We start from the raw sequence: 139,557 nt of genomic DNA on the forward strand, positions 1-139,557 counted from the left end.
GCATCTTTGTGTGTTCACATTTGATGTTTCTCCTCATATTTCACAGCAACTTCTTTTGGAAAATATATTTTCCTTTTCATTCTTTGGTTTTTAACATGAGTCTCTTTCTGATTTTTTTATTATTTTATTTTGAAATTCGCATAGAGAAAAAAAGTGTTTTTTTTTTTTTGGATGGACAGTTCTGTGGCTTTTAGCACATATACAGATTTTTTGTTTTTGTTTTTTGAAACAACGTCTCGCCCTGTCGCCCAGGCGGGGGTGCAGTGGTGCGATCTCTGTTCACGGCAGCCTCCGCTTCGAGGGTTCAAGCGATTCTCCTGCCTCAGCCTCCCAAGTAGCTGGGATTGCAGGTGCCCGCCACCATGCCTGGCTAATTTTTGTATTTTTAGTAAAGACAGGATTTCACCATGTTAGCCAGGCTGGTCTCGAACGCCTGACCTCAGGTGATTCATCCTCTTCAGCCTCCCAAGTGCTGGGATTACAGGCGTGAACCACTGCGCACGGCCACATGTATAGATTTGTGTAACCACCACTGTCATCAGCACACAAAGCAGATCTGCCACCCCCAGTACCCCCTCCTGCTTACCCTCCACAGTCAAATCCTCCCCCAGCCCCTCACCTCTGGAGACCTCAACCTTTCTTCCATCTCTATAGTCGTGTCTTCTCTAGAATATCACATAAATGGAATTGCATAGTATGCAGCCTTTTTAGACTGGCTTCACTCATTCAGCATATTGCCTTTGATATTAGTCCACGCTTTTGAGCATATCAACAGCTTGCTCCTTTTAATTGCTGAGAAGTATTTCTGCATGGATGGACCACGGTTTGCCCAATTGATGGTGAAGGCGTTTGAGTTGTTTTCAGTTTCTAGCAATTATGAATGGAGCTGCTACACACATTTGTGTACAACTTTTGGTTTTTTTTGTTTTTGTTTTGTTTTTGCTTTTGAGATGGAGTCTCGTTCTGTCACCCAGGTTGGAGTGCAGTGGTGTGATCTCGGCTCACTGCAACCTCTGCCTCCTGGGTTCAAGTTGTTCTCCCACCTCAGCCTCCCGAGTAGCTGGGATTACAGGTGCACACCACCACGCCCGGCTACTTTTTGTATTTTTATTAGAGATGGGGGTTTCACCATGTTGGCCAGGCTGGTCTCGAACTCCTGACCTCGTGATCCACTCGCCTCAGCCTCCCGAAGTGCTGGGATTACAGGTGTGAGCCACCGTGCCCGGCCTTATACAAGTTTTAACTATAAACATGTGCACCCTGTATTTTCATTTCATTTGAGTAAATTAGAACAAGACAAATTACTGGGTCATATGGTAAGTATATATCCAAATTTATAAGAAATCGCCCGACAGTTTTCCGAAATAGTTGTGCCATTTTGCATTCACAGCAGCAATATAAGGGTTGCAGTTGTTCCACATTTTTGCCAGCATTTTGTAGTGTGAGGGTTCTTGGGAAATAGTTTTGCCATCTATTAGGTGTACAGTGGTGTCTCCTGGTGGTTGGTGTGCATGCATTTGCCTGGCGACTGGTGATGCTGCGTTTCGGCTCTCGCGTGCCTATTTGCCATCCAATTGTCTTCTTGGGTGAAGTGTCTGTTCAAGGATTTGTTTTCTTTTATTGAGCTATTTTCCTTCCTTTCCCTTCCCTTCCCTCCCCTCCCCTTCCCTCCCTTCTCTTTTGAGACAGAGTTTCGTTCTTGTTGCCCAGGCTGCTGGAGTGCAATGGTGGTAATGGTGTGATCTTGGCTCACCGCAACCTCCGCTTCCTGGGTTCAAGCAATTCTCCTGCCTCAGCTTCCCAGGTAGTTGGGATTACAGGCATGCACCACCATGCCCGGCTAATTTTGTATTTTCAGTGGAGACGGGGTTTCTCCATGTTGGTCAGGCTGGTCTTGAACTCCTGACCTCAGGTGATCTGTCTGCCTCAGCCTCCCAAAGTGCTGGGATTATAGGCTGTGAGCCACCACGCCTGGCCCTGAGCTGTTTTCTTTCTTGATCTTGAAGTTTGACATTTCTTTGTGTGTTCTTTTGTTGGGATATGTAATTTGCAGATATATTTTTCAGTGTGTAGCTTTTAAAAAAATATCTTTTAACAGCATCTTTTGCAGAGCAGTTTTTAATGTTGATGATGTCCAACCCATTCCTTCTCCTTGAATGAGTCATCCTTCTGGTGCTCTAGCTGAGAATTCTTTGCCTAACCCCAGGTACTGACAGTCTCTCCTTTGTTTTCTTCTGAATATGTTGTAGACTTGCGTTACATGGAGACCTGTGGTCACGTGGGAGCTGGTTTTCTGTGAGGCAGGCCTGTTGCTCATGTCAAGGACCATCGGTCTGCCTGTGGACCAGCAGCTGTTCCAAACCCAGTGGGTGAAAAGATCGTCCTTTCTCCATAGAACTGAGCCATGGGTTCCATTAATACATGAGCCCTGTCCGTGTGGCTGTTTCTGAATGTTCTATCCTGTTCCATCGCGTGTGTGTACAGCCCTTTCCAACACACATGCTCACACCCCCTATACACACACATGTGGAGAAAACGATTTCTTAGCAGCCCGTGTGGCTGCTGCCTGCATCCCCTTCCTGGCCTGCCAGCCTCCATCCGCACGTTTCCTCCCACAGAGCCTGCTGGGCTGTGGACAGACACTGCCTCTCAGGCCCCGAAGGTGTCCCTGAGTGTCCAGGCTCCTGCTGAGAAGGGGCCAGCCACGGAGTCTCATTCAGGGGCCGGATGGTCAAAGGGCCTAGAGGAACACCTTTTCCTCGCTGAGATCTGGTAGTGGGCGGGAATCCTGCCTGTCACTGGGAGAAGGTCAGCAGGGTTAGGGGACACCAGAGCCTTTCTCTGTGGCCCCTGGGGGCTGGGACCTGCCCACTTGTCTCTGGCCTGAAAGGGCAGTGGCCCTGCCTCTCTCCACCCTGGGGATGGCAGGACACCCCCCAGCAGCCCTCCCTGCAGGGAATGACTGGGTCGGGCTGACACCTATGGTGCCGCCACCCGGGGGAATTGGGAGTGGGCGGGGAAGGTGGTGCCTGGCCCTGGGAAACACAAGGGTGCCATTGTGAGCCTGGCATCACCTGCAGCCCTGGCCTCCTGCTGGGGTCAGCCCTGGGTCATAGGACAGATGCTTCAAGTTCAGGAGCTCCCCCAGTCCCAGGAAGGAACCCAAGAACCCCTGGCTTAGAGAGCAGTCGGGGCTCAGGTCAACAAAAAAATTTTTTAAATCCTGATGGTTAGGCCTGTGGACCAGGCATCTCTAGCATCTGGGCCCCTAATTCTGAGTCCAAGATTCCCACTGTTTTGCACCCACCGTGCCTCCACACCCTCATTTCCCTCTCTGAGAGCTGGTCAGCTTCCAGCCACACTCATGCCCACCTGGGCCAGAAGACTCGAGCTCCCCTCTCTTTGCCTTTTCCCTGGTAAGCACCCCTGCCTAGGTCCTCCTTCTTTCCTCACTCCTAAAGGGACAAGACTCATTCAATCCTGAGAGTCATCCTCAGCCTCTGGGCCCAGGGATTCCTCACCTTTGGCATGGGAGACCCCTGAGGTCAAGGAAAATGAGTCCCATGCAGCCCGGGGATGAGGCAGGAGCTGATGTTGGAAAGACAGATCCTGGTGGTCAGTCTAAGTGGCAGGGATTGTGGTGCACTGTCATTTATGCATGTCATCAGGACAAAACTGCACTTGATTTTAAGGAAAGGGCTTGGTGATAGAAGTGGTTAGAGGACCTGGAGCTCTCAATTGTGTCAGAGAAAATGCAGACTCAGCCACACAATCATAATAGTTTCAATCCCATGTTGCTCAGTCATCTAATAAATGAATGGATGAATGGGTGGAGGATGGATGAATGGATGAATGGATGGATGGATGGATGGATGGATGGAAGGATGGATGGATGGTGGATGGTGGATGGTGGATGATGGATGAATAGATGGTGGATAATGGATGGTGAATGGGTAGGTGGATGGATGGTGGATGGATGAATGGGTGGGTGGGTGGGTGGATGGATGGATGAAAGGTGGGTGGATGGATGGAAGGTGGGTGGATGGATGGAAGATGGATGGATGGACAGATGGTGGATGAATGGACAGTGGATGGATGGATGATGGATGGTGGATGGATGGATGGGTAGGTGAACAGATGGATAATGAATGAATGAATGGATGGATGGTGGATGGATGCATGGTGGGCAGATCACTTGAAGACAGGAGTTCCATATCAGCCTGGCCAACATGGTGAAATCCAGTCTCTACTAAATATACAAAAAATAGCCAGGCATGGTGGCTGGCGCACGCTTGTATCCCATCTACTCAAGGGGCTGAGGCAGGAGAATCACTTGAACCCGGGACGTAGAGGTTGCAGTGAGCCAACATTATGCCACCGCACTCCAGCCTGGGTGACAGAGTGAGATTCTGTCTCCAAAATAAATACGTAAATCCTGTCCTTATCATATGCTGAAACTCACAAAGCAATAATGTCAATTCTATAATTATGAAATTGCAGGGGACACATTTCCACTATTACTTTGGGGACATTATTACATGAGAATTTTTGTTGGTCAGGGATCTCAAATTCAAATGCCCACAAGCAAGTAATTAAAAGAAAAAAAAAAAAAGAGGCCTAGAGACCAGGTATGAACTACTGAGACAAAGAATAACAACAGAGGAGGGTAGAGATTAAATGTGAATACTGAGGGTGCTGAAGAGCAAGTCTAAATGCAGTCATCCCACCGCAACACCAAAATCCGAGAATGCAAAAGTCCCTCATATAAAATGGCACAGTATTTGCATATAGCCCACGTACATCCTCTCCTATAACGTATTTATTTATTTTAGACAGAGTCTCGCCCTATCACCCAGGCTGGAGTGCGGTGGCATAATCTCAGCTCACTGCAGCCTTAACCTCCCAGGCTCAAGCAATCCTCCCACCTCAGCCTCCCAAGGAGCTGGGACTACAGGCATGTGCCACCTTGCTGACATAATTTTTGTATTTTTTGTAGAGATGGGATTTCGCCATGTTGCCCAGGCTGGTCTCGAACTCCTAAGCTCAAACAACCCACCTCCCTCGGCCTCCCAAAATGCTGGGATTATAGGTGTGAGCCACCGAGTTCAGCTTCTCTCCTATACTTGAAATCATCTCTAGATTACTTGCAATACCTAATAAAATGCCTGTGCACCAACTGATTCTCATGAATTGAATGTAGTACGTGGCATTCAGGACACTCAATGTTGCTTTTCAGAACTTTATGGATTTTTTCCCAAATATATTTCATCTACGGTTGATTGAATTCATGAATATGGAACACACAGATAAAATGGGTCCATTGTACAGAGGATGATGGAGACTAAGGGGAAATATTGAGGATAACAGAGGCCAAGTGTAAATACTGAGGAGGGTGAAGAGCAAGTGTAAATACCAAGGAAGGTGGAGACCAAAGGAAAATACGGAGAACGATGGAGAGCAAGTATAAACTTCAGGATGATGGAGACCAGGTGTAACTACTGAGACTGATGGAGATGTAAATGTAAATTTGAGGATGATGGAGACCAAGTGTAAATCCAGAGGGTGATAGAGGCCAAGGGTAAATATAGAGGATGATGGAGGCTAAGTACCAATACAGAGGATGATGGAGACCAAGTGGAAATACTGAGAATGATGGAGACCAAGTGAAAATACGGAGGATGATAGAGGCCAAGTATAAATACTGAAGAGGAGACCAAGTGTAAATACCGAGGAAGATGAAAACCAAGGGTAAATACTGAGGAGGATGGAGCCCAAATGTAAATACTGAGGGGCGTGGCAACCAAGAGTAAATACCAAGAAGGGTGACGACCAAGTATAAATACCAAGGATGATGGAAAGCAAGTGTAAATGCCACAGATGATAAAGACCAAGTGTAAATACAGAGAATGATGGCGATCAAGGGTAAATACTGAGGAAGATGGAGAGCAAGTGTAAATACTGAAAAGGATGGAGACCAAGGATAAATACCGAGAGTGATGGCGACCAGGGAGACCAGTAATGATGGCGACCATGGCGACCAGTAAATACCAGGGAGGTTAGAGAGCAAGTGTAAATACCGAGGAGGGTCGAAAGCAAGTGTAAATCAAGGAGCGTGAAGATCAAGTGTAAAATACAGAGGATGATGGAGACCCAGTGTCAATTTGAGGATAGTGGGAACCAAGTATAAACACCAAGGAGAATGGAGAGCAAGTGTAAAATACCGAGGATGATGGAGAGCAAGTTTAAATGTGGTGGATGATGGAGACGAATTGTAAACACCGAGGAGGATGGAGAGCAGGTGTAAATACCTAGGAGAATGGAGAGCAAGTGTAAAATACTGAGGAGGGTGGAGAGCAAGTTTAGATGGGGACAATGATGGAGATGAATTGTAAACACTGAGGAGGATGGAGAGCAGGTGTAAATACCTAGGAGAATGGAGAGCAAGTGTAAAATACCGAGGAGGGTGGAGAGCAAGTTTAGATGGGGAGAATGATGGAGATGAATTGTAAACACCGAGGAGGATGGAGAGCAGGTGTAAATACCTAGGGGAATGGAGAGCAAGTGTAAAATACCGAGGAGGGTGGAGAGCAAGTTTAGATGGGGAGAATGATGGAGACGAATTGTAAACACCGAGGAGGATGGAGAGCAGGTGTAAATACCTAGGAGAATGGAGAGCAAGTTTAAATGGGGAGAATGATGGAGACGAATTGTAAACACCGAGGAGGATGGAGAGCAGGTGTAAATACCAAGGAGAATGGAGAGCAAGTGTAAAATACCGAGGAGGATGGAGAGCAGGTGTAAATACCGAGGAGAATGGAGAGCAAGTGTAAAATACAGAGGAGGTTGAAGATCCAGTGTAAATACTGAGGAGGGTGGAATGCAAGTATAAATACAGAGGATGATGGAGACCAAATGTGAATACTGAGGGGGTGGCAACCAAGTATAAATACCAAGGAGAGTGGAGTGCACGTATAAAAATACAGACGGCCGGGTGCGGTGACTCACGCCTGTAATCCCAGCACTTTGGGAGGCCGAGGCGGGCAGATCATGAGCTAGGAGATCAAGACCATCCTGGCTAACACGGTGAAACTCAGTCTCTACTAAAAAATACAAAAAAATTAGCCGGGCGCGGTGGCGGGCGCCTGTAGTCCCAGCTACCCCGGAGGCTGAGGCAAGAGAATGGCTTGAACCCGGGAGGCGGAGCTTGCAGTGAGCTGAGATCGCACCACTGCGCTCCAGCCTGGGCAACAGAGAGAGACTCTATCTCAAAAAAAAAAAAAAGTAGAAGGATGGAGACCGTGTGAAAATACCAAGGATGATGGAGACCAAGTGTAAATACCGAAGAAGACCGTGCTTGCTTCAGCAGCGCTTGTTTGAAGATACTGTGGAGGCTGGAGAGAAATATAAAACAGGAGCCTGCAGCCCGGGCAGCGGTTATTTGGCCTCCCTGTCCTCCAGAGCGAAAAACAGCAAAATCGACCACAACAGCCATGATTTACTGAGTTCCTGCTCTGTGCCAGCAAAGAGTAAGTCCTCTGAATACTACCAGGGAAGTACCATAAAATCAACCCATTTTAGAGATGATGGAACTGAAGCTCAGAGAGTTAGTCACTTGGCCAAGATAAGAAGCTCAGAGAGTTAGTCACTTGGCCCAGGTAGAAAGAAGTTAGATTCAGGATATGAATCCAGACCCTATAATTCCAGAGTCTTGCACCAACCACCATGCTCTTGGGCCTTTGAACTGACCAGAAAGAGTTCGTAATCATTGATTGCATTTGGTGCTGAAGCAGAGCATAGGCACCAGCAAGTATGGAAGTCGTAAGTATTTTGCTGGGTACGTCACCCAAAGGGAACACATGTGGTAACCAATACCCACAAAAGCTAGAACATTGCCAACTCTGTGGGCACCACCCCAGATGCAGCCCACCCAGTGGTCAAAAAACAGATAAAATTTACCATCTTAGCCATTTTTAAGGGTGCAGCTCAGTAGTATAATGTATATACTTATGTAGTTCTCAAACAAGTCTCCATAACTTTCGTCTTACAAATCTGAAACTTTAAACTCATGAAACAACAAATCCCCTTTGCTCCCTGCCCCAGCCCCCAGCTCCTGGTAACCACCATTCTACTTTTGTTTCTATGAATATGATAACTTCAGGTACCTCAGGTAAGTGGAATCTCAGTCTTTGTCTTTTTGTAACTGGCTTATTTCACTTTGCATGATGTCCTCAAGATTCATCCATGTTGTAGCCTGTGTCAGAATTTCCCTGTTAAGGCTGAAAAATCTTTTCTTATACATATATACCACATACCATATTTGCTTATCTGTTCATCTTTCGATGGACATTTAGGATGCTTCTACCTCCTGGCTACAGTGAATAGTCCTGCTGTGAGTATGGATGTGGAAATATCTTTTCTAGACCCAGTTTTCAATTGTTTTGGCAGTGTATGCAAGAGTGGGATTGCAGGATGATATGGTACTCCTCTTTTTAATGATGTGAGGAAGCTCCACACTTTTTTCCACGTAGGCTGCACCATTTACATTCCCACCAACAGAGCGCAAGTGTTCCAACTTCTCCACATCCTTGCCAACACTTGTTATTCAGGCTTTTTTGATAGTTGTCATCCTAATGGATGTGAGGTGATTATCTCATTGTGGACTTGGTTTGCATTCTCTGATAATCAGTGATGTGAAGCATGTTTTCATGTGCTTCTTGGTCATTTGAAAACCATCTTTAAGGCCAGGTGCGGTGGCTCATGCCTGTAATCCCAGCACTTTGGGGAGCCAAGGTGGGCAGATCACCTGAGGTCAGGAGTTCAAGACCAGCCTGGCCAACATGGTGAAATCCTGTCTCTACTAAAAATACAAAAACTAGCCAGGCATGATGGCAGACGCCTGTAATCTCAGCTACTTGGGAGGCTGAGGCAGGAGAATCACTTGAACTCGGGAGGCAGTGGTTGCAGTGAGCCAAGATCATGCCATTGCACTCCAGCCTAGGCGACAAGAGTGAAACTCCATCTCAAAAAAAAAAAAAAAGAAAAAAGAAAAGAAAAGAAAACCATCTTTAGAAGAATGTCTACTCAAGTCCTTTACCATTTTTTTTTCTTCAGCACCTTTTTTACTCATTTTTTAAGTGGGAATATTTAATTGTTTTCTTGTTGAGTTGTAGGGTTTATTTATTCTAGATGAAAATCCATATCAGAGATATGATTTGCAAATATTTTCTCTCAGCTTGTAGGTTACCTTTTCACTTCGCCGTTAGTGTTTTCTGATGCATGAAAGTATTTATGATTGATGTACTTCTGTCTGTCTGTTTTTGCTTTGGTTTGCCTGTGCTTTTGGTGTCATATCTGAAAAGTCAGATATGCAATTTCAAATGTTCCTGTATTTTCTTCTAGAGGTTGTGCAGTTACAGATATTACCATTAGGTTCTTATTTCATTTCTAGTTAATTTTTGAATGTGGTATAAGGCAAGGGTCTCCCTTTATGCTTCTGCAAATGAATATCATTTTCCCAGCACCATTTGTTGGAGAAACTGTCCTTTCCCCAGTGACAGGTCTCAGCACCGTTGTTGAGGATCACTTGAACATATACACAAGGGTTTATGTCTGGGTTCTCTGTTTTATTCTATTGGTCTATATCTTTGCCTTTGGCCAGTACCACACTGTTTTGATAACTGTAGTTTAGTAATATGTTTTGAATTCAGGACGTGTGAGTCCTCCACTTTGTTCTTTCTCCAAATTGTCTTGGCTTTTTGGGGTCCTTTGAGATTCCATGTGAATTTTAGGGTGAATTTTTATATTTATGAAACACATACCATTTGGATTTTGATAGAAATTGCACTGAATCACTTCAAGTGGTAGGGAAAATTGACAAGATTAAGGTCTTTGAATCCAAGAACACAAGATATCTTTCCATTTATTTGTGTCTTCTCTAATTTCTTTCAGCAACATTTTATAGTTTTCAGTGTACAAGTCTTTGAGCTTGTAGGATAGGTTTATCCCTTAGTATTTCATTTTTTTTTTTGATGCCATTGTATTGAAATTATTTTCTTAATTCCTTTTGGATTATTGATTGTTAGTGTATGGAAAGGCAATTGATTTTTGAATGCTGATTTTATATCAGCAACTTGGCTGAATTCATGTACATTTCTAACTTTTTTTGATAACTTTGGGGTTTGCTAAATATAAGATCATGTCATCTGCAAACAGGGATGATTTTACTTCTTCCTTTCCAATTTGAATGCCTTTGCCTTCTTTTTCTCACCTAACTCATCCGGTTATGAGTTTCAATACTAACTTGAATAGAAAAGACAAGAGCCAGCACCCTTGCTTGTTCCCACTCTTGGAGGAAAAGCGTTCAGTCTCTCACCATTGAGTATGACGTTAGAAGTGAACTTTTCATAAGCGACCTTCATTGTGTTGAGGCAGTTTCATCCTCTTCCTATGTGTGGAGTGTTTTTACTGTGAAAGGATGTTGAATTTTGCCACATGCTGTTTCTGCATCAGTTGGCATTACCATGGGGTTTGCCCTTCATTCTGCTAATGTGTCTGCATGGTTCATATGTTGCTTCATCCTCAGAACATACTCTCGTGTGTCTGGCTTCCTGCATTCAGCTCATGGGATTCATAAATGTCTGTGTTTCAGTCTGGGTTGACTCCATTCTTTTCTCTCTCTCTCTCTCTCTCTCTCTCTCTCTCTCTCTTTCTCCCTCTCTCTCTCTTTCTCTCTTACTGTCTTTCTTTTTTGACAGAGTCTCACTCTGTTCCCCAGGCTGGAGTACAGTGGCACGACCTTGGCTCACTGCAACCTCTACCTCCTGGGTTCAAGTGATTCTCCTGCCTCAGCCTCCCAAGTAGCTGGTACTATAGGCACGCACCACCATCCCTGGCTAACTTTTGTATTTTTAGTAGAGACTGGGTTTCACTATGTTGGCCAGGCTGGTCTCGAACTCCTGGCCTCAAAAGATCTGCCCACGTCAGCCTCCCAAAGTGCTGAGATTACAAGCATGAGCCACCCCACCCCGCAAGCCTCCATTCATTTCTGTTGCTCTGTGTGTCTGTTTTGTGCACTACAACCTCACTGCCTTGACTCCTGTAGCATCATAAGTCTGAATATCTCATAGCATAAGTCCTCCAAATTTGTTCTTATTCAAGATTCGTGTGATTCTATTTTAGTCCTTTGTGTTCCTCAGATTCCACATAGCAATATCTGCTGTTGTATTTCATAAAGAATGTATTGCATCTATACATCAATTTGGGGAGAACTCAACTCAGTAATACGTGGTAGGGGGAGCCCCACAATGTGAAAAGGAAGGAATAATAAGCTGGGAACAAATACCTGCAACTCTCATCTCAGGAAAATGACTCACATCCCCAATATGTAAAGAGCTCCTAGAAATTAATAAGAAAAAGATCAGCAAAGGAGAGTATGAGATCCTTTACAAAAAGAAATACAGAAGGCTTTAAGCATATGAACATATGTCCATTCTCAATGATAATATACAACATTGTTTAATCCAAAGGTTTGAAAATATACTCTGAAGTTGTGTAGAAATAGGAACTTTTATTCATTGCTGACAGAAATATAAGTTGTCTGCCAATGGATGCAGTTTGACCGTATCTATCAAAATTACAAACTGGCCAGGCGCAGTGGCTCATACTTGTAATACTAGCACTTTGGGAGGCCAAGGCAGGAGGATCACTTGAGGTGAGGAGTTCGAGACCAACCTGTCCAACATGGTGAAACCCCATCTCTACAAAAAAAAATACAAAAATTAGCTGGACATGATGGTGCTCCTGTAATCCCAGCTACTTGGGAGACTGAGGCACTTGAACCCAGGAGGCAGAGGTTGCAGTGAGCCGAGATCGCACCACTGCACTCCAGCCTGGGCAACAGAGAGAGACTCTGTCTCAAAACAACAACAACAACAAAAAACCCCACAAAATTACCAATGTATTTACCCTTTTGTTTATCAGTCCCAGCATAGGGAATTCATCTCACTTAACACTTCTACACTTGACATATGTTCACAGTTATTGATTGCGGCTTTCCTCACAAGAGCAAAAGATTAGAAACAACCCAGTTTCCTCCAGCAAGGATCTAGTTAAATAAATGATGACCATCCACATGACAAAATACAATGTAGTTGGGAAAGAAAATAAGAAAGAGTGAAAGGAGGGAGCCTTTTGTATCACTTTTTGTATCACTCTAGAAAGATCTCTGGCTAAACCCAATTGCTACCAGGGCTAGCACTTACTATTCTGTGCCTGAGACACCCAGTTGGATTTTGCCAGCACCTTGGGAGATTGCTTTACCAACATGTCCCCAACACCTGGGTCATCACGGTCACTATGGGCGAGGCCAGAGCTCCTGGCCCAGCTCAGCCACTGACCAGAAGAGAGACACTGGCCATTCCTCCCATGGGGGACGTAGCCCAGGTCCTGCAGTGAACTCTAACCCTGGGCCTCCAGGTCACATGAAGACAGACAAACTGCAGGGAGTTCTTCTTTGCTTGCCTTAAAGAATCAAGGCCAACTTCATTATGGAACCAGGAAATGGATTTTCTCACATGCCCATTTTATAGATGGGAAAACTGAGGCCCAGTGAAGGGAAAGCCACTGGGAATCATGGATAGCATGGCATGGCCATTCAGAGCAAGGATCCCACATCCCCTCCACCACAGGCCCCACCCAGGCTGGCCTTGAGCTGCTGGACAGGAACTTGTGCCTGACCTACCAATCCAGGCAGCTGCTCCCACTGAGCTTGGACCACGTGCTTGAGACCCACCTCCCCTCATTTAAACCCTGCTCGGGCAGCCTCACACCAGTGGGGACCATGCTTGTTCACAGCAATTCTCTCAAGCCTCTAGAACAGAGCCTGACACCAGAGGCACTTAATGTTTACTGAATAAATAGATGAATGAATCAGTGTAATCCTCCCAACAGCCCTTCAAGGAGGTGCTCTGAAGAATCCTCCAATGCAAAGAAGTCTTAGATTCATTCATTCATTCATTCATTCATGCATTCAGCACCTGTGCGCTGCTCCCTGTTGTATGCAGACACCTGGAATATGACAGTGAACCTCAGACACCTGGAATATAACAGTGAACCCCAGACCCCTGGAATACGATGGTGAATGCCAGACACCTGGAATATGATGGTGAACCCCAGTCTCCTGGAATACAACAGTGAACCCCAGACACCTGGAATGCGACGGTGAACCCCAGACACCTGGAATGCGACGGTGAACCCCAGGCCCCTGGAATGCGACGGTGGACCCCAGGCCCCTGGAATGCGACGGTGGACCCCAGGCCCCTGGAATGCGATGGTGGACCCCAGACACCTGGAATGCGATGGTGGACCCCAGGTCCCTGGAATATGACGGTGAACCCCAGGCCCCTGGAATACGACGGTGACCACAGACACCTGGAATACAATGGTGAATGCCAGACACCTGGAATATGATGGTGAACCCCAGGCCCCTGGAATATAACAGTGAACCTAGACACTATCCCTGTCCTGAGAGCTCACAGCCCAACAGAGGGGACAGCATCTCACCCACAGCCAGCAGTGGGGGCTACAGAGCTAGAGCCTACTCTAGCATAAGGTCTTGTGCCAGTCACAGAGCTAGAGCCACCTCCAGCTCCAACACTCGGAGAGCTAAAGCCATCTTCAGTGTCGGTTCTTGCACCCCTTCTGGCACCAGGCTAGAGTTAGAATCAGCTCCAGAACAAGAGCCAGTTCTAGATCCAGCTCCAGCACCACTGCCCAGGATAGAGGCAGCTCCTGCCCTGGCTCAGGCCCCAGCTACTGAGCCAGTTCCACAGCCAGAGCCCGGCAGCTTGAGTGTCAGCCACCACTCCAGCTCCAGTGCGGGAGCCTCAGGCCGGCACCACCTTCAGCGCCAGCTCCTGTGCCAGAGCTTTACTGCCCCTCCCTGGGATGACAACATTTAATTTTTATAGTATGTTTCTATTTCACATTCTTTATGGTTTATTATATTTTGTGATTTAAGTTTTAAATACAGGTCAGGTGCAGTGGCTCATGCCTATAATTCCAGCTCTTTGGGAGGCCGAGGCGGGTGGATTGCTGGAGCTCAGGAGTTTAAGACCTGCCTGGGAAACATGGTGCAACCTTGTTTCTACCAAAAAAAAAAAAAAAATTAGCCGAGCTATAGTCCCAGCTCTTCGGGAGGCTGAGGTGGGAGGATCACTTGTGCATGGGAGGTTGAGGTTGCAGTGAGCCGAGATCACGCCACTGCACTCCAGTCTGGATGACAGAGCAATACTCTGTCTCGGAAAACAAAAACAAATTATACACAATGAAATGAAATTTAACCTTTAATCATTGTAAACTGTACAATTCATAGATATTAAATGCATTTACTATGTGGTGTAACCATCACCACTATCTAATTCTAGAATTTTTTCATCACCACGAACAGACACCCTGTACCCATTAAGCAGTCACTCTCCACCCTCACCCCTGACAACCACTCATCCGCTTTCTGTCTCTATGAAGTTCTCTGTCTGGCGTGTGGCCCCCTCATGAGCACAGCTGACCATCCTTCTGCCCTTCCCCACCAAGCTGGAGACCCCTGACAAAGCCAACACGTTTGCAACCATGAACTCTACCGCTGACTACGACTTTGTCCAAAAGAAGCAATCCTTACCAAGGGACACGGGTCAGGTGTGGAGCCAACTCGGCCCTCCTCCCATGAGGCAGAAGGGACTGGAGATTCCCAAAAGCATCCTCTCAGCCATCTCCTGTGCTGACTCACCACAGGGCTGCCCTCCCCAGGGTCTGGCTGGTGGCTAGGCACTTATAGACTGGAGGGGACCAGGCCAGTCAGCCACCTTCTACCCACTGCAAGCCCAGGCCACCCTAGACTCCAGTGACTCTGTCCGTCTGTTGGATAAAAACTCCAGTGACTCTGTCCGTCTAATGGCAGGAAAAGAAGGAGACTGATCACCCTTCTCCCGGACAGCTCTTTCATTCTACGTCCCTGCCCAGCCAGGTGCCTGCATTCCCCACTCTGCACCCACAAAAGAAGCAACAAATCCCTGACTCCTGAATGGAGCTGCTAAGAAGCCCCAGAAGTAGACGCTGGCCTCAGAAGCCCTGCAGGATCCAGGCTTCTGCTGATCTTGCTATTTCTCTCAGTTCTGGGAATCGACATCGCTGTTATCCCTGGGGGCCTCCGGCATTAACTCCGACTCCAGCAGCACCTCCTCCTCTTCAGCCTCCAGCACACCACGGCTGCTAAACCCACCTTCAAACGCTCAGTCTCAGGGCTCTGCAGCCACAGCTCCTCACGCTGCTCTATAACCTGCAGGTAGGCGACACCGCATCATCCACATCGGCCTGGACAAGGACAAGGCAACAGGTACAAGAGCATCCTGGGGAGCCAGGCAGGCAGGCAGTCCCTGGTCCCCTCACTCAGGCCTCTCTGCATACAGACAGACCTCTCCTGCAGGACCGTTTTGACAAGTAGCCAGTTCTGGGCCATCCAGGCAGCATGCCCAGCCTGAGAGGAAGCAGATGGCCCCCACAGGCCTTATCTAGAGCCAGAACCAGCTCCCAAACCAATTTAGAATTGGAGCCAGCAGCAGACACAGAGCTAGACTCAGTGCCAAGTCCAGTCGAAGAGCCAGTGGCAGCACTGGCTCTCACATCGGCTCCAGAGGTAAAGCCCAGGCCAGCACCAGCTCCTGCACCAGCTGCAGAGCTACAGACAGCCCCAGCACCAGCTTCAGATCTACAGGCAGCTCCAGAAACAGCTCTAGCACCATCAGCGGAGGTAGATCTAGCTCCAATATGAACTTGAACATCAAATCCAGAGTCTGGGCACCTTTATCACAAATTGCTGCACTAGCTGCAGTGGTAGTTCCAGCACCAGCTCTAGAGCTTGAACCGACTCTAAACCAAGCACAGAATTAGAGTCAATGCCACGTTCATACCATACCCAACACCAGATTCTGAGGAAGAGTCAGGTCCAGAACCAACTCCAGCACTAGCTCCAAGCTAGAGCCTGTGCTGCCTCCAGAGCCTAAACAAGAGCTCTAGCTCCAACACCAAAGCAACTCCAGAGATACAGGCAGCTCTCTCAACTCAGATACCATATCTAGAGCTAACCACAGCTGCAAGAAGAGCTCTAGCTCCAACACCAATCTAGAAATCGCTCAAGCGCTACCACTCCCAGCAACTCCAAGGATAGAGGCAGCTCTAATGCCAACTCTGATGCCATCTCTAGAGCTATGACCTGCCCCAGCACCAATTCAAGGAGAGAGCCAGTGAGAGTTTTCCTTTTAGATACAGCTCCAGAACCTCCTGTAGCATCGCCTCCTGACCTAGAGCCACTCCAGCATCCACTTCACAGCTAAGGCTAGTGCCGGCTACACGTCAAGACCTGACTCTACCATCACCTCCAGAGGCAGAGCCAGTCTCTGGCCCAGAACCACAGCTAGAATCAGCTCTAGCACCAGCTCCAGTGCCAGCTCCCAAGATACAGCCAGTGCCAGCCCCAGAACCAGAAGCTTCATGACCCTTACCTGTCAAGGCATTCTTTTTTTTTTTTCCTGCCTATTTTTCTTTTATCCGTATACTTTATAGTTACCTGTATTTTATGTTATCAAATTCATATAAAATAAAGATTACCTTTTTTTTTTTTTGACACAGAGTATTGCTCTGTTGCCAGGCTGGAGTGCAATGGCATGATCTCAGCTCACTGCAACCTCCGCCTCCTGAGTTCAAGCGATTCTCCTGCCTCAGCTCCCACGTAGCTGGGATTACAGGCGCCTGCCACCATGCCCGGCTAATTTTTGTATTTTTAGTAGAGACGGAGTTTAACCATGTTGGCCAGGCTGGTCTCGAACTCCTGACGTCGTGATCTGCCCGCCTCGGCCTCCCAAAGTGCTGGGATTACAGACGTGAGCCACCACGCCCAACCTAAAGATGACCTTTTAAAACATATTCAGTTGTACAACTGAATGGTATTCACTGCATTCACCATCCTGGGCACCATCACCACCCTCTAGTTCTAAACACTTTCATCACCCCAAATGGAAACCCCGCCCCTGGTAAGTAGTCACGCCCTGTCTCCCACTCCGCGCCTCTAGCACCAGAGCTGGCCCCTGAGCTGGCATTAGAGCTCCCCCTGCTGTCAGCCTGGCATTAGCGCTCCCCCTGCTGTCAGAAGGTAGACAAACCTCTGCCACCCACGTCTGTTTGTCTACCTTCTCTGGATTTTTCATACAAGTGGAATCATATCACGTGTGGCCTTCGCTGAAGGGTTTACTGCACTTAGTAAGATGTTTTCAAGGTTCATCCACTTTGTAGCATATATCAATACCTCATCTTTCCTTATGGCTGAATAATATTCCACTATATGGACAGACCACACTTTTTTTTTTTTGAGACAGGGTCTCACTCTGTTGCCTGCCCATGCTGGAGTGCAATGGTACAATCACGGCTCACTGCAGCCTCGACAACCCAGGTTCAAGTAATCCTCTCACCTCAGCCTCCTGAGTAGTTGGGATTACAGGCACATGTCATCACACCCGACTAATTTTTTTTTTTTTTTTTTTGGTAGGGATGAGGTCTTACTGTGTTACCTAGACTGATGTTGAACTACTCCTGACCTCAAGTGATCCTCCTACCTCATCCTCCCAAAATGCTGGGATTACAGGCATGAGCCACCACACCCAGCTTGTATTCAATTCTTTTGGGTATATATACCTAGGAAAGAAATCACGGACTCAAATGGTAGCACTACGCTGAATTTTCTGGGGAACGGCCAAATTGCTTTCCACAGCCACTGCACCATTTTACACTTACTCCAGCAAAATATGAGGCTTTGGTTTCCTCAACATCCTCTCCAGCAGTCGTTACTTTCATTTTTTAAAATACAGCTACCTAGTGGGTGTGGAGTGGGATCTCATTGTGGTTTTGATTTACATTTCTCCAATATCTCAGGATGCCAATCATCTTTCCCTGTGTTAATGGTCACTTACTTGTACATCTGCTTTGGAGAAATGTCCATTAAGTTTTTCACCCATTTTTCATCAGGTTATTTGTGTTTCGATGTTAAGCAGTAAAAATTCTATATATATTCTGGATATAAAACCATGGTCAGATTTATAATTTGCAAATATTTTCTACCATCCTGTGGGTTCACTTTTCATTCTTTTCAGGGTGTACTTAAGGGGCTTTAATTTCAATGAAGTCTGATTTACCTGTTTTTTTTCTTCTGTTGCTTGTGCTTTTTGTATATTTAAGAAACCATTTCCAAATCAACGGGCATAAAGATTTGCTCACATGTTTTCTCTAAGAGTGTCATTTTTCTTCCCCCTGCCCAGGCTGGAGTGAGTGCAGTGGCGCAACTTTGGCTTACTGTAGCCTCTGCCTCCTGTATTCAAACAATTCTCGTGCCTCAGTCTCCCGAGTAGCTGGGATTACAGGCATGTGCCACCATATCTGGTTAATGTTTTTGTATTTTTAATAGAGATAGGTTTTGCCATGTTGGCCAGGCTGGTCTTGAACTCCTGGCCACAGGCATTCCACCCTCCTCAACCTCCCAAAGTGCTGGGATTACAGGCATGAGCCACCACACCCGACTGAGTGTTAAAGTTTAATTTCTCAAATTTAGGTCTTTAATTCCTTTTAAGTCAATATTTTATATGGTATTAAGTAAGGCTCCAACTTCCCTCTTTTGCCTGGGGATATCTAGTTCTGCTGGCACCATTTGTGGAAGGGACTGTTTCTGCCTCATTGAATGATCCTGATAGCCATGTTGAAAATCAGTTGACATACACGTACGGATTTATCTGCTGATTCTCAACTGTATTCCACTGATCTGTATGCGTGTTCCTCATCTCCGCTGAAACTTTGCTGAAATTGTTTATTAACTCTAACACTATTTTTATTCCATAGAATGTTCTACACATAAGTTCATGTCATCAATAAATAGAGATACTTGGCTGGGTGCAGTGGCTTATGCCTATAATCCCAACACTTTGGGAGGCCAAGGCGGGTGGATCACAAGTTCAGGAGTTTGAGACCAGCCTGGCCAACATAGTGAAACCCCGTCTCTACTAAAAATACAAAAATTAGCTGGGCGTGGTGGTACGCACCTGTAATCCCTGCTACTCGGGAGGCTGAGGCAGGAGAGTCACTTGAACCTGGGAGGCAGAGGTTGCAGTGAGCCAAGATTGCCCCGCTGCACTCTAGCCTGGGCAACAGGGTGAGACTCCATCTCAAAAAAAATAAATAAATAAAAAATAAAAAACATAAAACAGAGATACTTTTACTTCTTCCTTTCCAATTTCAGTGCCTTTATTTCTTTGTCTTGCCTAATTGCTCTGGCCAATCTTCCATCACGATGTTGGAGTGAAGTGGTGAAAGCAGGCATCCTCGTCCTGTTCTTCATCTTAGGTGGAAAGCTCTCAGTCCTTCACCCCCGAGTGACAGTAGGTGTGAGTTTTTTGTAAGCACTCTTTATCCTGTCGAGGAAGTTCCCTTGTATTTCTCTTTTATTGAGTGCTCTTATCATGACAGTGTTGGATTTTGTCAAATGCTTTTTCTGCATGAATTGAGATGGTGGGTTTTCCCCCTCATTCTAGGGAGACGGTGTGTTATAGTGAAGATTTTGAAAAGTCTGAGAAAGATTGGTGTTATATGTTAAATGTTTGGGAGGATTCACCAGTGAAGTCACCTGGTTCTGGGTTTTTCTTTGTTGGGAAGTTTCTGATCACTGACTCAGTCTCCTCACTCTGACAGGTCTGTTTAGATTTTCCGTTTCTTGACTCAGGTGTGGTAGTTTGTACATTTCTAGGAATTTGCCCATTTCATTTATGTTAACCAACTAGTTGGCCTCCAATTGTTCCTAGCATTCTCTTTATAAATCCTTTTTATATCTGTGGCGTCATTGGTGATGTCGCACTGTCATTTCTGATTTTAGTAATTTGAGTCTTCTCTCTTTTTTTCTTAGTCAACTGGCTGAAGGGTTCTCAGTTTTGTAAACCTTTCATAGAAGAAACAGGTTTTCACTGATTTTCTCTAGAGCTCCTCTGTCCTCTATCCCATTTATCTCTGCTCTAATCTTTCCTATTTCCTTTCATCTGCTAACTTTATGGGGTTTTGGGGGTTTTTTTGTTTGTTTGCTTGCTTTACGACAGGGTCTCACTCTGTCACCCAGGCTGGAGTGCAGTGGTGTCATCTTGGCTCACTGCAGCCTTGACCTCATGGACTCAAGTGATCCTGTCACCTCAGTCTCTCAAGTAGCTGGGACCACAAGTACATGCTAATTTTTTGAATTTTTTGTAGAGACAGGGTTTCACCATCTTGCCCAACCTGGTCTTGAACTTCTGAGCTCAAGGAATCCTTCTGTGTCAGTCTCCCAAAGTGCTGGGATTACAGACAGGAGCCTCTGTGCCTGCAAGGACATCTTCTAATCAACCCCGGGCAACAACCAGGGCTTCCCTTCCTAGGCGCTCACTCGCAGAGTGGCTAAGCACTTACAGACTGGAGCGGACAAAGCCAACCAGACACCCTCCACCCGCCTGTCATCCCAGGCCACCTCCAGATTCCAGTTTCACACTGAACCTGTCCTGCTGCTGGGTAGGACACCTCCTGGTCACCAGGCTGACCTGGCCTCTGTGGACTACTCACTGCCTCGGGTGCCTTTTGCTCCCCGGGATCCAAAGGAGTAGCTGACTTTTTCCAAGTAGCACTGCCCATGTGGATGGAGCCCTGACACCAAGGGATGGCTGCCCTCTGTGCTCTTCCCTCACGCCTTCCCAGATATGAGTAACAGCCCCCTGTGCCAATGAGCACCCTTAGAACACCCATCCACCCAGCAGGTGTGACCGCTGCAAAGCTGAACCTTCCATCTGGCCGCCAGGCCCCCAACTTGGAGCCTAGGACCAGCAGCAGCCCCTACTCCAAGTCCTAGAACCAGCTCAGATTTCACTGTCAATCCAAGGAGTCTGGACTCCACATTCTGGGACTCCAGCTAATTTCATGCATAAAAATTATGGGTCCAGAACTTGTGCATTTTTAGAAAAATAGGTTAACCTAACTAAAGAAAACTTAGAATTAAGATGGCTACAATGGGGAAGTTTTAATTTGGATAAAATTGTTTATTTATGAGGCATATTAGAAAAAGGGGAATAAAAAAAACCCACGAAAACAGTAGAATGTATTCTTTTACTGCTATGCATTTACTCTAAAAGAGTAAATGAATCAAAAATTGACTCCTTAAAAGATTCTTTGCAAAAAGCAAATGAAAAGCTTAAGCAACAGACTAAGGACATGATGAAAGAGGACTATACTGTGACTGACCTCATCCCAACTGTTCCTTCTCTTTATCCTTCTCTACCTACATACTCTGAGTCCACTAACCTTTTTGCTAAATTACCCTTTCAGGCCAGGCATGGTGGCTCATGCCTATAATCCCAACATTTTGGGAGGCTGAGGTGGGTGGATCACCTGAGGTCAGGAGTTTGAGACCAGCCTGTCCAATATGGTGAAACCTTGTCTCTACTAAAAATACAAAATTAGCCAGGGGTGGTGCTGTGCGCCTGTAATCCCAGCTATTCGGGAGGCTTAGGCGGGAGAATTGCTTGAACCCAGGAGGCAGAGGTTGCAGTGAGCCAAGATCACGCCACTGCACTCCAGCTTGGGTGACAGAGTAAGACTCTGTCTCAAAAAAATAAAAAAATAAAAAATAAATAAATTACCCTTTCACCCTGAAGATGATTTAAAAAGAAAGAAAAAAGGAAGTTAGGCACCTTACAAAGTGAGACCTTCCGATCAGTCAGGACTGCCTGCAGGAACTACTTTCACTCCATAGCCTAAAACCGAGCTTAGAGCCATTGTGAGGGACTTCCCTGATCCAAGAGAAAATCCTCAAAAATTTACTGAGGAATTTAGAATCCTCATAGGAGCTTATGATCCAGGACTTCCTGACCTTTACTAATGTATTCCTGTGATAGTGGGGCCTGGTAAAGCTTGGAAATGGATGGCAACAGCAGAATGGGACAAACCTGAGGAGGATGGTAAAGACCCTTCCAAAAGCTCCTCACAAGAAGGACCAAAAGTCACTGGAAAAATTGCTGAAAACCTTTTAAATTCAATTCCTAAAATGTTTCCACAAAAAAATTGACTGGTCCATCATACAATCTTGTGAACAACAACAAAAAAGGATGAACCTGTTTCGGATTACAGAACTCACTTAGAAATGCTGTTTGTGAAACATTCTGGGATCCAAGTACCACAAGAAGTATTTCCTACAGGGACTGAAACGGCATTAAGTGCTCTATTTGTAAATGGACTCCATCCCGGACTCAGCAATTTAATTAAAATACGTAAGTTGGGATAGGAAGTTACAGATATGACTGAATTGTTGGCCTTAGCTGAACATTTTGAGAGGATCTAGAGCAAGAAAAAACTCAAAAGGCTAACAAGCTTATGGCCCTTCAATGACAACAGTTACAGGGACCGGGACCCAAGGAACCAATCATTTTATTTATTTAGAGCGGAGTTTCGCTCTATTGCCCAGGCTGGAGTGCAGTGGCAAGATCTCGGTTCACTGCAACCTCCACCTCCCAGGTTCAAGCGATTCTCGTGCCTCAGCTTCCCAGGTAGCTGGGATTACAGGTGTGTGCCACCGTGCCTAGCTAATTTTTGCATTTTTAATAGAGACAGGGTTTCAGCATGTTGGCCAGGCTGGTCTCTAACTCCTGACCTCAAATGATCCGCCCGCCTTGGCCTCCCAAATTGCTGGGATTACAGGCGTGAGCCACCGCGCCCCGCCTCCTTCTCATTTTAAATTACAATCGGGAGGTCCTAGAACAAGAAGTTCTTTACCCCAAGATGTCTGCCTGTATTGCAAACAACCAGGGCACTGGAAAAGGGACTGTCCGCTTTTGTATCAGTCCACCAATGAGCCTCCCTTTTGGCCAAACTGTTTTACCACTAGAGGGAGCCCAAGAGACCTTAGTCCTCCTGATAAAAATCAACCTTGATGAGGTTCCAAGGGATTCTCCAGTAGATTGCTCTCCTTAACACCTTTAAATCAACGTGGAGAAGCAGGTTAAAATAAATGGGGAGTTGTGTACAGTCCTTGGGGGTATGGGGGCTACTCTATCTACCATAAACTCCACTTTAAAAAGCCAACAAATCCCTCGGAGTAAAAGGGTCATTTCTGTGGTGGGAGTTTCAAATCAAGTTCAGGAGGTTCCCATATCTGAACCAATCCAATTAACTTTGGGCCCCTTTTCAGAAAAACACTTTTTTACTGTGTTATACTGCTCCAGTAAACTTGTTAGGGCGAGATTTACTTTCAAAGCTAGAAGGGCACATACAATTTTTCTCAGGAGAAATAATCTTAGAGTTTCCTGATTCTCCTGAACTAGAATTGTATGCTGTCTACAGGCAGAAATCTGTAAGATAGAAACTCAGGCCCGTAATATCCCTGATCTTTCAAAATATCTAAATGTTTTTGGACCTCTTCCCCAAATTATATGGTAAGAATTAAAAGCTTGGAACCTATAAAAGTACAAAGAGATCATTCTAAACCTTTGCCTCTATTACCCCAATATCCTCTAAAACCTGAAGTAATTCAAGGGCTCTCGCCAATTATAGAAGATTTAATTAAACAAGGACTCATAATCCCATGTACCAGCCCTTGTAACACTCCAGACCTACCAGTTAAAAAACCAAATGGATGAGGCTGGAAATTTGTTCAAGATTTACGGGCAATTAATAAAATTGTAATAACAAGATTTCCTGGAGCTCCAAATCTTGATACTTTATTATCTACGGTGCCAATTAGTTCCAACTGGTCCACAGTAATAGATATCTGCTCAGCCTTCTTTAGCATTCCAGTTCATAAAGAAAGTTTGGTGGCTCATGCCTATAATCCCAACACTTTGAGAGGCCGAGGCGGGTGAATCACCTGAGACCAGGAGCTCGAGACCAGGAACTCGAGACCAGCCTGACCAACATGGTGAAACCCCGTCTCTACTAAAAATACAAAAAGTAGTCACGCATGGTGGCAGGCACCTGTAATCCCAGCTACTTGGGAAGCTGAAGCAGGAGAATCGCTTGAACCCAGGAGGCAGAGGTTGCAATGAGCCAAGACCATGCCATTGCACTCCAGCCTGGGCAACAAAAACTCCATCTCAACAAAAAAAACTCCATCTTAAAAAAAAAAAAAAAATGGTCAATACTTGTTTGCCTTTACTTGGAAAAATAGACGATACACCTGGGCTGTAATGCCACTAGGGTTTACCAAAGCCACTTCATATTTTTTCCCAGGCATTGCATCAGGACTTAATAACACTACAATTTCCTCAAAATTCTACTCTCATTCAGTATGTAGATGACTTACTGTTGTGCTCTCCCACTAAGGAGTGCTCTGAAATGGACTCAGTTTACCTTTTACAGAAACTTGCATATAAAGGTCACAAGGCTTCAACGGGAAAATCTTCAGTTTTCAAAAAAAAAAGTCTACTATTTGGGACATGACTTGACTGCTGAAGGGATTTCCTCTCACCAGAGAGGATAAAAACTATTCAAAATTTTCCTTGATCTGAAACCAAAAGACAATTAAGAGGCTTTTTCGGACTTACAGGATATTGCAGATCCTGGGTTCCAAATTTTTCCTTAATAGCTTCACCATTGTATGAACTCACTAAAAATGCCGTACCAGAGCCTTTACCTTGGGAAGATAGTCATGAGCAGGCTTTTAGCCAAATGAAGTTGGCCTTACAACAGCCCCCAGCTTTAGGACTTCCAAATTACCCTAAGCCTTTCACCTTGTTTGTTCGTGAGTGTGACAATCAGGCATTAGGAGTCCTTACACAAGAACATGATCCTAAACATAGGCCCATTGCATACGATAGCCTGCAATTAGGCCTAGACTCTAAGGCTTATTCTAACTGTTTAAAAGCAGTAGCAGCAACTGCCAAGCTGGTAGAAGCTTCCTCAGATCTGGTTTTAGGAAGTGAACTTAATTTGCAAACCTCATGTGCTGTGGAAAGTCTGTGAAATTCCAACCAAACCCAGCATTTTTCAGTAAGTAAACTAACATCTTATGAATTACTGCTATCTCCTAATCTTCATCTAAAATGTTGTAATCTACTTAACGCTGCTATTCTGTAACCTCTGCCTGACGATGGTGAAGACCATGATTGTGTAAGTGTAGTGTCAGAAATAGCGGCCCCTCGTGTTGATTTACAAGATACTCCACTTGATAATCCTGAATTAATACCTTTTGTTGATGGGTCCTATCCTAAAAACTCAGAAGGAAAATACCAGGCAGGATATGCTGTTACCACCCAAAATGAGTTAATAGAGAAGGAAACTCTTCCGTAGTTTAAGTCAGCCCAACCTGCAGAGCTTTTTGACCTGACCCAAGTTTGTCATATAGCTAAGGACAAGTCAGTAAATATTTATACAGATAGTAGATATGCTTTCGGAGTGGTACGTGATTTTGGCATGATATGGAAACTACAAGGGTTTCTCACCTCTAGTGGGACCTCCATCAAAAATGGACTCCTAGTAAATAAGCCCCTTTCTGCTATCCTGTTACCATTGTAGACTGTTGTTATTAAGATTGAAGCTCATGGCCGGGCGCGGTGGCTCAAGCCTGTAAACCCAGCACTTTGGGAGGCCGAGGCGGGCGGATCACGAGGTCAGGAGATGGAGACCATCCTGGCTAATATGTTGAAACCCCGTCTCTACTAAAAAATACAAAAAACTAGCAGGGCAAGGTGGCGGGCGCCTGTAGTCCCAGCTACTCGGGAGGCTGAGGCAGGAGAATGGCGTGAACCCGGGAGGCGGAGCTTGCAGTGAGCTGAGATCCGGCCACTGCACTCCAGCCTGGGCGACAGAGCGAGACTCCGTCTCAAAAAAAAAAAAAACAAAAGAAACAGATTGAAACTCATACTTGTAGAACTGAACCCAAATATCAGGGGAATGTTTTAGCAGATTTTTCTGCTAAATCAGCTAGTGCTGAAAAAGAATGTAAATTTAATGTGAAGCACAGACTCACGGAGGGCCCGGATGGCCGCCTGGTCCTTCCTGAGTCTTTGAAGCTTCCATTGTTGAAAACTCTGCACTCCGGCCGGGCGCGGTGGCTCAAGCCTGTAATCCCAGCACTTTGGGAGGCCGAGACCGGTGGATCACGAGGTCAGGAGATCGAGACCATCCTGGCTAACATGGTGAAACCCCGTCTCTACTAAAAAAAATACAATAAACTAGCCGGGCGAGGTGGCGGGCGCCTGTTGTCCCAGCTACTCGAGAGGCTGAGGCAGGAGAATGGCGTAAACCCGGGAGGCGGAGCTTGCTGTGAGCTGAGATCCGGCCACTGCACTCCAGCCTGGGCGACAGAGCGAGACTCCGTCTCAAAAAAAAAAAAAAAGAAAGAAAACTCTGCACTCCACAACTCATCATGGAACAGACAAAATGATCCAAATTATGAAAAAATACTGGTGGGGTGACTTCCAAAATCGCTAAAATGGTTTATAATCAATGTTTGACTTGTCAAACTCATAATCCTGGAAAAACAATCAAAACTTCAGGTCGTATATTTCCACCACCTGATGAACCATTTCAGCGTTTACGGATGGACTTAATTCCGTTGTGACCCGCAATGGGGTATCAGTATGTTCTTGTAACAGTTTGTATGTTTTCTGGTTGGATAGAGGCCTTCCCATATAGGAAAGCTGATGCTGTGACCGTAGCTAAGAAATTATTTTAAAATGTCTTTTCTTTAAGGGGGATCCCTCTAAAAATCTCCAGCAATAGAGAAACTCCTTTTACTGGGCAAATTATAAAGCAGTTCAATAAGGTGTTACTGACAGGGTGCAATTACCATTGTCCCTATCACCCTCAGTCTTCAGGGAAGTTGAAAGAACAAATGGCAAATTAAAACTGAAATTGGCAAAGTTAACTGAATCAATTGGGTTGCCTTGGCCAAAGGAAATAACTTGAATTGCAATCAGATCCACTCCCACTGGAAAACACAAATTGACCGCTTATAAAATAGTCACTGGAAGGCCTATGTCCCTAATAACAGCACTTCGTGCTTCTCCTGATCTCTTGAGCTCTGATATGACTAAATACTGCAAGACTTTAATGTATTATACCAAAGTATACTTCCACCAGGTATGGGAATTTTTCCAGATCCACCAACTGCAGACAATCAAATCCTCCATGATCTGGAACCTGGAGACTGGGTCTTCCGGAAACGACATTAGAGGAAGACCGCTCTTGAACCTCGTTGAAAGGGACCATACCAAGTTCTCCTCACCACCCACACTGCAGTGAAGCTTCAGGGCCTTGAACTTTGGGTCCACGTCTCATGAGTCAAAAGGGTCCCTTCAGACCGGGTGCGGTGGCTCACGCCTGTAATCCCAGGACTTTGAGAGGCTGAGGCAGGCGGATCACGAGGTCAGGAGATTGAGACCATCCTGGCCAACACGGTGAAACCCCGTCTCTACTAAAACTACAAAAAATTAGCTGGGCGTGGTGGCAGGCACCTGTAGTACCAGCTACTCGGGAGACTGAGGCAAGAGAATGGTGTGAACCCGGGAGGCAGAGCTTGCAGTGAGCCGAGATCGCGCCACTGCACTCCAGACTGGGTGACAGAGCCAGACTCCGTCTCAAAAAAAAACCAAAAAAAAGACCCCTTCAGACTCCTGGAACTGTACACCTGTTGGAGACTTTAAAGTAAAGCTGACCAAGGAAATCTCTCCTCAGAAGCAGACAGCATCCTAGTTTTGGACGGCTTTCCCAAGATTATGGATCAAGACTTCTCAATCATCAGGAAAGCCTTATGTGTTTTTCTGTTTTCCTCATCTTCTGCCCTAATCCTGTCCTTTTGCCTACAGGCAAACCTATGGCACCATAATCAGTGGATGGCTTTAGCTCAAGTTTATGCTCTAGCACAAAACAAGAGTAATTGTTGGGTTTGTGGGCTAATGCCAAAAAACCAGGAAATGATTCCAATGGTGCCCATGGCCCCTCTGCGTTCCCAATGAGAGTTACCTGAAACTCCAAGGGAAGAACAGAAAGTTCTTGATATTCTAAACATCACTGCTACTTGCTTCCTACACTCACTAAAACCAACACTCTAACTTTTTCAATTGATAACTCGATCATTACCAAACATAAAAAAACCAATCCAAGGCTGGGTGCAGTGGCTCACATCTGTAATCCCAGCACTTTGGGAGGCTGAGGCAGGTGGATCACCTGAGGTCAGGAGTTCGAGACCAGCCTGCCCAACATGGTGAAACCCCATCTCTACTAAAAATACAAAAATTAGCCAGGCATGGTGGTACACACCTGTAATCCCTGCTACTGGGGAGGCTGAGGCAGGAGAATCACTTGAACTGGTAGGCAGAGGTTGCAGTGAGCCAAGATCGTGCCATTACACTCCACTCCAGCCTGGGCAACAAGAGCGAAACTTCGTCTCAAAAAAAAAAAAAAAAATCCAAGTGATGCCAGCAAAAGGTATATTGTGCTTCCAGGCATCTCGCACTCAAGATTTGGGAATTATTTATGTTGATACAAGTGGTTGCTTGTATAATGTAACTGAATTAAATCCAGTAGGATCTCTTTTTACTAGATGTGGTTGTATACCCTTACAACATGCTATAAAAGGGCCACATAAAAGTAAACTTCCCACTGGATGTTGTTCAGGAGGTATGCAGATTTATGGTTGAACAAACCTGACTGATCTCTGCTCAGATGCAACTAGGTGACCCTCTTTTCCAATCCCCAAAGGTCTGTATTGGGTCTGTGAAGAATCTGCATATTCTGTTCTACCTCCTCACTGGTTTGGTTCTTGTTATTTGGCCTGGCCTGCTCCTGCCTTTCAAATAGCTTCCCCTGAAAATTATCATGATGGCCCTTATGATCGGAGGCCACAACGATCAATAACTGAAATTAGCACTAGTAGATGAGGATACGCTAGTTTCTCTTTTTTTTTTTTTGAGTCAAAGTCTCACTCTGTCGTCCAGCCTGGAGTACAGTGGTGCCATCTTGGCTCACTGCAAGGCTCTGCCTCCCGGGTTCATGCCATTCTCCTGCCCCAGCCTCCTTAGTAGCTGGGACTACAGGCGCCCGCCACCACGCCCAACTAATTTGTTTTTTATATATATTTTTAGTAGAGACAGGGTTTCACCATGTTAGCCAGAATGGTCTCAATCTCCTGACCTCATGATCTGCCTGCCTCGGCCTCCCAAACCAAAGTGCTGGGATTACAGGTGTGAGCCACCGCACCTGGCAAAGGATAAGCTAGTTTCTACTGAAGTAAGATTCCAGTGGGGTTCCTGCGGGCGCACTCTTGGTGGTAGTGAGATACCAGTTGTATGGAATTTAAAGCTAATTTGTAAATTGGGAAAAATCTTGGATTTTTTAATCCAATCAGACCTCCCAGGGTTTTAGATGGGTAGAAGCTACTCTCAGAAAGGCAGATGACAGGGCTGAGCACGGTGGCATGGCTGTAATCCAGCACTTTGGGAAGCAGAGGCAGGCAGATGTCTTGAGGTCAGGAGTTTGAGACCAACCTGGCCAACATGGTGAAAGCCAATCTCTATTAAAAACACAAAAATTAGCCGGGTGTGGTGGCTCATGCCTGTAATCCCAGCTACTTGGGAATCTGAGGCAGGAGAATCGCTTGAACCCAGGAGGTGGTGGTTGCAGTGAGCCAAGATAATACCATTGCACTCCAGCCTGGGCAACAGAGTGAGACTCCATCTCAAAAAACAAACAAACAAAAAGAAAGGTAGATGACAACACACGTATTCAACAAAAACACTTAACGGAACATCGTGCCGCCTCAGATCCTCTTTTTGCTCAAGCTGGAAGCCTAGGTTTGGTGTTAAACAAAACTGAATATCGTACTTATCTCTTACCTGATTTTGTTACCACAGGAAGCTTAATTTAAAAGGTGCTGATACTGCTGTTTCCTTAGACACTGCCACCAAATACATTAAAGACATCTCTTAAGAGGAAAGAGCCCACGATGTATTTACAGGAGCAGCTAACGGTTTGCAGGCCGCCTAAGGGTGGATGGCAAGCTTGGGTTTTCCAAGGGCTTCTAATCCTTATAATTCTTCTAGTAGGTTTCCAAGTCATGATGACTTGTATTACCAGTGTAACAATGAAAATGAGTAACTCTAAGTCACGCTACTTTACAGCAAACCATGATTCTTAATCGCTATCATACTCCAAACGAGGATAATACTGTTCAACTGCCTATATTGTCTGAACCTTCACTTGGCTAATTTGGTTCGGTTCGTTTCATAAGCACCCTTATTAAGGAGTACGCTTTGGCATGTTGATAGTATCCTCTTGATAGTCATAATAATCGTCACTCTGTTACACTGTATCCTCTCAAGTATTAAATGTTTCGTATGCAGCCATCCATTGAGAGTTGAATGGTCTCATTCCAACCGGGTCAAAAAGTACATAAAGAATCACTTAGCTGGTACAAAGCTGCAACTTGTGAATTCCATATTAACATCAAAGAAGACTTGTGAGACTCCAAACTGAAGCTAAAGAAGACTTGTGAATTCCACACTGAGACCAAATAAGTCTTTACAATGGTGACAGACAGTGGCGTCAATGCCCAAAGTTTCGGTCAATCTCTCTAAATTGAAAGGCTGACCAAAAGAGGGGAATTGCTAAAGCAAACTAAATATGGCCTAAGAAGGGACTCCCTACCTCTATATTTGAGTCATGGTGGATCAACCATTACCTGGCTTAATAGGCAAACAAAATGGAAAACCCAACTTAGTAGTATGCACCTATAACAATGGCTGAGTGTTGGCCAATCTCAGAGGCCGTACTTCAACCACTCATAGACTGCTGAGTGTTCAGACCGTGTTCAACTAAGGCAAACACCAAGCTGCAACCAATCTCACTGTTTCTGCACCTCGCTTCCGATTCCTGTACGTCACTTTACTTTTTTGTCTATAAATTTGTTCTGACCACAAGGAACCCCCAGAGTCTCTCTGAATCTGCTGTGATTCTGGAGGCTGCCCAATTTGTGAATCATTTCTTTTTTTTTTTTTTTTTCAATTAAACGCCATCGAATTTAACTTATCTGAAGTTTTCTTTTAACAGGTGGTAACATCGGCACCGTAGCTTCCTGATTCATTCACTCATTCAGCAAATATTCTCTGGTCCTGTTTTGTGCCCAGCTGTGTGCCTCAGTGGGCATGACCCAACAAGGTCACTCCCCACGTGGGGCTCACGCCCACTCTGTGACGTGTAGGGCGGTCCATCGGGTTAGCGGGGATGATGGGCACCGGGAATTGGCCACTTTACCAAAAGAGAGGCCTGTACTTGAAAGAAATAATGGAGAAAAGGCCTACTTGGCACTTGATCTTGAAAAATTAAATAATTAAAATGTGAAAAATAAATGTAGCCTTTTTTGTTTGCTTGTTTGCTTTAAGACAGGGTCTTACTCTGTCATCCAGGCTGAAGTGCAGTATTGCAATCTCAGCTCACTGCAATCCTCCCAGGCTCAAGCAATCCTCCCACCTCAGACTCCCAAGTAGCCGGGACTACGGGCACACACCACCACACCCAGTTAATTTTTGTATTTTTTGTAGAAGTGGGGTTTCTCCATGTTGCCCAGGCTGGTCTTGAACTCCTGGCTTCAAGGGATCTGCCCACTTTAGGCTCCCAAAGTGCTGGAATTATGAGCGTGAGCCACCACGGCCAGTTAAATGTATATTTAACAAAATGTGGCCCGGTGCGGTGGCTCATGCCTGTAATCGCAGCACTTTGGGAGGCTGTGGCAGGTGGATGACCTGAGGTCAGGAGTTTGAGACCAGCCTGGCCAACATGGAGAAACCCCATGTCTACTGAAAATACAAAGATTAGCCGGGTATGGTGGCGGGCACCTGTAATCCCAGCTACTCGGGAGGCTGAGGCTAAGAATTGCTTGAACCTGACAGGCAGAGGTTGCAGTGAGCCAAGATCGCGCCACTGCACTCCAGCCTGGGTGACAGAGCAAGACTGTCCCATCTCCCCCCAAAAAAGGAAGCTATAATTGCAAGTATACACTGAGTTTTAGAAACAACAATGAATAAGTCCGCTGTAGATTAGGTATGTGTGACACAGTTTTTAAAACGAAATTATAGCGTGTCAGCAGAAATCTTCTAGGATCTCGTTACTTTTCCTAAGGGCTCTTACATCTTCTAGTGCTTAAATTGTTCTCTTTGAAAACCTCTGCCGCCTTATCTTTTTTGTCAGTTGTCTCTTATTCCATTGCTCAGTGATCCGACTCTGCCAGGGTCTCCCTTGGCAGTGGCTTGCTATGTCTGGACAGGCTGCCAGCAGCCCTTCCTCAGCCTGGCGAGCTCCGGTTTCTTCCCACGATTTGCATTTCCCTTTGCAATTGATTGGCATTTTGACTGTGGATCACTTTGCACGTGCACATGCCGTGTCTCCTTTAATGACTTCATGAGTGAGGACTTTTGTTCCCATTTTACAGACGAGGACACTCAAATCCAGAAGGTGGAGACCACCTGCTCGAGTCCTGCAGCCAGTGTGGAACCCTGGCAGAGTCTGGGTCCCTGAAAGCAGACAAGGACTTGGAGACACATCATTTGCTACAGATGATCCCAGGCCACCTGAGTGAGGACATGGGAAGGTGAGCCCGGAGGAGGGGAGCCAGAGAGTGGCCTTGATGAGCGAGCTCCGCGGTGGGCGCCTGGGCTCAGTCTCGGCTCAGCCTCCCAGTGTCCCACCTGGATGGGCTCCGCCTCTGTGGTAGAGGGTCGTCCCTGGGGCATTAATGCTCTTGCTCTGCTGGCTGGTGCTGGCGTGCAAAAGAGGAAGCTCCTGCGGGGTCTGAGGTACATGATGCCATCCAACCTGGGAGCAGGGGTCTTCACCGTGGATCCCTGTTCTGTTCTAAACAAGGAAGCTGGTGCTCAGAGAGGGAAACGGTCATGAGTAAAGTCTCTCAGCCAGAGAGCGGTGCACCTGTGGTTCCTGCCCAGCTCGGGCTGCCTCGGCACAGAGCCTGAAGCGAATGCACCAGGAGCTTTGTAAGTAGAAAAACCCCCGCACAGCCAGGGGCTGCCTCCTTTCTGCCTCCCTGGGGTCTCTGCATGCATCCCCTTTGTGAGAGGCAGGAGTAAGTGGTCTCCTCAGGCCAGGACAGCTCAGCCGGGAGGGCACCTGGTGACTGAGAGGTAACCATAGTGCCTGGTCAAGCTCAAAGCAGTGGGCTGGGTGAGGGAGCTGCGTAGCACAGCCAGGTCAGACGCAGGTGCAGTCACCCACCAGCTGCTATCAGTGTGCACCAGGGGCTGGAGAGCAAACCATGTGTCATCTGCAACCAAGCCTCGGAGGTGGGGACCATGGTTCCCCCATGCTCTAAGTGGGAAATGCAAACAACCGCCTGGCCAGTAAGTAGCGGTGCTGGGGATTTATCTGGGTCTGTCTGGCTCAAAGACAAGGCTTCCCACTCTCCTGGGAATGGGGAGCCCTGAGCAAGAATGTCAGAGGCCAACAGGCCTCTCCTGTACAGGTGTCCTGGGCTACCCCAACCCCCTCCCACACCTGCCACACCTGCCCCGTCCCCCATCTGGAACACTTCGTGTCTGACGGCATCCACACACACACCTGAGACCAGCAGTCCACGAAACCCTGGCCCTTCCTGGGAGACCACTCTCTAATGTTTTCTATTTTGTTTAAAATCCAGGCCAGGAGCCTGGATTTGTATTTTTGTAAAAATACCAAAAGTTAGCTGGGCATGGTGGCTCACACCTGTAATCCCAGCACTTTTGGAGAAGCCGAGGCAGGCAGATCACGAGGTCAGGAGTTTGAGACCAGCCTGGCCACATAGTAAGACCCCATTTCTACTAAAAATACAAAAAAAAAATTAGCCAGGCATGGTGGCATGCTCCTGTAGTCCCAGCTACTTGGGAGGCTGAGGCAGGAGAATCGCTTGAACCCAGGAGGCAGAGGTTGCAGTGAGCTGAGACTGCACCACTGCACTCCAGCCTGGGAGATAGAGTGAGACTCCATCTCAAAAAAAAAAAAAAATGCTGGTGTCAGGTCAGGCATGGTGGCTCACACCTGTAATCCCAGAACTTCAGGAGGCCAAGGCAGGTGGATCACTTGAGCCCAGGGTTTCAAGACAAGCCGGGGTAACATAGGGATACCCCATCTCTACAGAAAAATTAGCTGAGTGTGGTGGCATGCACCTGTGGTCCCAGCCTACTTGGGAGGCTGAGGCAGGAGGATGGCTTGAGCCCAAGAAGTTGAGGCTCCAGTGAGCCATGATCATGCCACTGCTCTCTAGCCTGGGCGACAGAGCAAGACCCTGTCTCAAAGAAAAAAAAAAAAATGCTGGTGTCAGACAGAGGTCAGCACACCCCTCAGTGAACCATGAGCTGAATTAATGGGGTAGGCTGGGATTTTGTTTATTTATTTATTTATTTTTGAGATAGAATTTCACTCTTGTTGCCCAGGCTGGAGTGCAATGGCACGATCTCAGCTCACTGGAACCTCCGCCTCCCAGGTTCAAGCAATTCTCCTACCTCAGCTTCCCAACTAGCTGGGATCACACCGCATCCCCGCCAACAGTGGCACCTTTAATGGTTGCAGGGCGTTTCCTCCTCCAGGGACACCAGATCCCCCTGCTCAAGGCTAGGGGGCGAGTGTGCCACTCAGGGCTCTGAGATGGGCAAAGATAACTCTCCTCGAACTTGAACCCTCTGTTCATGCCTCTAAAGCTTTCCTGTTTTCTAGAAGTAGACAAACTGAATCCAAGGGGGGGTGTGCTGGGGTCTTAGTGCCAACTCACCCTCCAGGAGGAGAGTCCAGACACCCCCTCCCACTGCCCGGGGAAAGTGTCCATTCCCCCTCAGCCACTCCAAGGGCTTCGAATTTCAGGGGTGTGATATCATGCCATATATATACACATTTCCAGCCACGATTCCTGGCTCGTAACTCCCATAGCCCTTGTTATAATGTTGGGGTGCTTTAGGTCTCAGAAGCAGGCCTCAGAAACAGAGTATCTCTCTCTCTCTCTCTCTGACCTTCTCCTGCCCTCCTTTCACCTGCTCCTTTTTCTCCCCAGGGCAAGAATCTTCCCCTGCCTTTCTGTCTGGCCATAAATTATCTGACCCACCTTGTCTAATTGTAGGTCACAAGATCCCCATCTTAGGAGTCCTGCTCCATTCCCTGGAGGAAGGAATGCTGCAGGGAGAAGCCAAGAAGAATCTGCACAGACAGCCCTTGTGAGTTTCCCACTCCACCAATGCTAGACTGTGCGCCAGTGCTAGACCGTGGGCCAGTGCTAGACCGTGTGCCAGTGCTAGACCGTGGGCCAATGCTAGACCGTGTGCCAGTGCTAGACGGTGGGCCAGTGCTAGACCATGTGCCAGTGCTAGACCGTGGGCCAATGCTAGACCATGCGCCAATGCTAGACCGTGGGCCAACGCTAGACCATGCGCCAACACTAGACCGTGCGCCAGTGCTACACCGTGCGCCAGTGCTAGACCGTGGGGCAATGCTAGACCGTGGGCCAATGCTAGACCATGTGCTAATGCTAGATCGTGCTCTAATGCTAGACCGTGCCCTTTTTGTCCAACCATGTTTCTACACAGTTGTCCATGCTTCAGTCATCCCTATCCGATTATCCAATGAAGCCTCCATAAAAGGCCCAAGAGGACAGGGTTTAGGGAGCTTCCAGAGGGCTGAACACGTAGAGGCTCTCGGAGGGTGGGTGCCCGGGGAGGGCGCAGGAAGCTTCACACCCCTTCCCCTATACCTCGCCCTACACATCCTTTCATCTGTATCCTTTTTAATATCTTTTATAATAAACCAGTAAACATGTGTCCCTGAGTTCTGTGGGCTTCTCTAGCAAATTAATTGAACCCAAAGAGGAGGCTGTGGGAACCCCAGTTTGCAGCTGGTGGGTCAGAAGCCCTGGAAGCCCAGATTTGTTTGTTTGCTGATTTGTTTGTTTGTTTGGAGATGGAGTCTCACTCTATCATCCAGGCTGGAGCGCAGTGGCGTGATCTCAGCTCACTGCAACCTCTGCCTCCTGGGTTCAAGCAATTGTCTTTGGAAGCCCAGATTTGCCACGGTGTCTGTGGGAAGCGGGGGAGGGGGCAGCCTTGTGGGACTGAGATCTCAACCTGGGGGATCTGATGCTACCTCCAGGTGGACAGTGTCAGAATCAGATTGAATTAGAGGACATCCAACTGGTGACTGTCGCCTGTGTGTGTGGGAAAACCCCACACATTGGGCCACAGAAGACTTCTGTGTTGATGCTGAATGACAGAAGAGAAGAAGCCCTTTGAGAGAGAGACAGAGAGAGAGAGAGAGAGAGTTTGTGTGTTTTCCACTCAAGGGGCTTTAGGGGGGAAGGCTGCACACTTGGTAGGTGAGACATGCCATCTAACTCACTGTCTTATTTCATTGTCCTGATGCAGGCGGAGGCTGGATTTTTATCTTTCCACCATTTCTGAAGTGTGTCCCCTTCTGCTCTCAGGGGAGCCTGCTGAACATGTGTTCTCTGGGCATTCCTGGGGTCAAGGTCTGGGTGTGGCTTCCAGCACAGCCAAGAAGCTCCTCTCCCAGGTACTGGGGGCCCAGGAACCAGCCCTGGGATCCCTCCTCCGGGCCTAGCTTGCTGGTTTCAGTTAGTGCTTGGATGAGATCCCTCCTCCGGGCCTAGCTTACTGGTTTCAGTTAGTGCTTAGATGAGATCCCTCCTCCAGGCCTGGCTTGCTGGTTTCAGTTAGTGCTTGGATTTGCTCCCCTGGGACAGGGTGCTGTGGGTTCTGCCTGTATCCAGGCCAGGCCTTAGCTAGTGCAGGATGATGGGCTTGGATCAGAGGCTGGCTCCTGGATGCTGCTGGGTTCTGGGTGGGCCAGCTGTGTGGATGTGAATGCACCTGTCCTCCTGAACCACCAGGTCAACGAGGAACAGAGTGCAGGGAGCCCCAGAGGGGCAGGGCTGGCCCAGAGTCCACCCAGCCCTATAGTCTTTAAACCCCACTTTTTTGAGGCAGTGATACATTGTTCTGATAATATAGATGTAGAACCCCAATATATCCAACACAGGACAGAGCTGCTCAGGGTGGAGCTGGGATGAGGCCTGTACTCCCTACCCCCAACCCAGACACACTACAGGAATCTCCTCTCCGGCACCCCATTCCTAGGCCTCTGAGAGGCACAGCTTGACAAGCACTAAAGGAAGCTGTCACCGCGATGCATAGCGGAAAAAACTGAGGCTTTGTCCAAGGTCACTCAGCAAAGCAGGAGCAGAACATTGGGTGATGTACTGAGACTTGGGATCTGTCCTCAGGACCCTCCTGCTGCTGCCCATCCCCAGGTTCCAAGGCCAAAATGAGCCAAAATCAATGTCTGGGTCCAAATCGAGCTTTGCAGAGATGCCTGCTGGCCACTCAGGAGAACACTGGCTCTTGTTCCAGACAGGAGCTTCTCCTAAGGTGAGGAGAGTGAGGCCCACACGGGGGGCCACGGGGTCTGCCCCCACCCCGCCCAGTCCCTCCACCCCAGCTCCACCTCTAGGGAAGCTCTGCAGACTCTCCCCACCTCCCCTTAGAGATGAAAGGTCTGGGGGGTTCTGCCACTCCTGCTCACCTGAGTTCCCAGACTTGACCATGAACTCCCTTATTTCTGGGAAACACTCTGGAGCATTCTGTGGCATCCCAGAGGTAGGTCACAGCTGGGGATCATTTACAGAGGGTCTGTGCATGGTGGGGAGCCCAAGGACTGGCTTTGGAGCCAAGGGGTCTCAGCCCAGCTCTGCCGCTAACCAGAAGGGGGAACTTAGCCAGTCCCCCAGCAGAGGACGTTTCCCTGTTCCCTTCATGAACGCACACCTCAGCCCTCCAGGATTACCAGTGGGAAGTCAGTCCCTTCTTTGTCTGCTTCCGAAGATCAAGACCAATTTATGGAGAAACTGAGAGATGGATATCCTCACAAGCCCATTTTCCAGATGAAAAGCTGAGGCCCAGTGAGGGGAATGGTTACGTAGAGACACTGGATAGCCTGGGAGTTCAGACCAAGGATCCTACATCCCCTCCACCGCGGACCCCACCCAGGCTGGTCTTGAGCTGCTGCACAGGAACTTGCGCGTGACCTCCCAATCCCAGCAGCTGCTCTCGCTGAGCTCGGACCACGTGCCTGAGACCCACCTTTCCTCATTTAAACCCTGCTGGGGGTTGGGGGTGGGTGCTCCACACCATCGGGGAACGTGCTTGTTCACCATGTGTTCCTAGCCTCTAGAACAGAGCCTCAGGTACAGGAGGCACTTCACATTTATTGAATAAATAGATGAATGAACAAGTGTCATCCTCCCAACAGCCCCTTGAAGCAGGTACTCTTATTTGACAGAGGAGGAATCTGAGACACAAAGAAGTCTTGGGTTCATTCATTCCTTCACTCATGCATGCATCCAGCACCCCTGTTGTGTGCAGACACCTGAAATATGACAGTGAACCCCAGACACCATTCCTGTCCTGAGAGCTCACAGCCCAAAAGCAGGGACAGCATCTCACCCACAGCCAGCAGTGGAAGCACCGATCTGGGTCCCAGCTTCAGTGGCCCACCACCTCCTCAAAAGGTAGTTAAGTAAGGCCAGGCACAGTGGCTCACACCTGTAATCCCAGCGCTTTGGGAGACCGAGGTGGGTGTATCACCTGAGGTCAGGAGTTCGAGACCAGCCTAGCCAACATGGTGAAACCCTCTACTAAAAGAAATATAAAAATCAGCCAGGTGTTGTAATCCCAACTACTCAGGAGGCTGAGGCAGGAGAATTGCTTGAACTGGGAGGCAGAGGTTACAGTGAGCCGAGACTGCACCATTGCACTCCACCCTGGGCGACAGAGCAAGACCCCGTCTCAAAAGATCATGCCACTGCACTCCAGCTTGGGTGACAGAGCGAGACTCCATTAAAAAAAAAAAAAAGATACTTAAGTAAAACAAAAATGTTATTTATTTGCTTATTTTTGAGACATAGTCTCACTCTGGCACCCTGGCTCCAGCCTCATAGCTTGTGCTATGTTGCCCAGGCTGCTGTTCAACTCCTGGGCTCACATGATCCTCCCGCCCTGGCCTCCCAAATAGTGGGATTACAGGCTTGAGCCACCATGCTTGGCCTGAAGTAATATTTAATGAGAGTTTTCTTTAAGTCATATATAGAGACAGACAGAAAAACAGAGACAGAGAGAGACAACTGGAAGGCTAGCAGGGACTCTTCTCCCCACTGTTCTTCTCCCACTCTGCCTGGCTTGGATTTGTTCTTTCTGGTTCCCTTGAACACCGCAAGTCTCTGCCTACATTCCTGTTTCAGCCCACTTCACTCCCGGATGAGAAGGATGTCCACATGTACCTACAGTGTTTTCTCCCATCTTCCTTTTACCTCCCTTGCCTTTGATTATTACATCTGTAAGTCATGGATGTCTTCTTTGTCTTTCTTTACCTTTGCATCCAGCCCCTTCCAGGCCAGTGCTGTCTTTAGACCAAATTCTTTCTCCTCTGGGGGTGCAGCAGGGAGGGATGGAGACACTGCTAGCTGGGCCAAGGGAGGGCTGCGGCCAGTAGGCAGAGCCATAGGGCTAGGTCGGCCCTGTCTTGGTCACCTTAAAACTGTATTAGAAAACAATTCCCAGAGAGGCATCAGTGTCTGGAAGGCAGACCAGGGAACTCTGCAAACATAAACTGAGTAACGAAAATGAATCAGCAGATCCCAGACCAGGTCCCAGGGAGCTCGTGTTTGCAGCTAAAAGGTGGAAGCATGACCTTTTAAACAGCATTCACCAGTGCCCAGGGCCGGTGCCAGGCTCCTGCAGACTAAGAAAACAGGCCCTGCCTTACAGAAACCTGTGGTGCTCTAGAGAAACCCCAAGGACACAGGTAATCATCACACCTCTGAAGGGACTGGGAGGCTGTACCCAGGCACCAGGCAGGTCTGGGTTTTCAACTTTCAGCTACACTGTGACCTGGAGCACACCCGTAACCTCTCTGAGCCCCTCTCTGGCTGGGTCCCACCCCCCCACCCCTTTGGTCACTGTCTCCTTTATTTTCCCTTAGGGCTCCTTCATTTTGCCTTCCTGCCCCTCCCCTCCTACACCCTGCCTAGAAGAGGCTTCTGCTACAAAAACCTTCTACCCTATGTGCTGGCCGACCTCTGGTGAGCTGCAAGAGGGTCTCTCCTGGGGTCCCAGAGTCCCTGGGGTAGACAAGAGCAGCCCTTTGTGGAAGGGATAATGCAACCCCGACAGGCCGTGGAAACAAAGTGCGATCAGTGCCATTTCACAGAAGAGGACACGGAGGTTCCCGGTAATTCTGGGAGCCACTCACTTGTGTCCCCTCTCTGGGCAGGGGCGCCTGGCTCAGAGGCCCCGAGCAAAGGAGGACAGATCCTAAACCGGACAACAAGTGGCGTCCAGCTGGTTCTCCCTTTCCGTGACTGCTTCAAAGCTCTTATAAACAAGGTAAGGTTTTCCCCACAAATCGCTTCATTTCTCCACCCGCACCCTACCCTGCCCCCGGACCTGCGCTTCTTGGCCCCCCGAGCTGCGCCTGCTGCATCCTAGGCCGCGTTCTAGGCAGCTAGCGGAAGCCAGGCCCAGGGGTCAGCTCAGGCGCTCGGTCCCCCGGGATCCAGCTCCTGGGCCGCAGGGAAAGGGCTCTCGGACCGCAGGGGCGGGGCCTGCTGTAGGTGGGTGGGGCTGAGGCTCCCTCTTTCCTGCCTGGCTTCTCCAGCCTCGCTTGCGGCCCCGCTGCCTGCCCTGCTCCAGGCTCTGCCTGCACCGCCGATCGCCCGGGTATCGCGGGGGCCCAGGCTAGCTGAGTCCGTTTTCTGCGCCGGGGTGGCGCCCCTCCATCCGTCCTAACGCCGGTCCGGCAGCAAGGAGTAAGTCTGCACCCGGTAGGGAGAGTCGCGCTCCCTCGGCCCCCACCAGTCCCTGCCGCGCAGGGGGCCAAGGAGGAGGGCCCTGAGCCCAGGACGTGCGCATCTCGGACCCAGAGTCCCGGGTCTCGACCACGGACTGGGGCCGGTGGCGCTCGGGGCTGGGCTCTGCGTTCGCGGGAGGCGGGGGCGAGACGGGGCTTGGAGGCCCAGGTGGGGAAACTGAGGCCCCAGAGGAAGAGAGAGGGAGAGGGCTTGCCGGACACTCCCGAGTGGCAGCGGCCTAATCCCCAGAACCCCGGCCCTCCGCTCACTGTGGCCCAGGCTGCGCCCAGCGTTTCACAGCCTTTCCCGTGCGTCTTCCCCCGCGGCGCCGCGTGCCGGCCCCCATCTACTGAGGCCGGGAGCAGGGGATGACTGACCCAAGGTCACCAAGCCAGCGGGTTGAGGCGCGTTCCCATTGTTCCGTGGAGAACCTGGGCCCTGCCTCCCAAAGAGGTGGACGGCGACCACCTCGCTCCGCTCGGGGAATCCTGGGCGGCCCTCCCGTCTCATCCTGCGCTGGGACTGCGTGTGTCCTAGCTGTGCCTCGGGGCTTGATTTCCAGCGGACGGTGGACTGGCCCATGCGCCCCTCCCGGCGGCCTCGGCTCACCTCCGAGAATGGACCTAGCGAGGGAGACGCGGGAGCCAAGGCAGGGGTCCGCTGCCTCCGCGAAGTCATTCCCAGCCCCTTTCCCAAGGGCTGCTGGAAGTAACAGCTGAGCACCGAGCCACTGCCATCGTGCGCCTCCCAGAGCTGCCAGAGCTGAGCCCGGGATCCAGCGGGACCCAGAGTCCACATGACCCCAGTGGGTGACCAAGGGGAGGGCAGGGCTGCAGGGCTGGGGTCACCGTCTCCCGATAAAGAGCATTCCTGGCCCGTCGAGGTGGCTCACGCCTGTAATCCCAGCACTTTGGGAGGCCGAGGCGGGAGGATCACCTGAGCTTGGGCAGCCTGACCAACATGGAGAAACCTCCTCTCTACTAAAAATACAGAAATTAGCTGGGCGTGGTGGCTTATGCCTGGAATCCAGCTACTCGGGAGGCTGAGACAAGAGAATCGCTTGAACCCAAGAGAAGAGGTTGCAGTGAACTGAGATTGCGCCACTGCACTCCAGCCCTGGTGACAAGAGTGAAACTCTATCTCAAAAAAAAGCGTTCCTTTGCAGGTGTTCCCGGGACCTCAGAGACCAGGCTCAGAGCTTGACATCCCCGCAAGGGGACAGCCTCATCTGCCCAGGTCGGTAAGGTCTCTGCAGGTGCCCAGGCTCTGGTGCAGCCCACAGCAATGCATCGTAGGAGACTGGCCCTGGGTCTGGGGTTCTGCCTGTTGGTGGGCACAAGCCTCAGTGTCCTGTGGTGAGTCTGCCCCATGGAACTCTTCCTGTCTCTATTCCCACCCAGGACTCCCACTGTCTCTGAAGGTCAACCCCAAAACCTTGGTCTCCTCCTAGGATTCCAGATCCCACCAACCCCTCCTGACTCACCTGTCCTCCAATCCCAGCTCCAGCAAGACCCAACTAGTGTCCCTGGCTTCTGAATTCTGTCTTGTACTGGTCTCCTGGCCTTTGACTTGCTTTTTTTATTTTTTTATTTTTTTATTTTTTTTTTGAGACAGAGTCTTGATCTGTGGCCGAGGCTGGAGTGCAGTGGCATGATCTCGGCTCACCACAAGCTCCACCTCCCAGGTTCACTCCATTCTCCTGCCTCAGCCTCCTGAGTAGCTGGGACTACAGGCACCCGCCACCACGCCCAGCTAACTTTTTTGTACTTTTAGTAGAGATGGGGTTTCACTGTGTTAGTCAGGATGGTCTCGATCTCCTGACCTTGTGATCCACACACCTCGGCCTCCCAAAGTATTGGGATTACAGGCGTGAGCCACCGCGCCCGGCCCTTGACTTGCTCTTTTCTCTGCCTGGACCATCCTTCAACCAATGTTGATGGGGAATCCCTGTTCACACTCCCAAATTCACTCTTTGTTTCTGTCCTTCCATGAAGCTCCTGGGGCTGCCCCTCACCCTGCTGTTTGTGTGGGGGGCCTGGCATCAAGAATATACACTCCCTGGGAATGAATGACTGCATGGGTGAATGAATGACTGCATGCCAGGCCCTGTGACACATGCGGGGAATACCAGTAGGCTTTGTCCTCCGAGGTCAGCCAGACCTACCGAATGACAGGGGACCTGGTCTCCTAATGCACTGTGGGAGACCTTCACTCCCAGTGATGTGCGTGGGGTGTGTTTTCAGCCTCTGGAGCAGAGTGGATCAACAGATTTTTTTTCTTCACAGGGCATACGTTGAGAACTGGCTGCCAGTCTCCTATGTCCCCTATTATCTCCCCTGCCCAGAGATCTTGTAAGTATGGGTGGGGCTAGGAGAACTGGGGGCCCTGTGGGCTGCTCACACTTGGGGAGACAGGAGAGTATTTAAGTTCACTTCATCTGCCGGTTCCTGAGTTCCAAGTTCATGTTTCTGATAAACGCAATAGTATTTAGGTAATTTAAGGGCTGTGACAAATGTGAAGTGAAATTCCCATTTCAGTCTTCCAGCATCCTTGCAGCTCCCTGCATGGTCTGATCTTCCACATTTTGCACAGCTGTGAGCCTCACTTGCTGTGTCTGGCCACTGAGAACAGGGAGTGCAATGATGCCCATAAATAGCCTGCTGTTGCTCCTGGTGACCAGCCGGGGGCTCAGTGCTTTTAGGACTTGACCCTGTTGCTCAGTTTTGTATTCCATGGATTCAAGGAACAAATGAACATGTGACCAAAGTCCTCCTTACTTAAGGAGTTTTTTTTTGTTTTGTTTTGTTTTGTTTTGTTTTGTTTTGTTTTTTTGAGTCAGAGTCTCACTCTGTCGCCCTGGCTGGAGTGCAGTGGCGCCATCTCAGCTCACCACAACCTCCACCTCCCCAGTTCAAGAGATTCTCCTGTCTCAGCCTCCAGAGTAGCTGGGATTACAGGCACCTGCCACCATACCTGGATAATTTTTGTATTTTTAGTTGAGACTGCGTTTCACCATGTTGGCCAGGCTGGTCTCGAACTCCTGATCTCAAGTGATCCACCTACCTCGGCCTCCCAAAGTGATGGGATTATAGGCGTGAGCCACCGCGCCTGGCCGAGTCTGACTTTTTTTTTTTTTTTTTTTTTTTGAGACGGAGTCTCGCTGTGTGGCCCAGGCTGGAGTGCAGTGGCCCGATCTCGGCTCACTGCAAGCTCCACCTCCCAGGTTCATGCCATTCTCCCGCCTCAGCCTCCGAGTAGCTGGGACTACAGGCACCCGCCACCACACCCGGCTAGTTTTTTGTATTTTTAGTAGAGACGGGGTTTCACCGTGTTAGCCAGGATGGTCTCGATCTCCTGACCTCGTGATCCACCCACCTCGGCCTCCCAAAGTGCTGGGATTATAGGCGTGAGCCACCGCGCCTGGCCAAGTCTGACTTTTTAACAGTTAAGACTGAAAGAATGAGTTGGGATAATCTCAGAGGAGCATCTGGTCTTTTGTTTTTCATGACAACTCAAGGAAAGTTAAACATCTGAATCACAGACCACTAATTAACAAGGCATGTTTTATATTGTAAAAATATAGTAAATTAGGAAGCCAGGAAGGAGAAAAGACAAAAGAAAAAGAAAACCCTGTCAGGTTCACCTGTCAAAAATTACACTCCAATTCCAAAGTTCGTTGTTTGCTTTGCTTGTTTGTTCCGCTTTCAAATTTAACAGATTAGATATTTACATGGTTCTAAATGCAAAATGGCTGCTTGCTATTTAGAACAGTTGTGGTCATACTGTTTTTGCAGTTTTTATTCTGTTTTCCCAGACTGAACTTTATTTTTCAATGTGTGTCCCATCCTCTTTTTTTCAAAACGAGATAGGGTCTCACTGTGTTGTCCAGTCTGGTCTCAGACTCCTGGGCTCAAGCAATCCTCCTGCCTCAGCCTCCCAAAGTGCTGAGATTACAGGCATGAGCTACCACATCAGCCTGATCACCATCATTTTATTCCACCCAGGGGCTGGCACATAATTTTTGAGTCCCTCTCTCTTTCCCACCACCAATTGCTCTCGGCATTTATGTTGCTCCCAGTTTCCCAGGGTTCTAAGTTTGTGATGAGCAGCATAACCCTTTCTCCGTTTCAAAGATCGTTTTGTTCAGACATGTTCCCTTGTGGCCAGAGGATGTGGATAGGTTCTGATCCATCTTATCGGGTTATTTCAGAAGGACCACAGCACATCGGTCACTCATTCATGTGCCCTGCCCGAGCAGTACTCAGCAAAACCACCCTGTAATACACATGGGCTACTGCTGGGAATACCAGGGGTTATGAAAACAAAAATGAACCTGCCTTGCTGATTGGGAGAGGGAAATGCTATCCTCTTTGGTATAAATTTTATTTATGATGATGATTATTATTATTATTATTATATTGAGACAGAGGCTTGCTTTGCCGCCCAGGCGGGAGTGCAGTGGTGTGATCTCAGCTCATTGCAACCTCCGCCTCCCGCGTTCAAGCAATTCTCATGCCTCAGTCATCTGAACAGCTGGGATTACGCGCACCAACTAATTATTGTATTTTTAGTAGAAATGGGGTTTCATCATGTTGGCCAGTCTGGTCTTTGCCCGCCTCAGCCAGGCTTCGCCCCCACCACTGGCCTCCCAAAGTGCTGGGATTAAAGGCATGAACCACCACCCCTGGACTTAATTTTTTTTTATTATTATTATTACTAGTGAGACTCTCATTTCCCTATGTCTTCCCATTAATTGAATTTTTTCTTGTGTGAAGTGCTTCCTCCCCACCTTCTCTGTTTGGTCCGTTTGTGGGTTCTCTATCATCACCCTTGGCTGAGTATACCTACAACTTTTTTTTTCTTCTTTACAGTTTGTCTATCTTTTGTGTGTGTTTGTGTGGTGGGGGAAGATAAGGTCTGGCTCTGTCATTCAGGCTGGAGTGCAGTGGCATTATCACAGCTCACTACAGCCTTGACCTCCTGGGCTCAAGTGATCCTCATACCTTAGCCTCCCGAGTAGCTGGGACCACAGGTACGCACCACCACACCTCCTAGCTCATTTTTTATTTGTTTGTAGAGACAGGGTCTCACTGTGTTGCCCAGGCTGGTCTGGAACTCCTGGCCTCAAAGGATCCTCCCAACTCACCCTTGCTGGGATTGCAGGTGTGAGCCACCACACCGGCCTGCTTTTGTATTCTTGTGTGTAACTCTTCACTGCAGCTGGAGTGTGTCTGGGCTTGTGGAGAGAAAAGAGGAGCCAGGGAGGTAATGGGCTGTTTGGTGCCCCTTCTAACTCCTGACCCCTTCTTGAAATCCCAGGACTTTCTGAGCAGGGCCCTGAAATATGCTTGCTTGTAGGAAACTAGGGCAGAGGGTCAGTTTGACGAATTGACTTGAAAAAATTGTTGATTCAAGAGTAGCAACGTGGCTGGGTGTGGTGGCTTACGCCTATAATCCCAGCACTTCAGGAGGCCAAGGCTGGTGGATCACTTGAGCTCAGGAGTTGAGACCAGTCTGGCCAACATGATGAAACCTCGTCTCTAATAAAAATACAAAAATTGGCGGGTATGGTGGCACACACCTGTAGTCCCAGCTACTTGGGAGGCTGAGGCAGGAGAATCACTTGATCCCGGGAGGCTGAGGTTACAGTGAGCCAAGATCACACCACTGCACTCCAGCTGGGAAGACAAGATTACTGAGACTCCATCTAAAAAAAGAAAAAAAAAAGTAGCTACTATTCACAAAAGGACAAAAACTTAATTATTCCACTTATAGGAAGTACCTTCCATACTCAAGTTCATAGAGGCAGATGTAGAATTACGGTTCTCAGGGGCTGGGGGAGGGGCAATGGCAACCTCTTGTTTAATGAGGGTCCAAGCTTCCTTTTGGGATGATGAAAAAGTCTGGACACAAATGTTGGATCGTTGCATGACAATGTGAATGTACCTAATACCACTGAACTGTACACTTAAAAGTTGGCTAAGGTAGTAAATCTTGTGTTTTGTACACTTTACCACAAATAAAAGAGCATAGCCTAGAAGTGGAAGAGTCAAGGAGGCTTCAGTCATCCCATCATACGTGACATATTGAAACTTACAGGGGACCAGGCAAGGCGGCTCATGCCTGTAATCCTAGCACTGTGGGAGGCTGAGACAGGCAGATCGCTTGAGCTCAGGAGTTCAAGACCAGCCTGGGCAACATGGTGAAACACCGTCTCTACCAAAAACATTAATACAAAAACAGCTGGGTGTGGTGGTGGGTACCTGTGGTCCCAGTTCCTCAGGGGACTGGTGTGGGAGGATCGCTTGGGCTTAGGCGGTCATGGCTGCAGTTAGCTGAGTTTGTGCCACTGCACTCTAGCCTGGGCAACACAGAGAGACCCCATCTCAAAAAAGAAAAGAAAGAAAGAAAAGAAACTTACAAGGACCTGGCAGACTACTGTGTCATCAGTGGGTGGGATCCTTACGAGCTTCTGCCTGGGGACAATTGGCCTCGGGCCTTTTCTTGCTGCTGCTGGCTGGGTGGCTTTTCCCTTTCCTTTTTTTTTTTTTTTTTTTTTTTTGAGACGATTCTCCCTCTGTCGCCAGGCTGGGGTGCAGTGGCGGGATCTCGGCTCACTGCACCCTCCGCCTCCCGCATTCAAGCGATTCTCCTGCCTCAGCCTCCTGAGTAGCTGGGACCACAGGCACGCATCACCACGTCCAGCTAATTTTTGTATTTTTAATAGAGACGGGGTTTCACCATGTTGGCCAGGATGGTCTTGATCTCTTGACCTTGTGATCCGTCCACCTCGGCCTCCCAAAGTGCTGGGATTACAGACGTGAGCCACTACGCCCGGCCAGTGTTTCCCTTCTCTGTGCCTCGCTTCCACCTGCTGGAAACACTCTAAGTGGATGGTTTTATTGTCCCCATTTTGTGGATGAGGAAACTAAAGTTCATAGGGTCAAATGTCTGGCTCCAGGTCCCTGGGCCAGTTGGTGGCAGAGCCAGAGGTGATCCCAGGGTTCTGACCCTGCAGCCCTGGCACCTCCTTCATGGACCCCCTTCTTTCTTCTCCACCCAGTTTGACTTTGAAAGTGACCATGCAGACTGCCTGCCAAGACTTGCCCAGGATCCCTCAGCTTACTGAGGACTTGCTCCATGCTGGACATGGGCCAAGAGCCCCTCCGCTAGCCCACCACTGCTAGGGCTAAGGATGGTTTTGCCCATTTTGCAGATGCAGAGAAATGGCAGTCAGGGATCCACTAGAGAAACAGAACCAGTAAGAGGTAGGCAGGTAGACAGACAGGCCAACGTACCTGGGAAAATTGACTTATGTGATGGTGAGGCTGGCTAGGTAGCTGAAACTCAGACAGGAGTGGACACTGCAGCCCACAGGTGAAAGTTCTTTTTTTTTTTTTTTTTTTTTTTTTTTTTGAGACAGGGTCCCACTTTGTGGGTGGCCCAGGCTGGAGTGCAGTGCAGTAGTGTGATTACAGCTCACTACAGCCTCCACCTCCTGGGCTCAAACCATCCTCCTGCTTCAGCCTCCCAAGTAGCCACAGGTGCACACCACCACACCCAGCTAATTTTTGTTGTTTTTGTAGAGACGAGGACTTGCCATGTTTCCCAAGCTGGTCTTGAACTCCTGGATTCAAGTGCTTTGCCCACCTCGGCCTCCCAAAGTGCTGGGATTACAGGTGTGAGTTACCTGGGCTGGCCACCAGTTCTGTTCTTAAGGCCTTTCAACCAATTGGATCAGTCCCACCCAGGTTGTCTAGGATACTCTCTTTTACATAAAATCAACTGATATAGAATGTTCATCACATCTACAGAATACTTTCACAGACCAGCCTGGGCAACATAGCAAGACCCCATCTCTACAAAATTTTAAAAAATCAGCTGGGGGTGGTAATGAGTGCCTGGCAGGTGCAGCTACTCAGGAGGCTAAGGTAGGAGGATTGCTTGAACCCAGGAGGTCGAGGCTGCAATGAGCTATGATTGTGCCACTGCACTCCAGCCTGGGCAACAGAGCAAGACCCTGTCTCCTAAAAAAAAAAAAATGTTTCATAGCAACACTTTGACTTGTGTTTGAGAAACTGGATACTACAGCCTAACCAAGTTAACACATACAACTGACCATTACAGTGAGCTCAGGTTAATTAGCTCACCGGAGATCCCAGTCACCAGGCTTTTGCAGCTTTTCTTGCTTTTTTTTCTTTTTTGAGACGGAATCTCGCTCTGTCACCCAGGCTGGAGTGCAGTGGTGCAATATTGGCTCACTGCAACCTCTGCCTTCCGGGTTCAAGCAATTCTCCTGCCTCAGCCTCCCGAGTAGCTGGGATTACAGGCACCCGCCACCATGCCCGGCTAATTTTTTGTATTTTCAGTAGAGACGGGGTTTCACCATCTTGGCCAGGCTGGTCTTGATCTCCTGGCCTGGTGATCCACCTGCCTCAGCCTCCCAAAGTACTAGGATTACAGGCGTGAGCCACCGTGCCCGGCCCTTTGCAGCTTTTCAAACCTTCTCTCAGACAACGAGAGTGACATGGTTGGAAAAGCATCAGCCTTGGGATTAAGCAGCACTGGGTTCGAGTCACTGCCCTGTCACTCACTCTCTCAACAACCCTGGACAGATCACTTCTGCAAGGGTCCCCAGCTCCTCTGTAGAGTCGGGTGGGGCTGTGGGGGAAGGTCAGAGGGAGCCTGCATGGACCCCGGGTGCCCGCCCGCAGGGACCTCTGACTCCTTCTTCTTCCTGTGCTGAGTATCTCTGTCCCCAGTCCCATGATGACGGCTCTTTCTTACGTCTGCCACCAGCAACATGAAGCTGCACCGCAAGAGGGAGAAGCCACTCCAGCCCGTGGCATGGTAAGGAGACTGGCATTTCCCCTTTTGCGGCCTTGAGGGTGGTGGCTCCCCTCCACCACTGGTCCTTCTTGGTTGCAGGTCACAGTACCCCCAGCCCAAGCTGCTGGAGCACAGGTAGGTGTCATGGAGAGGCCTGAAGGGGATGGGGGGAGGGGCCAAAAGAGCTCTGATTTATAAGTTGGGGTAGTGGAGGTGCCAATATCAGGGTGGCCTTGGGGCCCAGAGAGTTAGGGACTGTGGAAAGACACAGGGCTGGGAGTCAGGCACCTGGGCTGTGTGACCTTGGGCAGGGTACCCAACTGCTCTGAGCTTTTTCTGTGCAGGTGGATAATAGTACCTAGCTCCCTGGAGGTTGGAGGAGCAGATGAGAGGTACTGTAACATCTGCGGTGTCTGCACTCAGTAGGTGCTCGGGCCATTGTTCTTAACAATGTTGGCCGGGCGCGGTGGCTCACGCCTGTAATCCCAGCACTTTGGGAGGCCGAGGCGGGCGGATCACAAGGTCAGGAGATCGAGACCATCCTGGCTAACTCGGTGAAACCCCGTCTCTACTAAAAAATACAAAAAACTAACCGAGCGTGGTGGCGGGCGCCTGTAGTCCCAGCTACTCGGGAGGCTGAGGCAGGAGAATGGCGGGAACCCGGGAGGCGGAGCTTGCAGTGAGCGGAGGAGATCGCGCCACTTGCACTCCAGCCTGGGCGAGAGCGAGACTCTGTCTCAAAAAAACAAAAAAAAAAAACAAAAAACAAAAAAAAAAAAAAATGTTGTCTTGCCCTTTTTAATGACCCTCACTTATTAGGGGCTCGGCACACATGGACAATGCCAGGCTCCTCCTTGGTGTGCGTTAACTCCTGCTCTTCCCAACGCTGCTGAGAGGTGACTGTCATTATTCCCACCTTCCATGTGAGGAAAGGGAGGCCCAGAGATGGGGACGAAGCTGCCCCGGTCACACTGTGAGAGCCAGGGCCGGGAGGAGACTTAGGCTTTCACAGGGGAGGGTCTCAGTGCCCACGGCCCCCCTGCTGCCAGGCCCACACAGCTGCTGACACTCACACCCTGGTTAGCGCCCATCGTCTCCGAGGGAACCTTCAACCCAGAGCTTCTGCAGCACATCTACCAGCCACTGAACCTGACCATTGGGGTCACGGCGTTTGCCATGGGGAAGTGAGTAGTGGGCTGGGGAAGGGGAGGGAGGTCTCCCTGAGCCACAGGAGTTTATAGTCAGGAAGAGACCAGACGTGCACACAGGACCCTGCTGGGCACCCGGGGGGATCGGAACCAGGTGCCGAGCAGACAGAAAGTGCAGAGTAGGGTGTGATCGTGGGATGGGGGCTTCCTGGGGTAGGGGGTCTGGCTCTAGCATAGATGGGAGGCAGAGTCCAGATGAGGGGACAGCAGGAACCTTTGTCAGGAGGCCCCACTGCCCCTCCCTGTTTCATCTGGACCCCTCCTCTGCCCTCGTCTCTCCCTGATCCCACCAGCCTTCCTCAGGAGCTGCCGCTTGGCAGCCTCCCTTTGGGCCCCTGGGACTCCTTCCTGGAACTTCCTGGGGCCCCAAGCCCTAAAGCATGGCCAGATGATGAATGGCCCACCTAGGGTCAGGTGACCTCCTTGTCCAGTGAGTTTTGGCCTGGGGGCAGGGCTGTGTCAACCACACCCCACTCCATGCCCCCAGCATCTAGCTCAACTGCTTTCCCTTAATTCATCCACTTATCTGCTTCTTGGCTACTTTCTTCTCCGTGGTACTCAATGTTCCTGCCTGTGTAATGGGCACACTTTAAGGCAGCTTATGAAGATCAAAGATCATAAGAATTCTTAGAACGTTGCTGGGCACTTAGAAATTGCTCAATAAAACTTCACCTGGTCTAGAAGCGTAAGAATCTCTACCAGGAGGCCGGGCACAGTGGCTCATGCCTGTAATCCCAGCACTTTGGGAGGCCGAGGCGGGCAGATCACGAGGTCAGGAGATCGAGACCATCCTGGCTAACATGGTGAAAACCCATCTCTACTAAAAATACAAAACAAAACAAAAAAAAATTAGCCAGGCGTGGTGGCAGGTGCCTATAGTCCCAGCTACCTGGGAGGCTGAGGCAGGAGAATGGCATGAACCTGGGATGCAGAGCTTGCAGTAAGCCAAGATCGTGCCACTGCATTCCAGCCGGGGTGACAGAGCGAGACTCCGTCTCCAAAAAAAAAAAAAAAAAAAGTAAAAGAAAAAGAATCTCTACCAGGAACATGCTTACAACAGCCGTAAGAGGCTGGTACTAGCATTTTGGGAATTGGACAAATGAGGACCCAGAGGGTCAGAGCAGAGTGACATCTTGAGATGGGGAGCTGGTAAGTGGACCCCAGCCTGGCTGGCCCCAGCACACAGTGGGGACCCAGGCAGGCTGCTGGGGTAGCGATGGGTGACCCGGTGATCATCACTAGGTACACTCACTTCATCCAGTCCTTCCTGGAGTCAGCCGAGGAATTCTTCATGCGTGGGTACCGGGTGCACTACTATATCTTCACTGACAATCCTGTAGCCGTTCCCGGGGTCCCACTGGGTCCCCACCAGCTCCTCAGCACCATCCCCATCCAGGGTCACTCCAACTGGGAAGAGACATCCATGCGCCGGATGGAGACCATCAGCCAGCACATTGCTAAGAGGGCTCACCGGGAGGTGGACTACCTCTTCTGCCTTGATGTGGACATGGTGTTTCAGAACCCGTGGGGCCCTGAGACCTTGGGAGACCTGGTGGCTGCCGTTCACCCAAGCTACTACACCATACCCCGCCAGCAGTTTCCCTACGAGCGCAGGCGTGTTTCCACTGCCTTTGTGGCAGACAGCGAAGGGGACTTCTATTATGGTGGGAAAGTCTTCGGGGGGCAGGTGGCCAGGGTATATGAGTTTACCAGGGGCTGCCACATGGCCATCCTGGCAGACAAGGCCAATGGCATCATGGCAGCCTGGCGGGAGGAAAGCCACCTGAATCGTCGCTTCATCTCAAACAAGCCGTCCAAGGTGCTGTCCCCCGAGTACCTCTGGGATGACAGGAAGCCCCAGCCACCCAGCCTGAAGCTGATCCGCTTTTCTACACTGGACAAGGATATCAGCTCCTGAGGAGCTGACCACGGAGCTGGGGCTGCCATGGATGGGGATCCAAAGCCCTGCAGCCACCAGCACTTCACTAGTGTGCAGACCAGCCCTGTCCCACCTCCCTCTGTCAGTCAGGCGAATTCAGCTGGAAAAGGGATGTGGAAAGGCCACTGTGAACTGCAGAGGGCTGTGCACACAGTAGCACACAAGATCTCACAGTAATGTGGCACAGGAACGGTGAGACGGGGGAGGGGAGGCGCAGTTACAAAGGCAGGGCCCGGCAGGCTTGCTGCGTTCTGCAGCCGTGCCTTTGTGGGGCAGGCTCCGAAGCCTCAGCCTGACTCAGAGTGCCTGAACCCTGCAGCGCCAGCCTCCCGTTTATTGCATATTGCCCTTAACATAGCATTTCTAATACCCTAGTGTGAGGGCACCCTAGACCCCTTTTCTCTGGTCACAGGGGTCCTGGATCCCTTGATGTCTCCCAATCACATGTAGCCAATTCCTCACTCAGGCCCCCAGAGCGAGCCTTTGAAATGGAGCAGGTCTAGGCTCTCTCTGGTTTCCTGCGCCCCAAAGTGAACCGCACTCTCAGGGGACTAGCCACCTCCTTCTTAAGAGGGTTTGGGGCAGTTTATAATAAAGGTGGTGTGTGCTCCACCCTAGCTAGGGTGATTTTTTGTTTGTTTGGCTTTTGCTTTTGTTTTTGTTTTTGTTTTTTTTGAGACCGAGTTTCGCTCTTGTCACCCAGGCTGGAGTTCAGTGGCGTGATCTTGGTTCACTGCAACCTCCACCTCCCAGGTTCAAGCGATTCTCCTGCCTCAGCCTCCCAAGTAGCTGGGATTACAGGCGCCTGCCACACCCAGCTAATTTTTTAATTTTTAGTAGAAACGGGGTTTCACCATGTTGGCCAGGTTGGCCTCAAACTCCTGACCTCAAGTGATCCACCTGCTGTGACCTCCCAAAGTGCTAGGATTACAGGTGTGAGCCACCGTGCCCGGCCACTAAGGTGGTTTTTACCTGCACATCCAGCCTGCCTGTGTCCCTAGTGTCTGTTCCATCAGGCAGTGGGGACACGGGCAGACTGGATTTCAAACACAATCGAATGGGGGTGGGGGGGGTAGGGGATATAGTTACTCCAGAAAATCTGAGCTACAGCTAGAGGGTGCAACAGACAGTATTTCATTCCAGTTCTCCAGGGAGACTGGGTGAAGCGGAGCATGCTGGCAGATTACCACGCTCCTGACTGTGTAGAGGGATATGGAGCCCAGCAGCTGGACAACCCTGGGAGCTCCTGTATCCAGGGTCACTGCAGCCCTGTGAGGCCACCAGTGGGCATGGGACTCTGTGCCAATGGTGCAGGCCAGGATTAGAGGGCTTAGGAAGATGACCTCTCCAGTCTGGACCCAGAAGGACTTCAGAGGCCTACAGCGGTTCTGTCTGCCAGGCCATTCAGAGATGGGGTGGGGTATGGGTTCAGGGCTTGGTGGCCTGGTGCTTACTGCCCTGGAGATAGCAGCATCTTTTTCATGGAAGAAGACAGAGAGGAGGGTGGGGTAGACTCTGGTCATACCAGAATGGGCAGGCACCCACCCACTTGGTCACCCGTAGAAAAGTTGGGGCCAGCCCTGAGTTCATTCTTCCTGCACCTGTGATTTGGCTGGCGAGCAGGGACCGATCCCAAGTGTGGACAGATGGAGTGACTAGTTGGAGGAGACAGACTGGGCTGGAGAGGCCTGGAGTTTAGAAGGGGCTCTGGGTGCCTCCTGGGCAGAGGGGCAGGAATGGAACCATGGCCTCTGTGTCCCTCATAGGGAGCGCCTGCCTGCTCCAGGGGAGGGGGGGCTGTGCTGAAGGAGTAGGCCCTGCCTCTGGGCAGCTTCTGTTGAAAGCACATAGAGGGCCTTGGAAGCACTGGACTCAGCTGGGTGGATGACTGGGAGATGGGGGACCCGAGGTGACAGCAGACTCTGAGGCTTGGGCAGCTCCGCCTAGCAGGGGAGAAACCCCCCACACCCCCCTCAGCCCACTTACACCCAGCTTTACCCCTGGCACACCCTCCCGGATGGGAGTCCCTGAGCCATTTTCAGTAGAGGAAACTGAGACTCTGAGAGGTCCCCACGAGCTTGCCTGTGATGTGGCCCAGCTGCAGGTTTGAACCCAGGTCATCTGGGTTCAAGACTGTGCACTGCATGGGGTGGGAGGAGTGCAGCTCTGAAGGTGAGTGCATTGTGGAGGATGATACAGGGAGGGGCAGTGCTGACAGGGGGCTCTAAGAGAGGCAGGAGCTTGATGGGGTCCCTGGGTCACGATGGCCCCAGGAGGCTAGAGTTGGGGTATAGGGACCAGGTCACACAGGGTTCTGAATGCCAGGCAAGGAGGCGGGGGTCACCGCCGGTCTGTCCCAGCAGGGGGATCTATATAAATGGGGCCCAAGTGCTGGACTCAGGGGAAACCTGGCCAGCGAGGCCCCAACACAGGATGAGGCCTCTGATGACCAGCTCGGGGATGAGCAACGGGGGAAGAGCCATGAAGTGTGGGGGTCACCACGCACAGCAGGGCCTGGCCAGTCAGAGCTGAGTGGCCTGCAATGCTGGTGCCTTGGCTCTGATGTAAAGTTGAATGAGGCCGGGCATGGTGGCTCACGCCTGTAATTCCAGCACTTTAGGAGGCCAAGGCAGGAGGATCGCTGGAACCCAAGAGTTTCAAACCAGCCTGGGCAACATAGTGAGACTTCGTCTCTACATAGTTGTTTTAAAAATAAAAAGGGCTGGGCACAGTGGCTCACGCCTGTAATCCCAGCACTTCGGGAGGCCGAGGTGGGCAGATTACAAGGTCAGAAGTTCCAGACCAGCCTGGCCAACACAGTGAAACCCCATCTCTACTAAAAATACAAAAATTAGCCAGGTGTGGTGGCACATGCCTGTAGTCCCAGCTACTCGGGAGGCTGAGATGGGAGAATCACTTGAACCTGGGAGGCAGAGGTTGCAATGAGCCGAGACTGTGCCATTGCACTCCAGCCTGGGTGACAGAGTGAGACTCTGTCTCAAAAAAATAAATAAATCAAAAGGGATGGCCAGGCACAGTGGCTCACGCCTGTAATCCCAACACTTTGGGAGGCCGAGGTGGGTAGATCACCTGAGGTCAGGGGTTCGAGAACAGCCTGGCCAACATGGTGAAACCCCGTCTCTACTACAATACAAAATCAGCCGGGCGTGGTGGCAGGTGCCTGTAATCCCAGCTACTCAGGAGACTGAGGCAGGAGAATTGCTTGAACCCAGGAGGCGGAGGTTGCAGTGAGCCGAGATCGCACCATTGCATTCCAGCCTGGGGGACAAGAGTGAGACTTCGTCTCAAAAAACAAACAAATGAGACTACATCTCAAAACACAAATAAATAAATAAATAAATAAATAATAAAAAGGGACGAAATCAGTGAGCCCTAATAACACTGACTACCCCCAACACTAGCTCAACCCCTGTGTGAGGCCTCCTTCCCCCAGGCTCCCTGGAGCCCCATCTTACACCAGCTGAAGCTGCAGCTGGACCTCGTGGTCCCGGGTGCTGTCAGGGAAGACAAGGATGGAGGTGGGGAAGGGAAGACCTGACTTTCTCCCTGCCCAGGCTGAGTCCGCTGTCACCTTGGGTCCCCCAGCTCCCAGCCGTCCGCCGAGCCGAGTCCAGCAGGTGGCATCGGGGTGCTGGGCGAGAGGGTGAGCGTGTATATTTGGTGACGCCGGCGCGCCGAGTCAGCGGCCCCCGCCTGACTGGGGCGAGGTTGGCCCTAGGTCCTGGCGGGGTGGGGAGTACTGAGCAGGCGGCTGGGGCGGAGGGACACGTGAGATCGGCCGCACACAGCGCTTGGCGCGTGGCGCGTGGCGCGTGGCGCGTGCGCGCGGCGAGGCGGAGTGACGTGCACGCGCTGTCTGCGGTCCCGCGCAGGCCCCGTGTGCGCGCCCGGCCTTGGATTCCAGGCCCGGCTGCCCCGCGCTGGGAACACCCGCGTGGGCCAGCTGGAGGGAGGCCTGAGCGCGCCCCCGAGCGCGCCCCCGAGCTCGCGCGTCGGGGCGCGCCCCTCGCACCTGCAGGCGGGCTGGGGCGGGGCCGCAGCTGTCCCCGCCCACCCAGGCCCGAGCCCCGGGAGCCGGGGCGGAACCGAGCGGCGGGGCCCGAGCGGCCGGAGCGCAGCGCGGCGCAGACAATGGGAGCGGCGCTGGCGGCGGCTGGGGCGGCCCCGGGGGCCACAGAGTCCTGGGCCCGGCGGGGACCGGAGGCCGCGCCATGAGCCCCGCAGCCGGGCGCACCCCTGCGCCGCGCGCGGGCCGAGGCGAGCTGCCTCTGCGAGCCCCGGGCCCCGCCGTGGGGCCGGCGATGAGCCACCGAGGCTGAGGATGATGGTAGATTGCCAGGTGAGTGCGCGCCGGCCCCAACCCCGCGTCGCGGGTGGAGGGAGGACCGCCCGCCCCCGCCCACACCCACCGAGGGGAGGGAGCCCGGCGCGGCGTCCACGCTGAGCGTGCGCTTACGCAGCTCCGCGTCCAACCCCGCCCGGGACAGTAGGGAAACTGAGGACAGGAGAGGGGCAGGGACTGGCCCGGGTCACACGAAGTGGGCGGAGTCCAGAGGTGAAGGGAGGGTTCCGACCTCTTAGGCCAGGAAGGGCTCGGCTCACCCTTCCCATGGGGTTTGCTTTGGGAATGACAGCCTCTAAGATCCTGAGGACCCCTGCCCATCTCCCATATGGGCTCTTTTGCCTGGGCTTCTCCGCGCACGCACAGGCGCAGGCCTGCGCACACATGCTCACACACACGCAGACACACACACCACACACTTCCTGGGACTCAGAGTAGGACGGGACGCTGGGGAAGTGACTGGGGGAAAGATGAAAGAGGGCGGGGGCTGCTCTGTCATGGGCAGGTGCATCCAGTACCCAACAACATGCCCGGGGCCATGGCACGGGGTTAGGGGGCAAGGGGAGGACACGCCGGCTTGATGGGCGGGGGTTCTCCAGGGTTCCCAGGATCTGTGTGGGCTGGGGCAGCCTGGAGAGGACAGATTGTGGGGTTCTGTGTTCAGCGCTGTGATCACCTAGAAGCAGGAGAAGACCCCTTCAGTGTGGAGGGGACTGTAGGAAAGGAAGCCTCAAATTCCTGCTCTATATATTGGAATGTTCGGCCTGGGTGACCCCAAGGGTCCCACAGGCTCGTAGACGTGTCTGTCGGCCTTGGGTCTCCACTGGGGATGCTCCCACTACCCACCGAAGTCTGTGGAAAATGCCTTCTTCTTGGAGGTCCTTCTGAGCAAGAGAAGCCTGGGGGGCTGAAGGGCTGAGGGCCTGGGGTGGTGCAGAGTGCGCCCAAGCACTGGACCACTCTTGTGGGGCAAGACTGTCCTTGTTGGAGCGTCAGGGTTCTTATCTGGAAGTGGGGCCAGAGCCGTTGCCCTGGTTGGAGTGAGGAGGCCTCACGAGTGAACTGGACACCCCAGGGCCAGCAGAGGGAAAGAGGGGAGCAAATGAAGCTTCTGAGGCTCCTTGAATTACCCCTGGAGCCTACAGGTTCTACTCCTTTGACCCTCTGGGACTCAGGAGAGCTGCTACCTTGACAACACTCAAACAAAGGTGTGTGTTTTGTTTTGTGGGTTTTCTGCCCGCGGCTGCTGCTGTGCTAGTGCCGGCCACCAGGGGGAGGCAGTGCCCATTGTGCTCCACGGAGCAACTGGAGTCAGGGAGAGCCCCGCAGGGTCCCTCTGGGTGACCCCGGCCTCCACCCAATGCACACCCCCCATTACTAGCATCCCTCTCCACAACGTTAGCTGCTCAGATGCGGGAGTGGGCTCCAAGAGCCTCCTCTTTCCCTTCAGCAGGTGTGCCCAAGCACTCACCCTGGGTGGGGGAGCAGCATTGGGCTTGGGCGTGGCTCTGAAAATGACCCAGGTGGGCCTGCCCTCCAGAGCTGGCAGTCGGGAGCGGGCGATGGACAGGGCACAAAAGCAAACAGGCAAAGAAAGGAAAAAGGAAGTGCTGCCAGGGAGGGCTGGGGCCTGCTGGGTGGGGGTCTGAGAGGTCTTGCTAAGGGGACATCTGTGCTGTGACCAGAAGACAAAGCATGGGCCAGCCCTGCATGAGTCTGGACAGTGTGATGGAGAAGGCTCAGCAGACAGGGCTGGAAGGCACAAATGAGTTTGGCCAGAGAGGAGTGAGAAAGCAGGCCAGTGTGGCCCAAGTGAGCTGGGGGCGGGAGGGGAAGCCCAGGGGCCTGGAGACAGCTGTGTGACAACACTACCCTAATGTACAGCTTTCAGCAACAGACACTGATCATCACACAGTTTCTGTGGACCCAGATCCAGGGCAGCTCAGCTGGGTGCCTCAGCCCCCAGGTCTCAAGGGAGGCTGGGACTGGGGTCTCAGCCGTGGCTGGACTGGGCAGGACCGGCCCTCAGGCCTTTCTCATGTTATTGGCAGGACTCAGTTTTGACTGAGGGTGTCAGTTCCTCTGTAACTGTTGTGGGGACCCTCCCTTGGTTCACTGCCATGTGGGCCTCTGTAGGGCAGGCAGCTCACGGCATCAGAACTCACTTCCCCAGCGTGAGGCGTGAGGGTAGGAAGGAAAACAAGAGCAAACAAGCAAGACAGAAGTCATGGTTTTTTGTAAATCTTGGAAGTGACCTCACATCACTTGTGCTGTATTCTGTTGGTGAGAAGCCAGTCACTAAATCCAGTCACCCTTGGAGGAAGGGGATCACTCAGCAACTTATGTATCAGGAGGCAGGGATCTCTGGAGCCAGTGCAGAGGCTGCTTGGGACAGAGGCTGAGAGGAGGCAGTCAGGCCTGATTCTAAACATAATGGAGGCCAGGCGTGGTGGCTCACACCTGTAATCTCAGCACTTTGGGAGGCCGAGGCGGGTGGATCATTTAAGGTCAGGAGTTCAACACCAACCTGGCCAACATGGTGAAACCCCATCTCCACAAAAAAAAAAAAAAAAAAGTAGTCGGGCGTCTTGGCAGGTGCCTATAATCCCAGCTACTTCGGAGGCTGAGGCAGGAGAATCACTTGAACCTGGGAGGTGGAGGTTGCAGTGAGCCAAGATCATGCCACTGCACTCCAGCCTGGGCAACAGAGCCAGACCTTGTCTCAATAAACAAACAAACAAACATAATGGGAGCCAATGGAAGGTGTTCCCACTGGGAGATGCTTCCATATGCCACAGGGGGCCAATATCTGATGTTTGCCTAATTTTCAACCCGTTCATGGTGCAGACGAGGAAACCAGACTAAGAAGGGAGTGACTCCCTAGATACAGCACCAGTGCCCAGCCTGTCCCACTTGTATTCCGGGCTGTGTCTCACCTCTGTTAGAAGTTTCTTTCCTCACAGTTGTAAAGGCCAGAGGCCCAAAATCCAGGGGTCAGCAGGGCCCTGCTGTCTCTGAAGACCCCTTCCCTTCCTAATCCTTCCATCTCGAAGTCTGTGCAGTAGCTAACAGGTTTTGTAGTATTGTCTCACATTAGCGTGGTGATGTCCCCAGGAAGTAGATGTTAGAACCATCCGCATTGTGCGGGTCGGGAGACTGGGGAGGCCCTGAAAGGCACAATGACTAGTTTGGGATCACAGAACTGGCAAGAAGCAGGAGCTTGGTGACCCAGATGGCTTTCCCTCTGTGAGCCTCAGGGGCTGGGAGCATGAGAACACAATGGTTGGCTGTCCCAGCTCCCAGAGTGGCTGTGAGTACCTGGAAGTGCCCCTTGTCCCCCCTCACACACCTGCCATTGCTCTCCCCATTTCCTTAACCCCCAGCACTGCTGCCACTTGATTTTTTTTTTTTTTTTTTTTTTTTTTTTTTTTTTTGAGGCGGAGTCTTGCTCTGTCTCCCAGGCTGGAGTGCAGTGGCCCGATCTCAGCTCACTGCAAGCTCCGCCTCCCGGGTCCACGCCATTCTCCTGCCTCAGCCTCCCGAGTAGCTGGGACTACAGGCGCCCGCCACCTCACCCGGCTAGTTTTTTTTTGTATTTTTTAGTAGAGACGGGGTTTCACCGTGTTAGCCAGGATGGTCTCGATCTCCTGACCTCATGATCCACCCGTCTCGGCCTCCCAAAGTGCTGGGATTACAGGCTTGAGCCACCGCGCCCAGCCTGCCACTTGATTTTTATGAACATCTGAATATGACGAAGTAGCAAAGGCGGATATTCGCTCATTCATTTTGCATCTGTCTCCTGGGTCCAGGCCATGCCAGAGGAGGGGGTATCACAGTCCGGGGAGTTGCCAGGGGAAGGGGCAGTGCTCATCTGGGGAGTGAGTGGGCACAGAGAGATTCCAGAAGGAGGTGTCCTGTGGTCATGGTTGATTCGCGGAGGGGAGGTGTGATGGCGCAGAGGGCGATGACTGGGGCCGCTGTCTATCCGGTCAGTTTCCCAGGCTGCTGTCACAAAGTGCTGGGTGGCTCAACACAACAGAAATTTATTCTCTCACAGTTCTAAAGGCCCGAAGTCCAAAATCCAGGGGTCAGCCAGGCCCTGCTATCTCTGAATGCTCTAGGAGAGGATCCTTCCTTGCATCTTCCAACCTCTGGTGGCTGCCAGTTTCCTTGGCATTGGTTCCTGGTGTTGTAGACGTGTGACTCCAAACTGTGCCTTCATCATCACATGGCCGCCTGTGCGTGACTGTCCAATTTTCCCTGTTATCATAAGGATAGCAGTCACTGGATTAAGACCCACCCTAATCCAGTATGACCTCATCCCGATTCAATCCGCACAGACCCTATTTCCAAATAAGATCTCATTCACGGGTACCAGGGATCTTTTTGGGGGGACACAGTTCATCCCGTAACAGGAGTATTGGGAATGACTCCCCTCCCACAGGCCGGGTACTCTCGTGCCTACGAGGACTAGGGAAGCAGCGGGGAGTCGGAGGACATCCCAGGAAGCCAGCCCCCAGCTAGGGGGTGTGGGGGCGTGAGCGGAGCCCGCCTGCTCCTCAGCTTGGCGCATTTTGGCAGCAGCACCAGCAGGTGGCGCTGTGCACTCCCGTGCGGCCGCCCAGCCCGGCGCGGAGCTGCCGCAGACAAAGGTCTCGCTTTTGGGTTGCGAGGAGCTTGCGCACAGCTGTAAACAGGCCAAGGGCACGGCCACCTTATGGGTGACACACACGGGAGGAAATCAAACCAGGCGGGGCCGAGGCGGGGTGACTGGGTGGCGACTTTGCGTCGGAGGCCGGCGGGGGGCCGAGGAGGAGGTGACAGGGGTGGCGAGGAGGACCATGGTTTGCAGACTGTGGTGTCAGCGGGGCGGAAAGGAAGGCAGGGACGAGGGATAGGGGACCTGGGAGGCTGCAGGGGCCGGGCCCACAGGGGCCAGGAGTTTGCCTTTCGTTTGGTTCCTCACCTGCAAGCTGAGCCGGCCTTTCTCAGGCCTCTGCAGAGGCCCTGTGGCTGATTACACCTGCAAATAGCTCTCCTGTTACTGCAGGGCTGTCTGGCCCAGGTCTGCGGGTGCTCGGAAGGCAGCCCTGGGCACGGGTGGGCTGTCTGTGCAGATCGAGACTTGAGGGGTCCTTCCCCCCAACCCCAGCCCCAGACCCTGTCTCAGGGGAGCTGGGATGCCTGAGGTGGTCCTGCTGCTCCTGGTGGGGGTCAGCACGGCCCCGAAGAGGCCCCTTTGATATACAAAGGGGCGAGGCAGTGTAGGGCTGAGGTGCAGGGGTCAGGTCCCTGCCATGGAGCCGCTTACATGGCATCGGTGAGAGGGAGCGGAGTGCACAGCAAGCCACTGGCCCGGGAGTGGAATGAGTGGAAGCCATTCCTTTTTTTTTTTAAAGACAAGGTTTTGCTCTGTGGCCCAGGCTGCAGTGCAGGGGCGGGATCACAGCTCACTGCAGCTTCGACCTCCTGGGCTAAGGCCTCCAGAGTAGCTGGGGTGGCAGGCGCACCCCAACACTCCCAGCTAATTTTTGGATTTTTTGTAGAGACAGAGTTTCCCGATGTTGCCCAGGCTGGTCTCAAACACCTGGGCTCAAGCGATCCCCCCGCCTCGGCCTCCCAAAGTGCTAGGATTACAGGCATGAGACACTGCATCCAGCCAGAGGCCATTTCTTATTGTCACCTCCCTGCCTGCACAAGGTCTTCCCACCACCTCCTGGCTCACGGAGCTACCAGGCCCGCCCCTGAGGCTGCTGGTCCTTGACAGTTGGTTCAGTGATTGATTCACATAGCAGATATTGGCCTCTGTACACCTGGCTGGCACTGGGTGCCTGGCCTGTGGGGAGCACCCTGGCTCCTGTGGAAGGGTCAGGGATATGGGGCAGACAGATCTTGTGGAGAAGGCATGGGCTGGGAGCCTGGGGACCTGGATTCAGTGGCTATTCTGCCATCAGCGGCGTGGTCAGTCACCATTGCACGCTAGCCACAGGACCATGCTCCAGAGAGTCCCTCCCAGGCCATCCCTGCACCTCTGTCCCGTGCTGCAGAGGTGCCTGGTGGTGACAGCCAGCCCATAGTCCTTGTGCTAAGGTGTCCCTTGTATCTGCTCAGCACTCTGCAAGATAAGTGCCACTGCCATCCTCCATTCCAGGTGGGGAAACCGAGGCACTGGGAGGGGAAGGGACTTCACAGCTAGGTAGTGGCAGTTTGGCAATGGCGCCTCCCTGTGTGCACACAAGCCTGGGAAGGGCCAGGCACTAGGACCACATTCCTTCCAATTACAGCGGCCTTCCAACGGTCAGGTCTGGGCCTGGCTGCTGGGCAGGGCGGGGCTGGGAGGCCCCAGGCCCCAAGTGGTGGTTAATGGCGGCGAGGAGACGTAAACAGAGCTAATGAGCCCCTTTCATCGTCTCCCTGCTCTAATGAAGGCCTTGGACTCTGGGCTCTGCATTTTGGGGGTTCTTGATTCTGCAGCCTCAAAGAGTCTTAGGGCCAGGGATACGTAGGCCCCCCAACAGGGGTGGGGTATGAGCTTATGGACTCCCAGTGTCCCCTCCCAGGGCAGCCAAGCCAGGGTGAGGAAGTGGAGAGGAAAGGGCATGGAAAGCATCGTGTCATCCCCCTAAAAATTACAAGCCCCAGAAAAAGGGAGTGTTCCCATGGCAACCCAGAGCAGTTGCTTGGCAACTGCTGGCCCCCAAAATACTTGCCTGCAGGAAGGCTCAGGGCTGGGGCTTTCCGATGGGCTTTCCGATGGCTCACCTCCAACCCCCGTCAGTGCACACCCACCCCTGACCCGAAGAGAAGACTCTGAGGCTGAAAGAGAAAATGCAGAGACCGGGGTCCAGGACCTTCATTAGAGCCTGGGGAGGAAGGGGCCTGACCTGCCGAGTTTCCTCAGATACTTCTCATGACCCACCCGCCCTCCACCTCCACCCGGAGACAGGACCCAGCAGCCTCTGCCCCTGGATCCTTCCTGAGGCACACCCCAGTCCACTCCCCTCTCCCCATCTCCCCGCTCTGCCAGCTACCCGGCATCAAACCAGTCCCCTAGCAACAGAGGCCACTTCCTGGATACCTGAGTGAGAGTTGACAGTGGCAGAATGTCAGAAAATGCAAGGTCAGAAGGCACAGCAATGGCTTGGTGCCAGCCAGGGTGTGTGGGACCATGGGGTACCATGTGTGGTACCATGTGCTTTGCAGCCGTGGCCTGGGGCAGGCTGGCATGCCAGGGTGTGGTTGAGCTGGGTAGAGCCCCTGGAAGAGAGGACTGTGGTTCTGGGCCAACTTTGATACCAACTGACTATGTGACCATAGTGTGTCCCTTCTCACTGGCCTCAGTTTCCCCATTGGTGACTCATCTACCCCTCTGCCTGTGTGTTCACCGTTCAATGCATAAACATTGCCCTGTGAATTATGTCACCTACTGGGGCCTTGGGGCAGGAGAGTGAGGGGACCAGGACCAAGCCAGCCACTGCCCTTCCTCCTCACCTGCCAGCATCCACCTCAGCTATCAGGCCCCCGGTCCTCAGGTGAGGCAGGTGGCTTTGGAGCAGGACACCTGGGTCGGAATTCCAGCTCAGCGCTTATTGCCGGGCATCCTAGAAGCAGCACAGGACCCCTCTGAGCCTTGCTGTCTGCCCTGAGGCCCCCGCAGTTGCTGTGAGGGTGTAAGGAAGCCCTGCCCTCTGGGCTCCCATAGGGATTGCCTTAGTTTGTGGGCGCCCACCCTGCACCCAGACCTGGGCACTGCGGGAGCCGAGGTGAGAACACAGATAAGGGGTGTCCAGCCTGGAAGGAGCGAGGTGGAGCCCCAGACCCTGGGAAAGGGTGGGGCAGCAGAATGGTGGGAGAAGGCAGGTGGGGCCACACTGCCCAATGGGTTGGACTTTGGAGATGGGAAGGATGTGAGACCTGGTTGCCTCAGATGTTCTCTCTGAGGATGACAGTGAGGGTAGGACTGTTGGTGACCACCCCCGGGGGCCTCCCGGTGCTCTCATGGAGCCAGGATGCCAGTCTGACCCTGATCACTTGCTCACTGTGTGACCCTGGGTCATGACCTCACCCCTGTGAGTCTCCCTTGCCCCATCTGTCAAATGGACAAGGGGCGTGCCCACCTCTGGAGTTGGGTGCTGAACTCGTATGTTCACTTGGGGGTCATCGGCTGGGCTCAGGGTGCTCCCATGGGGACTCTGCCCAGCCGCCCCCAATTTGAGTGCCACATGAGGAGGGGCAGGGCAGGGGGCAGCACAGACAGTGGCGGGGAGCTGCTGGCCCACAGCCCAAGGTGCGTGCAGCCCTGGCCCACGTTCATGCCGGACGCCACGCCAAGAAGGCGGGCGGACGAGGTGAGCCCCCAGCCTAGCACTGAAGAACAGGCGGCAGGAGGCCGCTTCAGCTGGTGGGAGGGAAGATTCAGGCATACAGCCCCACCCACCCTGCCTGGGTGCTGCACCGAGGACCCTCCCCCGCCTCCCCCACGTTGGCCTCCCCTCCCTGCACTGCCTGGTGGGCACATAAAAAACTGGGAGGGTGAGACCATGAGAGGGTGAGACTGGGGGGAGGGTGAGACTGTGGGGAGGGCGGTGGAAGGTATTTAAGCCCTGGGGGCTGCCACCACCTGACCTGAATCCATTCCAGAGGGATTCCAGCTCCCACCCCACACCTGCTGGGCTGTGGCTGCGGGGAGGGAGAACCCCGGCCCTGAGCAGCACTTATCTGTCCCGATGATCAAGTGATTGGCTGATTAATCACCTGATGAGTGCTGTCATCTGTCATGATGATCACCAGGAACAGAAGCCCCAGTGAAGTTCGGGCTGTCTAGAGGTCAAGGGGAGAGAGGCCTGGGAGGTGGGATGGGAGCCCTGGCTTGGCCTCAGGGGACCCAGACAAGTGGGCTCCCTAACTCCTCTGCACCCCCATTGCCTCCTCTGCAGACCTGCGAATGTGGGGGAGTGTGAGATGCTCCTAAGGCCCCTGGCACGACACGGGCAGGCCCTCCGCAGGTGGCAGCCAATGTCCGTTCCCCTTCACAGAAGGGAGATGGCCGATGGCCCACCAGCTCCGGCTGCCCTTGGGGATTCAGGGTGTGGGCGCAGGGCAGGGACACTTGCAGGCCCTAAGTTGAACCCACAGGTCTTTTCAGGTAGGGGAACTACGGCCCAGAGGAGGCGAGAAAGTTGCCCAGGCTAAGCATCGCTTCTTCCCTGAGGCCAAGTTCCAGGCCCTGGCTGCCCAGTTGCTCAGGACTGGAGTTCAAGGGTGAAGCAGTCCACCTGGCCTCAGGCCCTGGGTGACTGGGGAGGTGACAGCTGGGGGTAGTGTGCAGGTAGGTAGTGCCCAGTGTGGAAGGTCCCAGCTGGCAGCACTGCCTGCGTGGCCCCCCTACCCCCTCGAAACAGATGCTTGCCGTTCTTCAGGCCTCCATGAGGACTTTTCTTCCCAGCTGCTGGGGCCAGGGAGTCCCTGCATGGAGCCTTGAGGGAGTGTGCTCAGGGGTCTGGGGATGCTGGGGCACCCATTGCTGTCTGGCAGATATGCAGGGAGCAGGGTGTGTATCCGGGGCCTCTGGGCCTGTAGGGGCAGGGGCTGTGTGCTGTGGGATGCCGTGGGGCACATGTGCATTCCTGCACGTATGTCGGGGTAAGGGCATCTCTCTGCCTTTGGGTGACCCTATATGTCTGCAGCATGCATGTGCCCAGATGTGACGAGCTTGACAGTGGCTGAGGGAGCACATACATGAAGGGGTGCATGTGGCTGCGCGTGGGGACACATGGCTGCTGCCCGGGGAGGGAGAGCACATTGCCACAGTGAGTGTGGGAGGGAGTGGGGGTTTGCATTTTGCCTTTTTAAAATACTAGACCTGGCTGGGTGCGGTGGCTTACGCCTGTACTCCCAGCACTTTGGAAGCCAAGGCGGGTGGATCACCTGAGGTCAGGAGTTTGAGACCAGCCTGACCAACATGGTGAAACTCCATCTCTACTAAAAATGCAAAAATTAGCCAGGCGTGGTGGCGCACACCTGTAATTCCAGCTACTCTGGAGGCTGAGGCAAGAGAATCGCTTGAACCTGGGAGGCAGAGGTTGCAGCGAGCCGAGATCACGCCCCTTTACTCCAGCCTGGGTGACAGAGCAAGACTCTGTCACAAACAAACAAACAAAGAAAGCACCAGGCCCAGGCTGGAGCCGTGACCATGAGCAGGGCTGTCCGTTTTCTCATCCGTTACTGGGTTGACAGCCAGGCCCAGCTCACAGGATTGTGGTGGCTGGAAACTGCTCAGCCACTGCCTGGTACACCCAGCTGCCCACCGTGGTGCTGGCATGGAGACCTGAACAGCTCTCGGAGGGTCTCTGGGCAGGGGAGGGCAGCTGGTACCTTGCTGTCCTTTGTCAGGTGTCCCAGGTGAGGCAGAGAGGAGAGGTCCCTGAGTCTCGCCTTCCAGGGGAGAAGCCAAGGAAGGAGCCAAGCCCAGGGGTTAACGGGACAGTGGGTGGCAGGAGGGGGGGACACAGTAGTGTCCCTCAGACCCAGGGCCCTAGAGTCCCAAGGGATTGCTCTTCTCTAGCCCTGGGGAACTTCTTGCAGGCAAAGGACTGTGAGAAAGAGGGCAGCGGGCACCAGCCCTGCCACCTCCTGGCAGCCAGCCAAGGCCCTGTGCCCTCTCCAGAGGCCAGGGCAGCTCAGGAGGTCCCCTTCGGAAAGGGTAGCCCCACTTCCCAGGTCCTCAGCCCCCTCAGGCAGGCGGCAGGCTGGTGGCAGCACCGGGCACGCAGTGTCCCTGGCACGGCAGGCAGCCTCCCAACCACAAGGGCCCGTTTGTCCTGGTTCCCTTGGCCTCAGTGCACTGGGTGACCAGGGCCTGCTGGACACAGGGGCCTGACTGTGGGCTCAGCCCCCATCCCCCATCCTCACCAGCCACGGCTGTGCCGTGCAGAGGGGTCTCTGCCCACACCAGAGCAACTTCTACTTACCTGTGAACAGAGACCCATTGCCCAAGAGTTGTTCCTGGGCCAGGAATTTAGGAAGGGAAAATCCCCTAGGTTAAACCAGGGCCAACCTGACCACCTACCACTGCCTCCACCGTCCCAGGGCAGGCTGGCTTCTGGGAAACTCCAGGGCCCTGCTTCTAAGAAAAAGGGCTCTTGCTTCCCAGAAGCCTGGCTGCCTTCCTCCTCGTTCTTCCCCCGCCTGGACTTGCCTCTGCCTCTCTTCTCAGCCTGGTTCCCAGGAAAGCACTTTAATGGGAGGGAGCCAGGTGAGCAGAGGCGACCCCGCCCTTCCCTGGCCCTCCACCCCCCTGCCCTCCCTCAGGCTCCTCGCCAGCCTCATCACCTCTTACAAGGAGCTCTCCTGGTGATCTTCCCACAAGAACCTCTGACTTGTGTTGTTTTGTTTTGTTTTGAGACGAGTCTTGCTCTGTCGCCCAGGCTGGAGTGCGGTAGCACGATCTCACCTCACTGCAACCTTTACCTCCCGGGTTCAAGCAGTTCTCCCGCTTCAGCCTCCTGAGTAGCTGGGATTACAGGCACAGCACCACACCCGGCTATTTTTTGTATTTTTAGTAGAGATGGGGTTTTACCGTGTTGGCCAGGCTGGTCTCGAACTCCTGAGCTCAAGTGATGCACCCACGTCGGCCTCCCAAAGTGCTGGGATTATAGGCGTGAGCCACCACGCCCGGCCTTGTTTTGTTTTTTGAGATGGAGTCTTGCTCTGTCACCTAGGCTGGAGTATGCAGTGGTGCTATCTCAGCTCACGGCAACCTCCACCTCCAGATTTAAGTCATTTTCCTGCCTCAGCCTCCTGAGTAGCTGGGATTATAGGCACGCACCACCATGCCCAGCTAGTTTGTTTGTTTGTTTGTTTGTTTTTGAGATGGTGTCTTGCTCTGTTGCCCAGGCTGGAGTGCAGTGGCACCATCTTGGTCACTGCAGCCTCCACCTCCCAGGTTCAAGCAATTTTCCTGCCTCAGCCTCCTGAGTAGCTGGGGTTATAGGCACCCGCCACCACACTCAGCTAATTTTTGTATTTTTAGTAGAGACAGGGTTTCACCATGTTGACCAGGCTGGTCTTGAACTCCTGACCTCGTGATCCACCCGCCTCGGCCTCCCAAAGTGCTGGGATTACAGGCGTGAGCCACTGCGCCTGGCCTAGTTTTTTTGTATTTTTAGTAGATGCAGGGTTTCACCACGTTGACCAGGCTGGTCTCGAACTCCTGACCTCAAGTGATTCACTTGCCTTGGTCTCCCAAAGTGCTGGGATTACAGGCGTGAGCCACTGCGCCTGGCCTCGGTGAAATGTTTTAATGTCCCTCCTTCCAGCCATACCCGCGCTGCCCCCTCAGCTCTCCTGGTCTCTCTGCAGTTGTAACACCTGCTCCTGCCCCACGGGCCCCATCAGCCTTCTCTGTTGTTTTTGCCTTCTGGAGCATTCTTATTTTCAAACATGCATTTTACTTATTATGACCCAGGCCAAAGGTGATTTTTGTGTTTTGTGTTTTTCCCTGGTCTATCGCTGGCACTTGAATAGTGCCTGGCACCTAGCAGGTGTTCAGTTAATTCGCATGGTCTGGCTGTGTGAATATAGTCGTGCCCCGGGCCCTCTCTGTGGTCCACAGACAGTGCAGGCCACAAACTCTGTTACTGATCCTCATCTACTTCAGTAGAGAAATGGACATTGTTTAGAAACTCCATGGCAGTTGACATTGCTGCAACATTTCGGTTGCATTTTACAGAAGTATCAGCTGGCCTTGAATTCAAAATAAGAACTCTGGTTCTTCCCTGTAGAGGATGCCACCTTGGCGTGCCATGTTTTGACACAGAGCATGTGCCAGGCCCTATCTTGAGTGCTTCCCATCCAGTGTTTCAGCATGCAGTCTTTTACAGGCAGAGGTGATCCCTGTTTATGGGCCAGAACCAAGGCCCAGCAAGGGAAAGGGACTGGCCTGGCTCACCCAGCTCTGAGGGCTTAGCCCCAGACTCCTGACACTGTAGGCCCCAGCTCCCAGCCGCTGCTCGGATCCTTACAGTTAGATGTTGGGTTCCTCCTGGAGCTGGACCTGGGGGCAGGCAGGGTGGGGGAGGGGAGCTGCGGTGCCCTTGGCAGGGCTGGGTCCTGGTGGGCTCAAAGCCAATGGGAGCGGCTGGGGCAGGGCCTGGATTCTTGGATCCTCAGTTTCTTGGCAACCTTTGTGACTCAGTGGGCTGGTAATAGGGGCCGGCAGGCAGGCAGCCAGTGCAGGGGAGCCCTGCGGTGGGTGAATCAGCCAGTTGCTGAATTACTGTCCTGCCTGGGGTGGTGCCAAGCCCCAGCTGCCAAAATAAACACAGCCCCTCTTTGCCTTTCTGTCCCCGCTCCAGGGTGGCCCACCTTCCACATGCCTTGGCAGGTGTGTCCTGTGGAGGGAAAGGGCCTCCCCATTGGGGTGTGTAGCCTTCCACAAGTCATTCGGAGGCTCTGCCTCCCCACCACACACAGGGGCCCTCCCGTGAACCAGAGGCCATTGAGATACTGGCACCCTGGACCTAGAAGGGCACCATGAGGATAAAATCACCTCTGACTCTTTTCCCAGCACTTTGGGAGGCCGAGGTGGGTGGATCACGAGGTCAGGAGATCGAGACCATCCTGGCTAACACGGTGAAACCCCGTCTCTACTAAAAATAGAAAAACTTAGCCGGGCGTGGTGGCGGGCGCCTGTAGTCCCAGCTACTCGGGAGGCTGAGGCAGGAGAATGGCGTGAACCCGGGAGGCGGAGCTTGCAGTGAGCCGAGATTGCGCCACTGCGCTCCGTCCTGGGCAACAGAGCAGACTCTATCTCAAAAAAAAAACAAAAGTCTTCCTGCTAAGAGTTTGCAGGAGGGAGCGACTGGGAGCGCAGTCTCAGAGTCAGACAGGATTGGAAGCCCTGCTCTGCTGTGTGGCTTTGGATGAGTTTTGTGCCATCTCTGAGCTTCTGTCCTCAAACTTACCTGCAAAACCTGCTTTACGTATCATGATGGTGAAATGATACCCGCATTGGCATGGCAGTGAGTAGTAGAAATTATCGGGGGTTGTGGGCTCTGGTTTAGGCGCCAGGTTGGAGGCAGCAGTGATCAGGAGAAATGGAAGTCAGAGTTCCCAGCCTGGGCCTCCTACAGGGGACAGACCACCCACCCCAGGGACAGGGCCCAGCAGTGTCAAGTCTGTGTGCTGCCTGGAACGAATCTACTTGTGATCCTTACTTTGGAACAGAGTAGAGGAAAGCAAGAGGGCCGGACTTACACCCTACCTTGGCACTAACATGCTGTGTGACCTCAGGCAAGTTGTTCGCCCTCTCTGGGCCTCAGTTTTCTCAGTTTCACAACAGAGATGATGACTGTGGCTTCATCTTTCTGGCAGAGGCTGTGTGGAAAAGTGCTTTGTCCCCACTGAGGTATGCTAAAGGCAGCGCCAGACTAGGCTTTAGGGGATGAAGACATGTCAGGAGTTGATCCTGCCTCCCAGGCTTCTGAACATGGCAAGAATTTGCCCCTGGGCTGCACGGTGACAGGTGTCAGTGGTGCCCCCATCCCTGGGAGTCTCCTAGTCAGATGCCAGGCATAGGTGCAGTCTCCAGGGGCAGGATCCATCTCGTGTATGACCACAGCACCATCGCTGCCTAGCAGAGCCGGCTGGGCCTGAATGTGTGTTGAGTGACTTGACGGGCCCTCAGGTTCCCAGAAGCCAGGGGGAGGGGAGCTGAGTGTCCCTCCAGCTGGATACTAAGTCTGGTCAGCAGGTCCCTGAGTCAAGTTAGCAGCAGGAAAGAGGAGCAAAAGCCAGGCCTCAGCCTCTGCTATCTGCTTCCTGGACAGGATGTGGTGCCGAGTAAACAGCTTCTCGAGGAGTCACCGCTCTGGCTCTGAGTCACAGCTCCTAGCGACAGCTGCACAGTGTTTGTAAACAATGGGCCTCGCACCGGCCTGGCCCTGCCCCTACCTAGAAAGGTGCCTGTGGGTTGGGTTTTGCTAGCCTGGGCTTGTGTGTGTGGCCAGGTGCATTATCCCAGGCCACCTGGACTGCTGGGCAGAGCATCGTGGGACCACTGGCAGGTCGTGTGTCCTGGGAGAAGCCTGAGGTCAGGGCTGTCGTGAGCTTCGCACACAGTAGCTGGAAATGTTTGTGTCGTGTATGGCCCTCACTAGGCCCAGCTCCTGAAGGCAGCCAGAGTTGGGGTGGTGGGGGGCTGCAGGTGGAGCTCTTCCAACTGGCCTCACCCCCAGGCCCCAGCGCCTGGGCTCTCCATGGCGGTCTTCGTTCCAGGCAGTGACAGTGATGTGGCGCATCACGTGGCAGCCTGGCCGGCAGGGAACAAAGACCCTGCTCTCCCCCAGGCTGGTGGCAGAGGCAGGGCCAGGGACCACGTGGGTGGGAGGAGGAGTGCGTGGCCCTGCTGCTCCCCTCCCACCGGCACCACCTCCTCAGGATGCCTGCATTTCTGAGTGACAGCTGGTGCTGCTCCTCCTGCAGCCTGACTGTGTCACCAGCCCCTCGACAGCCTTTTCAGCAAACTCAGTGCCCACTGCCGTGGGTAACCCTGCCCACCCTGGCTCCAAAAGGAGGAGCCCCAGGATTGGGCCCTGAGGCCAGGCTGACCTGTGCTGGAGGCGGGGGCAGGGGAGATATGGGGGTAACAGGCTTGGGAAGCTGGGCTGGAGTGGGCTATTCAAGAATAACACAGAAAGCTTGCGTGAGAGATGCGATGGCCTGCACAGGGCCTGGTACACAGGAGCTGCTTGTCCAAGTAAAGGCATTAGCTCACAAACACACCTAGCAGGGTAACCTGGTTCCCTGCCACTTCCCTACTGGTCCCCCACCATGAAAGCTGAGCACTTCTGGCCGGGCGCGGTGGCTCTCGCCTGTAATCCCAGCACTTTGGGAGGCCGAGGCAGGTGGATCTCGAGGTCAGGAGTTTGAAACCATCCTGGTCAACATATGAAACCCCCTCTCTACTAAAAATACAAAAATTAGCCTGGCACGGTGCCGCATGCCTGTAATCCCAGCTACTCAGGTGGCTGAGGCAGGAGACAAGCTTGAACCTGGGAGTTGGAGGTTGCAGTGAGCCGAGATGGTGCCACTGCACTCCAGCCTGGGTGACAGAGCGAGACTCCGTCTCAAAAAAAAAAATAAAAGGAAAAAAGAGAAAGAGAAAGTTGAGCGCTTCTGTCCAGGGCCTCTTTAAGCCCCCCACCCAATCAAATGTGCACACACTGTAGGAAATACCTTCTCGCCCACTGAGCCTTTCTACAGGGCTGGGCTGAGAGGTCACACTTTACATACAAGGAAACCGAGGCTCAGGGAAACCCTCCCCACCCCCCCAAACCACGTGGTGAGCTCCCTGTTAAACTTGGAGCGGCAGCCGAACCACACCACACAGTGCCCACGGTCACATGGCCAGGCAGTTGGCGACACCGGAGTGAGAGGCCGAAGCTGGGGACAGTCTCGGATCCCTGCTCGGATACCAACCCCTGCCGCCTGCCTCACCCAGATCCTGCCTGTCTGCACAGGGCTTCTTTCCCGTTAAGAGTGTGTACCCAGACAGCGTCCTCTTCGCTGGTCTCCTCTCCCGGGGATGGCGGCTGGCAGCCCGATCGCCGGGGGTGCCTTGCAGTACCCATCTGTGTGTGCTTCTACATCAGCAAACATTTCCGAGCTATCTGCTAGGATCCAGATACAAGCCACACTCTGAGCACTGGGCAGACCCTGGACTGCCATCTGGACCTTGCTGTCAGGGATGGAGTCAGGCTATGGCACTCCTGGCACAGGGGCAGCACCCACCAACATTGATCAAATGTCTGTTATGTGCCTGGCACTGGGGCAGGCATGTGACCCTGTGGCACCTGAACTCCTTAAATCCCTGTGGGAGATGATTGTTGCACATCTGCCAAGCACGACCATGAGCCAAGCCCATGCTGAGTTATTGTGGAATCCTCCAGCGCCCTTGTGCCCATTTTACAGAGGAGCAAACTGAGGCCCAGAGATGCTAAATCACTGGCCCAGGGTTCCAGAGTCCCTGGGGATCGGAATTTCAATCCTGGGCTGACCGGTTCACAGCCTGGCTGGCTCTACTATTTCTCGAAGCTAAAGGTTGAGTCACTGTGTGCGAGAGAGGTCAGAGGTGACGCCTGACTTTCCCAGGGGACAGGGCCTTGGAGCCTGGCCCACAGGAGGAAGTGTGCCAGATGGAAAAAGGACAGGGAATGGGGTGGCTGGGGCAGGGATGGTCAGGGATGGTGTTGGTGCATTAAGACAGGGGTGTTGGAGAAGGCTGCTCTGAGTGGGGACCGAGTCCTGAGACCAAGGGGTAAGAACATAGTTCCCAGCAGAGGATGCTGGCAGCTGGAGTTAGTAGGAGGGGGCTGTGGGCAGGTGAGGACTTGGGATTCTCTTCTGGGTGGGACAGAAATGGTGCAGGGATTTTAGCAGAGGTGATTTGTTCTGACCGCAGGGTGAGTCCAGGGAGGCAGGAAAGTGGCTGCTCCAGGGCCCCCCTGAAATGACCCTCTAGCTCCATTTATCTGATGCCCCTCCAGCCCAGCCTGGCCCCACCCCCAGATGTCCACCCACATCCCCTGAGAGTCCCCACCCCAAGGGTGGCAGAGCTCCCAGGCCCTGAACTGCCTGCTCAGCTGGGTCCCCTGAGGCCCACAAAGCCACCGGAAGAGGATGTGAGATGCTCAGAGGAGCAGAGCTGGAAGCAAGCTGCTGCTGGGGCAGTGTCTGGGCGAGACGCTGGGCCCCGGGGCCTGATGTGCCTGTGGGGGCCCTCCACAGCCCCTGCCCACACCCCCTCCTCCCTGCCTCTGCTGTCCTGCTCCCTGCCCTGTGCCCTCCACTTACAGCCAGGGACTGGGCATCCACCCGGCCAGGGTCCCAGGAAGGTAAGGAAGTAGCTGAGACCCTTGGCCTCTGACTACACCCTGGCATCTCTGGGCTTTGGGGTTGGGGCTCTGAGTGTTCTTACCCCCAGGTCAGGATGGAGGGAGCGTCTGCAAGCTTTGCAGAGCGGCTGGACAGACGTGAGTCCTGGGTTTTCCTGTGAGATCTTGGGCAAGTCCCAGCTCTCTCTGGGGCTCATCTTTCCACTTGTCAGATGGGTGTGTTGGATGCGTCCGATGGCTTCCAATGGCTGGTTTGAAGCAAAATAAGAAAAACAGGGATGGGGACAAGGTGGTAAATTTTGTGTTGTGGTGGTGGTGGTGGTTGTTTACAACTCCAGTAGTCACTCTAGTAAATTATTCTAAAAGTCAAATGTGCTCATTTCATGGCTGCCCTTCTTTCTGATGGCAGCCCTTTCTTGTTACCTGCGGTAGTGTTTTTTCTGAATGGTGGGAGTAGTGCTGGTGATATTATTATTTTTTACCATCCTACTTAATGAAACAGTTGGCAACCCCCACCCCTGTGCCCAGTTAAAATGAAATCTTGTGGCTAGGTGCGGTGGCTCATGCCTGAAATCTTACCACTTTGGAAGGCCAAGTCAGATGGATCACCTGAGGTCAAGAGTTCGAGACCAGCCTAGCCAACATGGCAAAACCCCATCTCTAATAAAAATACAAAAAAATTAGCCAAGTGGCTGAGCGCGGTGGCTCACACCTGTAATCCCAGCACTTTGGGAGACTGAGGCAGGCAGATCATGAGGTCAGGAGTTCGAGACCAGCCTGGCCAACATAGTGAAACCCCGTCTCTACTAAAAATACAAAAATTAGCCGGGTGTGGTGGCACGTGTCTATAGTCCCAGCTACTTGGGGGGCTGAGGCAGGAGAATTGCTTGAACCCGGGAGGCGAAGGTGCAGTGAGCTGAGACTACGCCATTGTACTCCAGCCTGGGTGACACAGTGAGACGATGTCCCAAAAGAAAAAAAAAAAATTAGCTGAGTATGGTGGCATGTGCCTGTAATCCCAGATACTCGGGAGGCTGAGGCAGGAGAATCACTTGAACTGGGAGGCGGAGGTTATAGTGAGCCGAGATCGCACCACTGCACTCCAGCCTGGGCGACAGAGAGAGATTCCATTTCAGGAGAAAAAAAAAAAGAAGAAAGGAAATCTCGTGCCTGGGTGCCAGGGATGGAGGAGCTCAGGTCTAGGGGGCGGGGAAGCCTTCCAGAACAAGTGAGTAGGGGTCTCCTGCCTGCCTCCCAGTGCCTCTGGCTACACTCACATCCACCTGGTAGCTCTGCTGACTGAGCCCTGTTTTGATTTGGTTACTTGTATCTGTCACCTTTCTGACTCTATGTGGTGGTTTCCAGTCCCCTGACACAGAAGGAATGGGAGTGGGAGCTTGGAGAATTAAGGGAGAAAGCTGGGCTAGCTTGGGGCAGCCTCTCCACTTGTCCTCGGCTGGCCCATGGCCTGGTACAAGCGGGAATTCCTGGCCCTGCCTGTCACAGGAGCAGGTATGACAGCCACGCGGGTGACACCAGGCCTAGGCACTCGGGTGCTCCACTCCACTAAGGCACGTAGGTGACAAGCACACTGGCAGAGGGCCTCCCGCAGGGCCCACTTCCCACCTGGCTCTCGCCCCACCATGGCCCGGGAAGCAGGCCAGGTTTGTGCCAGGCCTGCCGTGCCCAGAGTGGGGAAGGGCTCCGTGTTCTTTGCGTGTGTCTCTGTGGTGACTGCCAGGAGGAGGGCCATCGCCCGCCGTGCCGCTCTCCAAAGCCCGACACCTTGGCTGGCACCTCTGCCACCACCGGCCACCACTGAGGTGAGTTTCCAGGGCAACCAGTGCTTCTGCCGGGGAGAGGCTGGGTGGGTCACCGCCGGGCCCCAGGGGCGCAGGAGTTGCTTTCCCAGGACTCCCCTTCTTCCCCATCAGAACTGGTTGGAGGAGTTTGGAACTCGCAGTGGAGTCTTCATCTCCCATCTCGGGTATGAGAGAGGAGACTGGGGGTCTGCTCTGCTGCTGGTGCCTGTGTGCACCCACTTGGCCTCCCCGGCTGCCCCGTGCTCCGTGGGTCGGTCCAGGGTGGCTGTGGGCTGTCCCGGAAGCTCTGTCCGGAGAGTGCTTCTTGGATTACCAAGGACTTCTGTGCACTACTTCACTGTCTGCTCTCCTGAGAAGCCTGAGAGCCCGGTGCTATGACGGTTACTGTCCTCATTTTACTGATGGAGAAACTGAGGCCCCGAGAGGTGAAACTAAGGCTAGGAAGACACAGGACAGGCACTGGAACCTGAATCTGTGCTCCAGATCTTAAAAGAGTTCCCCAAACCCACAAGAAAGAATGACCCCTTGGGGCTGGCTCATCCCAAGGCCCCCTGTGCTATGACATTTCCAGCTGGCACTTTGTGGAGCATTTCCAAGGAGTCCGGGGCCAGGCTGGCGGCTGACCACCCTACAGGAGGGGAGACCATGGATGCTGGGGCCCCTCGGGGTGTGATGTGCCCCGCCTATCACAGCTGTGGGATAGACGTCGCTGCCTCCTGATCAGGGCCCCCGGGCTTGGGGACAGGTACTAGGCTGAGATTATAGGACCCTCTGGGCCTTTGGTCCCTTCCTCAGCCAGGTGTGCACAGCGCCCCCGCAGCCCCTCTGCCACTCTCTCTCCTCACCTCCGTCTGCCTGCTGTCTCCCTCTCCCGCTGTGGTCCTCCGGCTCACTTTTGGGTCTTAGGCTCAGTTTCCCTCTATGTCTTCCTCTCTCCTCTGCTTCCCTCCACGTCAGGCTGTCACATGTTGAATTGGTAGCCCCTTGGGGGTGGCAGTGACTCGTCGTGGTGCCAGGCAGCGAGCACTGCAGGAGTGGGGGACAGCTGTCCGAGCGGCCCCCGGTTTGCAGCCCATGGATGCATTTATCACATTTGCTCCTCTGCGTGCCTACCCCTCAATATGCTGTGGGTGTACCCATTTTCAGAGGATGACAGCAGTGCCCCACAGCGAGTCCCAGGCTGATCCGGAGCCCTCTGCATCCCCATCCAGGGCTGTTTCCGCTGCTCCCGCCATTGGCACACCTTGTTCCGGTTGTGCTGAGACAGCAGCGCCCTGTGAGGTCAGAGGGTTGCTGTCACCCCGCCACCCAGTGTGGTCTCCTGGAGATTTCAGTGGTTCGGTGCTTCGCTTTTCACCTGGCTAGCTCTGAGTTCAGCCTCTCGCCTGTGGGGACCCCTGCATCCTGGGGATAGAAGGAGGAGGAAGAAGCTACCAGAGGTTGCCAGGAACCCAGTGGCAGGGGAGGTGGGGCTGAGCCAGGCCCGCCTGCTGTGCCGGGAGTTCCCACGCGTGGTCCAGCTGCGTCACCTCCTGCCAAGGTGTGTGCTCACCCGTCCACAGAGGCCACCCCAGGACCTAGGCAGGCTAGGAATGGTGACGCCAGTGTTGGGAAATGACCGAGGAGCGTGTCCAGGCCTCACCCTTTTCATGTCCTCCCCAGGCTCTAAATATAGATCACAAGAGACAGAAAGGGGTCAGTGACCTCCACCTGCCCAACAGGAGGTGACAGGTTTTCCACCAGGGCCTGACCTGAGTCTGGATACCTGGCTGCCTTTCCTCCCGGCCTTGGCCGAGCCCAGGTTGGAAAGGGTGATAGCCAAAGGCCACAGTCACCCAGACACTGCCTTGTGCCCGGTTCCCGCTCTGAACTGCTGTGTGTCTGGCAGTCCCTAGAACTGCACCCCAGGCCCAAAACCCATTCCCTGGGATCTTGCCTAAAGGCAGGCCTGGGTCCCGACTTGAAGGTCCACAGGGGCAGCTTTTATGATCCGCCTCTCAGGTACTGGCCAAGGATGTACCGGCCGAGGAACGGGTGGAAGGAGGGAAGGACCAGCCAGAGAGAAGGGGCAGCGTGAAGAAGGAGCTGCAGCAGTTCTGCCGAGAGGGAGCCTGGAGGGGGAAGCTAGGACCACACCGAGCCAGTGGTCTTCTGCCTGAGGGCAGTGGGATCAAGAACCCACTGGCCACAGTGTCTGGGTATGGGAGCAGGGAGAAGAGGGACCACAGAGTTCCAGCCTGAACACATATTTTCCTTAAATGAGACAGCTGCTCAGGGGCTGAGGAGTGACGTAAGATGCCCAGGGAGTCTCTCCTCGCCTCCATCTGCCTGCTGCCTCCCTCTCGCGCTGTCCCTCGCTGTGGTCCTCAGGCTCACTCTTGGTTCTTGGGCTCAGTTTCCATCTGTGTGTCCCCCTCTGTCTCTTCCTCCTCTGCTTCCCTCCACTTCGGGCTGTCACATTGTTGAATTGGTGGCCCCTCCAGGGTGGCAGTGACTCCCCTGGGTGTCGGGCACTGGGCACTGCAGGAGTGGGGGACAGTTGTCAGAGCAATCCCCACACATGCCCTGGCTACAGGAGGCAGCTGCAGTCAGCTTCCGGCGACACTCGGGAACACAGACCCGCTGTGGTCAGGTCAGCCAGAGTTACAGGAAAAGTGGGAAATGTGGATTTTTATATGAAATCACCTGACCTTTTACTGTTGGCTTAAAATTTTAAAAACACTTCGCAAGCCAAACAAAACACATGTGTGGGCGGGAGCTGGCTGCCATCTGTCAGTTCACAGCCTGCCTTTTTAAGTTCTCCTGCGAGCAGCGTCCCAGCTTCCGAAAGGTCTGTGCAGCTGTGCTTTCCAGGGGCTTGTGGTTGTAGCCCCCAAGGAAAGGCAGGTGCATGTCCCAGGGGGAGGTTGGGAACCTGGGAAGGCTAGGTGGGAGGTGGGGGGCATGAGCGGGAGCAGGAGGGAGGAAGGGACCGACGCTGATTCCTAAGAACCCCCACTTCCGGACAGTGCGTAGTGCTGTCGAGAGTCCCTAGTTCCTCCCAGCAGAGGCTCCAACAGCCAAGCACAGGGTTGTCAATAGCCTTGAGCGTCAAACCCACTCAAGTTGACCCGGGCTGCCCCAGCCGCCTCTGACAGCCCCATCTGGGCATCTGGACTTGGGTTCTAGCTGCCCACCGTCTCAGTCCCCGCAGCAGGGCCCCCAACCCCTTTTGTAGTAAAGATGCCATCAGTGACCCCTGAGCACACAGAGGGTAATACAGGAAATGGTGAGCCTGGCCACGTGTCACTGCCTGGGGTCAGAAGTTTGTAGTCCTCTCTGGAGGACTGCTGGGAGCCTCAGAGGTATCAGAGGGCAAGTCTCAAGCTGTGTCCTTTTTCTTCTTCTTTTTTGAGATGGAGTCTCACTCTGTCGCCCAGACTGGAGTGCGGTGGTGCAATCTCGGCTCACTGCAACCTCCACCTCCCAGGTTCAAGCGATTCTCCTGCCTCAGCCTCCCGAGTAGCTGGGATTACAGGCACGCGTCACCATGCCAGGCTAATTTTTTTGTATTTTTAGTAGAGACGAGGTTTCACCATGTTGGCCGGGCTGGTCTCGAACTCCTGACCTCAAGTGATCCACCCAGCTCAACCTCCCAAAGTGCTGGGATTCCAGGCGTGAGCCACTGCGTCCGGCCATTTTTCTTCTTATAACTTTTATTATGGGTAATTCCAAATAGACACAAAAATAGAGAAAATTACATAAAGACCCCCAGCTTTCACAACCCACAAAAATAGAGAAAATTACATAAAGACCCCCAGCTTTCACAACCATCGATGCAGGGCCACTCTTGTTCACCTCTCACTGCCCCACTCCCTGCCCATCCCTGGAGACGTTTACATGAATCCCAGGCATGTGATACCATCCACAGATAGCCCAAGATGTAACTCTGCTAGTGACCGCAACACCATTCTCACACCTAAAAAGATGTCTAATGTCATCCATATGCAGCAGTGTTCAGACAATCCACGTGTCTTGTAGTTGTTTTTTTTTTTTTAAACAGTTGTCTTGCTGACATCATGATCCAAAATCCACACATTGCATTTGTTAGATGTCTCTTACCCTTCTTTTAATCTAGTTTCCCCTTTCTTTTTCCTCTGAAATGTATTTGTTGAAGAAACTGGGTTGTGTGTCCTGTAGAGGTTCCCACAGCCTGGATTTGTGGATTGCAGCCTTGTGGTGTGTTGAACATGTTTCTCTGTCCCCTGTAATCCCCAAAATGGCAGTTATATGCAGAGGCCTGCTTTGATTTAGGTTTGGGTTTTGAGGAGAACACTGTGAGTGGTGCTATGTTCCTCCACTGGTGACATGTGCTGTCCCAGGATGGCCTTGCCCTTGGTTAGGGTGTCCCCACAGCGTACAGGAGACACAGGAGGCCTCAGGAGAGGGTCTTGCATGCAGGAGGCGTCCCATGAATGCCAAGCCCGGTTGCTAACACTGTGGAGCAGTCAGGCCTGCCTGATCTGGGGGCATTGGGCAACACATCCTATGCAGGGAACTTTACCAGTACATTCATTAGTGGGGTGTGTGTATCTGTGTCTCTGTCTCTATGTGTGTGTTTCTCTATGTGTCTATGTCTCTAGATCTGTGTATGTCTGTGTCTATCTCAAACTTGTTTTTTCCCCTTTTGTGGAGAATGGAGTCTTGCTATGTTGCCCAGGCTGGTCTCCAATTTCTGGGCTCAAGAAATCCTGCCTCTGCCTCCCTAAGCTCTGGGTTACAGGCATGAGCCACCACGCCCAGTCTCTTTGTCTGTCTCCAAGTATGTATGTCTGTCTGTGTGTCCCTGTCTGTGTGTGTGTATGTATGTCTCTGTCCCTATGTCTCCGTGTGTGTGTCTCTGTATATGTGTGCGCCCGTGTCTGTCTCTGTGTGTGTGTGTGTGTCTCATGTACAGCCAGAGCAGTGATCAGGCTTCCCAGGAGTTGGGAGGGGAGTCCCAAAGGTAGGTGAACAAGGCAGGAAGAGGAACTTTGTAAAAACAGACACCAGCCAGAGGGACTGGCTAAGTAATGCCCTCCCCAACCCTGGCTCCTGTAGATGATACAGTCAGATGGGAAGGAGTCAGGCCAGCCGCGTTGGAGGGTTTAAGTGTAATGAATTCTTTATTCTTCACCTTTCCAGCCTCCTTGGGACCACCCCTCGCCCCAGCACCCAGGACCTTCAAGGCCAGAATAGTGGTGACTCTTCTGTGTCCTCATGAGTCACTTGTCCTTCTGGGCTATAAAACGGGTGGGCGCTTGTTCCCAGGCCCATCACTCAGCGAAGGAGATAAAGAGCAGAGGAGATAAAGTCCGTGGCAGGCAGCGTCTGGACTTTCAGTTTCTGGAGGCACTGGGAGCTTGGCCCCAGGAGAAAGGGATGGGAGGAGGAGGAGCTTAGAGCCAGAGGGCAGTGTCTAGGTCACCTCTTTGTGGCCCTGTGGGAACCTCCTGCCTCTAAATGTGCCTCACCTACATTACCCTCCCTGGCCAAAGGGCTTGGAGGCTTCCTAAACAGCCTCTAGGGATCTCCATCCCAAATCAAATCTACCCATGTTGCTTCTTAAAAAAAAACAAAAACAGGCTGGGCGTGGTGCTCATGCCTGTAATCCCAGCTCTTTGGGATGCCAAGGAGAGCGCTTCACTTGAGGCCAGAAGTTCAAGACCAGCCTGGCCAACATGGCGAAACCCTGTCTGTATGAAAAATACAAAACTAGCTGTGCATGGTGGCGGGTGCCTGTAATCCCAGCTCCTCGAGAGGCTGAGGCAGGAGAATCACATGAACCCAAGAGGCGGAGACTGCAGTGAGCCGAGATCACACCACTGCACTCCAGCCTGAGTGACAGAGCGAGACTCTGTCTAAAAAACAATCAAAAACAGCATTTATCACATACAGCTGGTTATTAAAATACTGATTTTAGAAATTAGAAATTCAGGGAAGTAAAATGAAAGCCAGTATAGCTTCTCTACCCAGCTGCAACTTACCACCATAATTTTTGTGAAGTAGGCCCTTCTAGTCGTGTGCACATGGGGGTCTGGTTCTGAAAGGATGACCTGCCACCTCACTCCAGTCACAGTGGAAGCGTTTTCCGTGGGTGTCTGAGGATTGGCACTTGGGAAGGGGGCAAGATGTGCTCGTGGAATGTGCTGTCTGGTCCCGCCCTCTCAGTTTACAGATGGAGAAACTGAGGCCCAATGGTACGGACCAGTGGGGAGGTTGGCATGGCCAGGGCTGCTGGCAGCGATTGCTGGCCTCCCTGAGGACTGAGGGCTGAGGCCGGGGCAGGCGCAGTTCATCCACTCTCCTGGCCCTGCTGTTAAGCCCCAGGTTGTCTTCCTTCCTCACTGGCTTCCAGAAAGAGTAGTTGAGGATCTCCCTGTCCCTGCTTCCCCTTCAGCCCCAGCAGCCCCACTCCACCCTGAGACCAGGGATGTCCAAGCGACAAGCAGCCCCAGCTAACAGGCCCCGCAGCCATGTGATCTGCCCAGCATTGTCACTCTTGATGCCTTCCTCTTCAGTTGCCTCTCAGCCCCAACCTTGGCGCCTCCCGCTCTCCCCCACCTCCCTGACTTCCCCTCCTCTGAGGGTGTCTGTAAGGCTGAAAGGGGATAGTATGGGGCTTTACCCCCAAAATGGTAGGGCCCCACTCTTTCCCCCACTGCACACACAGCCCCACACTCAGGATTTCCAATTGCACTGACATGGTCACTGAACACATAGTCAGCCTCTCCAAACTCCGCATGAGCCTGTAGTCAGGTGCAGGTGCTGAGTGCTTTATGTCCCTCACGTAATGTCATCCTCCCCGCAGTTGTTTGAGGAAGTCATTTTCACTACCCAGATTTTGCAGATGAAGAAACAGTGAGGTTCAGAGGGGTTAAGCAACTTGTGGAAGGCCACAGAGCTGGGGAGAGGCTTTGCTGGAATTCGGGGTTGGCGACACCAGGGCAGCTTCCCCACACATCATAAGCACGTACAGATTTCAGACCTACACAACCCACGCACTGCAGCAGCGTAACACGCAGACGGTGCCTAAGCGGGGTACCCAAGGCCCGACGACACACGTGACAACAGGCCCTTTAGGGAGACCCAGCCAACGCGCGCCCCTCGACCTCCCCGGCCCCGCCCTCTTTGTTCAGACTCCGCCCCTCCAGGCTCCCGGGTCTGACCTCGGCGAGGGCGGGGCCGCGGGCGCGCGCACGCACGCACGCGTCCCTGGGCCTCTCCGGTCCCGCCCCTCCCTGGCCCCGCCCTCCTCACCCCTCCGGCTCCGCCCCCAGCCTGACATCAGCAGGGGCCGGGCCGCGGGCTCACAGCGGAGGCAAAGCCCAGTCGCGCGGGCTGCGCCGCCGCCCCCGCCGCGCGCCGGGCCGGCCCCGCGCCCGCGCTGCCCCGGGTCCCGCGGCCCGGCCCCTGCCACGAGCCTTCCATGGTGCAGCGCATGTGGGCCGAGGCGGCCGGGCCTGTTGGCGGCGCCGAGCCGCTGTTTCCGGGCTCCCGGCGGAGCCGCAGCGTGTGGGACGCCGTGCGCCTGGAGGTGGGCGTCCCCGACAGCTGCCCGGTGGTGCTGCACAGCTTCACGCAGCTCGACCCCGACCTGCCGCGCCCGGAGGTGGGTGAGCTGGGGCGGTCGGGTGGGGGATGCGTCGGAGTCTCCCCACCCACGGCAGAGCTGGGCAGGCCGGGGCGAGCCCTGGACGGGGCCGGGCTATCCTAGCGGGCCGCCTCTCTCCTCCCTCCTCCGTAGGTGGGGGTCGGGGCCTTCTGCAGAAATCAGCCAGCAGGGTGGGCCAGGGGGCTGCCGCCCCGCCCCGTCCAACAGTAGGGACCACGGCTGGGATTTTGCCCCCCTCAATACCGTCCCAGGTCCTGCTGTCACCGAGTCCCCGCAACCCAGGTGGACCTTTTCCTGCGGCATTGTCACTGTTTACATCGGTGGCCTGTGCCTTATTTCACCCAGTTGCCCACCCAGGGCCTGCACCACGTCGTTAGCCTTTCCAATGCAGGTGTGGAACAAGTGGTCGGGAGGGCCGAATCCTAGAATCCTCAGAGGTGATGAGACCATAGGGGCCTTCCAGACAGACCCTACTTGGGGCAGATGTGGATCTGGTGACCAGGGACAGCGGGGCGGGTTTGGGGGGAGGGTCGCGGAATGAGGCGGAGCAGCAGGCCTCCAACACGTGGGACCAGATGTCCTGGTGGTGAGCGGAGGAGGGTAGCCCAGGCCCAGAGCGGGCGAGACTTGTTTCTGCTTAACTGGAAAGAGTGCCAGCACCCTGAATCTGTAAGGACTGGGTAGGATTCAGAGAAGGAAGTGGTGTACGTGTGATGGATGAATGGGAGGGTGACCAGGTGAGGGCTGGGGCTTGTTTCTCGTGTGCCCTGGGTCTCTGGGTGGTGCCATCTGCCTCCCACCTGACTGCACAGCTGGAGTGGAGAGGGCCTCTCTGTATTCACAGGGAGCATCTCCCTTCAGCCTCCGTCTTCCCACTGTTTGATCTCTTGATCGCACTGTGTGCAGGTCTTTGGTTTAATTCAGAGACGCCCCCCTCGCCCTGCTCTGCCTGGGTACAGGGCCTGCACAGAGGCCATCCCTGGATCAGGGGCTCAGGGCCCATCAGAGCTCTGGCCGGGCTGCAGCCTTCACAGTGAACCTCCTGAGTCCCCGTGCTGCATCGTGTCGCCTTGGTGCATCTCCAGTCCCTTCATGGCTTTAGACTGTGGCGTGTTGTGATTGCTGGCGATTGTTAGCCTGAGTCTCGTGCCTCTTGGTGTCCTGGTACCTAGACAGGGCCTGGATGAGACTTGTTTCTCCGCCCAGTGTTGGGAAGAGCTCTTGGTGGGGGAACACCCCACGCCTGAGAGACCCTTTCCTCCTGAGCTTGGCAGATGGCCGGACCAGACGTGTTCCCTCAACCCTCATCTACCCAGGGCTCTGGTCCTCATTGGCGGCTGGAGAGGGACCCCTGGGAGGGTGGGGGTGGGAGTGGGAGGCTGACAGCAGCCCAGCGCTCATCTGGCTTTCATTACCTCTGGCAGCAGCTCGGCCTTTGTGTGCTGGGAGGGTCTGGCGGAGCGCTCACAGGGGCCGTGCAGGTTCGCTCTCTCCGTCCCTGAGGAACCAAGGGAGAGGCAGAGCTGAGCCCCACCCCTGCCTGGGATCTTGCCTTCCCTCTCTGGCCCTGGCCCTCCTGGCCCAGCCTCAGCTCTGAGATCCAGCCTGTGGCTGCTATTTAAAAATCAAAGGGGAAACTTCTGGCTGGGTCAGGAAAACCAGGATCCTGGCAGGAGAGGAGGCCACTGCCGGAAACTGAACACAATGACCATTTACCAAGGGCCCAAGGGAGGGGGCGGGGAAGTCCCTGTCCCTCCTGCCAGCACCCCCTATCCTGGGGCTGGTTTCCTGGTGGCTATGTGGCCTGCCAGAGCTGACGCTGCGCACTTGGTCCCTGTCCTCTGGAAACCACCAGACAGTTTTTCTGCCTTCCCCCACACCCCTGTTTCCCTACCTAGCTTCCACCCGGTGCTTCCCTCTGGGCTGCCAGATGTTCTCACATCTGGGCTTCCGCTTATCTTCTCGGTTCTAAGGCAAGCCACCACCGACCCAGCTTGGCCTGCACAGTTCTTGCTTTCTGGAGGTGACCTGGTTGGTGCCCCCATCTCTGGACAGGCGGTTGCTTTGGCCTGGCAAAAAGTGCAGGTTGTGGGCCACCCCCTCACTTCATCTGCCTTAGACCAACCCTACAGAGTAGGTGCCAACACCACCTTCTAGGAAGCTGGGGGGTCAGAGAAGGGAAGTCTCCGACCTAAACCCCCGTGCAGCCAACAAGGGCCACAGCCGGGATTTGAGCATGGGCTATGTTCTCTGTGGCACCTGCTGTGTGCAGGAGCCGTCAGGAATCAGAGAAGGCCCAGGCAGCCCAGATGCCCCGAGCAGTAGGGAAGCTTATGGCTCAGAGGAAGGCAAAAGTGCTTTGGGCCACAGGACGCCGGGGAGAGCTACCCGGAGGAAGCAAGCCCAGAACTAGACCCCGCAGGTTTAAAATGACAGCTAATAGGAGCCAGCAGGTTTTGGGGAGGTTCTGAGCTAAGTAATTTGCATCACCTCCTTTTGGGGTCAAGACTGGTAAGAGCCCATTTGACAGATAAAGCCACTGAGGCAACAGAGGCTAATTCGATTGTGCAGAGTGACCAAGCTGGTCAGTGGCAGGGGCAGGATTCTGACCCAACTGCCTGAGGGCAGTTGTAGGTGGGCTGGAGTGGAGAGGGCCTCTCTGTATTCACAGGGAGCATCTCCCTTCAGCCTCCCGCGTCTTCCCACTGTTTGATCTCTTGATCACACTGTGTGCAGGTCTTTGGTTTAATCGCCAGGGCTCATGAGCACTTTGACGCTGAAGACCCGAGCCAAGGAGCCTGTCCCTGTGTGGGTGTGTGTCCCTGCGTGCATGTGTGCAGACTGGTCTTCCAGGAGAGCTTCCTAGGTGACTCCGAAGGGGCAGCCCCCAGGACCCTCAGGTTCCCCTCTTGCTGTACTCCTCGGGAGGGTCCCCCAGGAGAAGAGGGCGACAAGGCTGGCTGGTCCTGGGTCTTTGTTTCTTCTCCAGGTGGGGGATGCTCAGGCATGCTGGCCTGTTTCCCAGGAAGCTCAGGAATGGCCCTGGGAGATATGAAGCTGCTTGTTGGCAGGGCTGGGGTCTGATTCTTAACCTGGAAGTTGGGCATTGGCAGGCCCTGTCTGCGTTGCCAGTGAGAAAAAGCGCGGGGAGATTCGTCCCTGGCCCTCTGCAGGCAGGCTCGGAAGGAGCCAGTGGAGCGGTTTCAGGAAGCTGCGCCCAGGCAGTCAAGGACTGGTTTCCAGGGGCTGCCGGTTGGCCACCCAGGTGACTCCCATGGCATGGTACCGCCATGCTGTGGCCACCCAGTCCCAGGGTTGGACTTCCAGCCTTGCAGGCCCAGAATCGCTGTGTTCACAGATACGCAGCACCAGCAGAGCAGTGGTCCCCATTTGATTGTCAAGGGGCAGACACTGAAGCCTGCAGCCTCATACAGGACAAACTGAGCTTTGAGCAGACCCAGTTCTTCTAGTTCCGCACACCTTGCCTGCCCACGGGCCGGGGAGGCAGGGGGATGGCAGCCCAACGGTGGCTTGGCGGGCAGGGCAGGACACCTGCTTTGGAGGGTTTTGGCGTCTTCCTCCGTGGGGAAGCTTGCATGCTTTGGCAGCCTCCCCTGTAGTCATTCCTGTAGACTTTTATCCATCTCAACCGAGAGGCAGGGAGCCTGGGCTCTGGAGAGAAGAGAATTGTGCTGGGATGCCAACTCAGTCCCCTGGCAGCTGTAGATGTGCTCCTGAGTCTCAGTTTCCTCATTGATAAAATGGACGTGATGCCAGCCCTCTTCTTAGGGTTGTGGTGAGCACCCTCGAGTGAAACAGGAGGTCTGAGGAGTGGCCAGCACAGCACTTGGCACAGTGGCTAGGTGGCAGCTGCCACAATGAGGTTTTCTGATTAGGTGCCAGGGGAGTGGCCTGAGCCTTCCAAGTGCCCTGGGCTCCTGGGGTGCATCACCTGGCACCTTCAGCATGGCACTTCCCTAGCCTGGTGTCTTGCAGGCCTTTTGCCCAGGGCATGTCCACAAACCTCTCGAAGATGCAGGTGCTGGAAAGCTGGCCCTGCCACACTCCCCTGCGAACTTGCTGTGTGACCTGAGAAAATCCCTTCTGTCTCTGGCCCCTCCTCCACATCTGTGCTACAAGGGGTTGGACTCTGCTCCAAGCTTGAGACTGTGGCAGAGGCAGCGCCAGGCCTGGGTGGGTCCCAACAGGCCAGGGTTCAAATCCACATTCTGTCTGCCACTTCCTGGCTCCCGATCTGGGCGAGTTCCTACTAGGCTGTTTCCTTATCCATCAGGCAGGGTGTTAGGAGGATTAAACATGATGGGTGTCCAAAGGGCCTTGCACCCAGGAAGTGCCTGCACGTACTGGGCACCGTGGCTGGTTAAAGTTGGGGCTGGACCTTCAGCTGGCCCTGCCCTGCATTCCCTTGGGACCAGCCCACCTTCCTCCTCAGCTGCCCCTCCTGGGCCTGGCCCTGTGTTCGCCTGACTGTCAGGGGCTGGGTGTGGACAGCGACCCTGGATGCCCGAGGCTTGTGGCTGACCTGGAGGTCTGCACGGCACAGGCCTGCAGGGAGGGTTTCTGGAGAGATGTGCTGGCCTTTGGGGGACTCAGCACAGGCTGGTTCCCAGCCGCCACTTTCCGAGGCCAGGGAGCATCCTGGTGGGCAGGCACCTTGTGTCGTCCCAGTCTGAGGCCACTTCTGTGGGTTGCCGTGCCCAGGATCAGGAAGGAGTATGGCCCACCAACACCCAGGGCTGGCCTCCTGTCATCCTGGGGCCTTGTCCATGCCCTGGGGATCAGGGTTGGGTCCACCCACCCAGAGCTGGAGGGCAGGCCCGAGGGCAAGAGGGTCACGGACACACTGTCCTTGCATTCCACCTCCCTTGGTGGGGCTCGTGGTCTGAGCTCATGACTTGAGAAGTCCTGGGCTCTCACCTCAGCCAGCACACGCCCCACCGGCTCCCCTCCTCGGGCCTGGGTCCCCACCTCTGTAGGACGGAGAGGGTGCACAGCAGCATGGGCCCCGCACTATCCCGGGAACCTGGGCTCTGTAGAGACTGAGCAGCCTTCTCTGATGCGTTTCGCGTTTGGCTTCTGTATTGGAGCGAAAAGCTCAAGTCAGAAAGCTGCTCCCACCCACTGGGTTTCAGGGTGACTCAGCCTCTCTTTACAGTGTCCCTCGGCTAGGTCCCCAAGCCTTAGGCAGGCCTCAGACAAGTTTCCCTCAGGTTTTTACCGCCCAGCGTCCATCGCCAGCCCCGTGGAGGATGTGGTATCAGGTGTCATCCGGTACCACACCGCCATCAGGTCCCAGTGCCAGTCACCAGAGGGCTCATGCTGGGAGGAGGCGCCGTTGGCCTGGGCGGGGAGATGGCAGGGCTAGGGCAGGCCTCGTGGGGCTCCTTAAGACCCTCACTATTCTACCCAGAGGGAATCTGGGTTTGGCCTGTGGCTTCCTCCCTCTGTCAGCCAGGGACATGGCATCCTGCTGGCCTGTCACTCTGAGAAGGCTGATCAGGTGACACACTCAACCAGACGCCACCAGGCCCTGTTTCCCCTCCTCATCTTCAGGGCTCCGGGCTGTGTCCCTGGGGACATTGGGGTGTGGGGGCCCCTACTCACCAGGGACCCCATGCCACCCTCACTGCACTGACCCAAATGTCAGAAGACCAGGCAGTGTGTTTACAGGCACAGCTGCCGACTGGGTCCCAGAGCCCAGGGACATCAGCACGCCTGCTGGGGGTGGGACAGGAGTGTCCCCTGAGTACACAGCCAAGCATGTGGTGTTCTTTTCTCCTAGCAGTCAGCTCATAGCGGCTGCCTGGGCGCCTGCCCTCGGCGGGAAGCATTTTCTCTGCATCAGCTGTCCACTAGGCTGTTTCTGCTCCTCCGCCTCTGAACTCCCAGCCCTGCCAGAGTGCCCTGGGGCCCAAGCGCTGCCCAGATGGGGTGTCCGCTAACAGAGTGAGCTAGGGTGGCCTGTGGGTGCTGGAACCCTACCTTTCTTGCTCCAGAGGGTCCCAGGGCAGCTGCCAGGGCTGTTGGCTTGCTTTCTCTGTCCTGTGAGGGGGGCTCAGCGCAAAGGGTAGAGGCCCTACTCTGCCACTTTGTTCCCAGACCCCAGGGCAGTTTGCTCTGGAGCCTGCACCTCCACCATCTGAGCAGGCGGTTTAAACGGCCCCTGTGCTCCACGTAGCTCTATGGTCGGTTCCCTGCCCGCTGCTGCTGTGACGGGAAGGGACCAGAGAAGACAGACTAGCTCCACGAGGGCTAGAGCGTCTCCCTGACCGTGTGACAGGGTGGCAGCTCCCTCACCGCAAGCATGTGTGGCTCTCAGCATTGGGCCTGCATCCCTCCCCACCACCCGGCTGGCAGGAGAGGGCCCCCGGGGGGTGGGGGAAGGGTGCAGGGATCATATGACACCAAGCAGGGCTGGGCCAGCTGCTGGCCCGCCAGCTCACGGAGGAGCCACTATCTAGACCTGCTCAGGGATGGCTGAGGCCACCTGGCTTCAGCCCCTCCTGGAGATTGGCCTGCTTGGGGACACCTCTGTCCGGCAGGCACGGGTGGTGCTCAGCCAGGACCTGGGTGCTGTGCCGGGCTCCCCCAGGGTTCATGTTTAGTCCCCTGTGGCGGGCTTGTCCTGCATGAGACCTCAGAGCCATTGCCGGTGACTTGGGCACTCAGGATACTGTCTGCTTCGCAACTGGTCCAGATGTGGCTAAAATCCCTAGGGGAGAGAGAGACTCCCAGCTGAGCCAACAGCCTTCACAGGAGGCAGTCTGGGACCCCTGAGGAGGCCAGGGTGGTTGGGGGCCCTGGGCAGTGTAACCGCTAATGCTTTTCTTTTCAAAGGAACGATCTTCTAGGCAGGGGACAGACGTGTGAGTCAGGAAAGGGGTTGAGCGTATGTCTCTGTTTTCCTGTCAGTGGAAGGGCCGGACCTCCCCTGGCGGGGGTGTCTGTGGGGTGTGGGTGTGAGTGTGCCTGTGGGTTCCCTGCTAACTTCCAAGAAATGGGGCTGGCTGGCTGTCCAGAGGCGGTGGCGGTCAGGAGCCCAGCATGGTGCCCACAGCTTTCCTGTTGTACAAAGCCCAGAGTGGGAGGGCGACCTCGGGTCAGAGGAAGTGGACTTCCAGGATGGCTCCTGGGCCTCCCAGGGCCGGGCCTCCGAGGGTGCGCAGGAGGCAGGAGGCTGGGGTCCCGTCCACAGCATGCTGGACAGTCTACCTGACTCCTGCCAGGGTTGAGGGAAGGGCCTGAGTCAGCACTGTCCACCAGGCCTTCTCTGAGCTCCACTCCCACCTAGGTTGGGGCATTGACTGTGCGGTTAATGACCCTGGGCCAGGCCAGTACCTCCCAACTCCTTCCTAACCTCTGAGGTTGGTGTCCTTACGCCACCCCCAACCCAGGCTCCTCTACCTGCTGCAAGCTCATTCCATCCCTGGACAGAGCAAGTGGCAGAGGGCTGTGAGGCAGGGGGTAATTGTGGCTAAGTGACCTAGGCCAGCCTGCCAGGTGGGGGGAGTCTGTCTCCTAAGACAAGGGCCTTTCCTTACTGCCTGGAGCCAGAGGCCCCCTTCCTGTTCCAGCCCAGGCCTGTGGTTTAGGGCTCTGTGGAACCCCAGCGTCTGCCTGGATACTGGCACCGTCACCTCTCACGCCCGTCCCCTCATGTGATGACGGTCAGGGAACTGGGAAATCCCATTGCCCAAGCAGGCACGAGGGCATGAATGAGCAGAGGGGAAGGAAGTGGCTGGGATGTGGCCGCTGGGGGTGCCCCACACCTCCCCAGATCCGGGCTGCTGACACGCCAGAGCTGGGCCTGGAGGAGCTGCCCACTCCTGCTGGGTCAGCCAGGGCCCGCCAGGCTGGGCAGAGGAGGGGTGAGTGTGAGGACGCCCATGGGCCTCTGGCCCTGGGGAGGTGAGGGAACTTTCTCTCAGGGCATAACCGCCTGGATGCAGTCAGCCGTGTCAGAGCCCTGGGATCCCCGCCTCACCGCTTACCCAAGGCAGCATGACCTTGGACCAGTTGTTCCTCTCTCAGCCTCCATTTACCCATCTGTGAAATGGCTGAATAACAGTCTCCACTATGGAGGGGGATGACTTGAGGGTGGGTCCGTCCTGGGCAGGAACAGGAGCCAGTTACTAGGGGATTGGAAGCCTGGTGAACCCATCATGACCATGCCCCAGGTCGTGGCTAGCCAGGTTGGGGAAGTGGAGTGCCAGGACAGTGGCCCTATGTGCCGATGTTAAACCCAGGCCGTAGAGCTGTGATCTCATTCCACCCCGGGCTATAGGTCTGTGCAGCCACCAGTCTGTGCCCTGTCTGGGGAACAGGTTGCACAGGTCCATCCCCTGCACAGTGGCCAGGCAGGCCCCTGATGTCCCCACGCCCGGCTGCTGGGCGTTGTCTTCACAGAGCTCCACGCAGGAGATCGGTGAGGAGCTGATCAACGGAGTCATCTACTCCATCTCCCTGCGCAAGGTGCAGCTGCACCACGGAGCCAACAAGGGCCAGCGCTGGCTCGGGGTGAGTACGCTCTGGGTCTCCACTAGGAGGCGCAGCTGGGGATCCCTCCCAGGGCTTTGCTCCTTGAGGGCCCCACAGTTCTGATCCCAAAGGAAATGGCCCTCACTCCCTTCCCGACCCCCACTGTCCAGCCCAGGCTTGATCAGGTTTTCCACGGCAAGTTTTCATGTTTGACCTCCCTTTTCCGGGTGTGCAGCCATCAGCCTCGCCATCCTCCATGCCTTCTCCCAGACGTGCACACTGTCTGGAGTAGGGGGGCTGTCTTCACCCAAGAAGAACAGGGTTTCAGGCTGTTAGGTCTCTGCAAATTGCCATCTCCCAGAACACATCCCTGGGGTTCCTCTAGGTTGAGAGCCGGTGCCTGACGCAGCTGCGTAATATTCCAGAAGGGAGGCTGGAGCCATTGCCGCAGTTCAGCTCCTCATGGCTGTGGGGCCACTTCAACAGTGCTGCAGGAGCCAGGCGCGGTGGCTCACGCCTGTAATCCCAGCATTTTGGGAGGCCGAGGCAGGAGGATCACCTAAGGTCAGGAGTTCGAGACCAGCCTGGCCCACCATGGTGAAACCCCATCTCTACTAAAAATACAAAAATTAGCCAGGCATGGTGGTGTGCGCCTATAATCGCAGCTGCTTGGGAGACTGAAACATGAGAATTGCTTGAGCCCAGGCGGCTGAGGTCGCAGTGAGCTGAGATCACGCCACTGCGCTCTAGCCTGGGTGACTGTCTCAAAACAAAACAAATCAGTGCCACAGGGAAGATGCCGTGTGTCCTAATGGACCAGTCCCTCCCAGCCCCTGGGTAAGCCTCTGTTTCCTCATCTCTAGAATGAGGATACACTTTTTTTTTTTTTGAGATAGAGTCTCATTCTGTCGCCCAGGCTGGAGTGCAGTGGTGCGATCTCAGTTCACTGCAAGCTCCTCCTCCCAGGTTCACGCCATTCTCCCGCCTCAGCCTCCCTAGTAGCTGGGACTACAGGCGCCCACCACCTCGCCTGGCTAATTTTTTGTATTTTTAGTAGAGACAGGGTTTCACCATGTTAGCCAGGATGGTCTCGATCTCCTGACCTCGTGATCCGCCCGTCTCAGCCTCCCAAAGTGCTGGGATTACAGGCGTGAGCCACTGCGCCAGGCCTAGAATGGGGATGTTTTGTTAGAACTCTCAGGTGACGCTGTTCCCACAGGGCAGCTACCATTACTCAGTTAACAACTGACTGACCTGAAGGTGTTAATATTTAAATCATTCCCGTACCTCAAATTCTACTTTACATTTTTTTCAGTCTTTTAGAGAAAGGGTCTCACTCTGTCACCCAGGCAGTGGTATGATCATAGCTCACAGCAGCCTTGACCTCCTGGGCTCAAGCGATCCTCACCCCTCAGCTCCCCAGAGAGCTGGGACTACAGGCGTGCGCCACCGTACCTGGCTAATTTTGTATTTTTTGTAGAGATGGGGTTTTGCCATGTTGCCCAGGCTGGTCTCAAACTCCTGGCCTCAAGTGATTTGCCCACCTCAGCCTCCAAAAATGCTGGGACGACAGGCGTAAGCCACCATGTCGGGCCCTGGCTAATTTTTAAGTTTTGCAAACAATTTTTTGTAGAGATGGGATTTCACTTTGTTGCCCAGGCTGGTCTCGAACTCCTGGCTTCAAGCGATGCTCCCACCTTGGCCTCCCAAAGTACTGGGATTACTGGTATGAGCCACCACACCTGGCCTGAAATTCTACTTTTAAAGCTGATAACCTTTTTCTGCTAGAGACATTCAGTCCTGCCTCCTGCCACAAGCCACTGAGGGCTCAGGGTTCCATTTGAGCTCCAGGGGATTCATGTGCTGCCACTCACTGTCCTTCCTCTGTCCCACCCCAGTATGAGAATGAGTCGGCCCTGAACCTTTATGAGACTTGCAAGGTGCGGACCGTGAAGGCTGGCACGCTGGAGAAGCTGGTGGAGCACCTGGTGCCCGCCTTCCAGGGCAGCGACCTCTCCTACGTCACCATCTTCCTGTGTACCTACAGAGCCTTCACCACCACCCAACAGGTCCTGGACCTGCTGTTTAAAAGGTGAGCACGCACCCTCCACTGCATGGGATGCACAGGGCCCCTCACCTCCGCCCGGCTGTGGGTCTTGGCAATGCTGGTTCACCTCTCTGAGCCTCGCTTTGCTTGTACGAAAGAAAAACTGGGTGCCAAGAGGACCTCATGGGGTTATCGTCAGGCCTGCGTGGGATGAGGGGTGGAACGTGCTCCTCCACCACGTGGCCCTAGGGAATGGGCTGCTGGACTGTGGTGCTTGTATTTACGATTTTCCTGTCCCCCATGGGGAAGCGCTCTGCCCCAAGCCTCACTCGTATGTGGCCTTGGACAAAGCAGTTTTCCCACTTGTCAAGGACATTCCAGATTGTACCCGGGGGCTGGTGGAGGGGTCCGAGGGGCACTCAGATAGCTGGGAAGGAGCTGGTTGGGGCTCATTCATTGAACAAATGTATATGAAGCACCTACTGTGTGCTGGCCCTTTTCTAGGCATTTAATATAATTTGATGAAAAAAAGCAAAAAAAAAAAAAAAAATCCCTGTCCTCCTGGGCCTCCGTTCTAGTCGGAGAGTCAGACAGTAACACACGACGTCGTAAGCAGGTACGGTAGATGTGATGCCCTCACGGCCTCCTCTAGATACGGCTGCGTCCTCCCCTATTCCGACGAGGATGGCGGACCCCAGGACCAACTTAAAAAGTGAGTGAGCTTTCAGCCAAGAGGAAGGGACCCTGTCTCCAGCAAACAGTGGGAGAGTGCATGGGGCTGGGGCTGGAGCGAGATGGGCAGAACCGTGGCTCCCACACCTCTTGCGGTTCCTGCTGGAGGGCTGGGGTCTGGGGGCTTCGCCTGCAGGAAGAAATAAGACCAAGAGCTGGGGAGGGGTCCTGAGGTGGCTGGGGCTCAGAGCAGCCGCCGACGGGAACCCATCCCACCATAGCCTCATCCTAGCTGGGCGTGGCTCAGTGTGCCCTGATCTAGGGGCCCAGGGCAGGAGGTGGGGTGAGCCTGTGCTCTCACATTGCCTCGCCCCTCAATGAGTGCTTAGTGGGCAGGCTACACCTCACTCTCTGGGAGAAGGGGATCAGTGGGAAGGTAAGACCCACAGTGGTCAGAGAGCCAGGCAGCTCACCAGCACTGAGCTACAAGTTGAGTCGCCAGGGACCTGGGATGCCAGGCAGGAGGACAGATCCCTCATGGAGTTTATGGTCCAGCGAGGAGAGGGGCTGGAGACATGCAGAGGCGTGGGCGGGACTTCCCTGGAAGAGGGGAGAGGTGTCGCTATTGACCAGGGGCCTCCTTGCTTCTTTGCCTGGACAGCCAAGGAGGCTGAGGCTTGGGCTGGGGTGGGTGGCCTCCGGATGGACAGGGGCCAGCACAGGAGCCCAGCCTGGCTCACGGAGCCATGGGAGGGCCATGGGGAAGGGGAGCCCAGACCTCTGACTCTGCTGCCCACCCACCTGTCCCCAGTGCCATCTCCTCCATCCTGGGCACCTGGCTGGACCAGTACTCGGAGGATTTCTGTCAACCCCCGGACTTTCCCTGCCTCAAGCAGCTGGTGGCCTATGTGCAGCTCAACATGCCAGGCTCAGACCTGGAGCGCCGTGCCCACCTTCTCCTGGCCCAGCTAGAGCACTCGGAACCCACTGAGGCAGAGCCTGAGGGTGAGGAGGACTGGGGTGGGTGCCAGAGGTTGAATGAGGCGGCGGCTCCAGGGTCTGGTGCTGGGCCAGGGGCACAGATGTCCTCAGACCACACAGGCAGGGACCACAGGTGGGAGGGCAGCCTGGTGCAGGTTTTGTGGGTTCGAGGGGAGCGGCTTCTCTGGAAGCCAGGGCTGTTCTCTGTCTTTGAAAAGGCACAGGAAGGGCTGGAATGTTTTTGAACTTTTCCTTTACAGCTCTGTCACCAGTGCCAGCTCTAAAACCAACTCCAGAGCTAGAGCTAGCTCTAACACCAGCTCGAGCACCCAGCCCAGTGCCAGCCCCAACACCAGCTCCAGGCTCAGAGCTAGAGGTCGCTCCAGCACCAGCTCCGAAGCTCCAGCAGGCTCCAGAGCCAGCTGTGGAACTAGAACCGGCTCCAGCGTCAGCTCTGGAACTAGAGCCAGCTCCAGTACCACCTCCAGAACAGGATCCAGCTCCTTCCCAAACTCTAGAGCTGGAGCCAGCTCTAGTGCCAGTTCCAGCATTAGAGCCTTCCTGGCCTTCACCTGTGGTTGCAGAGAACGGGCTGAGTGAGAAGCCTCACCTCTTGGTGTTCCCTCCCGACTTGGTGGCAGAGCAGTTTACACTGATGGATGCGGTGAGCGGCTCAGATTGGCAGGGCAGGGGTGGGCCTGCCTTCTGGCATCTGCTGCCCCCTACCTAGCATTCCCTGGTCCAGAGCTGATGTTCTGGTCAAATCCCAGCTCTACTGTTACACACCAAGTAACCAGGGCCAGTTTCTGAACCCCAAGTCCTCAGTTTCCCTCCGGACGGTAAGATGGGGTCACCCCTGTCCTCCAGAGTGACTGTTGAGATTCCAGATGGAGCAGACGGGAAGCTCAGCAGGCCTGGCCTGTGGGAGTGGAGGGTGCTCACCAGGGTGCTCCATGGGTCACCCCCATCTGTTTAGGAGGCTCACCAGCTTCAGCACTCATTAGGTATTCGGTGTGTCCTGGAGCCCATGGCAGACACTGGATAAAGCCCCTAGTTATAGCGCCCACAGCCGATGTGCATCTGGATGGGGAGCAGACTGAGGCATGCCATGTGGGATGATAGGGGGTGGGGCACTGGGGCGTGGGCCGGTAGTGCCGTTTTGGTCCATGCAGGTGCGAGCCGCCTGTCGGCGCTGGGGCTTGGTGAGGATGTGCGAGGCAGTGCTCCTGTTGTTCCCACCAGCATTCTGTCCTGGGTCACTTGTGTGCTAGGCACCCTGCATGGACATGGGATAAAATCCGGAGACCCCCACAAGGGGGTCAAGCTACATCCTCAGCTTCCACAGCACCAGCCCAGACTGCTGGGTCACAGCCAGGTGACGCTTACCCTCCTCCCCAGGAGCTGTTCAAGAAGGTGGTGCCCTACCACTGCCTGGGCTCCATCTGGTCCCAGCGGGACAAGAAGGGCAAGGAGCACCTGGCACCCACCATCCGCGCCACTGTCACCCAGTTCAACAGCGTGGCCAACTGCGTCATCACCACCTGCCTCGGGGACCGAAGCACGAAAGCCCCAGACAGGGCCAGGGTGGTGGAGCACTGGATCGAGGTGGCCAGGGTACGCCACAGGAGGGGCCTGGGCCCCCTCTTTGCTTTCATCTGTTCTCAGGTTGTGGTCTGCAGTCTAAGCCCCTGTACAGGCCCCAGGTCCCTCTTCCCAGGGGCACGCTTTCCTTGACTCTCCCAGCCCACTGCCTGGATGCTCACATCCTCCTTATGCCGTTTCCTTAGGTTGAGCTAAAATCCTGTCACCCCTGGGTCGCAGGTGTGCCCTCTGGGGACTCCCTGAGTGTCTGTCTCATTAGGAGGGGAGGGGAGGCCAAGGGGGACTGAGGCCAGGCAAACTGGGAGCCCCAGCCCCACCTCACGCCTCCTGCTCTTCCCGGCCAGGAGTGCCGGATCCTCAAGAACTTCTCGTCGCTGTATGCCATCCTCTCCGCCCTGCAGAGCAACTCCATCCACCGGCTGAAGAAGACGTGGGAAGACGTTTCCAGGTGGGCATGCCTCTATAGGAGCTCCTGCTGCACTGGGGACCTCCCACAGGGCTGGCATTGCCCGCTTAGTGAGCCAGTGGGAGGCCACAAACCCTGAGCGCAGGGATCCTCCACTGACCTGAGCTGGCAGCTCTGCCTCAGAGCTCGGCTTCCTAAGTCAGATGGTGGGTTGAGCCACATCAGAGATTTTCAGGTGTTCATGTTGTAGCCACAGAACCCTTATGCTATTGATATCAAAACCTTTGTGCCAGGCGCAGTGGCTAACGCCTGTAATCCCAGCTACTCGGAAAGCTGAGGCCAGGAGAATCCCTTGAACCCAGGAGGTGGAGGTCGCAATGAGTCGAGATCAGACCACTGCTCTCCAGCCTGGGTGGCTGAAATTGTCTCCAAAAAAAGAAAAAAACCCTTTGGAAATAGCTGCTCACTGGAAACGGGAACAGGGGTCCTGTTGCACCAACATGAAGGCCCCCTCCCCAGACCTGCAGAGCATTGGTGCTCTGCGAAACCCTGTGTGCTGCGTTCAGGCAGCCTGGGGTCTTTCAACTCTAAAGTAAAATGGATTTGCACTCACACCCCTCCCCGCCATTGCTAGCTTTCTCCTTCCTTCTTTGCCCTTCTGACAGGGACAGTTTCCGGATCTTTCAGAAGCTGTCGGAGATCTTCTCAGATGAGAACAACTACTCATTGAGCCGGGAGCTGCTCATCAAGGTGGAGTGGCGGCAGGCAGAGGCAGAGACTGGGGCAGGGGAAGGAGCAGGGGCAGGGGGTGGTGGCGTTCGCTTCTTGCTGGAAAAGTTCCTTTCCCGTGTGCACAAAGAGGGAAGCGGGATCTGTTTGGCCCCTGGGCGTTTGAGGGACAGGGCCCCGGTTAATCCGACACAGTAAGGGTGGCAGTGGAGGTTCCAGGAGTAGTAGATGGGCATCAGGACCAGCAGGTCTCTGGCTTCCTCGCTGGTTGGGAAGGGGATGCAGCTCCTGCCCCCACACTGGCCCCGTCTGTCCCCGGGAGGCCAGGCTCCTACCTCTGTCTGTTCTGCACACCCAAGGAGAGGACAGCCCGCCTACCCCAAGGACAGGAGCTGCAGGGAATGCCAAGGGCCAGGTGACCGTACCTGGCACGTAGATTTGGAGGCCCTGTGTGGCTTCCCCACCCTGCCCTGAGAAGAGACACTGACCAGAGAACCCTGTAGCATTCTTCTCATGGTACCCCGTTAGCCATGGCAGACACCCTAGATGACTGAGGAGAACTTTCAGGGACTAATGGATTCACGAGGCCTCAGAGGGAGTCTAGTGTCACTGCCTGGTGCCCCGGCGTGCCCGGTCAGCGAAATGACATCTAGGGCCCCCCTCCTGCATGGACGAACGCAGAGTTCCCTACAGAGGAGTATCGCAGGGGGTTCTGGAACACCTGTCCCTCTCCCTCCGTGGCACAGCTCTGCTGGGGGCCCCAGCACGCACGAGAAGCCCAGAGGATGGCATCCCAATCAGTGGCTAAACGGGGGTAAAGGCAGATGGGGCAGAGCCTCTGGCTAGGACAGAAAAGCCTGTTCTGAGTCCCTGGGGGCCCTGGGCAAGTCGCTGCCCATCTCAGGACCACAGTTTCCTCATCCGGAAAACGGAGGAATGCCAGCCCTGGGGTACTGACCTCACGGAAGGTTCAAGGGAGAAAAGGAGTGTTCAGCCAAAACAGGGCTGTAGCGCACAATCTCTGAGGCCCTGCAAGGTAGGCAGAGATTTTTGAGACGGAGTCTTGCTCTGTCGCCCAGGCTGGAGTGAAGTGGCGGGATCTCAGCTCACTGCAAGCTCTGCCTCCCGGGTTTACGTCATTCTCCTGCCTCAGCCTCCCGAGTAGCTGGGACTACAGGCACCCTCCACCTCGCCTGGCTAGTTTTTTGTATTTTTTTAGTAGAGACGGGGTTTCACCGTGTTAGCCAGGATGGTCTCGATCTCCTGACCTCGTGATCCGCCCTTCTCAGCCTCCCAAAGTGCTGGGATTACAGGCTTGAGCCACCGCGACCGGCCTACAGTTTTTTTTTAAGAGTCTCGCTATGTCACCCAGGCTGGAGTACAATGACACGATCTTGGCTCACTGCAATCCCTGCCTCCTGGGTTCAAAGGATTCTCTTGCCTCAGCTTCCCAAGTAGCTGGGATTACAGGTGTGCACCACCATGCCCAGCTAATATTTGTATTTTTTAGTAGAGATGGGATTTCACTGTGTTGGCCAGGCTGGTCTTGAACTCCTGACCTCAAGTGATCCACCTGCCTTGGCCTTCCAAAATGCTGGGATTACAGGCGTGAGCCACCTCACCATGCAGCAGGCGGAGTTCTCATCCGCACTTTCCAGAGGGGGAGGCAGGCTCAGGAAGGCCAGGCTGCCGGCCCAGGACCCCACGCTAATGAGTGTTGATACCAGGGTCAGCCCTGGAACCCAAGCACACTGGCAGCGCCCCAGGTCAGGGTGCCTGAGGGCTAAGGGCTGAGGGGATAGGGCCTCGCTGACCCTGTCCTCTCTACCCTGGCAGGAGGGGACCTCCAAGTTTGCCACGCTGGAGATGAACCCCAAGAGAGCCCAGAAACGGCCAAAGGAGACGGTGAGTGCCCGAGGATGCGGAGGGGAAGGGGGCTGGCCTGGGAGTAGGTAGGAGGGACCCTTTCTTCTGTAGCCATGGTGCCTGTGGGCCCCATTAGAGGTGGCCTCCTCTGGACCCTGGCAGAGCCATGCCTGGATCAGCTGGTATCTGGGAGGACCAGCTGCAGCCACGAAAGGATAGGCCTGGCAGAGCCAGCTCAGGCGGGCGTGGGGCTGGGGAGGACCAGGGGCCACAAGACTCAGGAACCCGGCATTTCCCAGATGCCAGCCAGGGAGGTGGCTAGAGGTAGTCTGAGGTCCAGGGAGGCAGCAAGCTCCAGGAGGCTCCCAGAGGTCCCCAGGCTGTTCCAAGTGAGGCCAGTTGGGTCTGGGGGCTGAGAAAGCCTTCAGGGAAGGGGTCTTGCTCATCCTTCTACCCCATTGCCACAGGGCATCATCCAGGGCACCGTTCCCTACCTGGGCACGTTCCTCACCGACCTGGTGATGCTGGACACCGCCATGAAGGACTATCTGTATGTGAGTATGCTGGGCGAGGCTGGAGTGGGGCCCGGGTGGAGATACCTTCCCTGAGCCGTGGGGGCTGGGCCCAGCAATGAGTGAACAGCTCAATACCCGGCTGGTGACACCCCAGGGATGCCCGAACACAGAGCTGAAGCACGGTTTGGCTGAGTGAGACACAGCCCATCCCTCAGGCAGTGACCCTAAGCACAGGGGGAAGCCAGGCCCTCCAAGGTCAGATGGCACGTGGTGGCTGAGCACGGCCTTCTCACCTGAGGCCTTAGTCCATTGTTCTCGGAGAGGGCTGGACAAGAAGTCCCCAAGCCTCTGCCCGCATGTCACCCTGCCCTGGTGCCCAGCATGGACTCCAGTCCAGGGGTGTGTGTGCCCTGCCCCCTGGTGGGCACTCTTGGTAGTACAGCATGAGGTGGGGAGGCTGTAATGGTCAAGGGGTCACTTTCTGATGGCCATTGGGTGTCCACCTTCCAGGGCAGACTCATCAACTTCGAGAAGAGGAGGAAGGTAAGCAGCTGCAGCCCTGACTGGGGGAGGGTGGAAAACAGACCCACCAGGGCAGGACACTCGACTCCCACCCTCTCCCTCTTAAATTCATGGGACATTTGGATACAGAGAGAAGCGGGTCCCCTCCCACTGGAGGGTGGGGGTAGGAGGTTCTAGTCCAGGACCACCTCCTGGGGAATGGCTGTTTGAGCCCAGCTTTGAGAACAGGAAGGCCTGGATGGGAGTAGAGGTGAGGAGGGGACCCCAAGAGCAAAGACCTGGAGACTGGCCCCTGTCCTGCCCGGGCCTTGTCACTGCCCTGTGCTTCCCTCCGCTCCCAGGAGTTCGAGGTGATCGCCCAGATCAAGCTGCTGCAGTCGGCCTGCAACAACTACAGCATCACACCAGATGAGCAGTTTGGGGTCTGGTTCCGGGCCTTGGAACGGCTCAGTGAGACTGAGAGGTGAGGCCGGGGCGGCAAATGGGGACGGCTCCAGAGGGCCAGCAGCTATGACCTGTGATCACCGTCAGCCCCTATTGCCTGCAGAAGGCTGGGGCACCCAGACTCCAGCTTCTGGGCAGGTGCTGGGGGAAGGCCCGAGCATGGTCCCCGGTCATCACACCACTACCTTCTGCTCATAGCTACAACCTGTCGTGCGAGCTGGAGCCCCCATCCGAGTCAGCCAGCAACACCCTCAGGACCAAGAAGAACACAGCCATTGTCAAGCGCTGGAGCGAGTAAGGGCCTGGCCAGGGGTGGCAGGGGCAGCTGCCTTGGGGCTCAGAAGCTTCAGGGCTGAGCCTGGGCTCGGGGAGTCAGGGCAGCAGGCGCTGGAATCCTGCCCCGCTGCTGACTGGCCCTGAGACCCGGATGAGTTCCCCTCACCTCTTAGTTTTCTCCTCTGTGAAATGGGGTGATATTAAATGCTCTCCCAGATGGCTGTGGTGAATGGAGTACTGGCAACTGTCCCAGCACTTAGCAAAGTCCTCGGGCCCAGAGTGCAGGGGCTATGGGGGTGGGGTGTGTCCTTGGGGAGTCCCCTTAACTAAGCCGACCCTTCACCCAGCCGCCAGGCCCCCAGCACTGAGCTCAGTACCAGCGGCAGCTCCCACTCCAAGTCCTGTGACCAGCTCAGGTGTGGCCCCTACCTCAGCAGCGGGGACATTGCTGACGCGCTCAGCGTGCACTCGGCCGGCTCCTCCAGCTCTGATGTGGAGGAGATCAACATCAGCTTCGTCCCAGAGTCCCCAGATGGCCAGGAAAAGAAGGTGACTGCCTGCCCCTCTCCCCAATATCCTTCCTCATCTCCCCACTCCAAATCCGTGCACGGGACCAGGAAGCCCTGGATCCTGAACACAGCTTCTAGAAGGTTCCCCATCTGGCTGTTGGCCTGGGGTGCCCCACAGGGCAGGGGGATCTGCTGATCTTGCCGTCTCCCTCAGTTCTGGGAATCAGCCTCACAGTCATCCCCGGAGACCTCCGGCATCAGCTCGGCCTCCAGCAGCACCTCGTCCTCCTCAGCCTCCACCACACCCGTGGCTGCCACACGCACCCACAAGCGCTCCGTCTCAGGGCTCTGCAACTCCAGCTCCGCGCTGCCGCTCTACAACCAGCAGGTGGGCGACTGCTGCATCATCCGCGTCAGCCTGGACGTGGACAACGGCAACATGTACAAGAGCATCCTGGTAAGCTGGGCGGGCGGCCTGGGTCCCTCCCTCCACCGGTCGGCTGGGTGGGCAGCCGGGTGGGCGGCTGGGTGGGCAGCCTGGGTCCCTCCCTCCACCGCTGAGCCGGGCCGGCGGCCTGGGTCCGTCCCTCCACCACTGAGCCAGCCGGGCGGCCTGGGTCCCTCCCTCCACCAGTGAGCTGGGTGGGCAGCCAGGTGGGCGGCCTGGGTCCCTCCCTCCACTGGTGGCAGAAGCACCCGAACACAGCGCACCATCTCTACCCTCCTGGGATCCCCTTCTAGTTGGGGGGAAGGACAGATGTCAGCCAGGTACAGAAATGAAGAAGGTAGTGATCAGGGACAAGGCTGGCCTGAGTGCAGAGGGAGAGGGAAGGAGCAGCCGTGCAAAGCCCCCGGGAGGTGAAGGGGCAGTGCTGTGGGGGAGATGAGGTCAGGGAAGTATCTGGGGCCTGGCCACATAGGCCGCGAGCACTGTCAGGACCTCGACTTTCTCAGGGAGGAAGATGACTGGCTTCTGTGTCAGAACCGCAGGGGTGTTGGTTAGGAGGCCGCTGTGGCAACCAGGCTGGGAGCCCTGGAGGGGGCCAGCAGGGTCAGAGTCTGGATAGCACTTGCAGACAGCTGATGGGAGGTGCCCACAGAATGGGTTTGTCTGGAGGCTCTTTCTTCATCCTCCAGGTGTCCTGCAACAGGTGAACCATTTGTAACTCCCACTCTCTGTACCCCACACTGGGCCAGGTGCCCCATTATTCACACACCCTCCCGAGCCTCTCGCTGCCGGGAGCTAGCATGGTTAGCAGTCACCGGTGGCCCTGTGTCCGAGTTCCGCCTGTGCTCTGGGCCTCGGTCAAGGGAGCAGGGGCCTGGCCTGTGCTGACTGCACTGAGCATCCTGGCCAGCCCCTCCTTTCTTACCTCCATGGCTTCGACTAGGGACTGTTCCCCAGGCTCAATGATGCTGTTATCCTGGAGGGGCAAGGGCTTCCCAGGAAAGCACGGGAGGAGGGAACAGGCTCTTATAGGAGAAGCAGGGTAGGAACTGCTGGGAAAGACCCATTCACATTCCACAGAGACCTCACTTGGGGAGCAGGAGAGGGTGACAAGGCCCTCTCTGGACCAAGCACCTGGCCAGAGGCTGTGAGTGCCTGTGCCCGGTGCTGAGGGGACTCCAGAGGGTCCTTAGCCACTGCACTCTGGGGGAGCTGCTCCAGGGTCTTTTCCCTGATGGTCCATGCCCCGCCACGATGCAGGTGACCAGCCAAGATAAGGCTCCGGCCGTAATCCGCAAGGCCATGGACAAACACAACCTGGAGGAGGATGAGCCGGAGGACTATGAGCTGCTGCAGATTCTCTCCGATGACCGGAGTAAGTCAGAGGACCAGAGGGCGATGGCGGAGGGGGCAGGTCCACACCACTCCCCAGCCCCAGGTCGGAAGTCTTTGGCCCCAGAAAATTCACCAGCAGAGTGTGGGTGGACACTGTGGACAGGGCAGCCCTGGCTGCCCCCATTGTCTGCTTGCTGCCCCCAGTGACCACTGGACCTCCCCAGTGTGTGCCCTTCCCTAGGCGTGAAGAGGCAGTTCAAATCTCACATCAGTGAGGAGCAAAGAGAAAAGGCATTTTCACTGGGACAGGTTTGCCAGGTGGCCCACTGGAAGGCACCCTTTCTGGCTAAGACAGGAAAACATGTGCTCTAGAAAGAATGGTGGCCAGGCGCGGTGGCTCAAGCCTGTAATCCCAGCACTTTGGGAGGCCGAGACGGGCGGATCACGAGGTCAGGAGTTCGAGACCATCCTGGCTAACACGGTGAAACCCCGTCTCTACTAAAAAATACAAAAAAAACACTAGCCGGGCGAGGTGGCGGGCGCCTGTAGTCCCGGCTACTCGGGAGGCTGAGGCAGGAGAATGGCGTAAAAACCCGGGAGGCAGAGCTTGCAGTGACTGAGATCCGGCCACTACACTCCAGCCTGGGCAACACAGCAAGACTCCGTCTCAAAAAAAAAAAAAAAAAAAGAATGGTGACCACTGTAGACCAAAGTGTCAAGTGTTAAAATCCATGGGTGTGAGACTCTAAAAGCAGGACAGGCTACTAGGAGGCCAACTCAGTGTTCTAGAAACTGGGAAAGTGTCAAGAACCAGCGCAGGCTCAGAGTGGGGTGTCCTGGGCCTGGAGACGCTGGGCAAGTTCCTTAAGCCCTCTGTGCTTCTCTTCTTTTCCCCAAATGGAAATGAAAGTAACCAGTGGGTTGATCATATATATAAAAATCTATATGTATATACACGTATATATATATGTGCATGTATATATAAAGCATCTATGTGCACCATAAAAGTTAACTACAAATATTATCAACTGTTTTCTTTCCAGTGAGCTGAACACCACCCCCCACCATTAGCCCAGTTAGCAATGACTCCTATGATCCCTAGAAGTTATAGTCTAAATCCTCTGGCAGCTTCTTGTACCATTTTGGTTAGGTGGGCAAGGTAGGTGGGACCCCCAATCTTACAGAAAAGGAAGACCGAGGCCTAGAGAGGTTAAAGATGATGACCAAAAGCCACACCATGTCGGCAGGAGCACGAATCGAGCCCAGTTCTGGTTTACAGCAGGCTGTGGGCCGGAGGAGAGGGTGGGAAATGGAGCCAAGAGGAAGCGCTTGCTGGGTGCCAGGGTTCCAGAAGGAGTAGAGGCCTCCCTGGAATGGGCGCCAGAGCCCTGGGGCAAGCCTGTCCTTTCCTAGTCCTTGGAGCCCTTGTCCTGAGTGGAGCAGGATTCCAGAAGGTGATCTGGATTCTAGAATGCCTGTTCCAGCTGGGCAGCCAGCACTGCAGTATGGGCAGGACAGGGTGACCCTCTGCCAGCTCAGGCCAAGCCGGAATGTTCTGGAGTCAGTCCCTGTTTAAACAAGAGTCACCAGGTTTTGTGAGGACCTCAGCAGAGAGTATCCTTAGGCAGAGTCATTGAGAGGGGTCCTTAGAGTCCCAGAGCTGTATTGGAGGGGGATCTCAGGTCTGTGGATCAAGACGCTCCCTATAGGGGCTCTCAAGTGGTAGGGGTATCCTGCAGGGCCCCCAGGAGCACCACTGATCACCCCTCTGCCCCTCCCCCACCAGAGCTGAAGATCCCTGAAAACGCCAACGTCTTCTATGCCATGAACTCTACCGCCAACTATGACTTTGTCCTGAAGAAGCGGGCCTTCACCAAGGGAGTGAAGGTCAAGCATGGAGCCAGCTCAACCCTCCCTCGCATGAAGCAGAAAGGACTCAAGATTGCCAAGGGCATCTTCTGAGGGCATCTCCCCAGGGTCTGGCTGGCTGGTAGCCGAGCACTTATGGACCAGAGTGGCCCAGGCCAGCTGGGCACCTTCTTCCCACCTGCCAGCCCAGGGTACTCCAGACTCCAGTTTCATCCTGAACCTCTCCTGCTGCTGGGATTGACGCCTGCCATTGGTCAGGCTGACCTGGCCTCCCGTGGACCACTTGCTGCCTTAGGTGCCTTCTGCTCTCTGGAACCAGAGGACTAGCTGACTTTTGCCAAGGAGCAGTGCCAACGGGCATGGTGCCCTGCCTGCCCCCGGGCGCCACCTCTGTACACTTCCCTGACACCTTCCCAGGTGTGGGTCACTGCCACCTGTGCCATGGGCACCCTAGAGCACCCACTCACCCACCATGTCTGACCACTGCAGTTCTCTCCTCATGCCCACGGGCACTGGCCTGTGACCTTCGCAGGGGTCCCAGCCCCTCCCACCACTCTAGCCTTTCTCAGGCTGCACCAAAGATTCCATCATCAGGGCCAACTGAGAGTGAGGGAGTCTCACCCACCACTTACCCCAGCCCTCCCCCGGGAGCAGAGAGAGAAACCCTCTTCATGGACCAGACTCTGCACCCGGTAAATGAGGACAGTCCCAGCTGAGTCCCATCGATGTTGAATCTCATGCCACTGCAAGTGCCATTCACCACTGCGTCCTGGGCTTTACGAGACCATGCAAGACGGGGGTTAGTGAGGAAGGAGGATTTGGGGTGGGGGTGGGGCGATTGACTATTTGTATAAAAAGCAAAAAGGAAAAAAAAATGTTTACTGATTGGGGAGGGGCAATATTTATTTGTTGTAAATAGCAAATGCTAGACTTGAATATTATATTAAAATCCTGTTTCTACTATAGCCTGGTCATTGCAGTTTTGTTCTTTCATTGCCTGTCTTAATTAAAATGAGATAGAGACTCTCACATTCCATGTTAAAATAAGGACTCTTGCAGGATTATCCAGTGATTTTATGTACAGGAAAAGCCAGCCACCTTTCTCAGCACACTGAAGGAAACACAAAGTTTACCTTTCATACAGCAGATGTTCATTTCGGCATCATTCAATTGGGAATGTGCTGAGATCCCTCAGAACTCCTGGGGCTAGAGGTTGGAGATACTTTCACAAGGCATAGCAAGAATTTCTGAAATTTAGCTGTGTTTAGAAGTAACATTTCTGGCCAGGCACGGTGGCTCATGCCTGTAATCCCAGCACTTTGGGAGGCCAAGACAGGTGGATCACGAGGTCAGGCGTTTGAGAACAGCCTGGCCAATGTAGTGAAACCCCATCTCTACTAAAAATTAAAAAAATTAGCCAGGTCTGGTGGCAGGCACCTGTAATCCCAGCTACACAGCAGACTGAGGCAGGAGAATCGCTTGAACCTGGGAGGCGGAGGTTGCAGTGAGCTGAGATCACGCCACTGCACTCCAGCCCGAGCAACAGTATGAGACTCCATCTCAAAAAATAATAAAGTAATATTTGCGGCAAAAAAATGGCAGAGCAGGAGACCCCACGGTTCAGTCTCTCCACAGAAACGATTAAAAAAACTATCAGAATAAACTGTTTTGGGACTCGAACCTGATTGGACATAGTCACCGGGGGAACACTTGGTGAAGGGAGATGCTGCTGAACTCTAACAGTTAAGGGAATCTCCATCAAGTCAGAGGCTGACCAAGAGACAACAAAACAGAAACTTCGTGACTGTACACAACAAGGAATACAAATATAAGCCTGGCAAAAATACAAATATAAGCCTGACAACTATAAGCCTGGAGAAGTTACTATGGACACAGAACACTGTATCCTTCAATAAATAAAAAAGCAATTCCTGTGGAGGGAGACAATCTGATGTCCAGAGTCACTGCATTATAATACTCAATGTTCAGTTCTCAAAAAATTACAAAGAAACGAAAATGTGGCTCATTCACAGGGGAAAAGAGGATTTGACAAAAACTATCCTTGAGGAAGCCCAGACATTAAAATTACTAGGCAGAGACATTAAATCACCTGTCCTAAATATGCTTGATGAGCCAAAGGAAACCATGGAAAATAATGTATGAGCAAATGGGTGATTTGCAATAAAGGGATAGAAATTATAAAAAACCAACTAGAAGTTCTGCAGCTGAAAAGCATAATAACTGAGAAGAAAAATGTACTAGAGAGGTTCAGCAACAGATTTGAGCAGACAGAAGAAAGAATCAGTGTACTGGACAATAAGGCAATAGAAATTACTCTGTCTAGGGAACAGAAAGAAAAAGGTATGAAGAAAAATGAACAGAACTAGAGGTTCCTGTGGAACACCATTAAATGTACCAACATGCATTTAATCAGAGTTCAGAAAAGGCAGAGATTATTTGAATAATGGTCCAGAACTTCCCAAATTTGTTGAAAGACATAAATCTCCATATCCAAGAAGCTCATGGAACTTCAAACAGGATAAACTCAAAGAGATCCATACCCAAATTTATTAGTCAAATTGTCAAAAGACAGAAAATCTTGAAAGCAGTAAGAAGCGATTCATCACACACAAGAGATCCTCAGGATTAACAGCTGACTTATCATCAGAAACCAAGGAGTCTAGAAGGTAATAGGATGACATATTTAAAGTGCTGAAAGAAGGGTGAGTGTGGTGGCTCACACCTGTAATTCTAGCACTTTGGGAGGCCAAGGTTGGCAGATCATCTGAAGTCAGGAGTTCGAGACCAACCTGGCCAACATGGTGAAACCTTGTTTCTACTAAAAATATAAAAATTAGCCAGGCATGGTGGCACATGCCTATAGGCCTGACTATTTGGAGGTTGAGCCAGGAGAATCGCTTGAACCCAGCAAACAGAGGTTGCAGTGAGCCAAGATCACGCCACTGCACTCCAGCCTGGGCGACAGAGAAAGACTCCATCTCAAAAAATATTCTCAAAATAAATAAAGTGCTGAAAGAAGAAGCAAAACATCCTTTAAGGATGAAGGAGAAATTAAGACATTCTCAGATAAAAGTTAAGGGAGTTTTATTAGTAGACCTACCCTACAATAAATGGTAAAGGGGGTCCTTCCAGTTAAAATTAACACTAGACAGTAATTTGAAGCCATATGAAAAACTAAAGAACACTGGTAGAGATAACTAACAGGTAGTTAGCAAAGCCAGTGTTATTGCACTTTGGGTTTGTGTAACTCATCCTTTTTTCTTATGATTTGAAGGTAAAATTCATAAAGCTATAAATCCACATTAATGAAAACAATGTGTAAAGATATAATCTGTGACTGACAGTATAAAGAGGGAAGATGTATAATAGCAGTGTATATTACTTAAATTCAGTTGATATTATTGAAACTAGATTGTTATATGTTTAAGATGTTACTTGTAATCCCAAAGGTAACCAGTAAGAAAATAACTAAAAAGTATATAGGAAAGCAAAGAAAGGAATCAGTTGTACAAAAGTAAATCCATAAAAAGCAGTAGTGGAGGAATTGAGGAACAAAAGTCTTAAGACATACAGAAAACAAACAGCTCAATGGCAGAAGTAAAGGTTTTCTCATTAATTACTATAAATATAAATAGGTTAAATTCTCCAATTAAAAAGCAGAGATTGGGCCAGATGCAGTGGCTTACACCTATAATCCCAGCACTTTGGGAGGCTGAGATTGGAGATGGCTTGAGCCCCAGAGTTTGAGACCAGCATGGACAACATGGTGAGATTCTGTCTCTAAAAAAATTTAAAATTAGCCAGGCATGGTGGTGTGCATCTGTGGTCCCAGCTCTCAAGAGGCTGATGTGGGAAGATCACTTAAGCCCAGGAGGTCAAGCCTGTAGTGAGCTGTGATCCTGCCACTGCACTCCAGCCTGGACAGCAGAGCAAGAGCAAGACCTGTCTCAGGAAAAAACAAGATTGGCAGAATGGATTTGTTAGAACTTGATCAATCTATATGCTGTATAGACAATTTTTTTTTTTTTTTTTTTTTTTTGAGATGGAGTTTCGCTCTTTCACCTAGGCTGGAGTGAAATGGCATGATCTTAGCTCACTGCAACCTCTGCCCCCTGGGTTCAAGCAATTCTCCTGCCTCAGTCTCCCAAGTAGCTGGGGTTATAGGCGCCCACCATCACACCCAGCTAATTTTTGTATTTTTAGAAGAGATAGGGTTTTGCCATGTTGGCCAGGCTGGTCTTGAACTCCTGACCTCAGGTGATCCACCTGCCTTGGCCTCCCCAAAGTGCTAGGATTACAGGCGTGAGCCACTACGCCCAGCCTGTAGAGACAAATTTTATTTTAAGGTGGAATCTGACTCTGTTGCCTAGGCTGGAGTGTAGTGGTGCAGTCTCAGCTCACTGCAACCTCTGACTCCCAGGTTCAAGCAATTCTCCTGCCTCAGCCTCCTGAGTAGCTGGGATTACATGTATCTACCACCACACCTGGCTTTTTTTTTTTTTTTTTTTTTTTTTTTTGTATTTTTGGTAGAGACAGGGTTTTACCATGTTGGCCAGGCTGGTTTTGAACTCCTGACCTCATGTGACCCACCCGCTTTGGCCTCCCAAAGTGCTAGGATTACAGGCGTGAGCCACTACGCCCAGCCTATAGAGACAAATTTTATTTTATTTTAAGGTGGAATCTGACTCTGTTGCCTAGGCTGGAAGGTAGTGGTGCAGTCTCAGCTCACTGCAACCTCTGCCTCCCAGGTTCAAGCAATTCTCCTGCCTCAGCCTCCTGAGTAGCTGGGATTACAGTTATCTACCACCACACCTGGCTAATTTTTTTTTTTTTTTTTTTTTTGTATTTTTGGTAGAGACAGGGTTTTACCATGTTGGCCAGGCAGGTTTCCAACTCCTGACCTCAAGTGACCCACCCGCTTTGGCCTCCCAAAGTGCTAGGATTACAGGCGTGAGCCACTGCACCCGGCTGAGACCAATTTTGAATACAAAGATACAAAAAGGTTGGAAGTAAAAGGTTGGAAAAAGTTATTCCATGAAAATAGTATATTTTAACAATGGCTATAGTCTTATCAGACAAAATAGATTTTAAGTCAAAACGGTAACAAGACAAGGCCAGTATACAGTGACAAAAGCTTCAACGTATCAAGATACAACAATTATATACATATACACACAACACCCAAAATATATGAAGCAAAAATTGACATAATTGAATGAGAAATACACAATTGGAGATTTCACCTCATTTCCAATAATGGATAAGAACAACCAAACAGAAGATCTATAAGGAAAGAGGACTTGAGCAATACTATAAACCAATTAGACTGAGCAGACATATACACAACACTCAAACCAGCGGCAGCAGACTACACATTCTTCTCAAGTGTACATGGAACATTTTCCAGGATAGACCATATGTTAGGCCATAAAGGAAGTCTTAATTTTTTTTTTTTTTTTTTTTTTTTTTTTTGAGACGGAGTCTTGCTCTGTAGCCCGGGCTGGAGTGCAGTGGCCGGATCTCAGCTCACTGCAAGCTCCGCCTCCCGGGTTTACGCCATTCTACTGCCTCAGCCTCCGGAGTAGCTGGGACTACAGGCGCCCGCCACCTCGCCCGGCTAGTTTTTTGTATTTTTAGTAGAGACAGGGTTTCACGGTGTTAGCCAGGATGGTCTCGATCTCCTGACCTCGTGATCCGCCCGTCTCGGCCTCCCAAAGTGCTGGGATTACAGGCTTGAGCCACCGCGCCAGGCTTTTTTTTTTTTTATGACGGAGTTTTGCTGTTGTTGCCCAGGCTGGAGTGCAGTGGTGCAGTCTCGGCTCACTGCAACCTCCGCCTCCCAGGTGCAAGTGCTTCTCCTGCCTCAGCCTCCCGAGTAGGTGGGATTATAGCACCTGCCACCACGCCTGGCTAATTTTTGTATTTTTAGTAGAGATGGGGTGTTACCATGTTAAGCAGATTGGTCTCGAACTCCTGACCTCAGGTGATCTCCCTGCCTCGGCTTCCCAAAGTGCCGGGATTACAGGCATGAGCCACCGTGCCCAGCAATAAATTTTTAAAAATTGCAATTATGCAAAGTATCATTCCAACTACAATAGGATAAAATTATAAATCCATAGAAGAAAAACTGGAACACTCATGAATATGTGGAAGTTAACACACTTTTCTTTTTCACGTCAGATGGTTAACGTGCCAACATAATAGGGTTTGAGGATGACACACCTCACACGTGTGTGAACACCCCATCACGTTCATCAACTACAAAAGGATCTTAACACTCTTCCCCTCCCCGAATCCAGACAGAGTCTTGCTCCGTCGCCCAGGCTGGGGTGCAGTGGCGTGATCTCAGCTCACTGCAACCTCTGCCTCCCAGGTTCAAGCAATTCTCCTGTCTCAGCCTCCTGAGTAGCTAGGATTACAGGCGTGCACCACCACACCTGGTTAATTTTTGTATGTTTTTTTTTTTTTAGTAGAGATGGGGTTTCACCATGTTGGCCAGCCTGGTCTTGAACTCCTAGCCTCATGATCCACCTGCCTCGGCTTCCCAAAGTACTGGGATTACAGGCGTAAGCCACTGCACCCAGCCTTAACACACTCTTAAACAACCAGTGGGTCTAAAAAAGTCACAAGGGAGATTAGAAGATACCTTGAGACAATGAAAACAAAAACACAACATCCCAAAACTTACAGCATGCGGTGAATTGAAAGCAGTGCTTGGGGGAAATTTATAGCTGTAAATGACTACATTAAAAAAGCAGAAAGATCTCAAATCAACAACTTACCTGCACACATTAAGGAATTAGAAAAAGAGCGAACTAAACCCAAACTAGTAGAATGAAGGAAATAAAGATTACAGTAGAGATAAACGAAATAGAAAATAGAAAAACAGAGAAAATCAGCAAAACCAAAAACTGGTACTTTCTAAATAACAAAATTGACAATACTTTAACTAGATCAACAAAGAGACAAGACTCAAATTACTAAAATTTGGAATGAAAGTGGGAACATTCCTACTAACTTTACAGAAATAAAAGGGATGAGAAGAGAATGCTTTCTAAGAGAATGCACCATTGCATGCCAGCAACATACAATGGAATATTATTCAGTCATAAAAAGTCCAGGTGCAATGGCTCATGCCTGTAATCCCAACACTTTGCAAGGCCAAGGTGGGTGGATCACTTGAGGTCAGGAGTTCAAGACCAGTCTGACCAACATGGTAAAACCCCATCTCTACTAAAAATACAAAATTAGCCGGGTATGGTGGTGAGCCCCTGTAATCCCAGCTACTTGGGAGGCTGAGGCCAGAGAATTGCTTAAACTCAGGAGGCAGAGGTTGCAGTGAGCCAAGATTGTGCCACTGCACTCCAGCGTGGGCAACAAGAGGGAAACTCTGCTTCCAAAAAAAAAAAAAGGTATGGCGTGCTGACACATGCTACAATATGGATAAGCTTTGAAAACATTACAATCCCACTTATGAGAAACATCTCCAATAGGCAAATTCATGGAGACAGAAAGGATAGAGATTACCAGGGGTTAAAGGGAGGGGAAATGAGGAGTTAGCTAATGGATACAGAGCTTCTATTTGGGGTGATGAAAAAAATTTTAGAAATAGTGGTGATGGGCCGGGCGCGGTGGCTCACGCCTGTAATCCCAGCACTTTGGGAGGCCGAGGCAGGCGGATCACAAGGTCAGGAGATCGAGACCACGGTGAAACCCCGTCTCTACTAAAAATACAAAAAATTAGCCGGGCGCGGTGGCGGGCGCCTGTAGTCCCAGCTACTCAGGAGGCTGAGGCAGGAGAATGGCGTAAACCCAGGAGGCGGAGCTTGCAATGAGCCGAGATCGCGCCACTGCACTCCAGCCTGGGCGACAGAGCGAGACTCCGTCTCAAAAAACAAAAAAACAAACAAACAAAAAAGAAATAGTGGTGATGGTTGCCCAACAGTGAATCAAACTAATGCCACTCAATTCTACTCTTAAAAAAGTTAAATTAGCATAAGTTATGTTATATATGTTTCACCACAATTAAAAAAAATTGTATGTGCAAGGACCATTTCCTAGCCCAGGTTAGTGTTTGCCTTTCTACAGCTTTAGGGAAGAGGAGCATTTTCTGAGCGTCTTGCTGAGGTTTCTGTTGACCACCAATTAGGAACTTGTGGATTTCAAGATCTAACTCTGTAATTTAGCACTAAGCACTAAGACAAATTATAAACAGAGAAAATGTACAATATGGAAAGCGGGGGAAAAGCTGAAGGAAGAGTGTTAGCCAGTGTACGGGCAGGACTTTGCCCCCTCAGTCCCCTCTAGAGGCCTGTGGTCCACGCTTTTTCTTAGATGGGAATCCTTGCTCCTAACCATAGATTTCCATTGCCTGTGCGTTTTCTGTCTGGGGAAAGACTTGTGACGCTGTGTTAGGGCTACAGTCGGCCTCATTCCATAAGCATTCCTGCCCACAGTGCCCACGTCACAAGGCCATGGTGAGGTCAGGCTGGTCAAATGCTCAGTGCAGTGCCTGGGCTTGGACCCGGAAGAGATGTGGGTAGTCCTGTCTCTACCCTCTGCCCCAACATCTCTGCCAGAGCCACCGGGCACCCCCTAGGGGCCCCCCACCCAGCACCTGCCACCCAGCACCCTTGGCATCCTCTGCTTCTGACCTTCCAGAGTGATGTGTTATTCTAGCGTCTACCTGTGAACCAGGACGCCAGCATTCCTACAACCCCCTGTGTGAGTGATGTCATCCGGAAACACCTTGGAAAGCCCCAGCCCGTCTGCCCTGCACACTGTGGCCACTCGTCCTGCTGGAGCCTCATGAATGCCCAGTGAGTGCTGGTTGCCAGGATAAGGGTGTTGATTCCTGCCAGCAAGAGACTTCCATCATCTCCCCCGATGGCCAAGGTGAAGCCCGGGGTCCGGTGGTGCTGAGGTCCAGTCTCAGGTGATCACCAGTTTACAAACTAAGTCGTGTTGTTACTGATCCATCCTAAAAGGGTAGCTGGGCCCTGAGGCTTTAGAGCTTATAGCCTCCTGGAGTGACTGTATTCTTTGTCCACAGCCTGAGATTTGGTTATGTCCTGGTGGGGGGTGGGGGTGTTAAACATGAGACACGGGAGTTGGGGTGGGGGGAGGAGGGAGGCCACTGAGACTGAGGATCCACAAGTACAGAAGGCCACAGCCTTACAATGAAGCGCTCAAACACTTACCCTGTGACAGTCAACACGCACTGGCCCAAGCTCACCCCACTGTTCTTCCGGGCTTCCTGGGATGGGGAGTCAGCAGGACCCCAGACAGCCTCCAGCCTGCCCTTGTATTTTTAACTTCATTCTCTGGAGTCTGTAATGGCAAGAGCCAGATGGATTGCAGGCGACTCTGAGTTGTCCCCTCCCTCTCATCAGCTGCAGGCATCACCCAGACACACAGCAGGGCTCACCTCTGCCATAGAGGCTTTTAAAGTCCATTTTCTGTTGCTTATAACAGACTACCTACAACTGGGTAATTTATAAAGCAAAGGGATTTCTCACAATTATGAAGGCTGAGAAGTCCAAGGTTGAGGTGTTACAGGATGGAAGGTCTTGGTCATGAGTTGTCCAGGTTACTGGTGTGTTGAACAAAGAAGTGAACAAAACTCACAAAGTAACCAAAGAACGAAGCAATGACAGACAAAACAGGCCAGTCGCAGTGGCTCACATCTGTAATCCCAGCACTTTGGGAGGCCGAGGTACACGAGGTCAGGAGTTCAAGACCAGCCTTGCCAACATGGTGAAACCCCGTCTCTACTAAAAACACAAAAAAATTAGCTGGACGTGGTAGCCGGCACCTGTAATCCCAGCTACTTGGGAGGCTGAGGCAGGAGAATCACTTGAACCCAGGAGGCAGAGTTTAGAGTGAGCCCAAATTGTGCCATTGCACTCTAGCCCGGGCAACAAGAGTGACATTCCGTCTAAAAAAAACACAAAAACCAAAACGACGACAACAAAAAACAAAAGAACGGCGTACCAAAGGCACAGATTGATTGACGAAGCGAATGTACGACCCACAGGGTGGGAGCAGGCCCGAGCAAATGACTCAAGCGCCTCGTGATTGCAACGCTTCTCAGGGTTTTTATAAAGAACACCCCAGATGCCCTTCAGAGGCCTCCAATTGGTTACAGCCTATGAACAATTAGCCTGGGACCAATCAAAGGCTGAAGGGGGTTGGCCCACGGTCAATCAGAGGCTGAAGTGGAAGCTCCTGACTTGTTATCACAGGAGTGAGGATGTGGCCTATGTGCTCCCCAATCCTGCCTGGAACTGGCTGCACCTGCTGTTCTCTGGCTTATGTGAACTGACTGCACCTGCTGTTCCGTTGCTTCCGCCCTAACCCTTGGCTTCCCTAGTTCCCTCTCCTCCTGCCTCAGAGAGGCTGCATCTGGTGAGGGCCTTGCTGGTGAGGACTCTGGTGTCCCGAGGCGGTACTGGGCATCATGTGGTGAGGATGCTGAGCCTGCTCACATGCTAGCTGTAGTCTCTCTTCCTCTTACAAAGCCACCAGCTACCCTCCCATGATGACCCATTAACCATGAATCCATGAATGGATGAATCCATTCACCTCTGAAAGGCAGCACCTGTCAATACTGCCACATTGGGGATTAAATTTCAGCATGAGTTTTGGCGGGGACAAGCATTCAAACCAAAGCCGAGGCAAGGTGGGTGCAGCCCAGAGGTGGAACGCACCTGGATCCCCACAGCCCATCCCTTCTGACGTGGCTGGCCATCCAGGGATGTGGTTTTCTGAATGACAGGCATGACTGTGCTTTCTCTCAACAAGAGACAGGTGCCAGTCCTGAGGGCTGGGGAGAGGCAATAGAGTCCCAGGGGTTTCTCCCACAGTGCTGGAGGCTCCTGAGAGCTGACCCCACAGGTAGAAACACAATAATCCCTGTGGCTACCAGTGCGGCCAAGAGGGACACATCATTGTATCCTCGGGCTTCTGTTGCCCACAGAGAACAGGGACAGTCGCTGGGAGAAGCCTACATTGCCGGGGAGTTCCATCTCACTCAGTCTTTGACAGGGAGTCCCCTTTTTACACCGGAGACCCCTCGACCAACCCAGGAAGACCAGGGTGGCCAAAGTGGTCACAGCCAGCCAGGGTGTCCCCTGCTTCTCCGGGGTACAGGGTTCGTCCCGGCTCAGCTCTGCTGCATAAGGCCGCGGAACTTGTCGGCCCTGAGACTTATTCTCCCACCTGTAGGCTGGAGGGACAGAGAGAGTGGCTAGCTGGTCCTTGGGTGGTGCTGCCCTCTACCGCGGAGTCCTCCCAGGCAAAGTTGCTCAGGATTCCAGAATCTTCTCTCATCTGAGCCCCACCCTGCCCCGCAGCGCCCACTTAGAAGGTGGGTGAGGACTGGGGAAGAAGACCCCCCAACGTTGTTCCGATCACTGGCTTTGGAGTCAGGTTTCTGGGTTCAAATCCTTGCTCTGAGTGACCTTGGGCACGTGATGCCCTCTCAGGGCCTCATTTTCCTCTGAATATCTATAAACATCTAAAATGAGGGTGTGCACAGTACCCACCCCACAAGGCCATGGTGAAGTCAGGCTGGTCAGCTGCTCGGTGATGTGCCCCGGCTTGGAGCCAGCAGAGGCAGGAGTGCTTCCTGACTCTGCCTTCTGCCCTCTGCCCCTTGCCCCGTCAACTCTGCCAGCGCCATTGGGCACCCCCCACAACAGAGGCCCACCACCCAGCGCCTACTGCCCAGCACCCTCCCCATCCTCTGCTTCCAACCTACTGGAGTGATGTGTGATTCTTTCTTTGACTTGGATCCGGCTGGAGGAGCAGAATCCCCTTCTTTTCCCAGGTGGGTTCCCAAGACCCCAGTCAGAACACACACAGACTTTACTCCCTGCACCCAGAGGATGTGGGTGTGGCTGGGCTCCCCTAGTCTAGAGGAGGCCACAGCCTCCTTCTCTGACTGCAGCTGCCACCAGGCCCTCCCACCATTTAGGACAGAATCTAACCCCTGGGGGCCAGCAGCCTGGTTCCATTCAGGGAAGGTCAGGCTCTGGAGTGACCTGTGCCTGACTCCCACTCCTGGGCCTGCCAATCAACTTCCCTGGGCCCGCCTCCTCCACTCGAAAGTGAGGATGCCACCATCGACGTCCCGGAGCCTGGGGATTGTGCGAGATGATGGGGTCACAGGTTGGGCCCCTACCTGGTGCTGTAAGGGTAACCGACGGCCACTCCTTCCTGCAGCTTAGCCCTGGGAGTGAAGAAAGACTCCAGACAGGGAAATGAGGTTTTATTCAGGAAGAGCTAAAGACGGGAGGGGAGCCTCTGGGGTCCCACCCTTGCGGCCTCTTGAGACCAAGGCTCGTGGGATGCTAGAAGCCAATGACTGCAGGCATCTGAGCTCCCTTGGAGTCACCTGTGGGGGGCACGGGGCGGCCTCAGAGTCACTTGTGAGGGGCACAGGGGCATCCTGAGAGTCACCCATTGCAGGCACGGGGGCAGACTCAGAGTCACCTGTGGCGGGCACAGGGGTGGCCTCCTGGTCGGTCACCGTGGGCAGCGCCACATAGGTGAGGGTCCAGTAGCGCAGGAAGTTGGTTCTCAGGCCCCGCTTCAGGGAGCTGCCATCCATCTTCTTGGTGATCTCCAGGTAGCTGCCATTTTCCGAGGTGTAGGGTTCCCAGTGTGTGGGCACAGCCGAGTGGCCCATGTTGGGGTCCCTGCAGAGTGAGAAGAGGCTGTGCAGGGGCTGGGGAATCCCAGGGGGCTGAAGCCCTGCTCTGCAACCGCACACCTGAGCCATCCCCATCCTCTGAGCTGGTCCTGGGCACCGTGGCCTCTCACTGCATATGGGACACAGGCTGTGCACGTGCGCGGGCTTGGGACTCTGCCAGTAGCGCTTATCCTCATAAACACACATGGATTCCGATGCAGGGGGAGGTTAAGTGACTTGCCCAAAGTCCCTCTGCTGACACGTGAGGGAACAGGGCCTCGTGGTGGGAGGCCCTTCTCGGCTGCGTCCCTTCGCCCTGCTCTCAACCCACGCCTTACCCTGTTTTGGCAAAGTTGGTCCAGTAGGCGATCATGGCCCCAGGCGATGCTGGGAGAACTTCAGCCAGGAGGGGAAATCAGCTCTCTCATGACCTGGCGCCTCTACCCAGCAGCACAATGGAAACTGAGGGGCTACAGGACAGTTCCAGAAACAGCGTGATTCAGGAACCATGGTAAGGTTTTGGGACCCAAGTCGAGACCCGTCCCATAAGGACAGAAGGGGAGCCTGATCACCTCCTACGGTGTGACTATTAATCCGACCCAGAGGGGCTGCGGGCGGCAAGAGTGGCTCGCCAATTTGGATGGAACTCACAGCCCATCTGACACAGGATGCGGGAGTGGCTCACTTAGTCAGTTAGGAAAAGGAAACTGGAGGTGGGGAGAGTGACTCGCCACCCCGGTTGGAAACACGGGAACCAGGAGTGGGGAAGTGTGTGAAAGTGTGTAAATGAAGGGGCCTAATGAAGCTCATCACTCATGAAGTGGGGAGTCACAGATCTCTTAGCATGGACTGTGTGCTCTGAGCGAAGTGTGGGGCCAGCGAAGACGAGTGGCAATCTGCGTATGGCTAACAGGAACTGCTCTATGACTGTAGCACTTGTAGAAGGAATAAGGAACTCTCCAAAGCCAAGCAGCGTCTGAAAACTCACATAATAGGAGACGGTATAGTCAGCCAAAACGAGAGGAAGAGTGAGTGTGTAAGAGTGCGCTGCACCGTAAAGGGAGCAGGCCATGGTAACCATCCATCCAGTGGTACCCAACCCGTATACTTTAATGGCACTCATTCCGGCAAGTGCTACCTGGTTTACAGTCTTAGACTGAAAGGACACTTTCTTTTGTATCTGCTTGGCACCCGTTAGTCAGCCTATCTTTGCATTTTCAATGGGACAAAGAAGCTCTACAGCTCACCTGGACTAGGCTCCCACAAGGGTTTAAAAATTCTCCCACAGTCTTTGGGGAAGCATTGGCTTCAGACCTCAAGGCCTATACCCCACCAAATGATAACTGCGCCTTGTTACAGTATGTGGATGACCTTTTGGCAGCCCCAGTCCAAGAGGAATGTTATCAGGGAATCCGGGACCTCCTCCATCTCCTATGGAAAGCAGATTACGAAGTATCTAAAAAGAAAGCCCAAATTTTGCCATGAAGAGGTGAAATAGCTAGGTTTCGCAGTGAGCCACGGGGAACACCGGCTTGGCTATGAGCGGAAACAAGCCATTTCTGTGCTTCCAACCCCAACCACCAAACATCAAATAATCGAAATTTTAGGGACTGCAGGATTCTGCCTCATCTGGATTCCCAATTTCTCACTGATGGCTAAGCTGTTACATGAAGCCACAAAGTGAGGAGAAAAAGAGACCCTCCATTGGGAGACTAATCAGGAAACAGCATTCAAACAGATCAAAGATGCTTTAACGCAGGCCCCAGCCTTAGGACTACCAGATATAACTAAGCCTTTCTTTCTGTATGTTCATGAACGAAAGGGAATGGCTATGGGAGTTCTGACTCAAGTTACAGGGTCATGGCACCGCCCAGTGGCATATTTATCCAAACGATTGGACTCTATGGAGCTAGGATGGCCTCCTTGCTTTAAAGCATTAACTGCCACCATCTTGTTAACACAAGAAGCCAGCAAACTAACTCTAGGACAGCAGCTAACCGTCCGGGTGCCACACTCAGTCATAACTTTCATGGATCAAAGAGGACATCAGTGGTTATCAAACCCGAGAGTGACCCAGTACCAAGGGATTCTATGGGAAAACGCTTACGTTATTTTGAAAATGGTAAACACCCTAAACTTGGCTACTTTGCTCCCAGTCAAACCGGGAGCTCCCCTTTATGACTATGTTGAAATAGTAGATGAGGTATTCTCCAGCCAGAAAGATCTTACAGACCAACCCCTCAGAGAACCAGATGTTGAGTACTTTACAGATGAAAGCAGTTTTGTGCTAGAAGGGATCTGACATGCTGGGTGTGCAGTGGTAACATTGGACCCAATAACAGTTCAGTCTCTGCCTACTGGAACATCAGCTCAAAAGGCAGAATTAATTAATAGCCCTGACAAGAGCACTGTTCCTAGCAAAAGACAAAAGACAAAAAGGTCAATATCTACACTGATTCTAAGTATGCTTTTACTACATTACATGTACATAAAGAGAGAGGACTTTTAACAGCTGGAGGCAAAGAAATAAAGTATAAACAAGAGATTCTACAGCTCTTAGAGACTGTATGGGCTCCAGAAAAAGTAGCTGTAATGCACTGTAGAGGGCACCAAAAGGCAGGAACACCAAAAGCCAAAGGAAACACAAAGGCAGACGGAGAGGCAAAGCAGCAATGATTACGCTGCATTTTAAAGAGAAAGGCTTATCTGTGCCTCTCCTCCCAGGACCTCCTCTCCTAGAGGACCCAAGTTATACTCCAAAGGAAAGAGCCTGGTTTGCCCAAGAAGATGGAAAAGATATTAAAGGAGGGTGGTGGAAGTTCTTCAATGGGAGATTAGCCATTCCAGAGATGTTAGCTCCTAAATTGGTACAACAAATTCATCAGGGAACTCAAATGGGGAAAACAGCACTAGAAACATAATTAAAATATCATATCTACGTGCCACGGCTCTCTGCCATGGCTCGAGCCATCTGTGGGCAATGTTTAACCTGTGCTCAGAACAACCTGTGACAAGGGCCCACACGGCCCCCAGGAATTCAAGAAGTAGAAGCCATGCCTTGTGAAAACTTGCATATAGACTTCACTGAACTGCCCTGTGCTGGAGGATACCAGTATATCTAGTGCTTATTTGCACCTTTTCAGAATGGGCTGAGGCTTGCCTCACCAGGACAGAAAAAGCACAATAAGTGACTAACGTACTGTTTTTGTTTTGTTTTGTTTTGTTTTTGAGACGGAGTTTCGCTCTTTTTGCCCAGGCTGGAATGCAATGGCATGATCTCGGCTTACCGCAGCCTCCACTTCCCAGGTTCAAGCGATTCTCCTGCCTCAGCCTCCTGAGCAGCTGGGATTACAGGCATGCGCCACCATGCCTGGCTAATTTTGTATTTTTAGTAGAGACGGGGTTTCTCCATGTTGATCAGGCTGGTCTTGAACTCCCAACCTCAGGTGATCCACCCTCCTTGGCCTCCCAAAGTGCTGGGATTACAGGCGTGAGCCACCACGCCCGGCCTTAAAGTACTGTTAAAAGATATTATCCCCAGGTTTGGACTGCCTCTAACTTTAGGATCAGACAATGGGCCAGCATTTGTAGTTGAAATAGTGCAAGATTTACCAAGACTGTTAAAAATAAAATGGAAGTTACATATAGCCTATCGGCCCCAAAGTTCAGGAAAACTAGAATGCATGAACCAGACACTCAAGCAGCTACTGAAGAAATAGTGCCAAGAAACTCATCTGAGATGGGATCAGGTCTTGCCTATGGTCCTCCTCCAAGTCAGGTGCACCCCCTCCAAACAAACTGGGTATTCACCCTATGAGATTTTGTTTGCTCAGCCTCCCCCAGTAATAAGTGAAATAAAGCGTGATCTCTGGGGACTATGGGAATTAACCTTAAGAAAGCAAATGCAGGCATTAGGAATAGCCACACAAGACGTCCATAGCTGGGTACAAGAAAGGATGCCTATAAGCCTGACAGACCCACTAACCCCTTTAAACCTGGAGTCTCTGTGTGGGTTAAAAAGTGGAATCCAACTTCTCTAGGACCCATATGGGATGGGCCCTATACTGTAGTCTTGTCCACTCCCGTTGCTGTTAAAGTTGCAGGTGTTATGTCGTGGATCCACCACAGTAGGCTGAAACCGGCAGCTCAAGACAAGTGGACCAGCCAGCAGGACCCAGATCATCCAACCCGGCTGATCCTGAGAAGAGAACAAGCTGCTGCTGAGGACAACTGCCCTGCTCTGGTCACTCTGGAGGCTGACCAGTGTACGCACAACTGAAGCTTAAGGAGACAAGCCCTGCTCTAGTCACACACCCGAAGCTGACTATGCACGGCCGAAGCGTGAGGAGTCATCAAGCAAGTAAATGTGGTTAGAAATCTTAGGACTAGTAGTTTGCCTTTTAATACTATTTTACTATTGTTCTGTCGCTGTGCTCAACCTCCTCCCCCAGGCAAGGACCTCTTCTGTCCTTGCTGGATATGAATATGCTGTACATTGTTTTGCTGTTATGACCCCCCCTTAACCATGCTAAAAGTACCCTTAAAAGGGTGTCCCCATTGTACACATACTACATGGTCAGGAAACAGTATAACTAGGACTCTATTATACTATACTTATGAGGAGTGTGCAGGGACTCACCTAGGAACTTGTACTTACGATCTGATCACCTATGCAATTTGTGACCCAGGAAATGGCCAGCCTTATATATGCTATGACTTAAGTCTTTACCTAGGACTTGGTTTGCGGTTCATACTGAGTCAAAGGAAGGAAGTCTTTTTTTTAAATTTTTTAATTTATTTTTTATTATACTTTAAGTTCTAGGGTACATGTGCACAACGCGCAGGTTTGTTACATATGTATACATGTGCCATGTTGGTGTGCTGCACCCATTAACTCGTCATTTACATTAGGTATTTCTCCTAATGCTATCCCTCCCTCCCCCCACCCCACAATAGGCCCCAGTGTGTGATGTTCCCCTTCCTGTGTCCAAGTGTTCTCATTGTTCAATTCCCACCTATGAGTGAGAACATGTGGTGTTTGGTTTTCTGTTCCTGTGTTAGTTTGCTGAGAATGACGGTTTCCGGCTCCATCCATGTCCCTACAAAGGACATGAACTCATCCTTTTTTATGGCTGCTTAGTATTACATGGTGTATATGTGCCACATTTACCTAATCTAGTCTATCATTGATGGACAACTGGGCTGGTTCCAAGTCTTTGCTATTGTGAATAGTGCCGCAGTAAACCTATGTGTGCATGTGTCTCTACAGCAGCATGATTTATAATCCTTTGGGTATATACCCAGTAATGGGATGACTGGGTCAAATAGTATTTCTAGTTCTAGATCCCTGAGGAATCGCCACAGTGTCTTCCACAATGGTTAAACTAGTTTACAGTCCCACCAACAGTGTAAAAGTGTTCCTATTTCTCCACATCCTCTCCAGCACCTGTTGTTTCCTGACTTTTTAATGATCGTCATTCTAACTGGTGTGAGATGATATCTCATTGTGGTTTTGATTTGCATTTCTCTGATGGCCAGTGATGATGAGCATTTTTTCATGTGTCTGTTGGCTGCATAAATGTCTTCTTTTGAGAAGTGTCTGTTCATATCTTTCGCCCACTTGTTGATGCGGTTGTTTGTTTTTTTCTTATAAATGTGTTTGTGTTCTTTGTACATTCTGGATATTAGCTCTTTGTCAGATGAGTAGATTGCAAAAATTTTCTCCCATTCTGTAGGTTGCCTGTTCACTCTGATGGTAGTTTCTTTTGCTGTGTAGAAGCTCTTTAGTTTAATTAGATCCCATTTGTCAATTTTGGCTTTTGTTGCCATTGCTTTTGGTGTTTTAGACATGAAGTCTTTGCCCATGCCTATGTCTTGAATGGTATTGCCTAGGTTTTCTTCTAGGGTTTTTATGGTTTTAGGTCTAACATTTAAGTCTTTAATCCATCTTGAATTAATTTTTGTATAAGGTGTAAGGAAGGGATCCAGTTTCAGCTTTCTACATATGGCTAGCCAGTTTTCCCAGCACCATTTGTTAAACAGGGAATCCTTTCTCCATTTCTTGTTTTTGTCAGGTTTGTCAAAGATCAGACAGTTGTAGATGTGTGGTATTATTTCTGAGGGCTCTGATAGTTGTAGATGTGTGGTATTATTTCTGAGGGCTCTGTTCTGTTCCATTGGTCTATATCTCTGTTTTGGTGCCAGTACCATGCTGTTTTGGTTACTGTAGCTTTGTAGTATAGTTTGAAGTCAGGTAGTGTGATGCCTCCAGCTTTGTTCTTTTTGCTTAGGATTGACATGGCAATGCGGGCTCTTTTTTGGTTCCATATGGATTTTTAGTAGTTTTTTCCAAATCTGTGAAGAAAGTCATTGGTAGCTTGATGGGGATGGCATTGAATCTATAAATTACCTTGGGTAGTATGGTCATTTTCATGATATTGATTCTAAAGGAAGGAAGTCTTATAAGTCAACCCCAAGCCTCTCTACCCTTGGGGGGACTATAGCCGTATACTTTGATATTTGTCAGTTAACATCCATGAACCCAATCTATTTCACAATCTCTGGTCCTACAGGGTACTACACAAACTGTCAGTACAAAATTGTATGTGCACACCCTGTTTGCCCCTCCAAGACCCTAGAAATAGCTTGCTGGAACTGCACAACACAGTTCACTGACCGATCATCACTGAGGCTAAAATTGATCTTGGTCATCAAAGTGCCAACAAACCAGATTGTAAGACAAGCACTTGCAATCCTGTAAATCTTACTATCTTAGAGCCAGATCTACCTATATGGACTACAGGTTACTCCATGACATTACAAAGCAGCAGTCAAAAAGCTAAAGTAAATTTGTATATTATAAAGAGGACTCAAACCAAGAAGTCAGTCCAGCAGCAATTCTGAGTCTTTAAGTCTTTGTATGAGCATATAAATCAAAAGTTGCCTGAGCCTCCCCCTTTAGCCAAAAACCTATTTGCTCAGCTGGCTGAAAACATTGCTGGCAGCCTAGACATTTCCTTATGCTATGTTTGTGGAGGGACAATGGCCTTGGGAAGCAAAAGAGTTAATGCCTCAAGATAACTTTACTCTGACTGACTCTTCCCCCAAACTGACTCCCACAAGTTCAAGTGTCTGTCTCTTAAAAACTTCTATTCTTGGGAAATACTGTATTGCTCACTACGGAAAAACTTTTACAGATCCAGTAGGGGAATTAACATGTTTGGGACAGCAAACATGTTAAAAAATTAGGAAAAACTTTATGGTGAGGCAAAGATAGTCCCAAACCACCTCATCCAAATCCATTCTCCTGTTTCTCTTCTCTAAACCACATCTGGTATCAGCTTGAAGCTCCAAATACCTGGCAAGCACCCTCTGGTCTCTATCAGATCTGTGGGCCACGGGCCTACCGACAGTTACCAGCCAAATGGACAGGGGCCTGTATACTTGGAACAATTAGGCCATCTTTCTTCTTAATCCCTCTAAGACAAGGAGAAGCCTTAGGATATCCTGTCTATGATGAGAACAGAGAAAGATATACAAGGAGTGTAAAGAAAGACATAGCCATAGGGGACTGGAAAGATGAAGAATGGCCCCCTGAGAGAATAATTCACTACTATGTGCCAGCTACCTGGGGGGAAGATGGGTTATAGGGTTACGGTACTCCTATTTACATGCTTAACTGCATCATAAGTTTTCAGATAGTGCTTGAGATCATCACTAATGAAACAGCAAAGGCTTCAGATCTGTTAACCCAGCAATCTGGAAAAATGACAAATGCTATCTATCAGAATAGATTAGCTTTAGACTACCTCCTAGCCCAGGAAGGAGGAGGATGTGGAAAGTTCAGTGTAACTAATTGCTGCCCAGAAATCAATGACAGTGGAAAGGCAATTCTAGAAATAACTGCAAGAATGAGAAAATTAGCCCATGTTCCAGTTCAAACTTGGAAAGGGTGGTCTCCAGATTTTTCCTTTGGAGATTGGTTTTCATTTTTCGGAGGGTTCAAGACTTTAATAGGAGTAGTTCTGGCTGTACTAGGAAGTTGCCTAATACTCCCCCATCTCTCACCTCTCCTTGTTAGAAGCATTCAATCAACTATAGAGGCAATAGTAGCTAGGCAAATTACCACTCAGCTAATGGCTCTGTGTAAAAATCAACCTTTGCCCAAAGAAGAAAACTTGTCTGTTCATGCAGAATTAAGTAACAGTGAGGCCTTCTATTAAACTTATTTTACAAAAGTCCTCAAAGGGGGAAAAATGTAGTAAGGGTTAAATAGAAAAAGAAACAAGTTTTCCTCTGCTTAGCAGCTCACTTCAAAGACAGTTATAAGATAACACTGTCCAAAAAGCCAAGGCCAAAGGAATGGGCTCCAGACAGCCCCCCACCTCCAGAGCAAGGTTGAGGAAAAAAAGAGAGAGAAATTCCTTTACTGTTACTCCTTTCCCTGGCCTCTTAATTAAGCATGACTATGTTTTACAAATGTCTGTATTTAGCCAGTTCTTGTTTTTCTTTTGATGCAGCTACAAGGCCACCAGCTAGGCAAGGCCACAAGTTATGCATTCTATGATTGACTGCCTTTTTTTGCTTTTGTAAGCCTGCTTATAAAAACTCCACTGTCTTTGTTCAAGGCTCAGGATTTTTGGATGTGAATCCACTGAGCTGGTGCATACCTTAAAATTAATATCCTCCTCTATTGCCCTGTACTGGTCTCTCTAGTCCTCTGCATCCTACAACATTACAGCAGAAAAAATTCCATTGTCTGGATGTATTGTATCCATGCACCTGCTGAAGGACATCTTGGTTACCTCCAGGTTGTGGCAATTACGGATAAAGCTGCTAGAAACATCTGCTATGTTGACCAAAAACCCAAACTGTAAAGTATTTGAAGAGATTTTTTCTGAGACAAATATGATTGACTATCACAAGAGGCATGGTCTCAAGAGTTCCTGAGAACGTGTGCCCAAGGCAGTTGAGTTCCAGCTTGGTTTTATACGTTTCGGGGGGACATAAGACATAAATCAGTAATGTGAGAGAGTTTGGGATGGCTTACAAAGCATAGGTGAATTCAAAGATTTTCTGATTAGCAATTGGTTGAAAGAGTTATTATCAAAAACCCTGGAATCAACAGAAAGGAGGGTCTTGGTTAGGTTAAAACGTTGTGAAGATCAAGGTTCTTTTTTTTTTTTTTTTTTTGAGACAGAGTTTTGTTCTTGTTGCTCGGGCTGAAGTGCAATGACGTGATCTATGCTCACTGCAACCTCTGCCTCCCAGGTTCAAGCAATTCTCCTACCTCTACCCTCTGAATAGCTAGGGTTACAGGCATGCGCCACCACACCCAGCTAAACTTTTGTATTTTTAGTAGAGATGGGGTTTCTCCATGTTGGTCAGGCTGGTCTCAAACTCCCGACCTCAGGAATCTGCCCACCTCGGCCTCCCAAAGTGCTGGGATTAGAGGCGTGAGTCACCGTGCCTGGCCCAAGGTTCTTGTTATGTAGATGAAGTCCCATAGATGGCTTCCCTTAGGGACAATAGATGGCTAATGTTTCTTACTCAGTCCTCTAAAAGGCGCTGGACTCTTCAGAAACAGCCTGGAAAGGGAAGGAGATTCTCTACACGATGCAGATTTCCTCCACAAGAGACAGCTGTGCAGGGCCATTCCAAAATATGTCAAAGAAATACATTTTTGGGTAAAATATTTCAATGTCTTTCATGGCCTGCTGTCATGTGATGCTATACTACATCAGGTTGGAATTTGATCTTATTTCTAGAGTCTGTTCTGTCAGTCTTAAGATCTCTGTTTTAAAGCTGGTCAGCTGTGCCTGAATTCCAAAGGGAAGAGAGAATGAGGCATGTCCCACCCCTACTGCCCATCATGGCCTGAACCTTCAGGTTCCTTTGGGTCCCCCTGGCCGAGAGGGCGTTTCACCCAGTCAGTTGTGGGGCTTGGAATTTTATTTTTGGTTTACAGCTATAAACATCTGTTTGGAGGTTGGGTAAATCCTAAGGAATGAGAATGCTGGATCACATGGTAGAAGTAGGCTTTATTTTTCGGGAAACTGCCAAACTGTCTTCCCAAGTGGCTGTACCATTTGTTATTCCCAACAGCAATGAATGAGAGTTCTGGTTTCTCCACGTCCTCATCAGCATTTGGTGTTTGGCCAATTTTCTGGATTTTGGCCATTCTTACAGGCATCCAGTAGTAGCTCACTGATTAAATTTGCATTTTCCTGACAACATATGATGTGCATATCTTTGTTTTTTGTTTTTTTTTTTTCGGGAGCGGGGACAGAGTCTCGCTCTGTCACCCAGACTGGAGTGCAGTGGCGCAATCTCGGCTCACTGCAAGCTCCGCCTCCTGGGTTCACGCCATTCTCCTCCCTCAGCCTCCCAAGTAGCTGGGACTACAGGCGCCCGCCACGACGCCCGGCTAATTTTTTGTATTTTTAGTAGAGACGGTGTTTCACCATCTTAGCCAGGGTGGTCTCGATCTCCTGACCTCGTGATCCGCCTGCCTCGGCCTCCCAAAGTGCTGGGATTATAGGCGTGAGCCACTGCGCCCGGCTGATGTGCATATCTTTAAAAAAAAAATACAAATGGGTCTTGCTATGTTGTCCAGGCTGGTCTTGAATTAACTAGGCTCAAGAGATCCTCCTGCCTCGGCCTCCGAACGTGATGGGATTATCCTCCTGCCTCAGCCTCCGAACGTGATGGGATTCCAGGCGTGAGCCACTGCACCCAACCTAGGTTACGTTTTCAGATGCTTAGTTGCCACCCATATAGCTTCTCTGGTGAGGTGTCCGCCTTTGACCCATTGTGGAATCAGGTTATTTTCTTATTTATTGAGTGCTAAGAGCTCTTGGTATATTTTGGATAACAGTGTTTTATCAGATGTCTTTTGCTAATGTTTTCCCAGTCTGTGGCTTGTCTTTTGTTTTCTTAACAGTGTCTTTGCAGAGCAGAAATTTTTAATTTTAATGAAGTCCAGGTTACATCACACAAGGCAGAACTGCAAATCCAACACAGGTCCCAGCCAATGCTGACGCTCCCCAGCTGTGTGGCCTGGGCCCGTGCCTGCCTCTCTGAATTTCACATTTCCCCATCAATTCCTTCACTCAGCAAAACTATGGATGACAAGTGCATGGCACAACCAATATTAGGGTCTACAGTTATTGTTCTAAAAGTCCAAAAAAATTAGCCGAGCGTAGTGGTGCATGCCTGTAGTCCCAGCTACTTAGGAATCTGAGGCAGGAGAATCGCTTGACCCCAGGAGGCAGAGGTTGCAGTGAGCTAAGATCAGGCCACTGGACCCCAGCCTGGGTGATAAGAGTGAAACTCTGTCTCAAAAAAAAAAAAAGTCATAGGTCAGTTTCTACATCTGCATATTAAAAAAACCCCAAAGTTCTAACTAACTGTGTATCGGTAGATGGCCTAACCATAGTGTTACTCAAAGGACCTGGAGGCACAATTGTTTATTCTGTGGGAGAATTTAAGGAGAATGAGCAAATCGATCTTAAATGATCCTTAGTAGTCTTAATATTTTATCATATATTACTTTATATAATTTATAATTTATTTAAATTCATGCACTTTAAATATAACTTATATGATTTACTGCAATATCTTATATTTCAAAACTAGCATATGTATGTTATAGGGAAAAGAACATAAACGATGCTGGTACTGTCAGGAACCCAGACTTTCAGCATAGGTAGAAAAAGAAACAGTTGTAAAATCAGAGAAGTGAAACCTGACAATCTTACAACTGGGAAATGCCTGCATGAATTCATACTTTTATTATTATTATTATTATTATTATTTGAGATCGTGTCTTGCCCTGTCACCCAGGCTGGAGTGCAGTGGTGCGATCTCGGCTCACGGCAACCTCCGCCTCCCGAGCTCAAGCGATTCTTCTCCCTCAGCTGGGACCTCAGGTGCGCGCCACCACACCTGGCTAATTTTTTGTATTTTTAGTAGAGATGGAGTTTCACCATGTTGGCCAGGCTAGTTTCGAACTCCTGACCTCAAGTGATCCTCCTGCCTCGGCCTCCCAAAGTGCTAGGAATACAGGCATGAGCCACTGTGCCCGGCCTCATACTTTATTTTTTTTTTATTGGTTTAAAAAATATACTTATTTCCTGGCTCTGTCTCTTCCAAAGCCCTAGCGGTAAAGAAATCCCAGGAGCAAGCACCACCCCGGTGACCAGATTGGGGTCTCTAAACAGCATGTTCACACTGACGAAGGAGTGCGCCCTGGGGAAATGGTTGGCCCGGGTCCATGGCAGGAAATGCCAGGGAGGGGCTGGAGTCTGCAGCATCATGGTGGCTGTAAGTAAAGAAGGTGCCCAAGAACCAAGGGTTGTGTCAAAGGACTACAGAGACCAACCTGAGGCCACCTCTGGCCAAAGACAGACGAGCTGGGCATGAAAAAGCAAGCCTGCAATTGACAGGCAGATCCCGCAGCTTAGCCTTGGGAGCAAAGAAAGACTCCAGACAGGGAAATGAGGTTTTATTCAGAAAGAGCTAAAGACAGGAGGGGAGCCCCTGGGGTCCCGCCCTTGCGGCCTCTTAAGACCAAGGCTCATGGGATGCTAGAAACTAATGACTACAGGCATCTGAGCCCCCTTGGAGTCATCTGTAGGGGGCACAGGGGCGGCCTCGGAGTCACCCGTTGGGGGCACGGGGGTGGCCTCGGAGTCACCTGTGGGGGGCACGGGGGTGGCCTCAGAGTCCCCCGTGGGGGGCACGGGGGTGGCCTCGGAGTCACCTGTGGGGGGCACGGGGGTGGCCTCAGAGTCACCTGTGGGTGGCACAGGAGTGGCCTCGGAGTCACCTGTAGGGGGCACGGGGGTGGCCTCGGAGTCACCTGTGGGCGGCACAGGGGTGGCCTCGGAGTCACCTGTGGGCGGCACAGGGGTGGCCTCGGAGTCACCTGTAGGGGGCACGGGGGTGGCCTCGGAGTCACCTGTAGGGGGCACGGGGGTGGCCTCGGAGTCACCTGTGGGCGGCACAGGAGTGGCCTCGGAGTCACCTGTGGGCGGCACAGGAGTGGCCTCGGAGTCACCTGTGGGGGGCACGGGGGTGGCCTCCTGGTCGGTCACCGTGGGCAGCGCCACATAGGTGAGGGTCCAGTAGCGCAGGAAGTTGGTTCTCAGGCCCCGCTTCACGGAGCTGCCATCCATCTTCTTGGTGATCTCCAGGTAGCTGCCGTTTTCCGAGGTGTAGGGTTCCCACTGTGTGGGCACAGCCGAGTGGCCCATGTTGGGGTCCCTGCAGAGTGAGAAGAGGCTGTCCAGGGGCTGGGGACTCCCAGGGGGCTGAAGGCCTGCTCTGCACCCGCACGCCTGAGCCATCCCCGTCCTCTGAGCTGTCCCTGGGCACCGTGGCCCCTCACCGCATACAGGACACAGGCTGTGCACGTGCGCGGGCTTGGGGCTCTGCCAGTAGCTCTTATCCTCATAAACACACATGGATTCCGATGCAGGGGAGGATAAGTGACTTGCCCAAAGTCCCTCCGCTGGCAAGTGAGGGAACAGGGCCTCGTGCTGCGGCCCTCCGCCCTGCTCTCAACCCAAGCCTTACCCTGTTTTGGCAAAGTTGGTCCAGTAGGCGATCATGGCCTTGGAGACTGTCCTGTCTTGGGGCCGGTAGCCGCTGGGGGTGGCGAAGGGCTTCCCGAAAACGTACTGGATGTCATCTGCATGGTCTGCCCCCATCCATTTGGGGTAGACGGGCATCCGAGAGGGATGGGAAAACAGGTAGCTGTAGGTCTTGGCACTCCTGGAGGGGAGAGACCACCCAAGTAGGCAGGGTGCTCACCGGGGACCGCCCAGCCCACAGACTGGCCCTGGAGGGAGGTCCCGGGCAGAGGGCAGGGAAGGGTCTGAGGGATTCACATGAAGAGATGGAGCTTCTCAGACCCAGGAGAGGGAAAGCTGAGAACCAAATTCATGGATTCATGGGTTCTGCCATTTCTGTTGAATTTATACTTCACCTCCACAAAACACTGTGAGGCAGCTTCCTTCTAGAATTCAGTATCAAGAAATATTTTGCTCTCCAAGTGCATGTGCATTCTTCAATTAGATTGGACAAGGTATAGGCCCTCAACTGTTTCCCTTTTTGCCTTCAGTGAAAAGAGGCTCACAGCTAAATGTATTGCTTAGTTGCTGCAAAGCTTTCATCCTAGACTTCTCGGTATCCTTTTATCTTCCTATCTTTTTCGTATTCCTAACTGATTTTTTATTTTTTATTATTTATCTACTCATTTATTGGAGACACAGTCCCACCCTGTTGCCCCTGCTGGAGTGCAGTGGCGTAATCTCGGCTCACTGCAACCTCCACCTCCCCGGGTCAATCAATTCTCCTGCCTCAGCCTCCTGAGTAGGTGGGATTATAGGTGCGCACCACCACGCCTGGCTGATTTTTGTATTTTTAGTAGAGATGGGGTTTTGCCATGTTGGCCAGGCCGGTCTCCAACTCCTGACCTCAAGTGATCCTCCCGCCTTGACCTCCCAAAGTGCTGGGATTACAGGCGTGAGCTACTGTGTCTGGCCTTATTTTGTATTATAATTGGCTATTATTACATGAAGATTTTTAATCTGGCTGTGGGCTGAAACTGTTTTGTAATTGGCAAAGTTGAGGCCCATAAGAGTCAGTGGATAGAAACCATTGTCCAGTGTCGTCTCAATGCACAGTGTGGGGGATGGAAGGTAGCTCAAGAACTCTCCAGTGGGAAGGACCATGGGGTGCAGGGCTGAGCAGGGCAGAGGATCGTGGGGTTCATAAACCCCGATAGGCTGGGAGGGAAAAACAGGCCCTCAAGTCTTGCCAGGCCTCAGCAAAGTGGATGAGGCAGGCACAGGTGGGGACTCAAGCACCACTTTCCCAGTCAACCCAGACACCTGAGAGCCACTCACAGCGAGGCCTCGGCTGGCAGGTGCAGCACCCCAGGAAGGCCCCCAGGAGCCACCCCCTGCCCAGATCCTCACTTGGCGTTGGCTCTGTGCTGGGCCAAGGCAATCTCGGTGGGCACCAGGAAGAGGATATCGGTCTCAAAGTCCACCACAGTCTTCTTCTTGTTCTCCTGGGATGGGTCCTGGGCCCAGGACTCAGTGTAGACATCAAAGGTAGTCTTGGCACCTCTGAGCCCCTTGGTCATTGTGAGCCCACTGACCAGCTTGTAGAAGTCCTCCCTGCGGGGACCAAGTAGGCACTGACACTCCCCCTGTGCATACCCACCCTGACCGGTGCTAACTTCCTCACTCCCAGTCCTCCACTCAGTGTCTTCCTCCTCCAGGCTGGCCCCCTCACCAGTGCCTTCCCGGCCGCCCTCCAGCACGGGTCGCCCCTGGGTCCTGTGTCCCCTGCTTACTCCGTGACTTCCTTGTTGTTCTTGTTGATGGCAGGCATGTCGATGCTGGCGAACAAGTGGCCGTCCATGTTGTTGATGCCTGCTAGATAGTCGATGTCAGCGGCATTGGCGTACAGGTTGATGGGGTCATCGGGGATGAAGTCTCCATCAATGACAGGGATGAAGCCCAGATAGTACAGCATGGGGTCTGGGTGGGAGAGCCAGGAGGTTCTTATACCTTCCAGTGTCCCCTGAGCCACCCCTTGCCTCTCAGGGCTGGAGTTGGCTATTTCCTCCCTTCTCTGATCTAAGGACACTTGGGGCCGGGTTGATTCTGCACCATTGGGGCATCCTGTGCCCTGTAGAATGTTTACAGCATCCCCGGCCTCAACCCACAAGGTGCCAGGAGCACCCCCTCCCCAGCCGTGACAATCACAAATGTCTCCAGGCCCTGCCACACGTCCCCAGGCTGACAGCCCCTGTCTAGGGCCAGATCTGTCCTCTTCAGCGGCAGCCCCTCCCTCTCCTCTCTCTCTTTGCTGGGCCTGAATCAGGAAGGAGGAAACTTAGAAGCCGCTGAGGGAACTGATGGAGAAGGAGCTCCCTCTCTCAGGGCTGGGTTCCACTCCAATAGCCAAAAATGGTGTGAGGTCTGCATTGCCCTCCAGACCCCCGGACAGGCCCCTAGAGGACCCTGCGACTGCTGAGGCAGGCAGGGCCCGGCTGTCACTGGGCCCAGCACAGTGGGCTTTGCCTCCAGCAGGCCCGCGTGGCTTGCTTTGTTTGGGCGTGTCCAGCCTGTGCAGTTGAGCTCATGTCAGGTAAACATGCAGATGACTTGGCTTCATGGCACGTTGCCATAGAAGAATGTGCAAGGGAGAGCGTTAGCCTAGCAAGCTGGTGTGGCGGCCATGCACAGCTGTTTGTGGAAGGGGTCCCCAGGCCTTCCCGGGGTACAGAATAGTGGAGCTGGAGGCCCCAGTGCTGCAGTTCACTAAATGTTTGCTGAATGAATGAATGAATGAACGAACTGTCATCTAGCACAAAGGCTCTTGGTCTGGGGTCTATGGATCTCCCTAAAATTGTATGCAAATGACTGTATGCGAATGCATGAGGTGGGGGAGGGGCCCCAAATGTTCATCAGCTTCTCAAAGGGGGAGTCTGTAACTCATGGGAGATAAGAAGAAAGAAGGGGCCGAGCACGGTGGCTCACACCTGTAATCTCAGCACTTTGGGAGGCCAAGGCGGGTGGATCACGAGGTCAGGAGATCGAGACCATCCTGGCTAACATGGTGAAACCCTGTCTCTGCTAAAAATACAAAAATTGTTCGGCATGGTGGCTCACACCTGTAATCCCAGCACTTTGGGAGGCCAAGGCGGGCAGATCACGAGGTCCCAAGAGCGAGACCATCCTAGCTAACACGGTGAAACTCCATCCCTACTAAACATACAACAAAAAGAGCTGGGCATGGTGGCATGTGCCTGTAGTCCCAGCTACACGGGACACTGAGTCAGGAGAATCACTTGAACCCAGGAGGCAGAGGTTTCAGTGAGCTGAGATCCTGACACTGCACTTCAGTCTGGGCAACAGTGAGACTCCATCTCAAAAAAAAAAAAAAGAAAAAAAGAAACAATGGCTCCCCTTCTCCCTTACAGCTGGGGCCTTTGAGGGGAGTCACCAGTTTGATGGCAACAGGACCAGACCACAGCTCCGGCACCTTCTTCTCTTCCCCAGAGTACTTCCTGGCAGTACCCCCACAACCCCCACCTCGAGACCCCATGCGCCAACCCGAGCAGCTACTCACACTCCATGCCTGCCAGCGGCATCTTATAGGCCAGCGTCAGGGCTCGGGGGTCAGTAACCTTCAGACACTTGGCCATCCTGGCGGTATCGTCCACAGGGCAACCCACCTTCTCAGCCACCTGAGGGCAGGAGCAAGGCCGGCAGGTAGGTGAGGCCAGTGCTCAGGGCTCCGAACCATTGGAAGGCAAGGACAGGGTCCAAGACAAAGAATGGAAATGAGGACGGCCCCCACCTGGGTATCAATTCCACCCCCACGCTGCCCAGCCCTCCTCCGTTTACCTTTTTGGCCCAGAAGAGTGGGTTTTTCTGGATGACCCAGGGGCTCAGGGCCACGCCGCTCTGGCTGATGGCTCGCCGGATGAGGCCCTTGTTGTAGGGGGAGAGGGTCTACGACAGCCAGAGATCCTGTCACCAAGGCCGCTCCCCACTTCACCCACCCCAGGCTGGGCCGAGGACACCCCAGCACCACAGCCCCAGCTCCATGCTCCTCCTCCCACCTCCCCTTCCCGTTTGAGCTTCCTCCCAATCTGTGGGGCAGGCCCTCCCCACGGGGATCCCCAGACCTGCAGAGAGACACTGGCACCTCCAGCAGACTCCCCAAAGAGTGTGATGTTGTTGGGGTCCCCCCCGAAGGCCGCGATATTCCTCTTCACCCAAGCAATGGCCATGTGCTGATCCCGAAGGCCATAGTTACCTGCGGGCAGGGCAGGGGAGAGGGTGCAAGAGATCAGTGACCCAGGCCTGGCCTCCAGGAGGGGAGACCAGTGTGGGTGGGGCAGAAATGCCCTCAACAGACCTGGGGCCACGGCAGAGCCCCGGTTGGCAAATGGTGCGTACCTGAGAAGCTGGGTCGGGTGGGGTGCTGGAGGGGGTGGGTCCCCAGGAGGTTGTGTCAGTGGGGTGCTAGAGGGGGTAGTGTTTGTGGGGAGCAGGATGGTCAGGCCCATGCACCTCTCCTGCCCCTGCCCTAGTCCCTCTTGTCTGTGTCCTGCCACTTCTGTGTCCACAGCTGTCTCTGCCTCAAGGTGTCGTTTTCTCTCACTCGGCTCTGCTCTACGGGTTTCTCTCTCAGCTTCAGCCTGTTTGTCTGTCTGTCCCACAGCCTCTTTTATGTTTGAGATGGGGCCTCATTCTGTCGCCCAGTGGCACGACCACGGTTCACTGCAGCCTGCAATCCCTGGGCTCAAGCGATCTTTCCGCCTCTGCTTCCCAGGTAGCTGAGACCAGAGGCATGCGCTACCATGCCCGGCTAATTTGATTTTTTTTTGGTTTTTTTTTTTTTTTTGAGATGGGGTTTTGCTCTTGTTACCCAGGCTGGAGTGCAGTGGCGCGATCTCAGATCACTGCAACCTCCACCTCCTGAGTTCAAGCTATTCTCCTGTCTCAGCCTCCCGAGTAGCTGGGATTACAGACAAGTGCCACCACACCCGGATAATTCTGTATTTTTAGTAGAGAAGAGGTTTCTCCATGTTAGTCAGGCTGGTTTCGAACACCCGACCTCATGTGATCCGCCCACCTTGGGCTCCCAACGTGCTGGGATTAGAGGATTGAGCCACTGCGCCTGGTCCCCAGCTAATTTTTTATATTTTTTGTAGAGATGGGGGTCTCCCTGTGATTACCAGGCTGGTCCTGAACTTCTGTGTGCAAGTGATCCACCTGTGTCAGCCTCCTAATGTGTTGGGATTATAGGCATGAGCCACCTCTCCTGGCCTCCGCAGCATCTTTAATTTTGCTATGGCTGCCGAGGGCCTCCTGCTTCTCGTGATTCTACTCCAGCTTCTGGGTCTTTCTGTGGATGGCTACTGGTTGTTTGGGGTGAGGGGCACTGAGGAGAATCTCCCTGCTGGACTCAGCAAGCTGGCCGCCCCACCTCAGGGCCGAAGAGGCCCACGCACCTGGCAGGTTGGCGTCCCCAGTGCTGAGGAACCCAAGGGGGCCGACACGGTAGTTGAAGGTGACCACGATGACGTTTCCGCGTGTGGCAATCTCCTCGCCGTCATACAAGTAGTTGCTGAGGAAGTTGGCCCCGTGGCCGGACCCCATGAGGAAGGCGCCTCCATAGATCCAGATCATAACGGGCAGGTCCCGGGAGACTGAGATGGGGAAGTGGCTGGTGACCCCAGACGCCCTGCCTAGCCCTCTCCCCAGCTGGTCCCCCGTCCCTGTGCAGCAGGTGCCTGGGGCCGAGACAGGGAGGCCCTCCAAGGCGTGGCCCTGCCCCAGGCTGGGGGACTGGCACGGGCGCTCCCCTCTCCCCTCTGCGGGATTGCATGGCAGTTCAGCTTTGCAGCCCCAGACTCAAGCC

General features: G+C 52.7%; 3 protein-coding genes, 1 long non-coding RNA gene and 1 pseudogene across 24 annotated transcripts in view; 2 read left to right on the top strand and 3 right to left on the bottom strand.

Moving 5' to 3' along the window:
• The first annotated feature begins 40,763 nt into the window (after nt 1–40,763).
• Nucleotides 40,764–53,578, top strand: GBGT1 (globoside alpha-1,3-N-acetylgalactosaminyltransferase 1 (FORS blood group)). 8 transcript variants are annotated; one of them, XM_065529926.2, is made up of 7 exons: nt 40,764–40,936; nt 42,144–42,333; nt 43,264–43,329; nt 49,741–49,828; nt 49,907–49,942; nt 50,857–50,991; nt 52,258–53,578. In XM_065529926.2, the coding sequence occupies exons 4-7, from the start codon at nt 49,782–49,784 to the stop codon at nt 52,931–52,933; spliced, it is 894 nt and encodes a 297-aa protein (XP_065385998.1). In that variant the 5' UTR covers nt 40,764–40,936; nt 42,144–42,333; nt 43,264–43,329; nt 49,741–49,781; the 3' UTR covers nt 52,934–53,578. The 8 variants fall into 8 exon arrangements, with proteins under 8 accessions (XP_065385998.1, XP_005580589.3, XP_073872225.1 ...); XM_005580532.5 differs by having other exon boundaries at nt 49,778–49,828; XM_074016124.1 differs by lacking the exon at nt 50,857–50,991.
• A 3,478-nt stretch (nt 53,579–57,056) lies between these two features.
• Nucleotides 57,057–108,350, top strand: RALGDS (ral guanine nucleotide dissociation stimulator). Of its 11 annotated transcripts, none has more exons than XM_005580540.3 (18): nt 57,057–57,314; nt 93,095–93,205; nt 95,065–95,258; nt 95,830–95,925; nt 96,697–96,890; nt 97,127–97,530; nt 98,265–98,480; nt 98,813–98,916; nt 99,540–99,624; nt 101,440–101,508; nt 101,937–102,023; nt 102,495–102,527; nt 102,848–102,969; nt 103,149–103,244; nt 103,574–103,775; nt 103,950–104,192; nt 105,444–105,558; nt 107,305–108,350. In XM_005580540.3, exons 1-18 carry the CDS (start codon nt 57,297–57,299, stop codon nt 107,478–107,480), a joined length of 2,565 nt encoding a protein of 854 aa, XP_005580597.3. In that variant the 5' UTR covers nt 57,057–57,296; the 3' UTR covers nt 107,481–108,350. The 11 variants fall into 11 exon arrangements, with proteins under 11 accessions (XP_005580597.3, XP_073872223.1, XP_065385992.1 ...); XM_074016122.1 differs by having other exon boundaries at nt 95,866–95,925; XM_065529920.1 differs by lacking the exon at nt 57,057–57,314 and adding an exon at nt 75,010–75,211.
• LOC141408590 (uncharacterized) lies at nt 85,569–90,899 on the bottom strand. 2 transcript variants are annotated; one of them, XR_012424204.1, is made up of 2 exons: nt 90,671–90,899; nt 85,569–86,165 (listed from the first exon to the last, which is right to left on the bottom strand). It is a non-coding gene; the product is annotated as an uncharacterized lncRNA (long non-coding RNA). The 2 variants fall into 2 exon arrangements; XR_012424202.1 differs by having other exon boundaries at nt 85,569–89,764.
• A 5,232-nt stretch (nt 108,351–113,582) lies between the features above and the next one.
• LOC123569297 (small nucleolar RNA U13) lies at nt 113,583–113,678 on the bottom strand (annotated as a pseudogene).
• An 18,912-nt stretch (nt 113,679–132,590) lies between these two features.
• The window catches only part of CEL (carboxyl ester lipase), a 10,227-nt gene continuing 3,260 nt past the window's right edge, over nt 132,591–139,557 (bottom strand). For 2 of the 3 annotated variants that reach the window (XM_065529929.2, XM_015436274.3), the window contains exons 4-11: nt 139,148–139,345; nt 137,816–137,946; nt 137,532–137,639; nt 137,254–137,371; nt 135,470–135,656; nt 135,087–135,290; nt 133,681–133,878; nt 132,591–133,368 (exon numbers count right to left, since the gene is read on the bottom strand). In XM_065529929.2, coding sequence (XP_065386001.1) covers nt 132,690–133,368; nt 133,681–133,878; nt 135,087–135,290; nt 135,470–135,656; nt 137,254–137,371; nt 137,532–137,639; nt 137,816–137,946; nt 139,148–139,345 — 1,823 coding nt within the window. In that variant the 3' untranslated portion in view covers nt 132,591–132,689. Of the gene's footprint in view, nt 133,369–133,680; nt 133,879–135,014; nt 135,291–135,469; nt 135,657–137,253; nt 137,372–137,531; nt 137,640–137,815; nt 137,947–139,147; nt 139,346–139,557 lie in introns of those variants that run through there. The other variant, XR_012424205.1, reaches the window with a different exon arrangement.

The sequence above is a fragment of the Macaca fascicularis genome, chromosome 15 (assembly GCF_037993035.2).
Source record: "Macaca fascicularis isolate 582-1 chromosome 15, T2T-MFA8v1.1".
Taxonomy (NCBI): Eukaryota; Metazoa; Chordata; class Mammalia; order Primates; family Cercopithecidae; genus Macaca; species Macaca fascicularis.

Excerpts from the sequence above, each read along its gene's own strand:
- GBGT1 (XM_005580532.5), top strand. The coding sequence starts at position 42,263 with ATGCATCGTAGGAGACTGGCCCTGGGTCTGGGGTTCTGCCTGTTGGTG. Across the intron at positions 43,330-49,777 it reads CTCCCCTGCCCAGAGATCTT|CAACATGAAGCTGCACCGCA; the intron begins GTAAGTATGGGT and ends GTCTGCCACCAG. Across the intron at positions 50,992-52,257 it reads ACGGCGTTTGCCATGGGGAA|GTACACTCACTTCATCCAGT; the intron begins GTGAGTAGTGGG and ends GATCATCACTAG.
- RALGDS (XM_065529923.1), top strand. The coding sequence starts at position 84,482 with ATGGTGCAGCGCATGTGGGCCGAGGCGGCCGGGCCTGTTGGCGGCGCC. Across the intron at positions 93,206-95,064 it reads AGGGCCAGCGCTGGCTCGGG|TATGAGAATGAGTCGGCCCT; the intron begins GTGAGTACGCTC and ends GTCCCACCCCAG. Across the intron at positions 102,024-102,494 it reads CCATGAAGGACTATCTGTAT|GGCAGACTCATCAACTTCGA; the intron begins GTGAGTATGCTG and ends TCCACCTTCCAG.